This window comes from Cygnus atratus, chromosome 1 (assembly GCF_013377495.2).
Source record: "Cygnus atratus isolate AKBS03 ecotype Queensland, Australia chromosome 1, CAtr_DNAZoo_HiC_assembly, whole genome shotgun sequence".
Taxonomy (NCBI): Eukaryota; Metazoa; Chordata; class Aves; order Anseriformes; family Anatidae; genus Cygnus; species Cygnus atratus.
Genome location: NC_066362.1, coordinates 120,175,229 through 120,319,407, shown reverse-complemented (window position 1 = coordinate 120,319,407; position 144,179 = coordinate 120,175,229). Strand labels below are relative to the sequence as shown.

General features: G+C 39.0%; 2 protein-coding genes across 6 annotated transcripts; one reads left to right on the top strand and one right to left on the bottom strand.

Moving 5' to 3' along the window:
• Positions 1–79,009: 79,009 nt before the first annotated feature.
• On the bottom strand, positions 79,010–136,501 carry TMEM47 (transmembrane protein 47). Of its 5 annotated transcripts, none has more exons than XM_050709939.1 (4): positions 136,034–136,467; positions 122,223–122,363; positions 80,924–81,076; positions 79,010–79,212 (listed from the first exon to the last, which is right to left on the bottom strand). In XM_050709939.1, exons 1-4 carry the CDS (start codon positions 136,257–136,259, stop codon positions 79,136–79,138), a joined length of 597 nt encoding a protein of 198 aa, XP_050565896.1. In that variant the 5' UTR covers positions 136,260–136,467; the 3' UTR covers positions 79,010–79,135. The 5 variants fall into 5 exon arrangements, with proteins under 5 accessions (XP_050565896.1, XP_050565901.1, XP_035397961.1 ...); XM_050709944.1 differs by having other exon boundaries at positions 79,010–79,188; XM_035542067.2 differs by lacking the exons at positions 79,010–79,212; positions 80,924–81,076 and adding exons at positions 112,807–113,507; positions 114,328–114,403.
• Positions 136,289–142,083, top strand: LOC118245681 (translation initiation factor IF-2-like). The gene is made up of 3 exons (XM_035542065.2): positions 136,289–136,890; positions 138,522–138,723; positions 141,984–142,083. Exons 1-2 carry the CDS (start codon positions 136,289–136,291, stop codon positions 138,532–138,534), a joined length of 615 nt encoding a protein of 204 aa, XP_035397958.1. The 3' UTR covers positions 138,535–138,723; positions 141,984–142,083.
• The last annotated feature ends 2,096 nt before the right edge of the window (positions 142,084–144,179 follow it).

The window sequence follows — 144,179 nt, the reverse complement described above, 5'->3', positions numbered from 1 at the left end:
ATAGACTGCTGCAAGTGCTGTAAATGACATGCATTTCTCCAGAGTTTAAGTCCAAACTTTTTCATCCCTGCCCATAATCTTTATTTTTGTTACCAACACATCCTTGGTAACCTGAAACATGATTCTGGTTACATTTATAATTTATGAAGCTCAGCATCAGTACAATATCAGTTTTCTGCAATAGCTACACACAAGAGATTGACTTTGTGACAGAGCATTTTGTCCAGTACCCTTTCCAAACAGGCACTGTAATTTTTAAGGGTCTGTTATCAGACATAGTGAAGAAAATTATGTATTCTGAGCTATTTGATACATATACACATAAGTTGATTTTCCTTAATTGTTTCATGTGAAGACTTTTTTGGAGTCCTCCTGAACTGGCTGACTGACATGAAATTATTTTCCTCTAGATCATGTAAAACAGACAGAAGGTGTAATGCATTGCAACATCTAAGGAAATAAATTTAATTTCTTTCCGTTCACTCCCTATTTCTCCTTGTAATCTAATCACAGCCAACCATAATAGTAAAATTTTATTTCATGGGGAATTAAACATGAGCTATTTTACACACAGAACAATCTAAACTGAAGCACATGCAAGAACCTGGAGTTGGTGAGTCTCTTCAACTGGTCAAGTAATAGCATGGAACTACTACTGTAAGTGTGCAACAGATTAAAATTCTTGTTTCACCTACTTCTAAAGCTGCAATAATCAAAATGGTTCCTTTACAGTGGTCCAAAAATCTGTGATGCAATTTCAATTAGTAGGGAGCCATTAAAGAATGACCTCAACTAAACTTTTGCAGAAATTTGAAAAATATACCATCTTTTTGTTTTTGTAAGTTAACAAATCTTTGCAATTATCTTCTCAGTATTAAGCATTATATTTCTTAATATCTGGGTATACACTGCATGACAGTATATCACAACAGAAATTAATCAATAGGTAAAAGAGTGCCAGTAGAGACAAGTGAAACAAATGAACAAGATGTAATTGCAATTAGTATAAGCTTGTGTACCTTAAGAAATTTGTTCATACCTTCTGCCATGAAAACAGACTCCTAATAGTGTTGAATAAAATGAACTATTTGACTGTGAATCAAGACCCCTGAGTGGAAATCAGTAAGTATAATCATAGAATCATTAGGGTTGGAAAAGACCTCCAAGAACATCTGGTTCAACCATCACCCTACTACGAATGTCACCCACTAAACTGTGTCCCTAAGCACTAAGTCCAACCTTTCCTTAAACACCCCTAGGGACGGTGACTCCACCACTTCCCTGGGCAACATGTTCCAATGCCTAACCACTCCTTCTGAGAAGAAATGTCTCCTAATTTCCAACCTAAACCTCCCACGACACAACTTGAGGCCATTCCCTTTAGTCTTATCAGCAGTTACCTGTGAGAAGAGGCCGACCCCCAGCTCCCCACACCTTCCTTTCAGGCAGTTGTAGAGAGCAATAAGGTCTCCCCGAGCCTCCTCTTCTCCAGACTAAACAACCCCAGTTCCCTCAGCTGCTCCTCATAAGACTTGTGTTCCAGGTCCTTCACCAGCTTTGTAGCCCTTCTCTGGACATGTTCCAGGGCCTTGATGTCTTTCTTGTACTGAGGGGTCCAAAACTGAACACAGTACTTGAGTTGCGGCCTCACCAGAGCAGAATACAAGGGGATGATCACCTCCCTGGTCCTGCTGGCTACACTATTCCCGATACAAGCTAGGATGCTGTTGACCTTCTTGGCCACCTGGGCACACTACAGGCTCGTGTTCTTGCAAGCATCAACCAGCAGTCCCAGACCCTTTTCCTCTGCACAGTTTTTGAGCCACTCTCCCCCAGGCCTGTAGAACTGCCTGGGGTTGTTGTGGCCAAAGTGCAGGACCCAGCACTTAGCCATATTGAACCTCACCCCATTGGCCTCTGCCCATTGACCCATCTTGTCCAGGGCCCTCTGCAGGGCCTCCCTACCCTCCAGCAGATTGACACATTCCCCCAGCTTGGTGTCATCTGCAAACTTACTTAGGGTGCACTCAATTCCCTTATCCAAATCATCAATAAAGATATTAAAGAGGATGGACCCCAACACTGATCCCTGGGAAATACCACTGGTGACCAGTTGCCAGCTGGATTTCACTCCGTTCACCACTACTCTCTGGGCCAGTCCATCCAGACTTTTTTAATCCAGCAAAGAGTGTACCCGTCCAAGCCATGGGCTGCCAGCTTCTCCAGGAAAAAAACTGTGGGAGACCATGTCAAAGGCCTTGCTGAAGTCTAGGTAGACTACGTCAACAGCCTTTCCCTCAACCACCAGGCGGGTCACCCAGTCACAGAAGGAGATGAAACTGGTCAGGCAGGACTTGCCTTTCAGGAACCCATGCTGACTGGGCCTGATCCCCTGGTTGTCCCAAATATGCTGTGTGAGTGAATTCAAGATGACCTGTTCCATCACCTTTCCTGGCACCCAGGTCAGGCTGACAGGCCTGTAGTTCCCCAGGTCCTCCTTACAACCCTTCTTTTAGGCATCACATTAGCAAGTCTCCAGTCATTTGGGACCTCTCCAGATGACCATGACTGCTGATAGGTGATGGAAAGAGGCCCAGTAATCACATCCGCCAGATCCCTCAGCACCCTCGGGTGGATCCCACCTGGCCTCATGGACTTGTGACAGTCCAGGCAGAACAGCAGGTCTCTAACTGTTGCCGCCTGAACTGAGGGGAGTTTCTTCTGCTCCCCTTCCCAGACTTCCAGGTCGTGAGACTGAGTACTCTGAGGATAAGTGGTCTGGCTAGTAATGACAGATGTAAAGAAGGCATTAAGAACCTCAGCCTTTTCCTTAACCTCATTAGTCATGTTTCCCCCTGTGTCCAGTAAAGAATGGAAATTCTCCTTGGCTCTCCTCTTGCCGTTAACATATTTGTAAAACATTTTTTGTTATCCTTGACCATAGTGGCCAGGTTGAGCTTGTACTGGGCTTTGGCCTTCTTGATTTTCTCTCTACATATGCTGGCAGCATCCTTGTACTCTCCCCAAGTTGCCTGTCCCTTTTTCCACTGGACATAAACTTTCTTTGTCTCCTGGACACTCAGCAAAAGTTCCCTGTTCAGCCACAACAGTCTTCTACCCTGCCAGCTCATCTCACAGCACACGAGGGGAGCCTGCTCCTGCGCCTTTACGACTGCCTTCTTGAGAAGCACCCAGCCTTCAAGGACCCCTCTGCCCTTCAGGACTGACTTCCAAGGGAACTTCCTTACCATTGTCCTGAAAAATTCAAAGTCTGCCCTCCAGAAGTCCAAGGTAACAATTTTACTGACACCCCTCATGACTTCTCTAAGAATAGAGAACTCTACCATGTCATGGTCACTCTGCCCAAGACAACTCCCTACCACCACTTCTTCCAGCAGTCATTCTCTGTTCATGAAGTGCATGTCTAGTAGGGCACCCCCTCTGGTAGGCTCACTAACCAGCTGAGTCAGGAAGCTGTCTTCCATGCACTCCAGAAACCTTCTAGACTGTTTCCTCAGGGCTGTATTGTATTTGCAGCATATGTCTGGGAAGTTAAAGTTCCCCGTGAGAGCAATCCCCGGTGACTGAGCAACTTCCACCAGCTGCTTATAGAACGCCTCATCTGTCTCTTCCTCCTGGTTTGGCAGTCTATAACAGACCCTACCAGGATGTCTGCCTTGTTGGCTGACCCCCTGATCCTTATCTACAGGGACTCTAGCTTATCATTCCCAACCCTGAGCTCAACAACATCAAAACACTCTAATATAGAGAGCCACACTACTGCCCCTCCTCAGTTGCCTGTCCCTTCCAAAGAGCTTGTAGCCATTCATTGCAGCACTCCAGTGGTGGGAGTGGTCCCACCACGTTTCAATGATGGTGACTAGGTCATAGTTTGCCTGCTACACAATGGCTTCCACCTCCTCCTGTTTGTTGCCCATGCTGCATGCATTGGTGTAGATGCATTTCAGTTTTGCCATTGCCCTCACCCCCAACCCTGGGACTGCTCCCCCAGGCTCATCTCTATCGAGCCTCATTTCATCCCTGTTCCCCTTCATACCTAGTTTAAAGACCTCTTGATGATCTCTGCCAGCTCCTGGGCTAGAATCTTTTTCCCCCGTTTGAGACAGGTGGGACCCATCAGCAGCCATCAGGCCAGTGCCAAGTAAACCTCCTCATGATTCAAAAACCCAAAATTCCTGCAATGGCACCAGCCTCTCAGCCATGTATTGATCAGCTGGACCTTCCAGGTCTACTCAGTATCCCTCCCTACCACTGAAAGTATAGAGGAAAACACCACCTGTGCACCCACTCCAACCAGTAACTGCCCCAGTCCCCTGAAGTCCCTTTTGATAGCCTTCAAGCTTTTCTCAGCAATTTCATCACTGCCAGCCTGAATTATCACAAGGGGGTTATAATTGGAGGGGAAAACCAGGTCAGGAACTTTCCTGGTAATGTCCCTGAACCAGGCCCCAGGTAGGCAGCAGACTTCCCTATGGGTAGTGTTCAGCTGACATACAGGGCTCTCTGTTCCCCTCAGAAGGGAGTTGCCTTCGACCATTACTCTTCTTTCCTTCTTGGTGGAGGAAGTCTTGAGGCATGGAGTTGACTTCCTTGCCGTAGACAACCTCCTGCGTGTAGCTTCTCCCACATCCTCACCACCCTGTCCCTCGAGCTCCATGGCCTCAAACCTATTGTGTAAGAGCACCTGGGGAGGTGAGGCAGGTAGAGAGGGGGCTTGCCGTCGATGCTGAGTAGGGACCTATTTCTATTCTTCTCCATCTCTCAGGTCCCCTCCCTCTGCCTGACAGTGACAGGGCAGGGAGTCCATCACTATTTGGGGTGTATCACCCCAGTGCCTTTCTTTCGGGCATGGCAGGGAGTTACTCCACTAGTCTAACTGCTTGCACTCCCTGATAGTCCTTAATCTCTCCACGTCCTGCTTGAGCTCTGCCACCAGGCTGATCAGATCTTCCACCTGCTCGCACCTCATGCAGGCAGTATATCTGTCACCCCCCATTGGTAGCAACAGGTTCATGCGCTCCCTGATTATTAAATATCCCTGATTATAAATCATCACTCCCTCATAATTTCTCTCTCAGGATCCTACTTCAGAGTTTATAGGTCTCCAGAAAAGACTGCCATTTTAAGTAACTAAAAAAAGCTAGAGTAAATATAACTGCACTACTTGTATAATAGTGCAATTTAGCAATCTCTTCAAGATTTTTGATTAAGAAGAAACAGGCTACAGCCTACTGAAAGACATGAAGTATCAGCTATCCAGCAACCCACCTTCCAACTGGTTAATGTTTGACTGATGGGCTCCTTTACACAAGTGCACAGGAAGAGTTTCTATTTTTTTATCCTGCCATATTAGTATTTTAGAAGAGAAAAAATGGAAAATGAATTAGGGTTTTTCACTACAGAGTTCAGATGATATTTAAAATAATTTAAAAAAAACAACAACCACAACACATGACCTAAAGACACATATACACACAGTCCAAAATCCATCCATATGAGGTGAGTTTTCCAGTGCTCATAATCCTGACATAATGAAGCACTTATTCTCTTGTATTTTCTGGCTGCATTTTAACTTTTCTTTATAAGAATTGTCTAGAAAAAAAGAAAAAAAAGTCCTTTGGATATTCTCTCATTAGTATGCTTTGGCAACTGAAGGTAGTAACATCAGTCAAAGAATACAAGACGATCTCCAACTTAGCCTTCCAGCGAATGTTGTTAATGACCTATCAAATATTTCACTGAAAAAAAAATAGATCCACATAACAGTCACTATAATGGTGGGCAGACCAGCAGGCTGCTTCATCTGCTTTTAATTTCTAGTTTTAAAATACACTTGTATCTATATTAAAAGAAGAGAAGGGGAAGGAGAAGGAGAAGGAGAAGGAGAAGGAGAAGGAGAAGGAGAAGGAGAAGGAGAAGGAGAAGGAGAAGGAGAAGGAGAGGGAGGAGGAGAGGGAGGAGGAGAGAGAGGGGGAGGAGGAGGGGGAGGAGGAGAGGGAGGGAATGGGAGGCCAGGCAAGGCAAGGGGAAAAGAAAATAGAAGCCTCTGGACATTTGTGATACCTTTCTTTCCTCCACCTTCAAGCCTGTTTCCATATGACTTCATGTGATACCATGACATTACCAAAAGTAAACCAAGTTAATGTGCATTAATACAAGTTTCAGTTTGGAATCCTGGTGTCAGATTTTGGAGGTCTTGTTTTTTAACAAAGCTTTGTATAGCCATATTCTGGGTTATGGAGAAAAAAATAAATAAATATTTATGTTAAAGAAGTTTGTTGTAGTAATAAAACATAAAACCACTACTAAACTAATAATCAAATTAACCCAATAACCTGAAATAAGTTCACAATGTTATATTGTTCATAAAAAAGTTTCCATGTGCCTAACAATTCAATGTAGTCTGAATTTTAACCTGTGGTATTATTGCAATAAAAGGAAAGGCTGCAAATCTATCTCTGTAGTTGAATGATTACATGTAATTTAACAGTCTAGTAAATATTAATAACAAATAGTTATGGCCTACATAATGATAAAAATTTGACTACTGTACTGGGTCTGGAGAAGTAGGTGCAACTACTATTCCAATAGAGAAAGAGAAGGAAGTTTTTTCTGTTTGTTTGTTTGTTTGTTTTTTTAATATAGAAAAAGGTAATTTTAAAATAATTTTTATTGTTAAAAATATTTTGTGTACCTATGACAGAAAGGATATAAAAATTATTATACTCTGTTCATTCAGAAAAGAAATCAACCACAAACATTTTTCCCTACAGATCTTTTCTATATTCAAAAGGTTTTGCTCTGCTATACACAAAAGCGGATTAATTATGTGCCTTGGGAAACATGAGAATGGGTCCACAGGTTACATCTTTGAACTTGACAGTTAAATTTCCAAACTTTCACAGCACAAATCTTGAACTTGGACATAAATATAAGATGATTTTTTCCTAATAGAAGGCTGAGGACTGATAGAGAAAGAGTTTTGCTTTTTAAGAGGTTTAAGGAAAAGAGAAGAGAGAGATTTACTGAGATATTCTAGAACTACATGACATAGTAAAAGGAGAGCCTGAACAATGAACATGCCCAAGAAATCCAGATTATGGTATTAGCACTATTAGCCATATTCAGAAGGTCTAAATTCCTCCCAGGTCTTTCTGGGAGTCAACATTTCCAGCCCTTATTACTAGCTGACTGCAGGTCTTTAGAGATTTCTAGCCAAAAGCTAGTGCCATGCAGAAGGACCTGGACAATCTGAAGATATCACAGGGTAACATGCAAGTTTACATACTGTAAAGGCTCTTTTAAACACACAAAAGTTGTCCTGGTCTATGTTTCAACCACTCCGTAGTTTTCTGTTCTTGAGGAACATCAAGGAAAGTTTGACAACTTGATGCAATTTGTTGTGTCCTTCCAGAGCTTACAGAGAACCAGAAACGATAGCTCATGTTGGCTGTGACACACCCCAACACTCTAAAATCATCTGCTTTCCTGAGAAGAGAGCTCTACCAGGAGTCATAAATCAAAGCCTTGATTTTTTCAATGTAAAATCTCAGGCTTAGGGAAAAAAAAACTTGGTATTGTAGTTGTGGCTATAGTGATGTAAATGAAAGTAGGCTGTACCTAAATTAGTGAAGCTGGGGAAAAATACAGTGCACTGAAAAGGTTACAGATGGTTCTACTGTCACAAATGACAAGTTCAGTCAGCTTACATGAAAAATAAAGTGCTACTCTATCAAGGATAGAAGAAGCAGGCCTATAATCAACTTCATCAGTTACTTCAGGAAGGATCTTTTGAAGGAGCAAGGAACAGAGTTAATTACTTGCCCTTTTCTTTGTCTTTTTTTTTCTCCCCTATGCAAACTTCATATGCAAGATGCACCTATGAAATAAACCTCTCATGAAGTAACATTGTTGTGTGTGTGCTTGAAACCCATCAACATGCTTTTATTTTGCAAACATACTCAGAACAGCTTTAGGCTTAAACAGGCTTTCTCTTGACTCAGAAGCAAATAGGAAATCCCTTCTCAATCTCGTTTTGTAAACTGGTAAATTAGATTAGTGGAACCAAGCTTTCACATCTCCTCTTTATACAGATTAATAGTTTATTTTTATGTTGCAGTATGAACTGCTACAGCAAGAATCATAAACTGTTTGAGCAAATAAACCCTGCCTTAGGGAGAGAGGATTGGGTAAGGATGAGGAACAGAACATAGCTGACCTTCAGGAAGCTCTGTCTTGGCTGAACTGCTGCCCCTCCTGGTTTCTGCGGAGATCTCCCATAGCATGTGAGGACACCATGATCAGGAGCGCAGGAGACCAATGGCAAGGATTGATCCAGTGCAGGTAAAAACATTTATTTATAGGATCTACTAACAAGTTTCTGTCTGAAGGAAAGGTCTTTATGTTATTTCATTCCTTGGGCTTCCTTGAAGCAGAAACGGCTGCTTTTGCCAAACTGCTGAACTATGCAACAAATCTGCAATATCCACAAACAGAGGTTGGAATGAGATACTCCAGCTTATTTTCATTTGATGGGGCTTAACTACTGAGCAAAGTATTTAGAAATCAAAGGCTAATGCTAACTCTTTTTACGACCTCTTTCCCTGCCATACATGGGCTTCTTGTAGTGAAATTTTCTTTTCAGGATGAAAATAGGAATTTAAATTGGACAGACTTCAAAAAAAAAAAAAAAAGTAAAAATTGTGTTTGTAAAGAGACACAGGCAACATAATTAAGTTTTCTGTTGAGATCTGTTTTTTTTTTTTTTCCCATGTTTCTAGCACTGACAACTGAAGTGAATTGTGTAAAAAATAAAATAAAATAAAATAAAATTTCTCTGTCTTACAAAAGGAACACACATTAACTGCTCATAAAGTAAGTTGTGTACATTACTTTAAAATATTTAATTTTGTTAAAATCTGCAAGTTCTTAAGGCTGTGGAAAACTACTTATCCTTTCAAATAAACTATCTTAAGGCACACAATTCTGTGCAAGCTGTTCCTTTTCTATGTTCTTTTCTTCCTTTTCTTCTTCTTTTTTTTTTGTTTGTTTTCATGTAACAAATGTTCACTAAATTAGAAAATACCATCTCATTCCAAAATAAAACAAAACAAACCTATGAACCAATTTTTACCTGCTCCTGTTTTTCCACTTAGATAGAATGATGTTCAATAAACAAAAGATGCTACTGTTTTAGTAGGCCATAACTTTACTCTTAGGTTTACAAATTTTCCAACATAAGCAACTAAACAAAAGAATGTGACCCTGAACCCAGCAGCTGGTGTTGACAGGAGCAGTCATGAGACATTTCCAAACATGCTGCCAAGGGTTCCTTACAAGTTTTGTGAGGAGACAAAAAGAGAGACCTCACCAATATGTGCATGTTGCATTTTTATTTTGGTTTGCCTTTTTTAGCTGTCATGGTTTCACAGGTCACCTTTAATTCCTATGAAAAAAAAAAAAAAAAGAGTAACACTGCTTTGGTAATTTGCCCAAGCATAAATCTGCTTCTTTGTTTTTTGCAGAATTGGAAACTTGGTTTATATTGAATTTAAAAAGTGAATGAATCAAAAATATTGGAGGAGGTGGGAAAAAAAAATAAAGGATTTTTTAGCTGTAGAATATATTGTAGAAAGGTCAGACGTATCAGCCTCCTGCTTTGTTAACTCACATCAACAATGACTTCAATGGACTACTATCTCTTTTAATATGAAGATGGGATAATTTTGCCAAAGTCATCTCAAGCAATTGGCAAGTGAAAAGTCCTGCATCTGGGCCAGGGCAATTCCAAGCACAAATACAGGTTAGGATGAGAATGGATTGAAAGCATTCCTGTGGAGAAGGACCTGGGGGTTTTGGTTGATGAGAAGCTCAACACGAGCTGGCAATGTGCACCTGCAGCCCAGAAAGCCAACCATATCCTGGGCTGCATCAAAAGAAGTGTGGCCAGCAGGTCAAGGGAGGTGATTTTGCCCCTCTACTCTGCTCTCCTGAGACCCCACCTGGAGCACGGCATTCAGCTCTGGAGCCCAAGCACAAGAAGAACACGGACCTGTTAGAACGAGTCCAGACAAGGATCACAAAGATGATCGAGGGGCTGGAGCACCTCTCCTGTCAGGACAGACTGAGGGAGTTGGACTTGTTCAGCCTGAAGAGAAGGCTCCAGGGAGACCTCATTGCAGCCTTCCAGTACCTAAAAGGGGTCTACAGGAAAGCTTGGTTTGTCAGGGAGTATAGTGACAGGACAAGGACTGATGGCTTTAAACTAAGAGAGGGTAGATTTGGAATAGATATTAGGAAAAACATTTTTACTGTGAGAGTGGTGAGGCACTGGAACAGGTTGTCCCAGATGTGGATGCTCAGTCCCTGGAAGTGTTCAAGGCCAGTTTGGTCTAGCTGGAGGTGTCCCTGTCCATGGCAGGTGGGTTGGAAGTAGATGATCCTTAAGGTCCCTTGCACCCCAAACCATTCTATGATTCTATGAATTTTGATTCCACTAAACGTAAGGTCTGCATTAATATTTTACCTTATACCCTTCCACATATCTCACATTAGAAAAAAGTCTCATTATTGAGATTACAGACACAGACACAGACACAGAAACAGATTTCTAGGTTGGAAGAGACCTCAAGATCATCGAGTCCAACCTCTGACCTAACACTAAGTACTCCACTAAACCATATCGCTAAGCTCTACATCTAAACGTCTTTTAAAGACCTCCAGGGATGGTGACTCCACCACCTCCCTGGGCAGCCCATTCCAATGCTTAATAACCCTTTCGGTAAAGAAGTACTTCCTAACATCCAACCTAAAACTCCCCTGTCGCAACTTTCGCCCGCTCCCCCTCGTCCTGTCACCAGGCACGTGGGAGAACAGACCAACCCCCACCTCACTACAGCCTCCTTTAAGGTAACTGTAGAGAGCGATAAGGTCGCCCCTGAGCCTCCTCTTCTCCAGGCTGAACAAGCCCAGCTCCCTCAGCCGCTCCTCGTAAGACTTGTTCTCCAGACCCCTCACCAGCTTGGTCGCCCTTCTCTGGACTCGCTCGAGCACGTCCATGTCCTTCCTGTAGCGAGGGGCCCAAAACTGAACACAGTACTCAAGGTGCGGCCTCACCAGAGCCGAGTACAGGGGGACAATCACTTCCCTAGACCTGCTGGCCACACTGCTTCTTATACAGGCCAGGATGCTGTTGGCCTTCTTGGCCACCTGAGCACACTGCTGGCTCATATTCAGCCGACTATCAACCAATACTCCCAGGTCCTTCTCGGCCAGGCAGCTTTCCAGCCACTCATGTCCCAGCCTGTAGCTCTGCTTGGGGTTGTTGCGCCCCAGGTGCAGGACCCGGCACTTGGCCTTGTTGAACTTCATACAGTTGACCTCAGCCCATCGCTCCAGCCTATCCAGATCCTCCTGCAGAGCCTTCCTGCCCTCGAGCAGATCGACACACGCACTTAGCTTGGTGTCATCTGCAAACTTACTGAGGGTGCACTGGACGCCCTCATCCAGATCATCGATAAAGATATTAAAGAGGACCGGCCCCAGTACCGAGCCCTGGGGGACACCACTTGTGACCAGCCTCCAACCAGATTTGACTCCATTCACCACAACTCTCTGGGCCCGGCTATCCAGCCAGTTTCTAACCCAGCGAAGCGTACGCCAGTCCAAGCCCCGAGCAGCCAGTTTCTTGAGGAGAATGTTGTGGGGAACGGTGTCAAAAGCCTTACTGAGGTCAAGGTAAACCACATCCACAGCCCTTCCCTCATCCACCAAGCGCGTCACTTTGTCATAGAAGGAGATCAGGTTCGTCAAGCAGGACCTGCCTTTCATAAACCCATGCTGACTGGGCCTGATCGCCCGCTTGCCCTGCAAGTGCCGCGTGATGACCCTCAAGATAATCTGCTCCATGAGCTTTCCTGGCACTGAGGTCAAACTGACAGGCCTATAGTTCCCCGGGTCTGCCCTCCGGCCCTTCTTATAGATGGGCGTCACATTGGCTAGCCGCCAGTCAACTGGGACCTCCCCCGATAGCCAGGACTGCCGATAAATGATGGAAAGCGGCTCGGCCAGCTCCTCCGCCAGTTCTTTCAGTACCCTCGGGTGCATCCCATCCGGCCCCATCGACTTGCGCACATCCAAGCTCCTTAGCAGGTCGCCAACCATTTCCTCATGAATAGCGAAGGCCACATCCTGCTCCCCATCCCCTTCCACCAGCTCAGGGCACTGGGTATCCAGAGAACAACCGGTATTGCCGCTAAAGACTGAGGCAAAGGCGGCATTAAGCACCTCAGCCTTTTCCTCATCCTTAGTAACTAGGTTTCCCCTCGCATCCAGTAAAGGATGGAGATTCTCCTTAGTCCTCCGTTTCGCGTTGATATATTTGTAAAAGGATTTTTTGTTGTCTTTAACGGCAGTAGCCAGGTTGAGCTCCAGATGAGCTTTGGCCTTTCTAATTTTCTCCCTGCACAGCCTCGCTACATCCTTGTAGTCCTCCTCAGTGGCCCGCCCTTTTTTCCAAAGATTATAAACCCTCTTTTTTCTGCTAAGCACAAGCCGCAACTCTCTGTTGAGCCAGGCCGGTCTTCTTCCACGCCGGCTCGTCTTTGGGCACGTGGGGACGGACCGCTCCTGTGCCGTTAAGATTTCCTTCTTGAGGAGCGCCCAGCCTTCCTGGACTCCTCTGCCCTTCAGAACCGCTTCCCAAGGGACTCGGCCAACCAGCGTCCTGAGCAGCTCAAAGTCAGCCCTCCGGAAGTCCAATACAGCAGTTTTACTGGTCCCCTTCCTGGCCTCGCCAAGAATAGAGAACTCTACCATTTCGTGGTCACTCTGTCCAAGACAGTTTCCGACCACCACATCTCCCACCAGTCCTTCTCTGTTTGTGAAGAGAAGGTCTAGCGGGGCACCACCCCTGGTAGGTTCACTGACCAGCTGCGTCAGGAAGCTATCTCCCACGCTCTCCAGAAACCTCCTAGACTGCTTTCTCTGTGCCGTGTTGTGTTTCCAGGATATATCCGGGAAGTTGAAGTCCCCCACGAGGACAAGCGCCGATGATTTTGCAACTTCTGTCAGTTGCCTATAAAACTCCTCATCCGTCTCCTCATCCTGGTTCGGCGGTCTGTAACAGACCCCGACCAGGACGCTAGCCTTGCCGGCCTTCCCGCGGATCCTAACCCACAGGGATTCAACCTTATCATTCCCAGCCTGGAGTTCCACAACATCAAAAGATTCTCTAATGTAGAGAGCCACGCCACCACCCCCTCTGTGCTGCCTGTCCCTCCTGAAGAGCCGATAGCCAGGCAATAGTGTCATAGTTCTCTGATGAAACAGAAATAAACCCTCCCCACTTCATGGGAGCTCTGTGAAAATTAATGTTTCAAGTATTTGAAGGTTTGAGATATTGCTGTAATGACTGTCATACGGCACTGCAGTTTCATTTTGTGCTAACCCAGTCTAATTTCAGGCTCAACCTCGTAGTGGTGATTCCTCCTGTCAGTCTCTTCTCTTGCACATTCATCCCATCTTTTTTTGAACCATTGCAGGAACCTGTGCCAGCTCCATCATCAATAGGCACTTCACAAACTGCTGAAGCGACTTCTGCAGTTTCAGGCTCTCAGGTTCCCTCAGGACTTTTGCAGATGTCTCTCTGATCTGCATATAGCTACACTTTCTTGTTGCTTATATACCTCCTTCCAAATCTTAGCAATATTAGCATGTCTCTCTGACTGATCATGTGGAAACTTGCTTACCCTTGGATTATGTAAAAACTTGTCTGCATTTTGCAATAGCTTTAAAATGGTTTGACCAAGAAGAATATGTTACCTTGTTCATTTGGCCTAAAAAGGGCCAATTAACAAACTCTGTAGAGAACAATTTGTAGTGAAATTTTCCAAACCCAAGTACTCCATCTTTCATGAAAAGACTTTCCAATTGTCATTTACAATACCTTTGTTCATTTTAACTGATGCAATATCTTGTAGGTAGGTCTTAATAAAATACCCACCTGCAGTATACAGCATGGCGTATACACAATTACATAGTTGTGTAATATGTAAAATGTTACCACATGCTTAAAGTGAAACGTCCTGCCATTTCTAGTGTCATTAACATATACTCTATATTAACACATTATTTGAGCAATTGGATTTCAAACAGTTTTATTCTAATCCTTCTTATTCTTATTCTTTATCCTTATCAACAGTTTTATTCCTTTTTCTGTTGGGACATCTGGGAGCATCAAGAGATAAGCAGACTTCTCTTTGTAGTCTGGACTGAGAGGTGAGGGAAACTCCACTTCTTGTCTGCATATCAGTTTTGCTGCTGATACAGGAGACATCCTGCCCAAATGGAGTCTACTTGCTTATATAGTTCCCTAATTAAGAGAAGCTGCAGAATCAATGTATGATGATTCTGATAGTCAAGAATATTACAATATATGTATGATTGCAATATACAACAGCATATACAGTTTTATAATGGTATACTTAAAAACATATGCATGTATTGTCTCAATGTAAAGAGTTTCTGGAAAGCTTTACTTATTTTATACTTACTCTGCAGGAGTCATTGGCCAGTTTATTTTTTTTTCTTTGCTTCTTTCTCTGTTCAGAAAATTAATGAATTTCAAATGTGTTTACAAATGTAAGAGAAGCATTTGTTATTTGCCTTGGCTTCACTGTGAAAAGGCCTTCACTTGTTTCCTGGCAAAAACAAATAAATCACAGGAACCCAGTTCTGAAGTTCTTACTAAACCTTGTTCAAAGTATATCCAAGGACAAAGCTGAGGTGAGAGGTGTGTAAAGGTTCTTCAGTCTTCAACATCATCCATATTTCTGAGCACTCAAAGATTTACTCATAGCTTTGAACACTTACAAAAATAAGACAATATTGGTAGCATATGTACAGAATTGTCATTATTTAGGTCAGTCATTATATATTATACAAATAATCTTGCTTTGATATTCCTTTTTTTTTTTTTTTCTATTAGGAACACTAGGAAGTACAAGGAATTTCCACTCATGCACTCACGCAGAATTAAAATGTCTTGCTTTTCCTCCCATGGCATCATTTCCTCTTCAACAGAACTGGGTCCTTCACAATACTCAAGGTACTGTTTTGCATAGAAAAAAAAAAAAATGGTCATGGGCTTATGCTTCTTTTTATATTATATTAAGGTTGAAAAAACTAGTGTGATAAAAGAAAACCAACCAGTTCTAACCTTGACAACAAAAAAGATATAAGACAGCTGAGCGGTCTTCAAATTTAAATACGTTGATAAAGCAACATCAAATGCTTTCACAGCAGAAGCTGATGCATTGAAACTGAAATTATGTGACGTGCTTTTTCTTACTGCTCTATCGCTGTTAGTAATACCCATTACTTCCCAGGAAAAAAAAAATGCATTCAGTTCTGCTGAACGTCATATGGATTTAAAAAAAAAAAGAAAAAAAAAAGATTCTTGTTATAATTCCTCATTCTCCTTTCCACTAGCACTTTCCTCTCTCTTCTTTTTATGTCTTCTGGCAGATACTCAGCAATGATTGGAAAATATCTACCAGCTTTCATGTAGCACACAGTTTATAAGTCTTCTTCCACTTTTGTAGTTAGAAGTAAATGAATACGTATAACTATTTACATGCATAGGTTTCCCAGTAACTTCACTTCTCAGTCATATTCACATTTATGGTTTAATATGTGGACTTAAGAATGATAAAGAATTTTTGTAATAGCTCTGTCAAGGCTGGATGCATAGAAATACAGTATTACATTTCAAGTCATGCGGACAGAGAGCATTCCCTTGAAAAATCTTAAGAAAGCTCAAGAGAAGCTCCTGACATTTTCTAAGGGAAAAAAAAATAAAAGGCTAAACTCAAACAGTTAATCAGGAGAATTGCACAAATTTTACAGAAAGGGTTTTTCATATAAAACTGGCAGGACAGGAACAAGATTTATTTTCAGCTGAGGCAGACCACAAGAGGACAGTGACTCCAGGAAAATACTGTTCCTGTGGAAAACAGTGTCATAGTTTTACACCTCTTCATACTGTTTCTCAGCATGATTTAAGGGTAAATAACTCTACGGTAAATTATGAGTTTTGGGACATTTTCACACCATGTATTAAAATAATATAAATAACAAGGATAATAACCTAACACCACGAAAAGCAATAAGAAAAACAAACTGTTTTGCATAAGTTGAGAATACAGTGTTCATGCAAGATTTTCTAAATCATGTACTGCGTTCTTAGAACGGAAGCTAGGCTTTACAAAAATAGCTTTAATCATTCACTTATTACACTTTCTCTGGGATGAAAGATATTACTTTATGCTCACTGGTTCAAAAGTAAATGGAAGGAACAAAACTCATGAGACAGCAAAAACAGCGACAACAATAGTAGTAGGTTAACTACTTCTGAAATATTGTGTACAAGATCAAATCACTGAAGATTTTAAGGATTAAGATGACAGAAGATTAGATTAACAACAAGGAAAAATTGTATTTCCTTATTTGTAAGAAAAATTTTGCTCTGATTTAAAATCAATAGGACTTTTCCACAGACTTCATTTGAGCCAAAATTTCATATTTTGTTTTAAATGTTAGAGAGAAGATAAGCAAATTACCATTAGAGTGACTATAATAATTTTTCATAGGAACTTGAGAAAGAGGAATTCAACATGAATTCCAGTTGAAGAGCTATTTATTTTGTCTAGCTGCAGGGTCAACAATGAAATAGTAGACATTAGTTAAAAAAAAAAAAAAAACAAAACATAGCTTTAGTAGCATCTGAAAAGTTTCTGAAATTCTTGGCTTGGAATAGTAAAGCTAGCAAAAAAAGAAAAAAGAAAAAAGAAAAAAAAGTCTTCATCACAAAGTTTGTTCAAGCTTTGAAAATTAAGGAATACAAAATTTTGGATTATTGTACTGAGTTCACTTGGCAATTTTTTCTTAAATTATTTTGGGATAATAAAATTCTGGAAAATGTGAGTAGCCAAACTGTGGGAACACTTCTGCCTCCATTCATTTATTTACATATCTTCTAGATATTACTGGGTCTTAAAGATAGCTCTTTTTTTTTTTTTTTTTTTTTTTTTTTTTTTTTCCCCCTTGGAACAATGTAGCATATTAGGATTCCAAAAAGAACAATTCAAATGTTTCTTCTAAAAACTATGAGTGAAAGCTGACTCTTTTTAAGGAACACTAAACTGTCTTTTTCATTGTTTAAAAGAGAATTTCTGTCCTGTAACTTATCTTCTTTCCTTCTTGGATGTATCAAAAAGTTTTTCAGTCTTCCTAGAGCCTCCTTTTCTTCTTGGTGCATCAAAAACTTCAGCATGATTCATTTGACCAATTCAAAGAAGTAGTTTTTAAATTGCCAAGTAATTTCATAACTAAAAGAGTTTCTTGAAAATTAAAATAAAAAAAAATACTTCTGCAACTTAATCCTTAAAGTATGATACATCCACTGTTATTTTGCTATTTCTTAACATTTCTTAATATTTATTAACACTTTTTTTTTTTGGTAATTTTCTGTGTTCTATCAGAACATTTCCTAATAATGTAAGTTAATGAAGCCATTTTCCATCCTGCAGTTTCAGCACCTGGATTCCTGCAAAAGCACTTGTAAGTATAGCTAAACTACCCTTTTTATTCAGCATGCTAAAAATTTACCTGCTACATTCTAGTATGAGGTGAAAACAAGTGATTAAATAGAAACTAACATTTCAAGAGTAGCCATGTGATACAATAATGCAGGATGTGCATTATATTATATGGAATATTTTACTTCAGACACTCAAGTTATGCTGTTTCAAAAGATGCATACTGTACAATTGATCCAGTTAACTTCTATTTGTTTCCTAGTGGAGCAATGCACTGCTCTCAGACAACCACAATGACTAGCTAATGATCTGTGTTTAGAAGGCACTTCATTAACTCCAATCCCACTCTTGTTTTATGTAAGGTCATGTAGTGTTTTCAAAAACAGTGAAGAACATCTCAGAATATTGCCAACACTTTCATTTTCTACTAGAAAAGAACAAATGCTGTTCTGCAGTCAACATTTTAATTTAAACCGAAACGGTGATGAAAGTCTAAGACAATTGCAACTGCAGGCAAAAACAAGGCAAAACTGCTAAACTTTAGGTAGTGATAAATTTAAAGTTAGATTTGAAAAATTATAAAAACATCTTGCAAAAATTGCAAGTATTTTAGGGCCAAATTCTTCTTCGTTTGCGTAGCTATTAGTCATTCAGTCAAAATGTAAGTTTTCTTAAGGAACAGAATAAAATTCACAACCACAAAGGGTATGTATTTATTTAGTTCCTGCAAGTTTGTGGAAATCTAAACCTCAAATTGCTCAAATATTCTAAAAGTCAGATTGAGCTGCAATTTCTTAAATTGTTTGCATTCTCCAGTCATCGTGAGTTTAACACACCCTGGTCTTTTTAGTAAAAGAAGTATGGATATTAGGCCATTTTATGAGATTTTGTTTTGCCTATGGCCAGCTCAGACAGCTGGCTAACCCTCCGAGAGGAATAGAGAAAGGAGAAAAAAAAAAAAAAAAGGAACAGCTTCTTCTTGTAGAAGAAGGATATGTAAAATTAACACACAACTTTTCCTTTCTTCCTCTACATCTGCAGATGCTGACCTCAGCCTGGAAAAGTACGAAGGGTGCATGTTGGTGCAGGAGGGCCACAGCTACATCACATACTTCTTTGTTAGAGTACCTCTGATGATACTTTTCCCCTCTTTGCTTTTTGCACTTGTGAACTCACACAGCCTAATACTCTTGTACTGGGGTAGAGCTTTAGTGCCAGTCAGTCTGGCAAAAGAGACACACCACTCTGCAGGGCTCTTGGGACTGACTGTCAGTCTGGTGACAAGGTGTCTCAGGTGTCTCGCTTTCTCTTCCTCTCCTGGGATACCTGTCCCATGAGTTGGGATTCAGGCATAATGGAGCAACAGGCCTGAAGTAATCTTTACAGTCTGCCTCATGTCTCTCACATGATCAAACTGAACAAAACCACTCCTCTCCCATTTGCTGTCTCATCATCCCCATATTGGAGGCAATGACTATCTCGGCTGGTACCATTAAACTTCAGGGAACTGGAAGTAAGTCTTCAAACCTTATGAGAATTATGAAGATGCATATACTGGGATGTGAAAGGATAAGCTGTGATTTTTTTTCTACCTTGAGCTGACCTTGAGTGACTTGACATGTGGGCCTGTGCAAACCTCATGCGGTTCAACAAGGCCAAGTGCAAAGTCCTGCTTCTGGGCTGGGGCAATCCCAAACACAAATACAGGCTGGGAGAAGAATGGATTGAAAGCATTCCTGAGGAGAAGGGTGTGGGGGTGTTGGTTGATGAGAAGCTCAACACGAGCTGGCAATGTGGGCTTGCAGCCCAGAAAGCCAACCGTATCCTGGGTTGCATCAAAAGAAGCGTAGCCAGCAGGTCAAGGGAGGTGATTCTGCCCCTCTCCCCTGCTCTCATGAGACCCCACCTGGAGTACTGCATTCAGCTCTGTGGCCCCCAGCACAAGAAGGATATGGAAGTATTAGAACAAGTCCAGAGGAGGGCCACAAAGGTGATCAAGGGGCAGGAGCACCTCTCCTATGAAGACAAGCTGAGAGAGTTAAGAGTTGTTCAGCCTGAAGAAGAGAAGGCTCCAGGATACCTTATAGCAGCCTTCCAGTATCTAAAGGGGGCCTACAGGAAAGTTGGGGAGGGACTCTTTGTCAGAAAGAGTAGCAATAGGACAAGGGGTAATGGCTTTAAACTCAAAGAGGGTAGGTTTCAATTAGATATAAGGAAGAAATTCTTTACTGTGAGGTTGGTGAGGCACTGGAAGAGGTTGCCCAGAGAAGCTGTGGATGCCCCATCCCTGGAAGTGTTCAAGGCCAGGTTGGATGGGGCTTTGAGCAACCTGGTCTAGTGGGAGGTGTTCTTACCCATGGCAGGCGGGTTGGAAGCAGATGGTCTTTAAGGTCCCTTCAAACCCAAATCATTCTATGACTCTAACATTCTATGAAACTGTACAGGATTGTTTGGCCTTCTTGGTAGTTAAATGACCTTCCAAAGTTCACATCTTGCTAGTGCTTCTACCTGCTGTTATTCTAGTAAGGACAGTATGCCTGGAATCATAATTAGAAGAAAGAGTATCTTGAAATATCTTCATACCTCTCCTATGAAAAAAGGTTGAGAGAGCTGGGCACGTTCAGCCCAGAGAAGAGAAGGCTCCAGGGAGACATAATTGTGGCCTTTCAATACTTAAGAGGCCTTGTAGAAAGGATGGAGTAGGACTCTTTACTCAGGTAGATGATGATAGGACAAAGGGGAATGGTCTTAAACTAAAAGAGGATAGAGTTAGACTAGACATTAGGAGACTAGACGTTCTTCACTGTAAGGGTTGTGAGGTGGCTTCCCTGCCTATGGCAGGGGGATTGGAGTTAGATGGTCTTCAAGGTCCCTTCAAACCCAAGCTATTCTATGATTCTATGAAATGAGCAACATAATGCCTGTCCCGAATAATAATGTAAGGAGATTCATGAGAAGTCATTCTCTATTGATGAATGCTTGTATACTGGAAATGCTTAGATAAAAACTCAGCAGTAGACATACAAGCAGCCCACTTGACTTCGGAACATAATTTTAAATATGCATGTAAGTATTTGTAGAGGCTGGATCTTTGTAGAGGTAAGCTCTAGCTGTTTTTAAGGTAAATAATCATTTTAGAAAGTTCAGCCAGCACAACGGGTATTGCAGTTTTCTTAGTTCTCTTGTCATAAAAATTATTATTATTATTATTATTATTATTATTATTATTATACATGTTATTGTATGTATATAATTGTATTATTATAATATATAATATAATTAATAATAATAATAATAATAAATGGCAGTGCCAAGCTGGAGACTCAGCTTGAGAGTTTCACTTAGGCAGTTCTTAGAAATCAGGTGTTTCCTCATGGCCACTCATGCTTGCTGCATGAGAAAACCCACAGAAGTGATCTTTGAAGGAGCTCTTCCTTATTTGTCTTATTGTGCCAGACATTCCTAGGTGAGACAATCTCCACAACTGTAGGATTTCATTGCAACCATTTTCCTCTTAAATCTTTATAGAAGCAGTTTCATTTGGTTGATTATAGAGGAACAAAAATTATAGCTCCCTCTTAACAAGAGGGAAAAGAGGATGAGCTGCTCTGGCTCCAGCAGCAAGCCTTGTATGGAGAGTGTTATTACTCTATTTAACATGCTAGAACATGGCCTTCTCCTCTATCTCACAGGAGATTGAGGGGTGGCCAATATATATATATATATGTATATATAGTTGGTCTTTATCCATCTTTTTTTAACACTACTCAGTCTCAGTTTATCTATTATTTGTCTATCAGTCTATCTACAACATTACTTAATAATCTTTTTTTTATTATTTTTATATGAGATGTTGGAAGAATATGACTTTGACACCAATTAAATACTTGGTACAATTTCTCTTCAAAATATAATTTTGTAAGGCTTGATACACTAACTGGACGCACTCCACATGTACACTTTAGAAAATATTTTACAACGTGAATTTTAGAGGAAAAATAGGGGCCATTAGGACTTTGTAATTTATTTATCACCTGATTAGGACAAAAATCATTTGACCCAGTTAGGAAAAAGGAAAAGGGTGCTTGGTTACCTCATTGGAGATATGTTTACAAAGAAGTTTCTTGATACCATTTTGACAAGATAAAGAGCTTTTAAAGTGCAGGAAGTGTAATTTATACTCACTTGAAAGCTTTTGAACTGTCACTGCAATGAAAAGTAGCTTTACTGCAAATAAGATTCATTCCTCAAAATTTTAGTTTTTTATTTGAGGTTGGAAAGTAAACAATTTTGGTCTGAAAGTTGCTTTCATTGTAAGAGCACTGACACATGTACCTATTTCTGTGATGGTAAACAATCCCATGAATTAATCTTCTGAATGATGCATCTGCATCCAGAACACCGTCTTTTACCTGGTCATAGTGTCAGACTGTAGTACCATATGAAGCCAGCTCTGTATGCCATAGTGTTGAGTTATGGCTCAGTAAAAAGTCAAGAACTGATCCTGTAAAGAACTAGAAATGCAGTTGCTATCGTAGTTTTTTATTAGTAGTACCAGGCTCGTGACACAAATAATCCTCACTAGGATGGGACAATGCATTTAAGCTATTTTTAGAAAAAAATACTGGTTTGAAAGCTTGACTATGTGCAGGGTCATAACCAACCTTATGGCACATTAGGTATTTTCCCTTTGTTTTGTAAGGAAAGTGAAGCTAATTTATCATGAATGTGATCATTATATATTGCACATTATAACAATTGCTATCTGTTTTTTTGAGCTGTTTAAGGGAATCAAGACTGGTTTTCTGTAGTTTCTTCCAGGATCTGCAGTATTCTGTGAAATGTTGCTTGAAATATGTATTGACAATAACTTTCAATCAAGAGAAAAGATGGCTACTACCATAATCTAGGATGCTACCAGTTTAAATGGCTTATTTTTGCAATTGTTTAAAAAGCTAAACACTGATTTGGAAACTTTTTCAGTAGCTTATGTCTGATTTCACAGAATCACAGAATCGTCTAGGTTGGAAGAGACCTCCAAGATCACCTAGTCCAACCTCTGACCTAACACTAACAAGTCCTTCACTAAACCATACCACTAAGCTCAACATCTAAGCGTCTTTTAAAGACCTCCAGGGATGGTGACTCAACCACATTTATATAGGTTTAGTTTGTACCAATGTTAAACTGCAGCTAATATACATGATCATCTGATATATATACATAATCATGTACAAGTATGTGTGTGTGTGTGTGTATAGGTTTCCTGAGTTAATCTGTAACTAAAATAGTAAAATTGCACCACCATATAAATCACACTCTAAGATTAAGAAACCGTTCCAGTTAGAGAGATTTAACCATAAAAAGAAAAGTAGCTTAATTCTGCACAATGTTCTACTTGTCCCACTGTAAGTGCATTCCTAGCTGGAGAATTTATGAAGAAGCAATGCCAGGAAAATTATACCTGTGGAACTGGGCAGTGAGGTCTGGGCTCCCTGATGGGAGCTCCTGCTACCTGAAGGAACCTTGCAAAGTGGCTGGTAATGAAGCAAGGAATGCTGTTGAGGGGGAGTATGAGGGTGGGATGAGGTTTTCTCTTTCATTCTTAGCTAAATTCAATGTCAGTACAGGCACTAAAAGAGTTGTTTACCTTAAGAGAGAGAACTATAAGAACAATTTGGACCACTATGACAAGCCTATGACCAAGCAAATCTTCTCTGAACACGAGAGCAGGCTGAGGTGCTAGCAGTACTAGGAGAGGATTAAAGCATTATTCTGGATGATAGGTGACTCTCACTTCTCACCACTTCAAAATCTGAGAGAAAAAGCTGGTTTACAGAAAGTTGCCTGATGGACAAATATATGCACACAGAGTGCAAAACCTCAGTCAGCTGGAGATGAGAAAGTGAGCCAATGCCAATGAATAAAATTTTTGTACCTCATGAGTTGAAGTTCTTTGAGGTCTTAGTAGTAGAGTGGCTTTTATTCTTATTCCTTTTCTCAATGACATGACTAGAACTGAAAAGGAGGAGTAGACACAAAGGATAAAAAAGCACATCTCTGGTAAGGATCCCACAGTTTTTTGCCTTTAAATAAATCACATTGTATTTCATTTAGATCTGCCTTAACAGTAAAACTACATGTACCACTTTTCTGTGGCAATTTCCCAGCACTGTTTAAGTACACTTATCATTTTGATGAAATTTTGAAGATAAGAGGAAAAAAAAAAAAAGCTAAAGGTTCACATTAAACTTCAGAAGTGCCTTATCCCAATACCTTTCACTTGGTGATTAAATATCCTGTATTTAAATACCTTTAAAAATAACCTTTGGCATTGGTACTGTATATGACCTTAAGGCAAGTCACTACCCTTGTTGGTACCAACCTGAACATGAAATGAAGTTTGTCAATCAAGCAACACACACTTCATGGGGGACAGACCTAGGGAGAGTAGCTATTCTGGTGGCCTTCAATTCACTCCACCATAAGCCGCTCCATCCACTACCTGACTCCTCTGGGTCACCTTTCTCAGGCACATCCTGTGTGCCTCTGTGTCCAGAAGACTCATATACCGATTATGTCAGTCACAGCTGCAGCCTCCATAAATAACTCATTGCACTCAGGGCACCCAGACTGCTGCAGCAAGGAAGCTGAAACAAATCCATTATCAGACTTGATAAATGGAAGGGGAGCTTTTGTCCCAAAAGATTTCTCACTCCATATTTTACCCTTGACACCTGTGCAGATGTGGTGACTCTACCTGAGGTAGAGTGAATGCTCCTTCCGTGAAGGCAATGCTACTTTCATTTGGGCAGTAGTTTCAGGGGAGTGAGATCATGACCATGGCTCACCCTCAAATGAGCAGAGGTCTTTGACAAGGGATATAGGCAACCACTAGAGAGATCAAGTTTAAGATGACCTTCCACACTTGTAAAACACCAGCATGAAATGCACACAGTGCCCCACTTCACTCCCCTCTTCTTCTTTCTTGCAACTTTAATTCACCAGGTGTGAGTTACTCGCAAGCTGGAGAATTGACCTCCCAAATCTTGGGAGTGGGAACACTAAAAGTCTTCTGCTGGTCCTCTGCCTGAGAGATGAGAGATCTTTGGTGAAAACAGTGTCTGCCTGCTAGCTATTCTCCATAGCTTTCCTCATGTCTTCTAATGATTCTCCTTGTGATGTTTGCACCTCCTTTCTATTGCGAAGTCTGAATGCAAGAGTCTTCCCTCTCTCTCTGTAGAGTTTGGCACAGCAATTGACCAGGAGAAACTGAAGTGTTAGGGATTCCTGAAAAACAGAGGGGAAAAAAGAGGGAAGTAACAAATTCAGTGACCCCAAGATGTTTATCAAACATATTATCTTTATTAGTTTTGTTTCAAAGCATGTCTTAACAAGGCTAAAGAAAAAAAAAAAAAAGGAAAAAAAAAAAAAGAAAAAGAAAGGAAACCTTATTTGGCAAAATAAGTTCCAGAAGTATTGTTTGGAAACAGATAGTGCATCAGCTATTTCTGTTTTTTTAAGAGTCTGAGAGAAATGACATTGCTGTGAAATATACCCAGGTGACAGACTCACAGATTAGACTAACAGAGAGAGAAAAGATTTTTTGTGAGTTCCATGAAGTGAGGATTTTTTGACATGAAGCTGGATTTTTCTGCTATGTGAGAGGCAACATGTTATTGGTGTGACTGGGAAGGGATCTGGCTGTACAAAAGCAGTCTGTGGAGTTTTTCTGATATGTGCACTGCATAGCAGAGGGGGCAGATTTGCTGTTTGTGGCCAGCAGTGAGCTGTTTTGGCATTAGGTTGAAATTTATCTGCTGCGCTTGACCACTGCCATCTCCAGAACAAGATATAGTGCTCATATCTGATTAGCCTCTGGTTTCCCCTGAGAAGGACCATGCAAAGTACTAATGGAAGACAGTTCTAGACAGTTTTTATCCATACGGTTGTAGTACATCTGCCTGAACAAATATACATATGGGGCAGTGTCGGACAGCTTGTGTTCCCTAAGTGAAACTCATAAGGCATTAGTCCCAGTTTTCCAATCTTCTAACAACTTCATTTATTCTCAAACTTCTAGCAATCCAAATATCTACATCAACAGCTTCATCAGATGTCTTGATGAAAATGATAGATGAAGGTGTTTTGGATCATTGTCCCTAGGCAATCTAGTTCAGTGCCCGTGGACACTAAAACCAGATTATTGACTTTCCAGTGTGCCTTAGTAAGAGCCACGCCTGACCTGACTGCTGGTAATGGGAGGACTGGTTTTGACTTCCAGGCCAAACATCCTGTTTCATCCTTGTAGTAACAGAAGACTAATCGTGTTAGGCATGCACCTCGGAACTGCTTTTAACTTCTTAATTTTTTTTTCGATTTATTTATTTCTTCCCTGTTCCTAGTGAACCGGAGCTGTGAACCCAGTGATCTCTCACAAAATAATTTCATGCAATTGGCAAGAAATGTAGTTAGCAATAAAACTGTGAATTCAGACATGTTCTTTGCTAATGTTTACTTGATTTTTCTCATATTCTACTAACTGTTCTCTAAACATAAGATATTGTGAGTGATTTATGAAATGAAAAAGTTTCTTTGTGGAGTAGCAATGGTAACACAAAGTTGAACATTGTGGTTCTGAGGCAAGGTATGAAGGCAATGGAAGGCTTAAAGACCTGCTCAAATGCCTTTGGCCAGCCAGCCAGCCAGCTGGACACTGGCATAATGTAGATGCCTCCATAGTGTAACTGAAGAATGACTCAAATACCCACTTCCTGTTCCTCTGCATTGAGCTTTCCTCACCCAGAGGGCAAACTGACATGCCAAAATGGAGCCAGAGTATACACACCAATATGTAGGTGATTGATGTGGCTGGTCAGGAATGAAGACCTAGACCTGAAGTTGAGAGATCCTGCCTATAACAGTGCAGCTAGACCAGTATCCAGAGAAGTTGGAATCTGCTGGGTAATTCAGAACAGAAACTCATGTAAACAGGGCAGGTGCCTTCAAACGATGTGGTATGAATACCTCCATTTACTTTAAGTGTCAAGAGCATCTCATATATGATGCTGATATTCCAGCATCTCCAGTTCTAAACAGCATTACAGGTGTTGAATTAATTTCTATTTTCATCTGCCCAGAAGCTTATGGATATCTTTCCCACAGAAATGCAAGCCTCATTTTGCAACCTCCTCCTCACCAAAGAGAAACTCTGGGAGCCTGCGGGGGTGGCAAATGAGCCGTATCTTTCAAAGCTGTTGACATCTAGATCTGTGAGAATCCTGCTCAGTGGGTCCTGGGGTTTCCAGGCACTCTGCAGCATAGATAACTTCACCTGTGGCAGAGGTACTCCTCTTAGTGCCTGCCCCTAACTCTTTGCAGCTATGCAAGTAGGTAATTATAGTGAACTCCAAGGCTCTGGATAGTCACAAGGTCCCAGAAATCATCAGTGGAAAGAAATAGCTGCATTCTCTTTCTCCAAAATGTTTTCAAAATATATGTGAAGGACTGGAGACAGATTCAATGCTTCTCTCTTTCTTCTCTGTTTTGCCAGAATTGTCTCACCTTATCAAGAAAAAAGCATATGGATTGCAAACATTACCCTATGAAGGCTCAGCAACACATGTGAAACCAGGATGCAGAGCAAGGCATAGGCGTCAATGAAAGGATAGCAGCTGCTACTGCCTCCGAGGACTGCTGCAGTGAAAGGGCACTGAGGCCAAGTGCCTACAGGATTCAAAGAGGCTGGGCCAGGGCTGCAGGATCTGGTCTGCCAATGCATTCAGGATACGTACATAGAAAGTTATTTGGAAACTACTTTTATGGCTGTAATCTCTATGTGGCACCAGAAAATATCTAACCTGAATCTGACCCCAGGGAGCTGTTTTCTAGAGCAATATTCTTTCATTAGCCCATGGTATTTTCAGAAACACACATATAAGGAAAAAGGGTGCTGTTTCAATCTTTTTTTTTTTTTTTTTTTTTCCCTGGGAAATCTGCTCTATGAGGGTCCCGTTATTGTCACTACCAGCCACACATTATATACAGCTCCTGCACTTCAGGTTACCCTCTGTTTTGCTGTGCCAATGCTGCTATATATAAGGCCACATTTTAAAATGAATTGTTGAAATTGTACATACTTGTTTTTAAATCAGGATTAAAAATAGCCCTAGAGAGGTCCCACAAGGAGACAGTCTAGATGACAAGGGACATTTGGTTAAGGGTAAAGGAGTCTGAAGAGAATTAACATGGGGAATAACCTAAACAGGTTTCATTTGCATTTCCTTTGAGACTACTGTTTTTTAAAGAAGGTTATACATGTGTACTGGGTCTCAGAAGAGGAGGGGGAGTGAGAGAGCAGTTGTGGTGGAGTTCAGCTGCCTAGCAAGGTAAAACCACCACAGGATGAAATACTTCTGCTGCAGCAAAAGTAGTTTACCGTTAAAAAAAAAAAAACAACTGTTTACTGGAGCAACCCACCTATATCTGAAGGGCTGGGCTGAGCAGATACCTAATTCAATACTTGCTAACATCTTGCCCAGAAGATAAAGAAGGAAAGTTAACATGGCAAAGGCATCTGTGTATTACTGTTTTTGCCCTGAGAAGATATTACCATCACACACTGGCATGAGCAGCACATGGCTGACATGAACAGACAGAGGAAAGAAGTGGTTAGCAGAAATCACTAGTGCAAATGGCCTAGCAAGAGGAACTAGTGACTGCAGTTGGGATAAGGACAGCTAGCAAGGAAGGAAGTTATCAGAAAGAGTAAGCAGAGAAGACAGCTTCAGCTTAAGTACAGTCAAGACCAGTTTAAGACTAGCAAGGCAACTCTGCCCAGAAGCCCAAACTGCTAATAGCAGATAGGCAGTACCGCCTCAGGATGAAATTTGTTTGGTCTGATGCACAGTGAGTACACTTCCCTACAACAAGAAAAGGAGATTAATTCTTATCTGTTCAGTTTGGGGAAGGAGGATGTGAGTATTCCTGTTGGGGATTTTTCTCACTCGAAGTGGGAAAACTCTTCTCTCTCAGTAAGCCTATGCTATTTGTTAGCTAGAAGAGCTGCAGTGTAACTTGTTGCCAGCCTTCATGGTCAGGCACTTTCTAAAATGGGACATTATTTTCCGTCTTCCTGGATAGACATGTCAGCATTTCAGGAAAGACACGCTGAAGCTGGACTCACTTCAGCCAAGACCTAGCAGAGGTTGCCATTATTATTTAAGATGGAGTAATGTGCTCATTAATGAGGCAGCAAGCTAAGCAAAGCTGTTTCATTTCAGTGTTTGTGTATCTACATAATCTTCAGTAGCACTCCAAACTATACTGTAAACCTTGATCACGCCAGTTAGGCTTCCCGCTCTTATTAGCAATATCTGTCTTCTTCAAGAGAGGGAATTTAGGATGACCTTTACTGACTTTTCCTTGTAAGTGGATTTCTTATGTTAAATAAATAATTACTTCTGTTTTGATGTGTCCAAGTACCCTGGGTTTGTTATAGCTTTTTATCATGAAATGCAGTTGCCCTTGCCCTTGATGGCTGAGGCCCAACCTAAGTTGTCTCCTGGCTTTGGAAGAAGATGGTGCTCTCATTCTGTGCAGTTTACAGCAAAGCAAATGTATTTTAGTTCCATTTAATCAAACTTCTGGTGGATCTTTTCTATGCAAAGGAATACTACATAGACCCTTGAGGCATCCAGTCATTGTGGCATACATTAAAGAAATCTGTTGTTTTTGTTCAGATGATAAACAAAGAAAAATGATCCAATTCAGCAGCAGCAGCAAACTGTCCTGACTGAGGTTAGTTGTGATTTGAAGCAATTGTCTTTTTTTTTTTGTGCTTTCATACTGATTACAGTTTGCAAGCATGTGCTTCCAAGAGCTTGTTTACATCTTCTAATGAAACTTTTTTGAGTCCCTATTTTCTTATTAATTTTCTGGGAGTCATTTTATTTGAACTTTCTCAAACATGAATATAAATAAATGAGGAATTCAGTCCTCACAGGCATATCCCCTAAACATGCGTGCATCTGTCATTGCACTTCATCACTTTCTGTTATTCTCCTTCTGTGAAGATACATCAAGATCACAGATGGTAACTGACCAATATATTAGAAGTTTATTTTAGACTGATTACTGGTATACACTGTTGACACAAAACTGATTCTTTATCACAGAGTGTTGATGAAGCATTCAGTGTGATCACAAAAGGTGACAATTTCAGTCAGGTAGTTTCTAACATTGTTCAGAAGAAGATAATTATCTACCATGGATTCATTTTAAATTTATATGGTGTTAACTTCTCTCACATTGTACATGGTAACATTTTATGTTTATTTGTTTTCATAGTATATCCTGATTGCAAAGTGATGCAAAAGCTACTGCAGAGTTAGCATGGTGTACAAAGCTGTGTTTTTTATATCAGGTTCCAGTAGATCTGCAGCCATTACTCTATAATCTCCATTATGACAAAGGTGTCCTGTATCACTAGTATATTTATGTTTCATTTCTATTCATGTTGGTAATGAACTTGTCGTCTTGCCATTTAGTGTGAACTGGAATAAAATTGTGAGTTTGCCTCAGTGAGATTTCCTTGTAAAATACCAAAACTAAATGTGAAAGCAAAATAGGATTGCTTACACTTTTCCAGCACTTTATCCTCAAGCAGTTATAAGGTGTTTTTTTTCTTTTTAATATATATATATATTATTTATTTATTTATTTATTTATTTAATTTAGCTCAGTTATAAAATATTTATGCAGAAATGCCCATGGAGAAGCAGCACTTCATTCAAAGAATGTCTGGCAGTAAGGGGTAAGGTGCACATTAAAAATAAATTAGAACAGAATACTCCTTATACAAACACTGGCAAAAATAAGAGTGCTTAGGACATAATTTTCTAAAAACACACAACTGCAGCAAGCTCCAGTGGTGCATATATAAGTGAAGTTTGTTATTTTTGTACAGCTGCTTATCTGTTACGTGCCATTTCCCTCTGTAAAGGGAGGCAAGCTGCTAATTCGTTCAAATCATAACTGAAAAATGCAGTCCTCTGTGCATTCTTTCTTTTTTGTTGTTGTTCTTTTGTTTTGTTTTTCCCCCAATTAGAAACTCTCTCTTCTCCTGTGATTCATACAATTGTTATTTATTTACCTTACAGTATTACCAAGGACCATAGTGCCATTATGCAGGCTACCCTACCTACAAAAGGACTTTTGATACTGTACAGTCAAAAGCTCTGATACTGGAAAAGCTTAAAGCTGCATAATGAGACCACCCTGGTTAATGTTAGGCAAGTAAATGTCTTTGATGGTTCAGGGTTTGCTGGTTTGCTCTTGCCAAAGAGAAAAGGAAAAAGTAATAGCAAGTAAAAAATAAATACTAACAAAACTTAATCATGCTCCTGCAGCATCAGAAACACAGAAGATCCCAGGGCCCCGCTGGAGATACAGAATATCTTTATGAGGGTATATTTTTTTATGGCACTCCTACTGAGAAGTGATCAGACAGAATTCTATCCAGGACTTTCAAATATATATATATTTAAAAACACCTTTCATCCGAGTGCATAAGCCTTTTTTCTAATATCATTTGGTGAATAAAGTAAATAAAACACCCAGGCATACAAAGAAAAAGAGTAAGAGAGGAGCAATTTCGATCCATACTTCCCAAACAACAACAGCAATTATCTGCATCAACTAGAAAGAACTATGTGCATCTGCTGAACAAAGGGCTGAGTGAACTTTAACTTGGAATTATCATAAATATGTGCAGAACATTAGATTTTAGCAATTCATTTTCAAAGCAGTATATCCTTTCCATTACACTTGCTGCAGAGAATCTGGGGGTTATTATAATGTATTTAATTACATATATATTACAAATAATCTTTAACTATTATTTGCATTGATGCAAACAGATTGGGCAAGGTGTACTTTACCCCTGAATGACAAGACTAGCTGCCATTTATAATTAATTTTCATTTGTAAAAACCTTCCAGTAGGTGGATAGTGCAGAGACAGAGTATGTTACCTTTTGGGATTGCTCTATATGAGATTTAAGGGGACACCACTATATGCAATAACAACAGTATAACTGGGTGGAGAGTTCACTGTGCTTCTCCTTCCCTGGCTCCCAGTTATTTGGGAGTTCAATATTTTCCTGCTTTCCCTACTGGAAGTGTGTAATCCAGTGGATTCTACCTGTTGGTGTCCTCTGCCCTAAGCCATGTTCTCTTTTACAACTCAGTTGTGTGTACTGGGAGTTTTGTGTGATGCATCCATCATTCCTCTCACTCTTATTTTCTTGGACTCTTCATTTTGCATTTTTTTTTTGTAAGACATCATTGACTTTGTTTCACCGGTTGTACTATATCAATTCAAGGAAAAAGAATGGAGGCCTTCAATGATTTTGTTCTAATCTTGATGGACCATATGTATCTGAAATTAAGTATAAGATCATTCACCCTTTGTTGAGACTGAGTAAGGAATTCTTTCTTTTGCCAAATGTAAAATATTTCAGGCATGAGACTTATGTTATTCCTAGATTAATAATGTGGGTTTTTTTGTCTTATGTTAAAAAGTTCAGAACATTTTTTTTTCCAGTAAGCTTATTGCTTAAGGGCAATTGGAAACAGACAATAGACCATGATAATTTGTGTTATTGTTAAATTGATGTTTATTTATTCACTAGGCAAATGGAGGAAAAGGTCATATGAGGCATTGTCATCTTGTCATTTTTGAATCTATATTCTGATTTAATTGAAGGAGATACATCATCTTCAATGGGGAAAGTGAACAATTTACTGTCATAATCACTTTGGAAGATATGCACAGTGGTTAAATTAGGTATTGGAAAGGTTTTAGCTGGCCAGACAGAAGTTTGTTAGAATGGTCGGTCTTCACTCTGCTAAGCTCACTAATGCTTGAATTGCTGGAAATATGGGCAATTTCACTCCTGTTTGAACAGAACTTCTCACGTGCCTGTACTTACAGTTCTTGCCTAATCAGCTTTTGAATTCACATAAAGTGGTTACTTCCACTAAGCTAACCAAATGACTCAAAAAATATTTCTGTCAAATCTTTTCACAATCCCTTTTCCATACAGCTGCTGACTAAAAGGGATGAAGTACTGGCAAAGATAGAGTGCAGTGGTCTCACAGTGGTCTCACAGTGGTCTGGGGGATCTGCTGCAGAAGACATCCAGAAGAGCTACTGAATTCTGTTCTCTCTTGCTGCATTGTGCTTAAAGTTAAAAGGCAGAAGGCAATCAATTTTCTTGTTCTTTTGCTAGGCACGATTCAAAATCCCAGCTTCCCTCCTCCTTGCTCACAGTCCAACACAAGATTCATTTCCCATGAATGCTATCGTTGAGAAACAAAAGTGATAGATTTTGTCTACTACTTAGCATTTGTGCAGCAGCAGCATACATCCCAGAAGTCCTGACAAACTGCTTGGAGGCAGCACTTGTTGTCCGTCTGAGTAGAGAAATGAGAATCATTTTTTAGATAGACGTTATCTCTGTGTCTGCCTGGAAAAAGTGTGGGGAATATTGGCTTGGCATGAGACCTGTAAGGAAACTCTGCCAATTTCCCTGATGATGCCAGTGTAAAGCAAAGATATGACAGCCATGAGGGAGACTTGCAAGCAGTATGGGTAGAGAGAGATATAGTATCTTCCTTGGTGAACTGATTAGATGTGGATTTATGACATCGCATAGCCTGATAACTCCAGGAAGCCAATACTGGTGCCTTGGATTCAGGTCAGTGGAAAAGAGTGAAGGGGAGTCTCTTGTTTGGAGACACAGTGATTTATGGCCAGTAAAATTCATGGCAGGATCCTCTTTGTGAAGAGATGCAGCCCTATCGGCACTCCAATTAGCTATGTTTATAATTGATGGCATGACTGGAAATCACTGTGATTCATGACCAATAATAGTCATGACAAGAGCAACTCTTTCATTTCAGGGAAAAAAGACCAAGAACTGCTCTAAATTGCACGATTGTGATTAATGACTAGAAAGATAAGTAGTGAGTGGGTGCCCAAGACCAGTGCTGTGCTGAGAAATCTATTTAAGCCACTTTCAGAGGAACAGGAAGGAGAGGAGGGAATAGCTGTGTGAGCACCATTGCTTGTCAAATACCTCCCACAGACTCTAATGGGGCATTAAGTGTTGTGCAGATAGTGCAAAACTGTAGAAATGAGAAACTGGCCAAAATTCTGTTTTATTGATTCTCCAACCTTTTGTCTGCTGTGAGCACATTGAGTGATTTGTGGTATATCCAAACTTTTCTTTGTGATCAAAGAATCCCAGGTGAAAATAAATGGAGAGATGGAGGGAGGGAAGACAGAATGAGTGGTTGAAGCTGACAGAAAACATAGGACGAGAAGTAGGGCTGAGTAAGTCCCTACACCTTATTTCCTAGCAGACTTTGAAAGATCAGAGAGTCTCTAGCTGAGTGGATAGGATGACAACCAGTACCTGCAGAGAAAGACAGTGGACAGTGTCAGAACCTCAGCAGAGCTCTACCCAGAGAAAAAAATAATAATAATAATCTGTAGCATTAGAAATCAGATCTGAGGGAACTGAAACAGATTTATTTGGAAAAGGGGAAAAGTGCATTAAGAGAAATAACCAGCAGAGCTGAGAGCTCTGTCTTTTTAAACCAAGAGTCTGGGGGGTCCTTTTGATCCTGTTCTTCATATGCTCATGGCAGAATTTAAATTCGGTGAATAAACCCATCTAGAGAATATCCGTCTTCAGTAACATATACTAATAAGCAATTTTTCATCTTTTTATCCTCACAACAATCCTGTTTATGAAAAGTTTTGGCCTATTAAGTTTGAGTTTTCCTACCAAAATTCTTAAACTGGAATATCTTGTTTATTAAAAATACCTGGCCGTATAGAGAAATACTGGCTTAGCTGATAATATCTGTCATTGTTACCTAGTATCCAAATGCCCAAGTCATGGACCAAAACTCCAGTAAACTGTCATCCAGACACTGAGAAAAAAAATCCTAATACATTCAACAGATAGCAAATGTTGACAGTGAATGCAAGTGAGGATATAGTAACACTAAAAGACTTACTGAAATTTAGGTCTAGTCTGCCTAGAAGCAAGGTGTCAAATTAACTACATGGACTTATATTTGCAAAAATACAGGTTTTAAATCACAGATGAGAAAATCAGAGCTAAGCAGAGCTTGGCCTTGAAAAAGTATGCTGTTGACATTGAACTCCTGTTCATGCTGAAGTTCCCACCCTCCAGGGAAATGAGTTAGTTGCTTCTCGCATCTTAACATGTGATGCCTGGCTAACTTTAAGTCCTAACAAGCTGACCACTTATTAGTGTTTCTTGACCTGTTTAAACATATAAGAATTTCAGTATTATTTTCTTTCTGTTATAAACATCAGCCTATTTCTGTATTTCTTTCCTGCAATATTTGTATTACATTATTTTAGACCATTTCCTGTCTTTCTTGATTAATGTTTACAGAAAATTACCATTAAAATCAGTTATTTCAAAAAGGTTGACTTTTCTTTTAACCTGGTACTGATGCTTACCAATCTTCTGGTTTCTAGGTTGCATGTGGGAGTTATACACCCCACAACAAAACAATAGTATAAATTCCACCAAAGCAGTACAACCAGTTTGACAAAGAGAACTTGAGTAATAAACAGTACATTTATTACTTCAAGCAGAAATAGTATCTCAAAGCAGGGCTTAATATTAGGTCCTCATCTAGTTGGAACAATTGTTTCTGTTAGGTACATTTTTCACCTACATTTTTCACCTGAAGAAAACAGGCTGAGATAATCTCACTAACAGCTTCCCTTTGACCACTACCTCTAAAACTATTTTAACTTGATGAAGTTTTAATCCCATTGAAATCAAATTTGATGGAGGGAAAGAAATCTCACGGAGAATTAAGATACTGCAAGTTTCAAGAAAACTAGTAGAATGCTGCAGTGTGAGTCAGTGTCTTCAGTGAGGAAAACTGAGCTGTTTCTCAGAACTGGCAAAAATATCAGGCCCATCCTGCACAGACAGAAAGTGTCCAGGAAACCAGAAATGAATACAACATCTTGCAGTTAGAGGGATTGCCAGGGAGACACGGTGCATCCACCATGCTTTACTACTTCTGCTGCTCATGGGAAAAAACGATATTAAAATCTGTATTTATATAAAGGCTGCTGTTCTACATTATTCTCTTATTTTTACTCAAAGATTCAGAAAGTATTTATGTGGCTGTATTTATCTGTTCTTCTTTAGCAGCTGTGTTTTCCTCTGTAGAACCAACTATAAAAATGTACCCTCCATGCCTTGTTGAAAGATGTCTTTTGGAGATTCTCCACATACTTATCAAAATCACTGATTGAACCTGAAGCAGTGAATATGGATCTCATTGAATATGTAGGCTGGAACAATACTTATTTGAAGGCCATTCACGTTCCACTGGCTTTTGACATGAATACTGCCATTAACCTATCATTTGGTGCAATTTTCTTCTCAAAATGTATTCCTGCCTGAAGTGCCCAAGCTGACCCCTACTCCCCACAGGATTCTGAGAAGCCAATAGTGCTTCACATGAGGCTGCTGAGCTGTGAACAAGCTCTGCTGCTGATGGAGATGTCAAGAGAAAAGATGATTTGAAAGAAATAAGGGAATCTCCCTCACAAAATGCCAGCATCTTTAATGTGTTGAAGGTTCTCCTCTTGCTGAATTCAAGAGCCTCCTACCTTAAAAAGCAACTTCTTTTATGTTTTCTAAGGATTTCTCTTATCCGAAGAGAAACTGGAACCAGCTTATGCTACTTTTCATGAATAAAATTCCATTTGTCAGCTGGTGCCATCTTCCTTTCCTGTCAGTTCTAAGGAAGAACAGTAATTTAGTAGAAACAGTTGTATTGGAAACAAGGTCATATACACAGATACCACTTGAAATACATTTAAGAAATTTATTGTGAACAAATACGAATTTTCTTTACTCATATTATATTCTAGACAATTACAAGCCGATTCCAAACTATGTAGTGTGGCACTGTGTTTAAATTCATAAGTCTATAAAGAGAATGTCCATTTGCAATAGTATCCTCCATCACATATTTACATTTTCATCTTTCCAAAGATAAATCTATTGTACTGAAATGGTGTCTTCAGAAAAAAAGTTTCTGCTGATATTCCTGAAAGTACAGAAGTGTTGGAAATCTTGTAAGAATATCCACTCTACTGAGTTTTCAGGGAGGCAAGCAGAATTATTCCCGCAGCTGGGTTTGATGAGGACTTAAGGCAAATACAAATGCTATTTGTCATATTCAGAATGGTTTTCATAAGGGCAAACAGTGAATGCCCCAATGTGGTGACCTTAATTACTGGGAGTGAAAGATGGATTTCAAAATGAAAAAGAGTGTGGAGAGTCCTGGAGTCCCGACTACTGTGGCTACCAGCAAAGCTAAGCATACTTGCCTCTGGCTCTGTTCTCTCTGTGTTTGCAGTAGATAGCCTTGCAGTCCTCATCTTTCTACAGCTTTGACTTTCCTTGTTCAGTTCATTGTTACTTACCCTCCAAAAACTAAAGATTCCTGTAGTGATATTTTGATGTTGTCAAAAAGGTTGTTCCTTTCCCTCAACTTATTTTCATTGTCACTTCTTTTTTTCTCCCCTACTAGTTTCCTGCCATTTATCCCTTGGTCAGTTGTCAAATTCATATCATCTCCAGGGTCTGATTAGTCCCCTCCTAGCTTAGCATAAGAACCATAAAACCAAAGCCATGTGCTCATGTTTATCAAATGTGGTTTTACTTCACCAAATCTTCTGCAGAGAGAAAAATCTCTTTGCATAGATCAAGCAAGGCTTAGCATATTTAGGCCTTTTTATTCCCTCTTGTGTTCAGCAAAACTGCGTGTATCCCAGATTATGTAGTTAATAAAGTATCTTATTGTAGAGATGAAGATAAATGTTTTCTGAGGAAATTTCCATGTGTGCAGTAAGGTTTTTTTTTCCTTTCTCTAATTTATGGTATCTACTTATTTTAGCCAGTTTGAATTATTTGGTTATGTATATTTTGTGGCTAATACTTATGGGCATTACTCGCTGTGATCCAGGGATCTTTTGCCCCACAGATATATTTGTGTGGCTCCCTGTAACGCTATTATGTGCATACTAAGACAAAAGCCTACTCAAAGTTCTGCATTATCTGCTTTAGGTACAAAAAGGCTGATAGATTTTTAAGGTTATGTTAAAACAGGTATGTTTATTGCCTTCTTTATACTCTCTGTTAGAGAGGGACTTGTTGGTTTCCAGAAGATTTTTCTACATGATAACATGAGACAGGCGTACTTATTTGGAACAAACTGAGAATCTGTCCAAACCAAAAGATGAACCTCTGCCCTTAGTATGAATTTTCACTAATCTGAGGATAATGCTTACTTTTCAAATGCTTTTTCAAAGGCAGTAGGCTGAAAGTCCTTCAAATCAGCTCATCTGTTTTTCTCCAGTTACAAGAATAGCACAGTAAGCTGTTCTGGATCTGTGACAAAAATAACACTTGCAAGGATGATGGTGCAGAATTTTTCAAACGTAGTAATAAACAATGTCTCCCCTAAGGCATTTACACTCAAAATAAAGACTATGCCCTAAAGATTATCAAGATTGACAAGTCAGGTGCCAATTAATCCCCAATTAAATTGATTATTTCTTATGTTTTGAACAGGATATGGACTGAAATCAGCTCATTATATATAGGCCACTATGCACTGTTAATTTTTCTGTCATTAAGTATTTGACCAGATCATGTTAATGATGACCTAGTGGTGAAAAAGTCTTTATATTGTTACCCAATACTTCATTTGCTAAGCCTCCAGAAGAATATCTTTGCTATAATCAATGCAATTGCTTTAAGAAGTGCTAAAATAATTTTTAAAATATCTCTGATAATTATATAACAGTGACAATCAGAGGCTGGGGAAAAAAGAGAGGTACCTTAAGGTCAACATGATGATTTCTAGCAAACCTATAAAAATTCCCATTATGCAAGTCATTTCTTTCCCACGTAAGAGTCCTTTTGCTCAGAACAAAACCTTTCTGTTCCTTGTGTCTTCTGATTCCTGTAGGCCTCCTCAGGTACAAGGAAAGTTGCCTGTTGTAACTACGAGTTCTGAAAATAACAAAATGGTTCATAGTGAATTTAGACTCTAGGAAAGGAATTCAGAAAATGGGCTGATTTAGTTATGTTGCTTTACTTCGACTCAATCTCTTCATGCTAATGTTTCACTTTCTTTTTTATTCTTCACAGCACCATGAGCATTCATAAGATGCTGTTCAGATCAACCTGAAATTTCACCTACTGGGCTAACTTCAGGTATTGCACCAAATTTCAGACTCTTGCAGTTTGGCTCTGATTTTCCCAATTCTGAGTAGCAGATCAAAAATTTTTGTTGTCCTCCTTGTCATGGATGATTCACGGCAAGGGTAGACCTCTCCTTGAGAGATAGACACAGATAGGGCAAACTACAGAACATGTCCCCGGAACTGAAAAGGAGCAGCAGAGTGGAACAGTCTGGGGCTTCTCTGAGCAGAGGTTATGTAGTGTGAGTGGGAAGCATAACACACACTACTGGTGAGAAGAAAAGATGTCAGGTTATTGCTTGTTTGAGAGGTCAGACAAGATCAGAATTGCCCCTTGACCATACAGGTGACTGTGAAATGTCAGCTAAATAAAAATGATTGTTTAAACTACATGTCATGGACCACTGCTTCTCTGCAAGAGACATTGCATTACGGCGTATTTGAAAACCGTGTAGAGCCTTGGAGAGCTGGCATCTAACAATGCTGAATAAAAGCATTGTCTACTTCTATATCTGAGTAAACTAATGCTATAGACAGTTTTAGAAAACTAGTAGTGGTTGCATTGGCTTCTGTAAACGCAAACACTTTTGAAGAACCTACATTTTTTTGATAGATATTCATTCAAAACCTAAACAGACAGTGTGGTGTGTGTTTTTTTTTTTTTTTGAAGTTTCATCTTCATTCCATATTTCGTCATCTCATCTGTTCCACTGGGGTTTTAATCATCCCATAACTGAGAGACATACCTGTTTCCTTCGCACATACATTGACCACATTTTCTTTTTCCTGAGCTTACTGATAATCGTAGTGCTTGAATGAGTAGAGTCAGCAATAACCTTAGAAGTCTGTGGAAATTTCAGATTCAATTTTTCTTTTCTAACAGTTCCCTTTGAAGAAGGAAAAGAATGGGAAAAAAAAAAAAGGCATTAAAAATGTACTTTCCAACAGGGAATTTTACTTTCAAAACCAGGCGGGCAGAAGGAGGCATAGTTGTAAACAATTGTCTGTGAAGGCTTAGTGAAAGCAATGTGTAGGATTTTTCATTCTCATCAAACAAGGGAAAAGAAGTTATCCTTTCAATGATCACTCTAAAGAAAGATGATATCAGAGAGCTAATCACTCCCATCCCTGTAAATAATAATTAATGGAAACAACTAATATAAAAAGTGAAAATTATAAAAACCTCTCAGTGTTGCTGTTCCAGAGATGAAAAAACAAACAAACAAACAAACAAAAAAAACAACAACACAAAGAAACCAACAAAAAACAGCACAAATATATTTGTTTATACACTTTGTTTAGTGAAACTGATAATCTGCAGATAGAAGAGATAGTAGTATAGGGCTCAGTGAGCTAAACCATTAATCCCAATATGACTTATAATTGCATGATTAGATGCCTTCATTATCCCAACAGAGATGGGCTGGGCTCCTTTAAAAAGAATTTGTCTGTTAAGAAATTTGGGATTTTATATGGAAGATGTCGAAGATTAAATGCATTTGAATCCAGATAAAAGAGTAGATATTAAAGAATATATATATATATTTCTGAAAGACTATCAAATAATTTTAGAAATAAAACACTAAACATTAACAAAATAGTGGTGAAAACCTCTATTTTGGCCTCATCTTCACAATCTGCTTAGCTAAAAATATGCAGAAACATAACTAATGCAAACAGAACAGCTCAAATAATACTATTCAGGAAAGAAATGTTATTAGTCTAGCACATAACAGATGATATCAATTTCTGCTGATGTTAGGATAGACTAGAGCATGCTAGAAGTGGGAAATACTATTTAACAATCTAAGTGAACTATTTCTGCATACGGTACTAAATGGAACTGGGTTATAATTACTCTCACAGGCACTTGAATACCATAGCAACGAGAACAGAATTGCAACCAGAATTGGGGGGCGGAGCAGGGGAGGGGGAGGAATAAAAAAAGGACCCCCACAAAATATATTGATAATGAAGTTCAAACCAATTTTTCCAAGGTTGTGCACTTCTGTGTTTGTACAAAAATGAATACTGAAGATTATTCCACAGCCCCACCATGTACCCAGCACATTTTTGCTATTCTTGTTAATTGATTGTACATAGGAACTATTTTAGACAGAGTAGATTCTAGGAATGAGAAAATATTTTGGAGCTATATATTCAGTAAATCATGTTTATTTTTCTCTTTGTGAATGTTCTGCAAAACAATGTTAAGTTTTCTCAAATGGGCTTGCTATTCAAATAGTTCTCAGTTGCAGTTTGGTCCCCAGCAATTCTATCTAAATATTAATAATTTGAGAAGAGTTGATTAGTTGGGCTCAGATTGCATGCTGTGGTCTTGGCTCCTTGGTTGAATGAGCTTAATTCTTAGCATCATGTTTTTGATATGAATGCTTGTGCAGGAATCTGATGTATTTCCTACAAATACTCTTGAATATTCATTTAATATTTGTTACATTGAAAAACATTCCTGAAAGTATAGTGCAGGTTCACAGAATGTGAAACAGAGGTGAACTCAAGAAGATTAAATTCAGTGCACACTTCTCAGAACTTTGGGGATAGAGGCACTATATTGGAATCCCTCTGAAATTATAGAGAGTAGAGAGTTTTGTGTTTTTTTGTTTGTTTGTTTGTTTTGTTTTGTTTTTTAAACGGGGTGAATCATATGCTTTTAATTTCATTTTTGCTCTTATGTTTTACTAGGCTTGAAAGTATGGGGAAAAAAAGACTTCCCATGAAAAATTTGTATTCAACAAACAGCTTTCTCTCAAAACTTGGTTTAAAAGGGAAAATTGTTGATCCTTTTTTTTTTTTTGAAATTTGCCTGGTTAGGAGGGTAGGTAATCCCACCTAGCAAATGGAGCTGGAGGGAGATACTAAAGGGGAGGGAGCCATTAGAGAAGGAGGTCAGTAGCTCCTTTATCCTTGAGCTAGGGAAATGTCCTTGATGCAGGGAAAGCTCATCTACATGACAGCCACTGATGCATCTCTGTATACCACAGGAAGAGTACAGACACTCCTCACAGCCATGTTTCTTAGTGAGGACTTAGCTCTGGGACTTGTTAAGATGCTAAAATTTAATTGAATTCTTTATAAAAAAAGTCTGTCACAATAGCTTCTGAACTTCATTTCCATTTCAAATTGCAAACATTTTTATGACACAGTGAAAAAATGTTTGAAACGTTTCTAACACTACATGTATTTCCCTCTTGTTTATTTTTTACAAGAATGAAACAGCAACAACAACAACAAAAAATCCTTTTTCTGAGACAACATGTCGAGTTTCAGTTTGGGCTTATTTCCATAGCCACAACCTCTATACTCAGAGAGAGAGGTTTGCGAATGGAAACACTGACACATCTTTAACATTAGATATTAAAATGTACAGCTAAAATCATTTGCACTTACTTGCTTTATGTTCCCTTCACAGACCAGCACCATTGGATTGCTGATGCTTTTACAATACATTATTGCAATTCCTTCATTTAACAGCTTGTGCTGTTCTTCAGGCTTGCTGCCTTAATTACGTAAAATCAGACTATCCTTCTCCCCCTGTAACATATTGATGCTGCAGTTTGTGGAACAGAGGACTGATCTTTGTAAGCACACATTGGTCAGTGACTTCTGACTAACACCTGTTCACAGATTAACCCTTTTCTCTTCTGTGCCCTCAGGCTCCTCCTCTCCTAAATGATAGATTGTCATTTTTAATTCTCTTTAAATTCAGTGACAGATATAAAGTGGAGCTACAGCCTGCTTTACTGACATGATTAGAGAGGCAGACTACACACATGGATTCCTACAGATGCAACTTCACGTGTATGGAGCTTAAGGCATTATCTCCTGTGGCGGTTTTACCCAGCTGGGCAGCTGAACTCCACCACAACCGATCTCTCTCTCCCCCTCCTCAAAGGGAAAGAGGACAAAATACAATCAAAAGGGCTCAAGGGTTGAGATAAGGACAGGGAGATCACTCAACAATTATTGTGACGGGCAAAACAGACTCAGAATAGGGAGATCGGAGAAATTTATTACTTATTACTAACAAGCTAGAGAAGTGAGAAACAAAGAAAAATTAAAATCACCTTCCCCCCATCCACCCTCTTCCACCTCCCCCTGAGCATTGCAGGGAAATGGGGGCTGCGGTCAGGCCCTAACTCTTCGTCTCTGCTGCTCCCTCATGGTCACTCTCTGCCCCTGCTCCACGCGGGGTCCCTCCCAAGGGATGCCATCCTTCCCGAACTGAGCCTGCGGGGGCTGCCCACAGGCAGCAGCTCTCCAAGAACTGCTCCCACATGGCTCCGTACCACGGGGTCCATCCATCCCCCAGGAGCAAACTGCTCCAGCACGGGTACCCCACAGGTGGGCGGCAGCTCCCCCCAGACCCCCTGCTCCCACGTGGGCTCCTCTCCACGGGCTGCAGCTCCTGCCCGGGGCCTGCTGCTGCGGGGGCTCTCCATGGGCCGCAGCCTCCTCCAGGCCACATCCACCTGCTCCACTGGGGGCTCTTCCACAGGCTGCATCGTGGAGATCTGCTCCGCTGTGGGACCCATGGGCTGCAGGGGGACAGCCTGCTCCACCAGGGGCTTCTCCACAGGCAACAGGGGAACTTCCGCTCCCAAGCCTGGAGCACCTCTTCCCCCTCTTTCTTCACTGACCTTGGGGTCTGCAAGGCTGTTTCTCACTCTTCACTCTCCCAGCTGTTGTTGTGAAACATTTATTTTTTTAAAATTATTATTATTATTTTTCCCCCTTTCTTAAATATGCTCTCACAGAGGAGCAAACATTGCTTATTGGCTCAGCTCTGGCCAGCAGCGGGTCCCTATGGAGCCAGCTGGAGCCTTATCTAACATGGGGCAGCTGCTGGACTCTTCTCACAGAAGCCACCCTATGTAGCTCCCCACTACCAAAACCTTGCCATGTAAACCCAATACACTCCTGCCTTGTTTTTTTTTTTTTTTTTTTTTTCCTGTGCGCAGCATGATTGGCTGTAGAGGTGTAGAGGAGTGGGATCCTATCCTTTATTGGTTGTGGGGAGAATCTTCATCCTTTATTGGATGTGGGGGGAGCATAGTGCAAGAGGTGAGGAAAAGTCTGAGGTACCTAATGCCTTCTTTGCCAAAGTCTTTAGCAGTAAGACCAGTTGTTTTCTGGGTACTCAGTCCCCTGAGCTGGTAGATAGGGGCAGGGAGCAGAATGAAGCCCTCAAAATCCACAAGGAAATGGTTAGTGACCTGTTAAACCACTTAGACACACACAAGTCTATGGAGTCAGATGAGATCCACCCCACGGGTACTGAGGGAGCTGGTGGAAATGCTCACCAAGCCACTTCCCATAATTTATCAGCAGTCCTGGTTATCAGAGGAGGTCCCAGTAGACTGGCAACTGGCAAATGTGATGCCCATCTACAAGAAGGGCCGAAAGGAGGATCCAGGAAACTACAGGCCTGTCAGTCTGACCTCTGTGCTGGGGAAGCTCATGGAGCAGATTATCTTCGGTGTCATCATGCAGCACTTACAGGACAACCAGGTGATCAGGCCCAGTCAGCATGGGTTTATGAAAGACAGGTCCTGCTTGTTGAACCTGATCTCCTTCTACGGCAAGGTGATGTGCTTAGTGGATGAAGGAAAGAGTCTGGATGTGGTCTACCTAGACCCCAGTAAGACTTTTTACACCATTTCCCACAGCATTCTCTTGAAGAAGCTGGCTGCTCGGGGCCTGGATATGTGTATGCTTTGTTGGATTAAAAACCGGCTGAGTGGCCAGGCCCAAAGAGTTGTGGTGAATGGAGTCTAGCTGGAGGCCGCTCACTAGTGGTGTCCCCCAGGGCTCAGTACTGGGACCAGTTTTCTTCAATATCTTTATCAATGATCTGGACCAGGGGATCGAGTACACCCTCAGTAAATTTGCAGACAACACCAAGTTAGGTGTGAGTGTTGATCTGCTCAAGGGTAGGAGGGCTCTGTGGAGGGATCTGGATAGGCCGGACTGATAGGCCAGATCGACAGGCCGAGGGCAACTGCAGGAAGTTCAACCGTGTCCTGCACTTGCAGCTCAACAAGCCCATGCAGCGCTACATGCTGGGGGAAGAGTGGCTGGAAACTGCCTGGCAAAAAGGTACCTGGGGGTATTGCTCAACAGCAAGCTGAGCATGAACCAGCAGTGTGCTCAGGTGGCCAAGAAGGCCAGCAACATCCTGGCTTGTATCAAAAATAGTGTGACCAACAGGACTGGGAAGTGATTGTCCCTCTGTACTTGGCCCAGGTGCAGCTGCACCTTGAATACCGTGTTCTGTTTTGGGCCCCTCACTACAAGAAGGACATTGAGGTGCCGGAGCATGTCCAAAGAATGGCAATGAAGATGCTGAAGGGTCTAGAGAATGAGTCTTATGAGGAGTGGCTGAGGGAAATGGGGTTGTTTAGCTTGGAGAAAAGAAGGCTCAAGAGACACCTTATTGTACTTTACAATTACCTTAGGGGAGGTTATAATGAGGTGGGGATTGGGCTCTTCTCTCAAGCACCAAGTGGTAAGACAAGGGGGAAATGGCCTCAGCTTGCACCAAGGGAGGTTAAGGTTGGATATTAGGAGAAATTTCTTTACTGAAAGGGTTTGGCAGCATTGGAATAGGCTGCCCAGGGAAGTGGTTGAGTCACCATCCCTCGAGGTCTTCAAGAAATGTGTAGATGTAGAACTTAGTAACATGGTTTAGTACTAGGTTAAAAGTTGGACTAGATGATCTTAGAGGTCTTTTTCAATGTGAATGATTCTATGATTCTGTGATCCCTGGTGACCCCATCTGATTAGATGCAGATGGCATGTGAGCACAAGGCACCAGTGGTCAATCACAGTCACCTGTATTCCCAGCAGTGAATGTTTAGGCAGTATAGACCTCAGTGCCTATACAAGAAAACACCTGCTATTTGTCAAATCAACACGCTGGGATACTGTAGATGAGTGTGTGGTCCTTACTTCTGCATGACCTACAGTTTCGGTTCAACCTTATTTGTGAATGCTTATTAGAAAGCAATAGCTGAAAACAATCTGTTATCCTGCTTCATTATATTTGGTCCTCTGGGACAGACAGGGCAAGAAGCCTATATCTATCATCCAGCATGTGGTGCCCAACAAATTCCTGATTCTAGTGCTGCTCTGATCTCCAACACAGGACTGTCCTGTTTCTTGCTGTATATTTCACTCATGCCTCCTGTGGAGCCAAGAACAGGAGCTTCTTCTAGCAGAGATGCTTGGGTAAGAGCTGTTTTTTATACCAGTGGTGGGAGAGGATCAGTTTGGCTCTGGTCTCAGATGAAAATATTTTTCTTTCTACACCCTAATGTCACTGCATATCAGACTCCAGGCAGATTGGTTCGCAAGTGTGTTCAGAAAACTGTTCTGGCAAAATAGTGCTGTTAAAAAAGGGCATCCATTTGCCATTTTTCTGTCCTTTCTGGACTGTGTTGTCAGTGAAGCATTTATACAGCAGATAAGTCTGACCAGCCCTAACAATTGCAGGGACCCACTGCTTTATCCCAGTCTGTTGTTCTCTCTTTCAAATATTTTAGAGAACCATTGAATCTCTCTTGAAGAGTAGCTATTGCTTATTCTGATCTTGTCTCCTCTGCCATAAATTGCCAAGTATCTTTTCATTCTTCCTCTCAGGTCATGTCACAGAAGCAGATGCTTCTACAGAAGGAGGTGAGAAAAAGTGTGAATTGTAAGCCAGTTTTGTGTGAATTGTAAGCCAGAATTACATGTGTCTCTGTACGCATAGAGACTTCTGTGAAGAGGAGGCTTTGCCTGACCTCCACTGCAGTCCTCAGCAGAGAAGCTGGCCTAAGAGATCTGGAAAGTCAGAACGAGAAGCTGGCAGAAAAAAAGTAGTGTGTAAAAAGTAGAGGGTATTACTAAAGATTCTTTGTCAATGCAAGTGTAATCATTGATCTGGGATAATTGTCTTTCTGGGTAGATGGCTTAGTTACCTTTTTTTTTTTTTCCCCTCCTGAATTGCCAGTCCCAACATGCAAACAATTGTATTGTGGAACTTTGATTTGCTTAGAGCAAAAAGTTGCTCTGTCATTGCTCTGTCAAGGCTGTTAATTTGGAGGACTTTGGAGGACAGGCCTCCAGCTAAAAAATGTCTCAGTTGTGTACCTCTTACTGAACCCTTGGCTCAAGACCCAGGTGGTCAAGGCCTGGTTCTTCCTGACCTGATTTCAGAAGACTTTAAAGATGCAGGAAAGTGGTTTGGGTGGCTGAAATGTCAGTGCAAAGCCCTGAGGCACTGGGGAAGAGAAGCTTTTTCTCTGATAAAGAATAATTGTATAATACTGGTATAATATATGATAAATGATGTATAATACTGGTCTAAAATAAAGGTTGTGGACATCTGTTTGGCATGAAGTTCATGGAAATTTTTAACACTTGTCATGTTTCCTGACTTGGCCCGTGGGCAATGGCTTTCCTCTTAAAATCAACCTATTTTCCCTGTGAGCACACTGAAATCTTTGTTTTCTTTGCTTCTGGTTGTATCTTTGAGTGTTGGTCAGTTTTGTCAAGTCTGGGCTCTAAGGCATGTCCCAAGGTGAAGATGGTGTCCTTACCATCTTCTTAAGTAGATGCTGTCCTCACCATCTTCTTCCTTGTGTAACATAAGAGGAAGTCACAGGGTATGTTTTCTCCTGCATAGACATGTAGCTATGCAGGAGGCACTATTCTCTCTGAGTTGGTGGCAGAGTGGGTGTATTTGACTCAAAAGTGGGTAACTGCAAAGCCTTCTCAGGCAAACAGTACTGATGGGATAAGTGTCAAGGTAGTGTGTGTCTGATGCATAAAACTAAGGCACTCTCAAGAAATATTAATGATTTGTGGGGTGGATCTATACAAGGATTTCCAATCTGTTGTATTATCATAAAAATGTGCTTTAAAAAAGTTTTGATATATTTGATTGAAGGTGATTTGCACTGGAAGAGCAAGCTGAAAGTCAGTGAATTCTGTAAAAAGACAGTGAGCCAATGAACTGCTTCCTGACTGTTTTGTTTCCTTTTTGGTTCAGGGAAGCAGGAGATTATTTGCATTCTTTGAAATAAGGAGCATTCAATGAAAGAAAAATGTCATCACTATCTTCTCTTTACAGCAAAAACTGGAAGTCCTGAAAATTCACTAACCATTTGGGTCAAAGGGGAAACACTATGGAAGACAGTAATAGTGATCTTTAATGAGGAGTCAGTCATCGATGCAGTTAATAACCAGCTTTTTGAAGGGTTAGCATCATTGGAATTTTCTCCTAACAAGCCTGTCATTGACTGCTGGCACAAATTAATCTCTTAAATCCTGTTTAGAAGTGATCTATGGCCTTCTGCACCATGTTAGGAAGTTAAAGCTCAGCTCGATGGATTTGGCCTTGGCATTTACTTCTTTTAATCAGCCCTATACCCATCAGGGAAAAGAAAATTGTGCGGGTATGTGTATTTAAAATACTGATGGCACAGAAAGACACAAAGAGGTTGTAAGTCTCGAAAGTCTTCATTATTCATCTTTGTGTCTTAGTAGAGTTCTTGACCACCTGTAGTTCTAATTAAGTTGGACAACAAGATTTTTATTCCTGATGCGATATGTGGTTGTTTGTCCATGCATGCATGTTCTCAGATTGGTAAATCAATCAATAAATAAATACATTCTGTAGTCATGTACTAAAAGATTAAATTATGAACTCTGCTGTATTACAAAAACATTGTGAGACTAATGCTTCAACAATGTCTTTATTGAAAAGGTGAAATGATAGACACTTTATTATACCAGCTGGGCTGGCGTAAGGATTTGTGTCTATAAGATTAGCATCAGAAAGGAAGGCTTCTACTGCAAGATCAGCAATTTAGTTAAATCTGGGGGGAATCAAATGTTTGGTTTAGGCTTTCCATGAATTGGACATGATGAGCTTTAAAGTTTCCAAAGCAGAAAGTTGATTATGAAAACAATCCTTAGTTCATAGACCTTGATCATCAGAACAAACATTTCGAATAGGACTGCTACTTTTGCTTAACATACTTTACCCCACTAAAACCCAAATGAAAATATAATTGGTAAATGATTAGTATGCTGAATTACATCTATTTTTTTCAGTGTTTAAGTCTTTGGAACCTTTGAAACAAACAGCCATTACACTGTACTAAAAACATTTTTTTAAAAGCACCTATTGGGGCCAACTATTATGGTATTTGATCTGTTTAAGATAAATCGTACTCTTGGATGAGCTATGGAAAACTAGATTGCAAAAGATGTAGGTCACATACAACACTAATGTCTTAATCAAAAGACAATGGTCATACTACCATAGCAAAGAAGAAGAAATCAATCAAGGACTTGGGAAGTAGATTGAGCATTGTCAAATCAGATTAAATGCTCCTAAACCATGGCAAGAATAACATTTCCTGTGGGGACTGACCACAGTCATGCTAAATGGGGCCAGGATTAATCATATGCTTTTGCATCATGCTAGTAATGATAGGCAAGTACAGAGTTTTCATCATTTATGTTTGTCTTGAATAAACAGCTGAAAGTTAAGATGACTGAAGGCCATTCAAGTCAATTAAATCTAGAGGAATGAGTTGGAAAGCTTTCAGAAATTTTCTCATGAGATTCTAGCTTTGCTAGGCCTAGTCTTATGAAAAATGCTTTTAAGAACATTATTTCATATTACTTTTGGTCCTATCTGGAAAGTATACATAGGGAAAGAAATGCACAGATCTACCAGAAACCCATTTCATGTTCTAAAGATCTTGAATATTCATGTAATATGATACCACTTTTTAAACTGTTACTTATAGGAAGGGTAGATGTGAGCTCTGAGAAGTGTCTTGGCTTGGCTTATGGCTGGCTACAATAGCAACTTCTGGTTAACCATTTCATTGCATAAGCTATAGAAGCATCCCTCACACTGCCTTAGAGTGTTAGTTGCAAAATGTGTGTTAGTAACTTTCATTTCCATATTTTTTGACTTCAGTCAAAATAATTCTTTGTAATATAGTCCTTGTAATAATTCTCTGTGGAGGAGGATTGAATTTTAGGTGGCTCAATGGTACTGCTGGCTTACAATAAAAAAATCACTTCTGGACTCAGAATAAAGTGAATATTATAAAGGTCATTTTTTATTTCACTTTCACAACTTTTGCTTATCCAGTACTTCTGCTCACCACATATTAATCCAGTGGATTGATATGTGACACAAGGAGTGTCAGGGAAGGCAGTGTTGCCTAATACTCAGTTTAGTAAATGGGATCCAAGTGCCTGGAGTTCTGCACCTGGCTGCACTGAGGACTCAACATCTCAGCAAAAGATCTCGCTGCTCTGTAACACTTTCTCTGTCTACCTTATATAAATTGAAAATCCTAAGACCGCTACATTACAGTTTTTAGTTGAAAGGAATGTCTTCTAAGCTTAAAAGTAAAAAGGAAGAGTTAGCAAAAAAAAAAAAAAAAAAAAAAGCATAAAGTCAGTTCTGGGTAGCAGCAGCAGCTCGTGAAATAAGTGCCATACAGTTTCTGACCAGACCATCAGTAATTAAGACAGCTTGAACATCTGCTGAGAAGAAAATGGATCTACTAAACAATGAATAGGAGATAAATTGACAATGGTGGGGCCTAAGTCACTTCCTATAGGGAATCTGTGGGACTCAAAACTGTTGATTAGACAGCTGAAAAAGTTTTTTTGGTTAGTTAGAAGACAAAAACAAACAAACAAACAAAAAAACAAAAAGGCACTTCTCTCATAGAAAAAGGGTTATTTTGTTATAGTTTCATAGAAAGCCCTCCAGTACAATCACATGCTGGTTTTGTACAAAATAATCTTCTCAGATTCTCAGATCTACACAATATATGTCTACTTATACTACGTGTAAACAACTTCTCAATAATAATAGTTATTATCTGAACATAGGAAGATCATGATATCAGAACAGAGAGTTTCCTTGGAGAACTGCAAATGTAAACAGACTTTTGCATTCAACAGTAATGAAGTCTCACCCTAAGATGTCCAAAAGGGTTAATAACTGTATAATTTCATATTTCATAAATTTATTTTAATATATTTCCCTCCCTCTTTTACATTCCTTCTTTCTCTTATTTTTCCTTTCTTTGTCTCTCTCTCTCCCCTCCACCCCCCCCCCCCCCCCTTTTTTTTCCTAATAGTTCAGGGGTAATTCCTCTTCTAATTTTCCCTTACTAGAATTTCACAATAGAGTTTTCATGCTCTAAATTTTGGGAATCACTTTGAATATGTTTTCCCTAGAGGGATCTTAATGGTGTCAGTAACAATATTAGCCTATCACAACATTTGTGTTTTGCAATATAATCTGTGTCCAGCAATAGTATGCATTCTTCATTTCATTTGCGATCGTAAAATCCTGAACTGATGTGGATCTTATGTTGTATCTATTTGTCATGTAGTCCTTGACCAAAAAATGGAAAAAAAAATAGACAAAATATGTTTTTGCCCACCTGAGAGAGAAACAATGATTAGCAAAAAAACAAACTATCAAATGTGAAACATGGGTAAGGACCATTTAATGCTAAAGTTGGCTAAAGTGCAGTAGCATAAAATAGAACCGTAGGGGGATTAATGAAAGAATGCTCAAAGGACTCTTGCTGACATAAGGGGCTTCTGGCTTCCTACTTCTATGAACTGAAAAGGGAGGGACTGATTTGGATTTTGCTTCTATATGAAAAAAAAATTGTTTAAATGTGTTTTTTTGTTGTTGCTGGTTTGGAAGTGAATCTTGGAGATGAGAAAATCAGAAATACATCAAGAAAAATATAGGAGAGAAGAAGTGCTAGAAGATGAGGAGGTAAAGTGAGATGTGTGTGATTTAAGTCATTGCATGTACAGTTTGACGCATGTTATTTTTTAGTTCTAACATTTTAACTACAAGGTTGCAGGAATGTTTACTGGATTCCTTCAGAGGAAGTCAAACTCTAATCTGAATGGTACAGCCATCTTTTTCAAGACACAGGAAACCTGATTTCTAGTTTATTTTATTTTGTTTTGTACTGGATGCTGTAGACAACTTGTGTGGCATATATTATGATTTAATGATGCTCTAAAATTGCAGAGCAGCCAGTGAAATCCTTAGCTTGCCACCATAACCAAGAATAAACAGCAAGGCAAATCAACAAAAAAGTACTAATTATGTTAGGTAGTACAGATTTCTAATAGTTCAGAAGGCCGGGTAAATGCATTTAAAATTATGCCTCTCAAGTAGGAGTTGGTTTAGGAAAAAAAAATAAAAAAATAAAACAACAACCCCCCCCCCAAAAAAAAAAAAACAGTAACATCTTCTCATCTTCTATCACAACAAATGGTTATGGTTTTGATTTTTAACTGTTGTCTTTGAATATACACGTAATTGTTAGTTACCTTTTGTGGAGTCATGCTGCAGACAGTTTTCAGATTCTGTTTTTTAAGACTAGTATCTGTGTTAATGGAGCCAATGCTCTAGAAATAAAGCACAGACATACAGACATATCCCACATTTCCAGTTTATCAAATGTGACTAGTTATTATATTAATATATGATATGTTTTCCTTTTTTTTTTTTTTTTTTTTTTTAATGTGGCTTTCTGCCTTCATGATTCAGTCTGATCTCTTGCAGGATTTAAAGCATAGAATACATACTGCCCTTAACATCTCCATTGAAGTGGAGTTGGGAGTAGGAAAGGGTACAGGTGTGGAGGTATTATTGGACCAAACAAGACAGCAGGGGTGAACAGGTACATGGAAGATAGCACAGAGCAGGGCAAAATGTGTTTGCAAGATACAGTGCTATTACCTGTGCCTAATAATCTTAATATTGTTTGTTACTGCATGAATCTAGAATGCTAATACTTGAATGATAACTATAGATTTCTCACCATTAATCAGAGAGTAAATAGTAGTTCTCCTAAATTTCTTTTGAAACCAGGTAATTCTATTGCTTTCAGTTTAGCTACTTCATGTTGACACAGGGTGAGTTCAGAGAACCGTGATTCAAAGCTCCGAATTATGTGCCTGGAAATAAAAATATTACTAGGAATCATATTAAAAGGGGATTTAAAATATAGACTTTTATGTTAGAATCTATTACCATTCCCATTCCCACAGGAAAATGCAAATGCATGTAGCAAGTGCATTGCAAATATTGTGTACAAGTACATTAAAAATAGGCTATTATGAGATGAAGAAAATAATTGAAACTATGTCAATAAGTTTTGCATAAGTAAGTGATAATTTGCCCAATTTTAATTCAACAAGGATTTCAGCAGAAATAGAAAGTGCTGCCTTTGAAAAAAGAAAGATGTATGAGGTTCAAAGGACCTGCAACATGAATGGAAGGGGTTAAATTTCACTTTACTTGATAAGGTAGTATGTTACAAAATTTAGGTGGATTTTCCTGGTTCTTGCAGACAAAAGGAAGGTGAAAATTTGTTATGAAGAACCAGGAAGATAAGCTGAAGAATGAAGAAGGAATGCCAAAAACAGACAAGACTAAAGAGAGATAATGAATTTATTTTTATGTTATTTTCTTTCTTAGTAAAGACATGCTAAATAATGTGGACTGTGCAGGTCTGATGCATTTGTTCAGACATATTTACAGTCAAATATATATATATAGGGGATATTGTATATGTATGAAGATTAATGAAAGCAAAAACTAAAATTATTTAGATTTTACAGAAGAAAATGCGTTATCGAGTTCCCAAAAAAAGAAATCTTGAGCAGGAGAGAGAGGAGACAAAGTTACTATAATATTGACATACCAGCTTTCAAAAGGAACTGAGAAGCAGTCTGTTTGCCAACACAAAGATCAGTAGAAACAGCAGAGAGATCCAAGAGATATTAAAATAAAATAAATAAAATAAAAATAAATAAAATTTTCTAACATGTATTTATCACAATAAAGTGACTGAGAAACATTACTACAGATTTACTTGACAGACTTAACATTCCCCAAATATGACATTAGTGAGGCTAAGACCCTGGAGGAATTGTTTACATGCACTTAAATAGAAAAGACTGTTCAGAGCTCAAGAGCTTGTCCGAAGCCAGGAGGCTTTATGATGGTGGCTTAAGAGTCTTAAAGAGGAGATACTTCTTGTTCTGGAAAGAATATTCACAGATACCAATAAACAGGGAGCATTTGTCCCTACTGGAAAAAATGGACTGCTGTAAGTCTTGAAGTGCCTGGTCATTTTGTCTATGGAGACACTTAAGTTGGAGTAAGAGAAGCTTACTGAGTGATGCTAAGGAACTTTGTGCATTTAGGCAGTATACCTCAGCAGCTTTGATGTTTATTGAGTAAGATTTAAAACAAAACTTTTTTTTTTTTTTTTTTCCACAGAATCACAGAATCGTCTAGGTTGGAAGAGATCTCCAAGATCATCTAGTCCAACCTCTGTCCTAACACTAACAAGACCTCCACTAAACCATATCACTAAGGGCTACATCTAAATGTCTCTTAAAGACCTCCAGGGATGGCGACTCAACCACTTGCCTGGGCAGTCCATTCCAATGCCTAAAAACCCTTTCAGTAAAGAAGTTCTTCCTAATATCCAACCTAAACCTCCCCTGGCGCAACTTTAGCCCATTCCCCCTCGTCCTGTCACCAGGCACGTGGGAGAATAGACCAACCCCCACCTCTCTACAGCCTCCTTTAAGGTAACTGTAGAGAGCGATGAGGTCTCCCCTGAGCCTCCTCTTCTCCAGGCTGAACAAGCCCAGCTCCCTCAGCCGCTTCTCGTAAGACTTGTTCTCCAGACCCCACACCAGCTTCGTTGCCCTTCTCTGGACTCTCTCGAGCACCTCCATGTCCTTCTTGTAGCGAGGGGCCCAAAACTGAACACAGTACTCGAGGTGCGGCCTCACCAGAGCCGAGTACAGGGGCACAATCACTTCCCTAGACCTCCTGGCCACACTGCTTCTTATACAAGCCAGGATGCTGTTGGCCTTCTTGGCCACCTGAGCACACTGCTGGCTCATATTCAGCCGACTATCAACCAGTATTCCCAGGTCCTTCTTGGCCAGGCAGCTTTCCAACCAGGCAGCTTTCCAAACATTTTTTAAATATGATTTCAAAAGTCAAACCAATAGTTGAAGATGAGCCAGCAGGCAGATATGTAAATGACAATTTATAACTAACAATGAAATCTGCATGGTTTATCTGACCAAAAGAACAAGTGAAGTTTCTTCTGTCTCTTGATTTTAATTTTGCTGTATAAGCAATTTTTTATAAAGGCAACAAATCTGGTGTAAGGTCGAGAGAATGAGTCTTATGAGGAGTGGCTGAGGGAAATGGGGTTGTTTAGCTTGGAGAAAAGAAGGTTCAAGAGACACCTTATTGTACTTTACAATTACCTTAGAGGAGGTTATAGCGAGGTGCTCTTGGACTCTTCTTCCAAGCACCGAGTGGTAAGACAAGGGGAAATGGCCTCAGCTTGCACCAAGGGAGGTTAAGGTTGGATATTAGGAGAAATTTCTTTACTGAAAGGGTTTGGCAGCATTGGAATAGGCTGCCCAGGGAAGTGGTTGAGTCACCATCCCTCGAGGTCTTCAAGAAATGTGTAGATGTAGAACTTAGTAACATGGTTTAGAGGTAGATTTTAGTACTAGGTTAAAAGTTGGACTAGGTGATCTTAGAGGTCTCTTTCAATGTGAATGATTCTATAATTCCAATTCTTTTATTAACTGTGTAATTCTGATACTGGCCTCCGGTGTAAAAGGTAAAAGGCACATGGACTGTGATTTCAGTGCACTTTTGCACCATGGTAACCCTACAGAATTCAGAAAAAAAAAGTTTAGCTGAGTTAGTTACTGTGTTTGTATGCTTGTTAATAAAGTAGCAATGAAGATATTAATGAATGGACAATTGACTGCTGACTAAATTTGAAGCACAAAGAACTTTTATGGACAAAAAAAATTAAAAAATGAAAACTTGCTAGTAAGGCTTTTATTTCTGGAATTCTTGCATTGGTTTTAAGGATAACACATTATAAGTTTTTTTTTGCAGCCATATAGACTACAGGCTACAGCCAGGAAACAGGTGGCCATATGCATGAACTAATCCTTTTATCCTTTCATTCAGGTCCCTTCTCATGTCATTCAGTACAGGCACAGCTAAGATCCGTAGAATTTCATTATAAATCTCACATTTAATTTCCTTTTGAACCAGTTACAAAAACACAAAAAATATTTTTCAAACTTATATCAAGAAACTAAAGTTTCAGAGCATCTTGTCAAATGTGAGACTGTTGATAAGTGAAAGTGAAAATTCTGAAGCATTTTTTTTTTGTGGTCTTGACAAAAAAGGAGCATATTCTCACCGTAACACTCCAGATCTTACCAAAGCAATGAACAACATTATTAAAAGAATTACCTTAATGTGTTTTATTGAGCTTTCCTCAAATCTGTTCTCTGAGATAAGACTGCAGACATTTCTCGTGTATATAATGAAGTTCCTCCCTGTGGAATACAGTATGTGTGTGCCATATGCTCACAGGAGTCATATGACTGCACTGAGTCGTGCACTTGGACTTGGACTCAACCTGTCTTACTTCTGGACTCAACTTGTCTTACTTCTGGACAGCTGGGAGCAAAACAAGTACAAACTTGTCTGCAAAAGCCTGTGCAGACAAATCATCTACTCAACATTGGTGAGGTCACACCTGGAGTATTATGTCCTGTTCTGAGCTACCCAATGCAAGAGAAACATGGACATACTGGAAAGGGTCCAACACGGGGCCACAAAGATGATGAAGGGACTGGAGCATCACTCCCATAAGGGAAGGCTAAGAGCACTGGACCTTCTCTGACATTCTTATATCTTTCTTATTCTGTGGTGCCCAAAAATAGAGTCAGTACTCGAGGTAAGGCTGCACCAGCACAGAGCAGAGTGGAACAATCCCTTCCCTCGACCATCTAACAATGCCTGATGCACCTCAGGATACAGTTAGCCCTCCGTGCTGCCAAGGCACACTGCTGGCTCATGTTCACGTGTAAATATCTGAAAGGAGGGTGCAAAGAAGATGGAGGCAGGCTCTTTTCTGTGGTATCCAGTACCAGGACAAGAGGCAGTGGGCACAGACTGAAACACAATAGGTTCCATCTGAGGATCAGGATGCACTTCTTTACTGTGAGGATGATGGAGCACTGGCACAGGCTGCACAGAGAGGTTGTGAAGTCTCCCTCCTTGGAGATCTTCAAAAGCTGCCTGAACATGTTACTGGGCAACCTGTGCTGGGTGGTCCTGCTTGGGTGTGGGGTTGGAGCAGGTGACTTCCAGCGGTCCTTTCCAACCTCAGCCATTCTGAGATTTTGTGATTTAAAGTCTCTTATTAAAAATGAGTAAATCTATCTATGAATTTCACAGAGATGCTTCCATATTCTGAGATCTTTGTTTAAACTGAGACAGTAGTTGAAAAATGCTTATGATTTGCAGTACAGAGAAAATACTATGTGCCAAAGAAGCCTCTTTAAAGTATGGGCAAGACAAAAAAAAAATGTGTATTACTTCATAATGTCTTATTCTTCAAAGGTCTTAAAATGAGAAAAAGGAAAAAAAAAAAAAAGAAAAGAAAGAAAAAGATAACAGCATTGTCCTTAATTTAGGGAAAGGTGGACCGTTTCTTAAGAAGCTTCATGATATATTATTATTTCCAATAATAAATCACATTTTAAAGTTTATATCTAGGAGAATTATGGGAGAGGAGATAAAGGGTATTTATATCCGAACTATTAAAAACATCTCATGTTCCTTAAATATTTTGGCAGCACGTTTAGTAGAAAATTTAATATACTGACACACAGACTCACAAACACATTTTGGAGCCCAGGTCTCAAGAGATTCATTGATACTTAAGCTCTTGAAAGCCATTTTGAATCTCATTCCTACGCCAGATGTAATGTAATACATTTGCTTTGTTGTTGTTGTTGTTGTTGTTGTTTTCACTTTTAATCTTTGAATGATGGAATGGAGTACTTGCAAAAGTGACAATTAACTTGAAAATATTTCTGCTTTGTTGACAATAATGGAAAGCATAACAAATGAAATTTAGAGATTTACATGGTTTAAATAGGTCCAAAATTAAGACAATACAACCTTTGTTAGCCTAGCATATTGTACAAATACCTTAAATGCACTTAGAACCTTAACTTCCAACATTTGAGCTTGACAGTTTTCACCGCCTCTATCAAGAATTCTACATATTTCATGACCCACAGCTGATAGATGGGATACTCCAGCTAATGACATTTGAGCACCTCCAACTGTTTGCTTCTTTAATCTTTGTTTCTGATTCATGGGCGCATTGCTTTTGTCCTAGAATTTTCTTTGGGCTTCTTAACAGACTTAACTGGAATTACTCATGCTCTTCTGCTCATTTTCAAAATAAAGAATCAGTTAAATGGGAGTCACATTGTGCTTGTTAAACACCTGTTGCTACAGACTTTTAATTGATTATCCTGCAAATTATCCTGTATTTAATTTGTTTCACTTTTATTTCAGCTTCAAGAAGGACGTTGGCTTTGAATTAAGATATTGTCAAATCCACACAGGTATTTTATTACTAGACACCTTGTTTCCTAGGTTCATATTCAGAAACAAAACAGGATATGTTGTCTCTGCTATTTGTAATCATGTTTGCATGATTACAATGGGGACTGCACCTCAACTGTTTAGATAACATAAGATTATAGTCTTCAGTCTCCCTGAACACAGACTACTAACAGGCATTTGTTCAAGTTTGTACTTAAAGCACTTGGATTCAGAAGCCTTCAATACTTGTATTATTACCTTCAGTTACTGGTGGCCAAAGACATGCAACAACTAAAAGGAGTATTGCATGGCTCCTTCTGGGAGCCTGAAGCCAGTTGCTGTGGTACAGTTAAGCACAGGAGGATTAAGTTGAGTAAAGGTATGTATTTCAGCAGGGTCTCAAAATTGTATTATAGATCCAGCTCTCAGTAGTTCACAACCCAAGACAGATTTAGGGGGGGGCTGATGGATTGCAGACACTGTGTCTTGAGCAGACCTCATTGCTTCAGTACTGCACAAGAAAATAGTGTCTGAAAAATGATGCACATTTGCACAAGAGAGTTGAATTAAAAGATACAGATGTTAGCATTTCCTTCTTATTTTAACCATATAATCACAAGGTTCTTTTCAGTGTAGTTAATCTTCTCACTTTTTAAAGATTCCTTTTAAAATTCAAGACTCTGATCCTCCTAATCACATGGATTTTCAGAAATAGAAAAGATCCAATCACAATAATATTTCCCTTTGAAAGTAACTTTTGCTGTCCCAAAAGAGCAGTATATTGTTATTCTCATCTAAATTTGGCCTAAGAATATCAAAAAGGAGTAGATTGTTCCAACTCTGTTACCAAGAACCCTATGCTCTCCAGCACACTGATGCAGATGACTGGTTGAAGTTGAGATAACATCAGTGTCTGAGACGGTCTGGCTTTCCTAACCCTCACTACATACGCTCCCCTGCTGCTATGGCTGGGCGGAATGCTTCTCTCTTTTTGTTGCTACACCAGCACAGGCCAGTCAGACCCTACATTTTCACTTCCATATCCTAGCTTAATTGGCACTACCTGGGGAAGAATAGGTAGCATTAAAAACAAAGCATACACAGAAAATGACTTCTTCCTCTAACAGCTGAATTATTTTCCTAATCTTAATAAATAAATATATATATATATCTTTTTGACAAGAAGCAGACTGATGCTTTTGGCACAACAGATAAAAGGTTTGATGAGTATAAGCCCCTAGAAATACAAGCCTAGAATGAATATTTTGTGTCATTATCATTACATATGTCTTAATTTGCAACCATACACAAGTCTGTGCCAGTCACAAGAGAAATGTAGTATCTGAACTGCTATAGCTCTCAGTTGCTTTGGCAGTGTTATATAGTGTTAAAACACCCCCCAAAAAGACTTTAAAAACATTCCTTAAGTAAAATTCAGATGTAGAAATGCCTACACCCTTCCACAAGAGGTGTACAAAGTCCTTGCCAAATTCGTGGGGGAATATATGTGTCAAGTACCCACAAGACCAAAGACCCAGATTCATTATTGTTATCCACTAATGTGTTATCCACATGTGCATCTAGTTTTTCTCTCTGCTATACACACATTAATGAAATCACAGAAAGGAGCTATATATAACTTCCATGCTCCCATTATTTCAGATTTCCTACTGAAAAATAAATTTTTTCCTTATTCAATCTTAATCTTATGTGTGATTGCTGGCCATTAGTATCTTCTGTCTAATTTGCTCTTGCTATTTCCTGTTGCCTTTTTTATGCTTAGGAAAGTATTCTGTTTTGAAAAATAAAACAAAATTATATGTTCTTAACTCACCTTTTGTCTTCAGATTCTCCAATAAAATGTTTTAACTGTGTAATAAAGAAAGGCAGGAGACTTTGACTCTAAAAATTTCCCAGACAGTTTTCAGACAATCAGTGGGTGATGCTAATTAGATTTGACAGACTCTCTAACACTGTCATGTTAACATATCTTTCTAATTTGATTCAAGAACATAGTTTAACTTAGGGACTGAGATCTAAACAAATTCTATTACATTTTCCTGTTGGTTATGTGTGTATCTGTATCACTGTTACTTCTCCAATTTAGGGGAAAAAAAAGAAAAGAAAAAAAAAAAAAACACCTTCCCCTTACACTCATCTTTTATTTGTAGGGTATGGATCTTACTGTTCATATAATCCTTTCCATACTTGAAAAATAGTGTAATGTCCCTTAATGGTAAACTGGAAGTTCTTTCTCTTTCTGGTGAGAATGATAAATAATTTTTTTAGAAGTAACATTTATTTGTTATTCTTATTGGAGACCTGGGTTTGACTGCACAAAGCCCAAGAATTTTTCAGTATCTCCAAGGCCACTTTGACACACTAAAAAGATTCATAAATGTTAAAAAGTTCAAGTGATAAGAGTTTAAAAATTTCTAATGTTTCCCTCTCACAAAGTCATTACTATCATTATTTCCCCACAACTACCTCCTTTTTGCTTACAATGATCTACAGAAAGTCTTTCTATTTCTACGTATGGTTACAGGTACAGACACATTCTGATTATTACCATTGTATACTAAAAAAAAACACAACACTATTTAAATGCATGCATGGTATGACTTTCTTGTGGTCTTAAGGTTGTCATTTATATCTGTGATCGAACACCAAATGAGAAATGTAAATAGTTATTCTATCTGAAAAGTAATGGAAAATAAGCTCCATACTTGCTTGCATTTACAGGAACAAATGTTCTAAATCAGGTAGTATGACCCAGTTCAGGAAACTGTTTTTATGCTCACACTTAAGTCGCTATGATCTAAACATATGCCTGAACTTTAGTGTGCAGATGCATTTTATTTAAAAATTAGGATTTTATTTTGTGTATATGTATTCATATTTTGTGCATATATATTCATGCATATACATACACATACATGTATATGCATGCGTATCTATATGTGTATCTATTTACAAATTAAAAACATGGCCTTTCATAGTGGTAAGTGTGAAGAACGCATCATATCACTGATACTGAAAAAGCATTTCAGTTTTGGGGCTTAATATATCACCTGAAGGGCAGCTCCATGTACTCAGTTGTACCAGAACCTGGAAAACATTGACAAATGCATTTACCTGTAACTGGGGCAATGCTTTTCCAAGGGTTGTGCCTCTGAGCCTAAAGTCATCATCTGTGATTACTCAGTTATTTAGGGAGGGCCCTGGAGCTCAAGGGCACTGCAAAGGCCGGGTATAATCATTTTCCGTCTGTTTAATCTTTACTGAGTCAAACTTTCAAAGTGAAGGAAATGCACATAAGCCCCATTACCCAGAGTCTCCTCTTTGTCTCCATTTGCCTCTGCACATATTGACCCAGTGCAATGACAGATTAATGGTGACATTAAATGAGGTATTAAATTTAATCTTCTTTACTAGATGTAGCAAAAGTTCCCTTTCCAAATCGCCTTTCTTTAATTTTTGCTTCATGATTGCCATTTTTCATTCGCTGATTTTATTCATGCTAGACTAGGCCAGTGACCTAAAACTGCCAATTGGGAAGTGAAACGCTAATCACATTTCTTCAATTGAAAGCATCAGTGTAAAATCTTCCCATGCATTATTTACATTAATTATTTTCTGTCTCAAGTATTCTCCTGCTTCCTCCTAAATGAGTTCAAATAAAACCAACACAATGGTTTATTTCAACTCCAAATGTTTACCATAGTCCTTCCCATTGACAAAATCCATCTTTTTTTTTTTATTTTTTTTTTATTTTTATGAATTGTCTTACAAAAAGGCCTTTCTGGCTTGGCCACTTCACTTTGTTACTGGATGGACTTATTAGCCATTTAAGACCTATCTCTCAAGATGTTCTTGTAGTCTTTTCTCTCCTTATAACATATTAATGTTCCTAGGGTAACTTCTCAGATATAGGACAGCTATTATGTGATGGTCTGATTCTGATTCTGTTGGATATTTTGTATACTTAATTTCTAGAGATAGAGATGTTCACTGAAACTACTCAGTTTATTACAGCACTAGCCAAAATCCCAGAGGCTAAAGCCCAGGGTATACACACTGTCCTTATTGTATAAGCTCTCTAACATTGACTGTGTCCTTTGCTTTCAAGTGTATTTTAGTTTTAACACCATTTTGTAAATTTTCGGTTCTTCAATATAGCATGAAACTTTATCTGCAGGAACTCAGTATAGCTATTAGAATATTTTTATTTAACATATCATAAGCTGAATGCTGCTTGCTTCTTACTGTGATACCGGCTTTTAGTCACCTCATCTCATTTTATGTACAAGCATAGTACCAAATCATTCTTTATGGAAGTATGTAATTTATTTTAAATGAAACATATTTTAACAGATCTACATTTATTTTATCAAATACCAATAAAAGGCAGGAGATTATATGCACCTAGCTGCTGAAATAAAATAAACCAAAAAAATTAAATAAAGGAACGATGTTTCAAGGAGGACATTAAAATGGATTTTGGAAGCATCAATCATTCAGTGCTGTAAACATTAAATGGATTATTCTTTGATTCTTTGTGAAAATCCAGAAATTATTTCTGCACACTCAGTCTATTTATACTCTTGGGGATCCTTCACATATACAGGAGTTACACATAGCATCACTGAACCCACCAAGTAAGCTCCAGGATACATTCCTTCAGTTAGAAGGAAGAAAATATTAGGGGTAAGTTATTAGGCACTTGTGCCCCTGGCACAAAAGTCACAGCTAGCTGTCTGGCCACATCATCCCTCTGCAAGCGTCTGTCCTGGAAAAGGAGAGCAAGAGGTGCCCCTGCCCCCAAAGATAAATATAACTGCTAAGAAGAGGTGGAACACAGTGTTGTGCAAAAAGGGTTGTATAGGCCTGTTAGGGAGATTTGAAAGATGAGATGAGATCTAAAAGCTGTCAGTTAAGAAGGAGACCTTTTAAAGTATTACAGTGAACAAAACCATGTAGCCTGTAGCACTAAAATATTTATTACCATCCACAGCTCTTTTTTGGGGGTATCTTTCCTGTCTCCTCTTTGTCCCTCACTGCAGCAGGATCTGAATCAGTAGCCTTAAATGACATATTTATTCTCATGGTACTGTGGTAAAATCTTCTTTCTCTGTAGCGAATTGATATACAGGAATCCAGATGAATGTTTTGAATATGAAAACTCAACTGCTATGTTGACAGCATTAGAGGTTACAGTATTCTCTCTTTGGCTGAATGCAGTGTTGTACTAAATTTGATGGCTGCTCCTTCACAGCAGCAATGTTATCTTCTGGTTTTGAAACTTGACTGTAGGTGGAAGTCAGTAAGAGATGACAATATTATATTTAATTAAACATTCTATTAGAGAAGCGTGAATACATGAGGTTTCTAACAGATCCTCTCCTCAGCCACATAATATTCAGTTTACATATTCACTTGTTGGGCATTTTTCCGTATATTAGATCCATTATAACAATTTGGATTAACAGCTATTTAACACAAAACTGCTAAAACAAAAATGTTATTAAAGAGGAGCTAGTAACTGGATGAGTATGTTCTCATCTATCAAAATTTTTCTCCCCAAATAAAATTTTAATTCATGAATAAATCTAGTCTTAATTAATCTTAAGGAATTATTCTTAAAATCTGCCTGGAAACAGAAAAACAATTAATTAGGAACACGCACGAAGTGCAAGGGTTAGAGAGAATAAGTTGGATCACAGACTGAGTGGTAATCAACAATGTCACGTTGATTACCAAAAAAACAAATGTTAGGCTGTCTAAAGAATGTGTAAAGCTCAGAATTTTTCCATTTTAATAAGGCCACAGTTGAATTACTGTGTTTGGTTTACATGTGACCTTTTAATGAATCCAGATCAGACAACAGGAGTGCATCAGAGGTCTAGAAGAAAAAGTTGTGTGAAGAAAGATAGCAAGAACTGATGCTGTTTAATTTAGAGGACAATGCACAGAGAAAAGATGTAATAGAAGTCTTCAATTACAGATAGACTGCCTTCTACAAGTTAGAAGGCAATATGCTCTTTCCAAAGGTTAAGACAGGAAGTAACAAACTTAATTTGCAGCAACAAAGATCTAGATTAGATGGTAGACAAAAAGGTGCTGAGTATAAAGATGACGATGAATGGAATTCATTGTCTGAGAAGGCAATGAAGTCAACATAACTGGAGATTTTAAAGAATAGATTAAATAATTATCCATCAGAAATATCTGACATTTAGCTGGCTAAATATCTTCTAAAGACCTTTCTGATTTTACTCACTCAACTTTTCTAATCTATAAATATTGGGTTTAGGGTGACAGCCCAGGAAAACATGCTTACAGAACATTGCTTATTCACCCAGGATGTTCCTTGTGGTTCCAAAAACCATGTGGCCCATTTACTCTTCTGAAAGACCATGTGCTATTGAAAGAGACATTAGCTGAGAATCAATAGCTGATGCTATTCCTATTGATGTTATAGCTGAAAGCTCTTGGCTTTCACAATGCATTATCAGCTCAAAGACAACCAGAGCAAGTGCAGCTTTCCTACGGAAGCAAAAGGTGTTAAGCCTTTTCCATCAGGTTACTGACACAGCTGAGGTGGAGGAAGGGATGCCATAGCATCTACAAGGACCTTTAGAGTCTGTGGGAAGCAGCTACACTAGCTCTGCTGGGAAACTCAATAGGATGGAGTTGGTTTCCAGGCCTTAGCATAACTGGCCTGTGGTAGGGCATGATTCATGTTTACGAAGGACTCCCATGACTGATAGTAGTGGTAGGTCGGATCTTCCTTCAAAGAGAAGAACCTCTCCAAAGGGTCTGGAGGTCTTGCTTGCTTTTGGTCACAAGAAAGCTTCTTTTCCTATCTACACTGCCTTATTTTCCTTTAATGTTATTAAAAAAAAAAATTAACAGAGAAACTGCTAGTGATGGAACAGTTTATTTACTTAGACTAGGTAATGAAGCGCCTATAATATGTAATTCAATGTATGCTGATAGAAAAAGTAAGATGCTTACAATAATGGCTGCTTATTCCCTATAGGTATCAGTGAATGAAATGAGAAGTTTAATGATATCGTATTGTTACTCTTTTGCCTATAGACTGTAAGCTTTAGATCCGTAATTGCATTAAGAACCATAGTTTATGCTGATCATTAACAAGGAAATTTCACACTAGAGATTCATTGTACTAAAGACCAGTTAAATTACAGTATGGGTATGCATATTATAGATATTATGATTCATTTCTGGAAGACTTAAAAATACTCCAGCTAGAAGAAATTATCTTGCATATTTCTCTCTGTGTAAAACTAAAACCAGTGAAAAAAATCTTAGTGCTTATAGTATTTGACTTTTTTTCTCTGTAAAATCTTTTCCTGTCACTCCCAGCTCCAATTACTCTGCCAGTTTTACAGGGACCATCAGTAAAAATGTTATGGAGGAAGAGTTATTAATAATTTTTTTGCTCAGTGGAGCTGTATCCCTCCTTGGCTATTTGAGCAAAATAACAAGAACAAATGTCAAAAGTGGACACTTACTGAATATGGCTCGAAAAGAACTAAAAATGTAAAATGAGAAAGCAAAGTATTCTGCTCTGGCCTGCTATGCTACATTGTTTTATTTAGTACTTGTACTCTAGAAAGCTAACAAAAGAAATACAAAGAATAGTGGATAACAGCATTCAAAGAACTTCATATACATGCCTTTCTTTTGGACTCTGAATAGATTGAACAGTTGATAAAATGTAATTAGGAACCCATCTTGCAGTTATGCATTTGTATGAGAGAGGACTTCAGATTAAGGGTCTACCAAATAATCAGTTTTTCTTAAACATGCACCTAATTAAATTGCAAGATACAGCAACTCTGATTCTCTCCCTACTGTGCTACTTAAAGGGTCAAGGAATAGGGCTTCAGATATATCCTCCTTCTGGGAAATTAGTACATTCCTCTTTTCCTGAGCATTACTGATTTACTAATTAGTCAGGGAAGATAATTTCTCTTGTTCATTTTGAGAAAGCCTGTTACTACTGGTGTTTTGCATGGAGGTTGCTTTTGTGTCTGTCGTTTTGTGCTTTTATTCATTTGGTTGGTTTGGTTTGTTTGTTTATTTTTAATCAACTTATTATCCGCAATAGCAGTGTTTGCCCCTTGTCAGTTTTTGCTTTAGTAGTTGTTACCCTTGACACTACCAGTGCAGCAAAGGAAGTGAAAGTGTAAGACTGAAAGTGTGATCCATGGGAATCGAGGTGGCATGGGATCCTGGCTTTATTATAAATAACTCTAAATAATAGATTAAAAATATGTTCAATGAATTCTTCTATGGAACTTGTAAAACAGGTTTTGCCAGAACCAGGAGAGAATGCTGGCATTGCCTGCTGGAATTTAATCTGAACACCAAAGGCAGCCTGAGATGAAGCCAGGAATGGAGCACTGGGCATTGTGTCCCAAGATATAGATATGGATTAACAAAATCTTACAACAAAATAGAACTGAATTTTCTAATTCCAGACGTAAGTGGGTCAGCTCCAAACTGCCTTCAGGGGAATGTATAGCCTTATCTCTTAGAGAGTTTTAGCACTGTATAACAATGTGTAGCAGGTTCAGACAAGCATATAAAGTAGAATTAACATTTGCTTCCTGACCCCTATATTGATTTCAGCCCAGTAAATTAACAATCACAGTCAGCTAATAATGTGGATATGGTTCATTTTGCTCTGCTCTTGTTTTAGTAGTAAAGATATATGCAAACTGCAGAAAAAAATAGTGTTATCTGCCCTTTACTACAAGAGGAAATAATGTGTGAATAGCAAGACTTTGGATACTGCTGAGTCATAATCTTGGTGCTGAATTTGTCTCCACCTAGGTATGTGTATAAAAACTTGATTGATTCTGTTGACATGTTTTGTGGGAGCCACCAGACTGAGCACAATATTTGGGGTTCAAATTTACCATTCACTTCTTATTGTAGGTTTATGGTAATATATGCAGGTGTTTTGCTAGGATTCTTAATGTGCTTACAAGTTGTTTTCTGTTACAAAGGCAGCCCTAATATTTAGCCAAAATTCTGGGACATATTTTCAACTGGAGGAACAGATTTTGTTTATTTTTTTATTTTTTTAATAGATATCCTTCATTAAGTATTATCATTTTGGCTGTCCTTCTGGGGATGCTGCAGTTCTTTCAGTTGGCACAACTTTGCTTACACTTTACATTAGGATGAAGTCCTGCCACTAAATCTCTGTCTTGGATCACTCAGCTGGACACAAGGAGCGTTTTTCTGCATGGGACTCAGAACAATTTTTTCAAGGTAGAGACAACAGCATGGAGCACGATTATGTCTTAAGGAGCAATTTATAGTTTCTTTTTGGCCTGGTACTGACAATTTCTTTCTTTCTCTGAAGGCTGATCAACTCTCTCTGATGCCTCACATCATCCCACCCATGACTACTGCAGTTGTTTAATATCACCCTTTCATCTTGAGGTTAGTTAGATGAATGTTGCATTTCTGTTTCTTCAAGAAACAAATGTACATAATATTGACTTTAAAAAAATAAATAAAAATCACTTCTTCATGCTGAACTGACTCCCAAAGAACACATAGATGAGCTGTGCTGAGATTAAGATTAATTTGCTCTTTTCTCCCTACTAATTATTTATGAGCAGAGAGTTCACAGCTAAAGACATGAAAGTTGAAGGTAGGCAAATATAAGAAAAATAATAATAATTAAAAAAAAAGAATAATAAAAAAAAAAGAAGATGCAAAATGTTATGAGATGGAACAACATACTTCCAGCTGTGCTAAGTTCTCTCTTCAGTATGTTTGTAGTCAGATTGCATGTACTTTCAAAGTCATTTATTCTTTCATTGAAAATTAATTACAATTTTCATTTAAACATATTTTCATTTAAATCTACAGAGAAATCCAGCAGATCATTCACAGACTTGCTGTCACTTATTCTTTGAGTAAGAAATTAATTTCCTCAACATTTTTTCAGTTTATTCATCAATCTTAGTTAAAATTAATAAAGATATTAATCCTTTGAAGAAATTCAGTATTTAGATTACTCATTTCTGTGACCTAGCTGAATAATTCCGACAATTCACATTTCTTGTATAGAGAGAGTTAACTTTAATCATTTGCAAAGGTTAATTGGATAAAAGTAGGATCCAATTAACCTACATTATTGATAATTGCATCTTGCTATTCATATAGGTTATAAATAGAAGCATTAACGAAGCTGATAAAACAGACATAGGATCATGGTGGCTGAACATGTTACATGTAATTCAAACTATTACTGTATCTTTTTATTCTATTTCACAGTTTTGTCACAATGATGGCTTGATGAACAGTATATATATGAACAAATATATCTGTATACATATACATATACATACACATGTATACATACACATGTACATACATACATATATATGCTAAGGGCTCTTTTTGGTGTATTACCTGCTTGGCTCTTGCCACTCTGTTGAGGGTCTGTAACTGCATCACCTCCTGAAAGATTCCCACAGCTTTAATCTCAATTCTGCCATAAATGCAAAAGGCATCAGGGATAGCTGGGGAAGAGGCTAACATGGAGACCCAAAGTCACAACGACTCAGGCATTGCACCTTTTTTGAGTCACCCATTAAGTGTAATGCCAATCCTCTTAACACAGATCTCTAAACATGTAAGTTCATACAGAATGGTGACAGAAACACTACATTTCAACTCTGTAAGTTTACCCAAGCAAGTCAAAGGATTTCCATGATGTTCTTTTACTGCAGTACTCTAGCTGCTGTAGAGGCTGGGCAGTACCACTGCATTTACCCTTACCCATATACTGCATGTGTACATTGTATGCATGTGAGACTGAGGCCAAATGGTTTCTAGTTACATTAAGCTGTTACAGTTGCATTCTCTAGCAATTCCTTCTTCCTGAGTATAGTACATGCTATATTAAATCTTTCTCTTTTTTTTTTTCTTTTTTTCTTAAAGCCTATTCTCAGACAAACAATGAAAAGTGGAATTACTGCCTTTGTGTGTGTTCATACAGCATGATTGTTTTAATTATACCCAAATCAAGCATTACAGCTGCAATAAATTTTTAGAGTCAATGTACAATATGTCTGAAGTATACAACTGCAATTCTGACCTATGGTAATGTGTTTTGAAAAGGAGGATAGGCATGAGAAAAAGGAAGGTAAAATGTACAGGAATTTTCAAAGTTGTACAATCTGGAGCTACAAACTAACTCTCTGTTTTATTGTTGGTGGTGGTGGTGGTGGTTTGTTTTTGTTTTTGTTTTTGTTTTTGTTTTTCTGATGTTTGCAATGTAAATTCACTAGTTTAAGGTCCGAATGAAAACTTTTCTGCTTTTACAAAGCTTTACCAATAAATAAATAATTAAAATAAAAAATCTACCTTCAATGTGGAAATGTCTTCAGAGTCTTAAAATACATATTTTTCATGCTTCATTGGAAGACTCTCCAGAATAGGACTGAGGGATGTACTTTCAGGGACACTTACTAGGACCAGCTCTACTGATGCCTGAAATAAATGTTAATTTAACTGGAACTAGCCCTGTAGTAGAGTTACAAAATAAATGAAGTTGAAGTGATCAGATACTATTTAAACAATAAAATGAAGTATACTGAGAACATTTGTTTATGTACTGCATATTTGGTGATGCTGTTCAGTGTATTAAAGAGGTAAAAAATACCTGCTTTTCTAGTGAACCCAATGCAAAATAGCTGGAACTACACTGTCAGTTAATACAATAAAACCAGTAGAATATATACAAATATTGGTATCAACTCCCTTCTCTCAGTCTTTTTAGCTATAGTTGAATTTCATGCCAAATTCAGCTTCACAAATGTGGTACCACAGTTAACATATACTTTAAGAAAGCCTCGTAAAACAAAATCAGAAGGTAGATTCCTGTCTTCCAGACCCTACTTATAGTTGTTTCCCTGTTCATACACAACAGTAATTGTTGCTTGGTTGCCATCACGGAGACGTGGTGGGACTGCTCCCACGACTGGAGTGCTGCAATGCCTGGCTATCGGCTCTTCAGGAGGGACAGGCAGCACAGAGGGGGTGGTGGCGTGGCTCTCTACATTAGAGAATCTTTTGATATTGTGGAACTCCAGGCTGGGAATGATAAGGTTGAATCCCTGTGGGTTAGGATCCGCGGGAAGGCCGGCAAGGCTAGCGTCCTGGTCGGGGTCTGTTATAGACCGCCGAACCAGGATGAGGAGACGGATGAGGAGTTTTATAGGCAACTGACAGAAGTTGCAAAATCGTCGGCGCTTGTCCTCGTGGGGGACTTCAACTTCCCGGATATATCCTGGAAACACAACACGGCACAGAGAAAGCAGTCTAGGAGGTTTCTGGAGAGCGTGGGAGATAGCTTCCTGACGCAGCTGGTCAGTGAACCTACCAGGGGTGGTGCCCCGCTAGACCTTCTCTTCACAAACAGAGAAGGACTGGTGGGAGATGTGGTGGTCGGAAACTGTCTTGGACAGAGTGACCACGAAATGGTAGAGTTCTCTATTCTTGGCGAGGCCAGGAAGGGGACCAGTAAAACTGCTGTATTGGACTTCCGGAGGGCTGACTTTGAGCTGCTCAGGACGCTGGTTGGCCGAGTCCCTTGGGAAGCGGTTCTGAAGGGCAGAGGAGTCCAGGAAGGCTGGGCGCTCCTCAAGAAGGAAATCTTAACGGCACAGGAGCGGTCCGTCCCCACGTGCCCAAAGACGAGCCGGCGTGGAAGAAGACCGGCCTGGCTCAACAGAGAGTTGCGGCTTGTGCTTAGCAGAAAAAAGAGGGTTTATAATCTTTGGAAAAAAGGGCGGGCCACTGAGGAGGACTACAAGGATGTAGCGAGGCTGTGCAGGGAGAAAATTAGAAAGGCCAAAGCTCATCTGGAGCTCAACCTGGCTACTGCCGTTAAAGACAACAAAAAATCCTTTTACAAATATATCAACGCGAAACGGAGGACTAAGGAGAATCTCCATCCTTTACTGGATGCGAGGGGAAACCTAGTTACTAAGGATGAGGAAAAGGCTGAGGTGCTTAATGCCGCCTTTGCCTCAGTCTTTAGCGGCAATACCGGTTGTTCTCTGGATACCCAGTGCCCTGAGCTGGTGGAAGGGGATGGGGAGCAGGATGTGGCCTTCGCTATTCATGAGGAAATGGTTGGCGACCTGCTAAGGAGCTTGGATGTGCGCAAGTCGATGGGGCCGGATGGGATGCACCCGAGGGTACTGAAAGAACTGGCGGAGGAGCTGGCCGAGCCGCTTTCCATCATTTATCGGCAGTCCTGGCTATCGGGGGAGGTCCCAGTTGACTGGCGGCTAGCCAATGTGACGCCCATCTATAAGAAGGGCCGGAGGGCAGACCCGGGGAACTATAGGCCTGTCAGTTTGACCTCAGTGCCAGGAAAGCTCATGGAGCAGATTATCTTGAGGGTCATCACGCGGCACTTGCAGGGCAAGCGGGCGATCAGGCCCAGTCAGCATGGGTTTATGAAAGGCAGGTCCTGCTTGACGAACCTGATCTCCTTCTATGACAAAGTGACGCGCTTGGTGGATGAGGGAAGGGCTGTGGATGTGGTTTACCTTGACCTCAGTAAGGCTTTTGACACCGTTCCCCACAACATTCTCCTCAAGAAACTGGCTGCTCGGGGCTTGGACTGGCGTACGCTTCGCTGGGTTAGAAACTGGCTGGATAGCCGGGCCCAGAGAGTTGTGGTGAATGGAGTCAAATCTGGTTGGAGGCTGGTCACAAGTGGTGTCCCCCAGGGCTCGGTACTGGGGCCGGTCCTCTTTAATATCTTTATCGATGATCTGGATGAGGGCGTCCAGTGCACCCTCAGTAAGTTTGCAGATGACACCAAGCTAAGTGCGTGTGTCGATCTGCTCGAGGGCAGGAAGGCTCTGCAGGAGGATCTGGATAGGCTGGAGCGATGGGCTGAGGTCAACTGTATGAAGTTCAACAAGGCCAAGTGCCGGGTCCTGCACCTGGGGCGCAACAACCCCAAGCAGAGCTACAGGCTGGGACATGAGTGGCTGGAAAGCTGCCTGGCCGAGAAGGACCTGGGAGTATTGGTTGATAGTCGGCTGAATATGAGCCAGCAGTGTGCTCAGGTGGCCAAGAAGGCCAACAGCATCCTGGCCTGTATAAGAAGCAGTGTGGCCAGCAGGTCTAGGGAAGTGATTGTGCCCCTGTACTCGGCTCTGGTGAGGCCGCACCTTGAGTACTGTGTTCAGTTTTGGGCCCCTCGCTACAGGAAGGACATGGACGTGCTCGAGCGAGTCCAGAGAAGGGCGACCAAGCTGGTGAGGGGTCTGGAGAACAAGTCTTACGAGGAGCGGCTGAGGGAGCTGGGCTTGTTCAGCCTGGAGAAGAGGAGGCTCAGGGGCGACCTTATCGCTCTCTACTGTTACCTTAAAGGAGGCTGTAGTGAGGTGGGGGTTGGTCTGTTCTCCCACGTGCCTGGTGACAGGACGAGGGGGAGTGGGCGAAAGTTGCGACAGGGGAGTTTTAGGTTGGATGTTAGGAAGTACTTCTTTACCGAAAGGGTTATTAAGCATTGGAATGGGCTGCCCAGGGAGGTGGTGGAGTCACCATCCCTGGAGGTCTTTAAAAGACGTTTAGATGTAGAGCTTAGCGATATGGTTTAGTGGAGGACTTAGTGTTAGGTCGGAGGTTGGACTAGGTGATCTTGAGGTCTCTTCCAACCTAGAAATCTGTGTCTGTGTCTGACACAGAGCTTTACGTTTTCCTAACAGTTAGCAAAGATCATAAGGGTCCCAATAAAACACACTGCAGCCAAGACAAGGTTGCTGGTAAAGCAGTATTTGCAAGCATTTCTATTGTAAATGCTCCTTTACTGATGTATGTCATAACTGCTCCCCAAACAAAATAATACCTAGCAGCTGAATTTACTATTTTTTGTATTACTGTGCTTAGATTTGGTTTTCTGCTGATATAAAAAAAAAAAATAAAAAAAAAATTAAAATTGAAGAAATATTCAAATCCTAACCAATGTGAACATGTGGTTTCACAGTCACCTGGTGCTGATTTAGACTCTGCCTGCCCCATAAATCACACTCCTGCCTTTTCCCAAATGCTCTGTGTACATATTCCCATCAACTCCTTTGTGTTGCACCAAGTAATAACAGACATTAAGTGGACCAGTTCGTTTCACAGGTCTGGCTTAGAATTAGTCGTTTTGCTCCTCATCAGGGTTAGCTTCCACCTGGCAGGAGGAAGGCAGCAATGGGGGTGAGTAGCCAGGGATATCAAGAGGGTTGACCGCCTTTTTCAGAAGCAGTACAATCTTAGGTAATCTTAAAACCATCATATAACAGCACTATTACTTTACCAGCACAAAACGTTTGGATTAGGCAACCTTCATCCTTCTGAATATAGCAACTGACAAGTCTAATCAATACACTTTGACTTCTCCTCTGGAGAAATAAAGCACCTTGTGCAAGGTCCCACAGGATGCCTTTGGAAGCAGAACAGAAATCTTCTGAGCTTTAATGGTTGAGATATACCCTGCAGAAGGCTTAACTTCTTCTGCCATATGTAGAACATTTATCACCCTCTATTTCAGTATCTGAGGACTTTTTCTCATTTTTTTAGAATGTTCATCTATGAACAAAGATATTTGTAATAAATATTACAGCTGGGGGAACTCCAATGATGCATCAGACAAGCTGCTTACTGAAAGTGCTCTCGTGATAATTTGGGGATCTTTTGGTACTATCTCCTAATTTTGATACAGAACAATTTTTTATTTTTTATTATTATTATTGTTAGAAAGTTGAATGGCAAACAGGAAGCTCATTCAGTTACTGTGCAATGTAGGATGCATTCCTTACATGTGATAATGAATCACTTGGGGAAAGAACAGCTGCATATGACTCCTCTAGCATAATAAACCAAGGGATCATCAGTTCCAGGTGCAACAATTTACAGTCTTAATATGCAATAGAACAGAGAGTTGATTTTGATTATAAAGGATTCTTTGAATAGCCCAGAAAAAGATTAAGTGGCAACAGAATTTAAAATTTATTTTTGAAACCAGCTGACCAAGGAAGTCCAGATTGCTGTGTAAATTACATAACTTCCCAGACAGAAAAGGAATGCTACGTGTGTAATCACCTACTTTACTAAAAATGCACCACGGCCTTTTTTTTAATCTTGTGTTCAGTGAGTATGGAGCTAAAATGTTTTCCATCTGCTCCTATTTTCCTTGGATAACATCACTGAAGTTTCACAGATGGAGGTGCAGACGTCAGGCAAAAGTTACTTGAGCAAAATGATAAAACCAAGTATTTACAAACAAGCTGGAGGAGAAAACAGTGGTAGAACAACCATGAATATTATTTTATAGCCTCTTTGTTCATGTGTTAGCAGTCACTGTAAGATATTTTTATATTTGTTTTCCATCAATACATTCTATAGCATTCTTTTTTCTTCCCTGGATTTTGGATTCCTTTGACAGTAATTTCTAGTACTTAATATAGTAAACACATTACATTGGGATAGAAGGCAGTTGACTGTCTGTGAGAAGGCATACAGTTATACCTATGCTTACAAGAAAAACTTATATCCTCAGAATAATAGCCTCAGAAACAGCTCCTGCTATTCCTAGTGCATATACCAGCACTAGGGTTTGGGACAAGGAGAAGACATCAGCAATACTTAATTTTCTGATGTGTGCTGTAAAAGGAGAAACATTTTAAAAACTCCAAAAGTTCATCAGAACAGGAAGTTTTTCTTCTTGTTGCTACTGCTATTCTTGGCTCCTATGAATGCAGAGAAGAGATATCTTTCAGATTAAGACTAACGACTTCAGTTTGGGGAACAAAATTAGATAAGGTATTTTAATACTCCACAGTGTAATTCCATGTCACAAATGCTCCTGCTGGAAGCTTAGGGCACTGGAAAAAGTGAGAAGCAATCTACTCCATATGAGGTGGCCACAACTTTATGACTTCCAAATGAAAACACCACCTGCTAATTTGAATAGATGGCTGTGAATGTGATGGATCATATGCAGTACCAGATGGTGCTTCGTGCTAGACGGCACCTAGATAACACAGAAGGTAGGGGGAACAGCTTGATACGCTGGCAGCTGTGGAGGAGAGGGAGCAGTGTTGGTGGTGAAGCTGCAGGTTGCTGTCCTTGCTGGGGCATCCTGAGAAACCAGAAAAGGTGGACTAGCCAGCATCATTTGTCTGTGAGCAGCTTCTCTCTCCCAAATCCTTTTTTTTTCCTTCCTTGTCAGGCAGTATGAAGTCACCAACCGGTCCTGCTTCTGAACTCTACACTGAATGCTGGAAAACATCCCAGGTGCACAAACTTCCAGCCTCATCAGCAGTGGACCCCACTCAGCTGTGTTTGTGGTGCCTGTGTGGGACTATCCCATCCTGGCTCCCTTCCCAGGCAGTGTCCCAGCTCCCAGGGCTCTTGAGAAGGGAGCTAGGCTGGAGTGAGTAGTCAGGTCTGCACTGAGAAGTGGCCTGAGGAACAACTGCAGACCACCCCAGGGAGGACTTGTGCTTTCAGAGGGTACCTTTTCAAAATTAAAAACAAAAACAAACCAAACACTCCTGTAGTGATATTTTTCAGGCCTGACTATCATCACTTTTCCCCACTTCCATTAGTAAAGTTTCCCCCCAAGGTACCGTACAGCAAATACAAACGAGCATGGTGCAGCTGTGCTCTTCTGTCCCTCCATGCTTCTTATGCTTGCTCTGGTGTGACTGATTAGCAAAGAAGGTGGGTAAACAAGATACTTGCCAGCTGAAATTTCCCTTTCATCAAGGATATTCCCAGTTGGACAAATGCTGCCATAGGCTGACTATTTTATGCTGCCTAAGCAAAGTAATGGAACTGATTCAGTAAAAGGGATATTGCCCTACATATTTGCTATTTAAATAGCTTTCAAATTTAAAGGCAGTCTCCTGATTATTTTTAAAGTGCTCAATGAATAAAAAGTAAGTAATGTAAAAATAATTTCATGTTATTAGGGGACTTCAGTGTGCACCAGAAATAGTGAGGATATAGTAAATTCAATTGACAAAAAATACTCAAAGCTACACAAATAATAAAGTATGGTGCTTGCAATTCCCAGACTTCACTCTAAGATACTGTTTTGATTAACTATAATACTACTTAGATAAAATATTGCCTATTTTAAGTTCAGTATATAGTCACAACAGAAGTTCTTACTGGTAGAGTCTTAATTTCGTAGTTATTTTTGATTAAAAAAGAAGACAGGTCAAGACTGGATATAAAGCCATACCATTATGGGAACATCTGAAGTTCAGACTGTTAGGAGTGAAGGTATATTTATGGTTATATTTTTACATGTATTTCATGTCCCATGTTTATATTAATTTAAAAAATGTCATTGCATCAGCTAGACTGTCTATAACAACAAATTCCATAGCTGTCTCTTTTCTTTTATTATTTTATTACATATTCATAGAACTAATTTTTCAGCAAGTTTGCGATAACTGAGACATACCTGAAAGACAACCTTCCAAAGCACATAATATCAAAATTCTTACTACCTGCTGAGCAACTTTTATTACTGCTTCTTCTGTCAAGGTGAGGGTAATTTAGAACCAGCCTTCAGAACTTCTTTGCAGCACATCAATGCAAAAACTTGAATTTATCTAACATGTCCTAAAATTAGCAAATGTCTGTTGTGAAGCAACCTAAGCAATGCTATCACTTCCAGGGTATAGAATAATTCAACCCAAAAGGGACTATAAGAGATTTTACTAGATAAATGAAAGAAAGTCATGAATCAGTTCATTTCATGAGCACAAATGTTCAAATGTTCAAGAGGATTTAGAAAAGAGTTGAAAAAGAAAAGTTGGAACTATAATCTAAATATTTGGGTTAAAGTCAAAATATTGATTCTATGTTCTGACCTAAAACATTTTCCTAAGAAAAGGTATCTGCAAAGGAAGGGATACTGAAAGGAAGAGAGATGTAGAAATACCAAGAGAGAGTCACATGTGGAAAAACTGAGAAAAGGGTTGGTACTGGGATATTAAAAGTTGTGTAATTAAAAGGAAAACTCCATTACATTTAATTTAGGCAGGGATCACATCTTCATTTGCTACTAGAATAACTGAGAGACTCAATTTTTGGCAGTTCTCTGCAATAATGAATGTTGACTGGTAAAAGAAAGGTTAGAGAAGACATTAATATGATGTCAACATTATCAGAGAGGGCTCGTATGCACGGCCATCAGCACAATTTTTGAGACATGTCCTAGGTCAACCCTGCCACTTTTCACCTGAGGAGACCTGCCAAACAGAGAACCCTGAGGCTGCTATGCCTGGATGCCAGCACATTGGACACGTACTACTCTTCCTCAGAGCCTCCCCTGGAGGAATTTCATCCATGCTTTTCCCTGCAGAGGTCCAGTCCTCAGGAGGCCCTCTGGCCAGCACACACTACTCTCCAGTCAGGAGGAGGACAGGAGCGCAAGGCAGATCAGCTGAAATTAACCTCAGCACAGCAAGGCAACAGGGCAGTCAGGCACAGAAGTGATGTGCCACCACACCTCACATCCCCAGTCTGCTCCCAGCCAAGTCAGCCCAGTTTGAGCCACAAGCAACAGCATGTGCACTCTGATTTCACAGGTAATTTCATTCACAAGAATGATGAGTTCTATTCCACCAAAGAAAAACAAGAAGGAAAAAGGAACCATGTCTGTCATGGTCCACATTACTTAGTCATTAACCCAGTGCCTGGCTCAGTTTCGGACCTTTCCCTTAGTTCTCTTGTATCTCAAGTTCAGTTTACTCATTGTCTTTTAACTCATTACCTCTTTAGTTAACATAATATCTCTTTACAGTTATTTCCCTGCACACTGAGTCATAAGAAGTGGTTCGTAGAATCATAGAATTATATAATCCTAGAGTCATAGAATATTCTGAATTGGAAGGGACCCACAAGGATCATCGGGATCCAACTCCTGACTCCCTGCAGGACCACCCAAAAATCTGACCCTATGTCTGAAAGCATTGTCCAAACGCTTCTTGAACTCCAGCAGGCTCAGTGCTATGAAAACTTTCCTGGGGAGCCTGTTCCAGTGCCTGACCACCCTCTCAGTGAACAACTTTTTCCTGAGTTCACTGTCATCAAGAATGATTACAGACAGCCATCAGGGCGGTAGGTCCTGAAAATGTGTGCTTGTTTTTTAAGGATTGAATTAAAATAGGAGAAAAATGAAAGAAAAGAGAGGCTGCTCCAGGTGCCAGTACTAGAAGCAGGGAGTTGAGGTGGGATCCAACCATCAGGGCAGGGTTTTGGGATAGCTCTTGTCATATGTTGTCATTAAGTAGCAAGATGAACTGGTTGTGCCTTTCCTCAGTGAACCCTGCTGGCATACGGCACGTTTACAGACTTAGCCCGCACAGTGGAAGAGAGATGAATTCATCAACCAAACAGCCACAGTGTAAATCATTGTCTTTATTATTTCAATCCCTTCCACAGCATGGGGTCTGCAAAGTAAAGGTCTTCAGCTATGACTGTGCTTCATTGATCTCTCCCTTGCAGCAGATGCTTTGCAGGAAAGTTAAGGGTTAATCCATCTTGTCTGTGCATTATCTGAAGCATGAAGAGTACCATCTAAAAGAACGGAGGTATGACATACTGCAAATAAAGTAATTCAGTCACAGCATTGCCCACCTTAAAACTTCTCTGCTCCTTCCAAATCATAGCAGGAATCAAAAAGAAAAAAGTTTCAGACTCTGAAATGACATTCATGGTCTGCTTAATGACATATAAAATTTATCAGATTTATGCTTTAAATCAGAGTCTAGAAAGAATAATGAACCTACAGTGAGACACACTGTACTCAAAAACAGTACGATTCTTACTTGTCCTAAAAATTGGCCGGGTGTCATCTCATTTTTCCATTCTGGTAGAAGCAGACAGGATTAAAATGGGCAGAAAAACAATCTCAAGTAAAACAGATATGACTCAGGGCTCAAAGCAGAGACAGATCAGCTATCTTGTGACACCATGCTGGAAAGGCTGGTAAATAGAGGCATGTTAAACTACAGTCTAGCGCATGAACCTTGGGTTTACAGAAACTGACAGTCTTCAGAAATATCTGCCTCAGCCCAGTATCTTCTTCAGAATATCATTTATGCCGTGCTTATCTTTGTTAGGCTTATGAAACCCAATAAATATCTTCAAAGAAAAAGTATATGGTATCAAAGTAATAAATAAACTTCATCACCAGTTTATGTACATATATACTTTTCATCCCAACTAGGAGGGTTGAATTCTTCTCAGTCAGCCACGTGGCTTGCCAGCACTGGCATCCTGCTTACAGTTGAAGTCAGTTCAGGTGCAATGCTGAATTTTAGGATTAAACATGTCCATTACACAGGTTGCTGTGGCAACAGCTATGCTTTAAAACTGAAAAGCTGGTTTCATTATAGCCTTCTCTTTCATTTTCTGACTGTATCCAGTAACCATTTCATCAGGTCAAATGTTTGGAATATGCCCAGAAGATGATTTAATTTCAGTAATTCACGTAGCGTCTATCCCAGGGTCCCTGAGTTCTGAGTTTTGGTTTGAATACAATGCAATAGAGCCCTGGCCTGTGCATGCCAACCTCATTTGTGTTATATATTTTGATACAACATATTTTGCAGAATCAATAATTTTAAGCTTAGCTTGTTATATAGATCTCAGTTCAAACAGAAAGCCAAGTATGAAAAAGAAACAAACACAAACAGGTCTGAATCCTTTTTTGTTCTGACTGGAGTGTCCTGGCCAGTTCAAAGGCCTCTGAGAAAAACAGGTAGGTCACTACTGCTCACATTTCAGGCTTTGATGTTTACCTCTGTGTCACATTTCACTGCTTTTGTTGCTTGAAAACCTCTTTGTGTTATTGGCACTCATACCATCAATGATTCTCTCTTCCCTCCCATGCCAATGAAACACAAACAAGTTTTCAGCTGCTGTTTCAACAAGTTTGTCTAGGGTGGCTAAGTGGGAAATGAAACATTCAGCAGAGTGTAGTAGCATTTAAAACTTGCAAAACCATGATGATGTAAACAACAGGAACTCTCCCAGACCTTCCCAATCAAGGCCAGCACAGGCAGACCCTGACACACCGTGAGGACTTGGTTATAAGCAGTCTTGCATATATTTAGCCTCTTCCATTCTTTCCCCTTCCCTCCCTATTCCACGGAAACTCACCAAGTGCTGCAGCTGGCTGGCTGCTGGGAAAGGGTGGCCAGTGCAGACAGGTAGGCCTCAGTCATCGTGGCCAGCTCTGCCACAGGCTGCTGCAGCTACCAGCAGCACTCACAGGGCTGTCAAGCTGATGTAAAGGTCTGTCACCTACCTAATGGCAGCAAGACACTGCCACCAGCCTCCCAGGAGTCAAGACAGCTCCAGATGTGATCTCCTGAGATGCCTGTGTCGGTGTGCCTGCTGCTAATGCTTGTGTTGTTACCACCTGGAAAGAAGGAAGGGCAGCAGCTTTCCTTACTGCATCCTGCAGAGCAACATCAACGACATTAATTATTTTTCAGTGAGAGGAACATTAAGAGGAATAATCCCACCCAGCCTAATTAATTTACCAATCTTTGTACTGAATTGGTAATCATTTTCATCCCAAGTGCCTTTTATTGCAGATTGACTGTTATTTTTAAAATACTCACGTTCTGCTGATAAGATCTTACATTGTGTTTCTCCAAGATGACTGGTTACAGCAAATCTATTAATAACTTCTTAATGAAGTGAGAATTTTCTTTAATATGTCTTAATCTAAGCTGTGCTAACATTTCAGTGTGAGAGGAATTAATTTAGAAACTTCAGATATGGTTTTCGTTTAAATAAGATTAAATGAGTGTTCCAAGATTCGTGCATCAGCATGGTTTTCTACCTAAAAAGGGATTTTACAATATTAGATATCACAATAGTAGGTTTCTGTTTATTGTTTATTTACCTTGAAGAAACAGCTGTCCATTAAAAGGATATATTCTTATTTTCTTTTTGTCAGGAGCATGTTCACAATGTTCTCATTCTTCCGTTTTCGTTGTGAACAATGCCCTAGACATTGCTGATACGCAGCTATGGCATTCACAGGCATATTAAAGTTATTTACAAAATTGTTGGAAGCAGAGGCAGTCTGGAGTACACATCCCAGAATATATTGCCTTTAGAAACTCTAGTTATAAAGTCATTTCCTCTAGTTTAATCAGAGCCCTGAAATGTTTCAAATGGCGTTGTATAAACAAAGCAAAATACTAAACAATATCCTCCCTGTTTCTCTCAGTGAATGAATAACTCTGTATTTCCCTAGGGAGAGAAACTCTATAAGACCTGAAAGAAAATGAAGTTAAAGGATTACAGTATGACCTTGAAAGAAAAGCTGCAATCAGGGTATTGCCACATTTCATTTCAGCTTCAATTAGAAACACCTTGAAAACAGAAAGAAAAAAAAAAAAGAAAAAAAAAAAAAAGCTTTGTGGCTCACAGACGAGTACTTGAAACTTAAAAATATAGCTACATCCCATTTTGACCTGTTCAATGGAAATATTATCACCACAGTCTATTAATTCAGATATCTGATCTGTATTGTGAGAGAAAAACCAGTTTCCTTCTTCCTTGTAAGATGGTTTTATCACATGATAGAAGAAATGTCAAGGGAGAAAAAGAAAACTCTACAGATAAATAGAAAGAACCTTCCAAGAAAGCTCATGTGTAAAAATAGTTTTTGGAAAAAGCAAACCGACAGGTCTCAGCTCTGTTCACTAGATGCAGCCAGACACACACTTACACATCAAAGCAAACCAAAGAAAAAGAAAAAAAGAAAAGGAAAATAAATTAAAAAAAAAAAAACAGAAGTCTTTAGCTCAGGTGTGATATATCAGTTCAATCTTTATGCAACCAGCATGGCTCCAAAGCCATTTTTCTCATTAAGGAAATCCTGAGTGGGTTGCTTTCATATTTTTTAGCTTATTCTTCACGTGTCAGTAATGGAAAGGAAATGCCCACATGGGGCAGCATAACTGTTATTAATGCAGACTTAATGTTTATTTATTTATTTTATTTTTGAGTAAGGGAAAATCTGCCAGAACATTACAGGAAATGTTGTATAGGAAAGTTTTCCTTTGCCAAAATTTATCACTTCTTGTAGTGGCTGTGAATGAACTTACAATGATAAAGTGGGGGAAACAAACAAACAAACAAAACCCACCATATAATTCCTACAGTTCCTTGCTACTGTTAGGATTCCTTGCATTTCTTGTCCAGGGCAGAAATAACCTTATTTTTTCGTGTATTAAAAGAAGATAAAGCATAGTGGTAGAGAAAAATAAACAAGTCAGTGTTAATAATTAAAGCCCCAGCTTCAAGATCACTGATCAGTCAGTTTCTGTTCTCATTAAAAGTCACAGAGGAACTTGCAGTACACACAAAAGATAAACAAGCCAACATGCAAGACCAGAGCTTTCTGACTACACACAATTTTCACCCACAACTGATATTGCAATTAATGTCAATTATTATTATTTATGTCTAAATGCAATACAAGTATACATAGATTACCTTATTAAAAGGTATTTTCTGTTTGGGGGAATAGTAGACAATCAACTTTAAGGGTTCTCTTTACAAATAATGAATTAAGATAGGACCAGTATACTTTTTGCTCTAGGAAAAACTGCCAAGTCCCCAGTCCAAGATGATCTGCCTATGAAGAATTATAATAATTTGCACCATGTCATATACACAGCTCAGTAGTATGAAACTACTTACCATCTTCCCTACAGCCAGCTAAAAGACCATGGTAGAGATGTTCTCTAATGTTTCTTGTGTGGTTTTATGACTGTCTTAAAGAGAAAGAGCAAGCATGTGAACTAATTATACTGTCACTTTTTCAGAGAACAACCCCAAATAGTTTCTTCCATACATGAGTAGGTACTCAAGAAACAGAAAGAGTAATCTGTATTGCACACTCATGTCTTGAGACCTCAAACAACCCTGAAAAGTTAAGTAAATGTGCACTCACCCATAAAATAAAAATAAATAAAAAATATTTGGTATTCTACAGAGAAAAACTCACCTCCCTCACTTCATATATTTATTCACTTCTGTGAAGGCACCAATGAGTCACATAGCAATTCTCTAAATTATACAGAGTACCTCACAAAATTGTTTAACCCAATTACAGGCAAATTCCTTACTGCCCCAGAGAGTGGATAAAGAGATTCAATACATTTGCACACATACAAGGCCTTTTCTGTGCCTCTTACGTACATCTTTCCAAAGGCTTCTGCCCAGTGACAGTTACCTGCTAATGTTATAGAATGACTGCCTGTGCATTCACAAACCGATAATAAAGAGCACCACTAAGTAGTATTTAGAAAGATAAACCTTTGTTTCCAGGTTTCAAGGAACAAGAAGAACAAACTTATTGCGTGCATGTGAAAGTCTTCTGCCTTCTTACAGCTGTTTGCTGGGCATGGTGCAGCAATATGTTGGACAGGTGTGAGCAGGGTTACCCCTCTTCTTTATTAAAGAAGTAAAAAGTATATTAAGAAAAATAAAGTATTAAAGAGCTTCCATAGAAGCTATGCAGTGATGGGTGACTCACAGCACTTAGATGTCACAGGCAAGTTGCATCAGATTAAATGTAGAGCTCTACAGCTGACCTTTTAAGATACAAAATAAATGCCTAAAAGAGAGCAATTGGCCCCCAAAGTGCCTTTTCTTTCCTTTGACTAGAAAGAGAACTTACTTTGTAAACATCTAAAATAAACAGGATTTTTGCTGACTGATTGCAGTAAAGACATATATTTTTATTTTTTTGAACTTCCTTTCATACCTTTTTATCATATCATGCTTGTCTTCACACTTGGTGCTGACTTGAGTGTGCTGCTTAGCTGCCTCTCGATACGTTTGAGTACTGGAGACAGAGTATCTTCACTAGCCTCTACCTATACCAGTGGTAATAATCCCACCTGATTCAGAAAAACAAACAAACAAAAAAACAAAACACCACCAACAAAATAAACCTACAAATGTAGCCTCTAGTGTAGCAGATAACAGATTTAGTGGCTATTTCAGAAACTCTCAGGCAACCAAGAGTTTCATAAAGGTAGTCCTGAAGCCGTTTTAAATCCTTCCAGTTACTGTTGGAGTAAAATATTAAATTTTAATATAGTTACCTGAGAGGGGTGCAGGGAAGAAATAGCTGCTTTTAGTACAACACAGAACTATGAACCAATTTTTATTAATATTTTCTGTGTGAAAATTATGATAGTGGTGAGAGACTCTTCTATCTGCCTTTGAGGATAATAAAAAGCACTGCAGTAATTGCAGAGCACTTGAGGTATTCTCTCAGTGCTCTGTGATTTTTCATTTCATAGACATTTACAAATTACCAGTTATTTCACAGCCTCAGGACCTGTCTTCAACAAAATTATGGAAGAAATATAATTTCTAACCCCCCCTGGTGTCATGGTGGCTTAGCACTTGGAGGGATGGGGAGTGGATTCTAGGTGGTCCTTAAGATAGTGATATAAGGGTTAACTCAAAGCATGAAACAGTTTGAGAAACTATTGATATACAATAATGCAGCACATAAGCAGAGGTTGTCTTTCTCATCAGAAATAGGCAAGTGTCAGACTAATTCAAAAATGGCACAATAAAAAGATTTTTTCTTAGATTAATCCAGTAGTGAAAAGGTCACTACAACAGTCTTTAGATGAAACTATCAGGTAGAATAAATGGGTAAGATCCACTACTTTTCCCTCCTCATGGACCTGGCCCTCAGCATTTCTGGAATAATGTTATACTGTGTAATCAGATCTGTTGCATGAAGTAATCGTTTACCCAAAATAAATGTATAAACCTCACAAGCTGTGTTTTCACAGTATAGCACTGCTACAAGAAGGAAAAAAGTTTTCCCGTAACATCTCAAGCAGAACACCAGCATACCTGCACTAAGAACCGTAGGGAGTTCATAGCAGGATAAGATATATTAAAAGCAAGATTACTGCTAGGATTAGATTTCTGTCCAGGATCCACTTCTCCTAAGTGAATGTACTAAAGTAAAATAGAAAGACAAGCTCACTCTTGTGTTAGCAGTATTATTATTATTATTTTTTAATTATGGGTCAGGAATCAACGGTCAAGTATCTTTACACTAATCTTTCTAAGGGTTTTGGTAGCTCTGAAATCAGAGACTGTCTGAGGTAAAGAGCGGTTCACCAGTGCTGTTTAAATGAAAACCAAAGAACATGCTGTAGCTCATGTGATGGAGTTTGTGGAGATATTCTTTTATTAGTCTGCACATCAATAAAAAAAAAAAAAAAAAGCACACTGACTCAGGCCTCCTAATGCTTGCAAGCTGGTTCCTCAAATTAATCAAATATTCAAGAGAACATAACCAACACCATGGCATATGAAGTTTGTTTTTTTAAAATGCATAAATGGCTTTTCTTTCTTCCGGTGGACCAGATTTACATACTTTTTACTTTGGCTTCACTCTATTGTTCCTATTATCACTAATAGAACTAATCTTTGGTTAAATCTTTTGACAAAGTCTTTTCTTAATCAATCTTCTGTTAAATTTAGCATAGATGCTTTAAGGTAACCATTTTGTTTGAAGGTAAGCCATAAATATTCCTAAATTTTTATTCTCTACAGAGGTCACGGTAATTATACTGAAGTTCTTCTTTGGTAAAAAATAATTGTTCAAATTTGATAGCCTAGGGCATACGCTCAATCAGGTGAATACACCTCCTGCTCCACTTCAGACCTCTGATTTCAGAGCTACAAAACACTTTATGTAGATTGGTAAAAATATACATGATTATTGATTCACTGGCCACTAAGATTAAAATGAAATTCCTTTAGAACCTATTAGTATTGTTATGATACTTTTGTAAGAGACACAAGAAGCTGTAGAAAAAAAACCTGAAGATATCTATAGAAAACAAGAAAACTTTTAACAACGTACAGATGAGCTAAATGAGTCTAGCTGCATAGACAAAATAATTATTATTACAAAAATAATTTTCTCAGGTGCATTGTTTTGAAGCAAGTTTTACTTAAAAGCCATCTGGATAGAGATTCCTAAATCACTTCAAGAATGAGAAGTTTAAAAATTACAAAACCTAAGAGAAAGGTAAGAAACACCTAATGTCAGCCTAAAGCAAACAATACAATTGATGGAGCAATTAAAGCTTTCCACCTATGCCAAATTATAGAGCAAGCTGAGAGAAAAAGATCTTTTTTATATTATGAGAAAATGAGCATCCTAGAGCAAAGGCAATAGATTTAAGTCAGTTAATTGGAGCAAATAGTCCCATATAGCATTTTTTTGTTTCCTGAGATATCATTATGAAAAGATTCTGGAGCTAGAAATCTTCTTACAGCATATCAAATTCAACTTCAGTACGTATTGGCTGAGAATGGACCACCTGAGAAACATTTACCCCACATTGGCATGAAGTCTGGGAGAACTTTTCTTTATTAAAAGCTGAATTAATTTAGTAAAATATGACTTCTGCTCAGCTACTTGCACTGTAATGAACAAGTTGGTAATTAATTACTTACACCTTTATCAGTACAATGTTGGAGTCTGTTTTATTTTTCAGACAAAGGGGTATTTTCAGTAAATGTGGAAAAATAATAGTAAGTACTATGAAAAAAACATATTTCTGGAGAAAATTAGTTATGTGTAATTATCAAAGCTAGTTTTCTTTCTTCAACATGAACTCCACATATATTCCTAGTGACAGAAAAGAAAACTGATTTCTACCAGAGCCTTAAGACTTCAAAATCAACTATCTTTTGATGATACAAGTGACTTCTATATCTAAGATCTGATGATTTCATACTGGAAAAGACTAGAACCTGCTGATTCCCAAAAAAACTTTGCTAGCATCAGGGCTATAACACACGTGAAACAGTTTTCATATAAAAGCAACAACCATAGAAAGGGTCCCTCTTTTCTCCACACCAATCTCACTTTTTGAGCTTCTCAAAGAAAGATCAAAATATTTTTTGCCATCAGAGAAGCCACTGTGAACAGCTATCAAACAAATGGTAAACTGTCACATAAATTATGGAGTCTAGCTAATTCTCTATCACCTACCAATAGCAGCCATAGAACCAACTGAGTAACAGATATAGAGAGGGAAAAACAAATAAGTGCAGTGTTTTTTGTTTTTTTTTTTTCCTACTTATGTGCATACTGGAACCAACTTTTTTATAGTTTCCTGAAAGAAAACACCAAACTGTGAGATCTAATGCCGTATTTAGTGTATTTAAATTACAGAAGCAAAGATGCCTAGGTTCTCAGTCACTGATATTTTGTTTAACAGAAAGCTGAACAGAAGAGCATCTGCTGTCTAAGAACTGGCATCAGTCAGTGAGCCTTGCAGACTTGCAGGGACATGCAAATGACAGATAAGGCAAAGGGGGAAAGATTATAGTGAGAGCTCCAAAAGCCTTTTGTTTTACAGGATGATAAGTAAGGAACTTGCCTAGACTCGCACCAGTTTGCGCTATGGTAGTCTTGTCCCATGGATCTGGTAGTCAAGCAACAATTAGCTGTGGCTAAGTACACAAGCCCGTTTCTGCTATCTTATATCAGAAGGTGTTCATTTATGATGAATTTACATCCTGATTAAAAAAATCTAATAATAATAATAATAATAATAATAATAAATAATAATAATAGAACTGGACAATATTTAGGAATGTTTGCTTAAGGAATTCCAGAGTGTTTTGGAACACCACAAATAAGCAAATAAGCTATCCTGCACTTAGAGAGTGAAGGATCATCTTCAATCCTGTCAGTCAGACAGTGGATATAGCTGTGAATGCAAAAGCAGCCTTGACTCTAGCTAGCTAAGGCTACTGCTGGTCTCCCATTAGGACCAGTAATGTGGAATACAGCACGAGCTGCTAAATCTGACTGCAAAAAATTAAGTCAGGTATTAATAAACCTCACGTTGTCAGAGCTAGAACTATTACTGTGTCCAACCAATTAATTTAAACTTACCTTTGGCATATCAACTGTTGTGATTGTAGTGTACACATGACTTTGTTTTTTCGCCATGTTCAACAATCCATGATCAGAAATTATGCAGTCAGGAGCAAGAAACTTCCATCAGTGATTCTCCCAACACACCGTGATCCCAGACTGACCATTTGACCAGGACAGGCAGATGGAAAGTTCACCCAGAAGAGCCAGATGACAACTGATGCTCTGAGCAATACTTGATATTTCCACCCAGCCTCTCACACAAGCTGCAGACGTGCAAAACAAGCTCCTATTCACAAGGAAGAAAATGACAAAGAGAAAAATGTAGCACAGGAATGTGCCTACATCCTCTGTCACTATTTGAGAAGAGCATTTCCTTGTGATATGTTATGCAAATATGTAGGAAAACAACACATCTTTTTCCTGAAGAGCTTATCACCTAGAAAGCCATAACAGACAAAGACAGGAAGAATGAAAAGATGCAGAGAGACATGAGGTGATTTATGCAAGGAATTAGTAACAATGTTGTTCCCACTATATTTCAAGCTTGCTGTTTTTGTTTTAGACCTGAGACTTGTATGCCCATAACTTCAAATAAGGTCAGGCAGGGATCAAAAACTTTTTTGGCTTACAGTCTAACACGATGTCCACAACTTCCCACATGAATCAAGTGCCTGGTAAGACTCTGGACAGACACTACTGGGAGGTGGATTTATGTTGGGATTTGGACCTTTATTTTGAAAGAAAATTAACCTTTCAAGAGACTCTGGGTGTAGCAGAAAGGGTTATTTACAAGTGTTAGTATCAGAAACGCAGTGAATTATACACCTAAAACTACCCAAAGTATCTGGAGTACACCAAGGACATAACAGAAAGGAAAGCTAAGTGCTTGTATGATAAACAAACACATTAGTAGCACACACTGAAACATGCCAGTGATTACCTCTGTTTACAGTCTGGGTTTTCTCTCACTGCTATAGGGTATGGCAGTCTTACACCTACTGCAGCAGTAGGGATTGTGTAGCCACACTTTAACTAGATGATTTGGGCGCTTGTTGGCATTGTAACCACAGCGGTACAGATATCAGCATGAACTAATCTCCTTAGCATTTACCCAGCTCCTCAGGTGGGCTTTACAGCTAAATGTGCTCCTTCATCTACCAACATAGACCTATCAGCAGCTGTGAAGCTAGTTTAAAGCTAGCTTAGCTATATCCCCTTGTATTGCTGTCATTCCTTTAGAGAGGGATCTTGAGAAAAATTTGTCTGCAGGAGGTGTTCAGAAAAGTGCTGTGAAAATTGAAGTCCTTTCACAGGCTCTGTATCAGTTCTCACCAGTCTGGAGTGTTGCAAAAGACAAAGTACGATCCCAATAAGCAGGAGTAGCATACAGGGAAACGTCTAGTGGAATTTTGTGGAATTTGTTTCAAGTGCCAATACCAAAACCCCAAATTATTGTGCGCTATAAGGATATGCTAACAGCAACAGAATAGTTGAACCATCCAAACAGAAAGTATGACATACGACAGTAAATGAATTAATTAAACCAGTGAATCAATAACTTTGGGAGCTACTTTGCACAGCCTGAAGAAAAATGAGAACAATAGGGAGAAATCACTACATTTACTTTTAAGTAATACTTGGGAAAAGAGTTCATAAGGCATGTATCCATAACTGGTCAACTCACTACTTAAGAGCCCATTGAGCCCTGCTAGCAGAAATACAAGGTTGATAATTTGATAATTTAACATACTGAATTTTGCAGGAATTGCTAGATAAAATCAAATTAAGGTAATCAATGGTGAAAAAGGATCTCCACATAAAAGAGCTGTGTTGTTTGTTGTTGTTGTTTGTTTTGTCTTCTTCCTTGATACACACATCAGTAAAAAGAAAAACTTGCCTCTTAAGTGATCATGACAAGTATCACTAGCTTGGAGGATAACATCGTGTTGATGTGGTTTTGTTTTATGAACCACTTTTAAAGAAGCTTTTCACAAAGTCCTTTAGGAGCTACACTGAATTAGGATTGATTTGTTTAATGGCTGCAGCAGAGCAGGAAAAAAAAAAAAAAAAGATTCAACAAATGGAGGAACACACAACTAGAATTACATTTTACAATACATTTTGTACCTATAGACTACTCCAACTTGCAGACAATGCCAGTATTAGGTTTCAATTGATTTTTACATGCTGACATACCATTTAGCTACTAAAGGCACCAGACTACACTGTACCAGGCATATTCCCCTATGTGAGATTTGTAAGGCTCCCATTTAACTGAACTGTACTGTGTAACAAACTTCTGAGAAACCATCACAAACAATGCATAAGCCAGAAAATGTGAACAGTAATGATAGTCTTTTCAAGATCATTCAGTATGAGACAATAATTTACAGCAAATCATAACTAGCATCATTAAAGAACAAACATTCAGTAGGGACAAGTAACTTCATCTGGCAAGCCACAAAAAAAGCCTATCCCATAATTCTGAAAAATAATTTGTCACATTTTCTCCTAAAACCCATAAAGTAAGATTTTACAGGATGACCGAGAAGTCAAAACATTCATGCCTGTACTGAACAAGGGCATACAAGAAAACAATTTTGAAAATCGGGAGGCAGATGAGAGCTGGTCTTTTAAAAGAAGAGTTAGGCAGAAAGAAAGCTGGACTGAGCTGAGTTTACTGTATTGTGTTCCATGGCTACTGGCTGAAGACTTTCAAAGTCATCTCCTTTGTTTTAGGATTAAAAGGAGGAAAAAATAAGCACATTTCTTTCAGGCAAGTAATGTTTGTTATGCATGTAGAAAGACTGCAGCAAATAGGATCCAACTTCTACAGACAGATACATGTTTTAAGAATGAAATTTTATTCCTACAACCTTGTATCTAAGGGAAAACAACCAGCAAAAATAAAATGAACCCTTAAGAAAAGCTCAGCCTAGGGATCTTGTTTGAGACAATAGCAGCTTTATCATTCTCTTTAGGGAAACCAGAAGCAAGTCTGCCCTGTGACATGAAAGTAGGACTCCCTGTTACTATGTAGTATGAGATGTTGAGGTGTGTACTATGAGAACACCTTGAGTGCCTTGGAAGACCACAGTCATATTTTCTGTGACTGACTTGCCACAGAGCATGCTCAAGGGATTGTGCTACAGTGAAGGAAAGCACAAGGAGGATGTGAGAGAGGAGTATAAGTGATATATAAGAATGCTCACAATAGAAATTTACACTAGCTAGCAAAGTTCTCTCTACACTTATGCTACCATATTCATCTTAAAACACAAACAAATGAACTGTAGTATTTAAACAAATTTACATAGAGAACTTCATCAAGTTATCTCAGAAGATCTGTGCAAGCAGCCATAAAGATAAAAATGATATCTTGTAGTTCCTGAGGCAGCTGCCTAAAACATGTAGATTTATACATAGAGAAGCTCCAAATGAATAATGGCCAGGTGTTCTCACTTTCCGTTCATTAAAGTTTTTGTTTCTAAACTAGAACTTTTCAATGGCTTGTCAAACCAGAGAGTATTATTCTTGGGTACAACATCAACAGCAACCTTTCTATATATCACTGCTTCTATGAAATAATTTACATCAAGACAAAGAGATTTCACAGTGACTAGTCCTGATATGTGTTTGCTATTTTTGATCCTCAGTTTAAGGAGAGTTTCAGGGAAAACCATCTAACACTTTCTAAAGAATGGGTTTTCTTCAGTTGGTCTCCTAAGCTTTCTTACGTGGAGTCACTTGTGAAAAATAGTCATTCCAAATTTTCAGGAATGGGCACCTACAGAAAGGATATACCTATATTAACAGACCTAGATGAGTGAATCTAGATGTTTTGTTGTTAATTTCTTAGACACAAAGAAAATTCACTTTCCCACAGGAGCAGAAAATCACATCAGCCGACATAGCCTAACACTAGCTGCACCTCTGAAAGAAGGGTACATGGTCTACCCATTCAGCTTGCTGTCTGCTGAGATGACTCTAGGTGGACCTAAAGATAGGGAGGGAAATCCCAGGAGATAGTATTTGTAGTTGTGGTAACTATTTAATAGTTTAACACCTGCCCACTGGAAACTAGAAAGCAGATACATTCATTTTACTGAGGCTACTGCACAGCCATCCAACTGTAAACGTTTTTTTACCACTTAAATCTAGTATGTGGGTGACTTAGAACTGAATGATTCTGTTTCACAACAACAAACCTCTGAAAGATAGACATTGTATGCCTGCATTTCCTTTCACTAAGCAGTAGTTCCTTACTGAGAGCATTTGCATTCACAGTGTCACTTTTTTATGATAACAGAGGTTTCACAGAAGATTAAAGATTTGCTATCTGGAGATGCTTAGGGAGACAGTAGCTAAGTAAAAATACATTAAGGAAAAAAAATCCAATAACGAAAGGAAAACAATTTTTCCGTATCTACACATGCTCTTCTTAGGAAAGAACAGTGAGACTGTTCACTGTTATTTGCTAGGCAACAATTTCATAAACAGAAATAAATCCCACTGAATTCTTGTGAATTAGCCTTAAAAATAGATTAAGCATAAACACAATCCTTAGCATAAGTCATGCAGGAGTAAAACTGGAGGGCAAAAACTGAAGGAATTAATAAGGTGTTCTTAGTACTCGATAAGGTGAAGCTGACAGCAGCCTGTACCAACTTAGCAAGCTAAAGGGAAAAGGAAGGTTTTTTCCTTCAGCTCAGTCCCCTTCAAATATACTTGCCACAGAAAGAGGGAGTTGTTAACCCTGTAACACTGACATTTTAAAAGCAGAGATAATTATAAACAAGGTGTACAAACCCTACCAAGCAAATGGGTTTAAGTGGAATACTTATAAGGTCCCTTTTTTTGTTTTTGTTTTTTTTTTGTTTGTTTGTTTTTTTGTTTTTTTTTTGTTTTTAAGAGCTAAATATGTGCTAGACAATTTTAACGAGGCAGTGCAAACTGGAATTATCTCAAAATACATTCACTCAGAGATAACACTATCCAATTTCTGTTTGGTTCAGGATTTCACTCACAGTAGCAAATACTTATCCTGTGTAACTAAAAGAAACATTCATACAAGGAACATGAGGTTCTTGAATATGAATTTAAATATAGCAGCCTAAGAAAGCAGTTAAGATTAAGAATGGATTGGAGTTCTAAATAAAATCATTTACAATCCCTACACTTTAGAAAGCTCAATAGATGTATGTATGTAATAAATTTTGAATTCAAGGTATCAGATGTCAGCTAGAGTAAACTGTTTAAGTTGATAGGATGATAGTACCTGTGTGTAAGGACCTGAAACTTTTTCATACTGGAGTTGTTGTCAAAGCTTTTACCTACATCTTTCATATATGATTACTTCTACTACAACATAACAATGAAGTGTTTTTTTTGTTTGTTTTTTGGTTTGTTTGTTTTTACACTGGCTACGTCTGAGCAATGCTAAAGCAAAATATGGTTCTACTCTGAAATAGCTCAGTAGATTTGCTCCATTGACACTCAGCCAGATTCTGTCACTTCAGTACCAGTTTCTCAGAAGTATTTAGATAACGTTAACAGCTAAAATTAAGTTGTAGATCTTTCATTTCTTGTTTATTTCCAAGCACATCAAGATCAAGAAGGTGACTGGGAACAGCCAGATGGAGTTCTCAGGAACAAATCGTGCCTCAGCAAACTGATTGCCTTCTACCAGTCATCTACTATTTGTGATGACTGATAGCATGGATGAGAGGAGAACTGTAGATGTTGTTTATCTTGATTTTTGCAAGGTCTTTGATGTGTTTTCCCACAGCAGTCTTAAAGCCAAATTAAGGAGATACAAAATGGAAAAGCAGTGTTGAGAATTGCCTGGCCATCCTGGCTCAAAGGTTTATCACCAGAATTAGTAGGCACAAAGTACATCTAGTGGCTACTAACCAGAGGCATTCCTCAGGGAACAACACTGGGACCAATACTGTCTTTATTAATGACCTGGATGATGGGACAGAAAGCACTCTTAACAAGTTTGCAAATGACATTAAACTGGACAGAACAGCAAAATACACTGGAAGCCCTGTATTTGAAATGGGGTAGCTCACTGTATGGGCTTACGGGATAGGGAATGACTGGTTGGGGAGCAGCTCTGCTAAAAAAGATCTTCGAACAAACTCAACATGAGCCAGCAATGTGCGCTTAAAGGTCAAGAGTATCCAGAGCTTTATTAATAGAAGCATAGCCAGCAGATCCAACAGCATGATCCTTCACCTCTGTTTGGCACTTGTGGCACCACCTTTGGAGCACTCTGCAGTTTTATCTTGCCCAGTACAAGAAAGACGTTGACATACTGGAACAAGTCCAGCACAGGGCAGCCAGGATGGTCAACAGGATGGAGCACTGGGCATATGAGGACAACCTGAGAGAGATGGTTTGTTTAGCCTTGAGAGGAGATAGGTAAAGGGAAATATTGCAGTCTATAGGTGTCTATACTGGCAGGTTGTAGTGGATACAGAATCAGACTCTTCTCAAAGATACACAGGGCAAAGATGTGAGGCATCAAGAATAAGTTGGAACTTGGAAAATTCTGATTAGATACAAGGAAAATGGGTGGCCAGGCACTGGAACAGGGGTCCAGAGAAGCTAAGGGAGCTCCATCGTTGTAGGTATTCAGAACTCGACTGGGCAAGGCCTTGAGCAACCTGATCTAGCTGACCTAATTTCCTTGTTTTGAATAAGGACAACAGCTGGCATCCAGACACTCCAAATTATGTAATGAATAATTCTGTGACTCTAGCCCTTCAGATTATGCAAACAGAAAAGAAGTAAATGAGGCACTTCCTTCAATATCTCCTGTGTGTCTTGGTGTCTCCACCTAAAACATCTACAAAACTGATTTCTAAAATTCTTGTTAACTTTACACTGAGAAATGGATTCTGTCTACTTAAGTTATCATTGGATCATCTTCAGTATACTGTCTGATCAGGTAGTGTTTATAGTGTTTACCTTCTCACTGTTGGCTCCTAACCTGATTAAATAAAAAAAGGTAAAAAACTATCATCACATCACCAAAAAAAAAAAAAAAAAAGATTCAGGGATGTTTTCAGGATCCCACAAGAAATCTGTGGGAGACCTGAGAATTTCACACGCAGTTCCTTAATCTTAGGATAAGCATAACCTTTAAGGTGACCTTTCTTCTTTGTACAGTAAGAAGTGGAAAATAATTTACAAAGATAATGCAAAGGTAAAGGTACTGGAATGCAACGCCATTGCATATTTCTGAAAAACTCACAAATCTCTCACATTACCCAGAGAGGTAATCTGGTGGCAGATTATTGCAGGTAGCAGTATGTGACTGCAAAATCCTGTGGTGCATCTTTAGAAAATGGAAAGTGGGAATAAAAGTAATGAATAAGCCAAGTGAAAGAAATGCCATATGGTACTGCAGATTTGGTATTGCCCCACATCATTCTTTTATATAGTCAATTTCCAGAGTCTAGCTTCATTTTAAACATCTTGTGCTGTGTCCTGGTTTCAGTTAGGACAGAGTTAATTTTCCTCCTAGTAGCTGGTAGGGTGCTATGTTTTGGATTAGGATGAGAAGAGCGCTGATAACATGCTGATGTTTTAATTGTTGCAGAGCAGTGCTTACACCAAGCCAAGGACTTTTCAGCTTCTCTCTCTGTCCTGCTAGCGAGCAGGCTAGGGATGTAGCAGGAGCTGGGAGGGGACAGACCCAGGACAGCTGACCCAAACTGGCCAAAGGGGTATTCCATACCATCTGACGTCATGCTAAACAATATATAGTGGTGGCTAGCCAGAGTGGGGGGGCCGGCTGCTCGGGGATAGGCTGGGCATCAGTCAATGGGTGGTGAGCAATTGAATTGTGCATCACTTTTCGTACACATTATTATTAGTAATACTATTGTCATCATCATTATTATTATTATTATTATTATTGTTATTATTATTTTCCTGTCTTAATAAACTGTCTTTATCTCAACTCACAGGCTTCACTTTCCCGTTTCTCTCCCCCATCCCAGAGAGGGAGGGGGGAGGGTTAGCAAACAGCTGTGTGGTGTTTAGCTGCTGGCCAGGTTAAAGCACAACAGCTGAATCAGCCAACCATGGGTGCCATGGACCAATTGTAACTGTTTTAAAGCAAGATCCATGTTTTTTGATTCTGCCTTTCAAGGAGATGAGGCTGGCCTAGCCAGAGGAACATATAGCACCATGCACAAGGCCAGGTCACTTCCACTAAACAAGATGTGAAAAACTGTTTAGCATATAATACAATAAGCTTCTAGCTTTTAACTAGCAGTGATAAATATTTTGAGTACATTACCTGGAATATGTTATCCCCACCCTCTGATAATAATAATAATAATAGTAATAATAATAATAATAATAATAATAATAATAAAAGATCTTTCTGAATCGTATGTGTGTGGGGAGAAAGCTCAAAATCATCAAGGTGTGACTGTATTACAAAGTTAAATGTGTGGGTAGTTCTCAAAGTTTTATGGGCTTGTGAAGATTAGATAATATGTCAGAACAGATAGGAGGGGATTGGGAATCCTAATTGCAGTTCTTCTTCAGTAGACTTAGTTCTCTGGCTGACCTGTTAATAAAGACAGCCCTTGGACCATGGAGTGAATTACTGAAGCAGAGCAAGGGGTAATGGCCTGATGCAGTATTAATACTAATGCTGAATTACATATTATTTAGGCCAAGCAGTAATATAGAAAAAGATATTTCCAGTGCTGACTAAATAGTGAATGGAAGGAAGAAAATTGCTGACTTCAGTGATGACTCTGTATGCAGAAGGAAGGTTTCTCTTCCTATGAACAAAGGTGCAAAATATAACTTTTTCACTTAAAATTACTGATGTGAAAAAGACAGACCAAATTCTCAGTAAATATCAGGTTGCTATATCAAAGATTGATTAATTATTTAAAAAAAGAATATGTTTTGCTAGGAATTGAAGTAAAGAAAGATGGATACAAAGAATGATGGGAAGTGGAACCAGGACAGCTCAGACAAAGCATAGAGCTGTATTCTTATTTAAATACCTGTAGTGTCTGTAAGCCATATGTACCAAGTATGTGTGATGCTGAGGTTAATCATCAGTGTGGGCGGAGGCTTGTAACGAGGCCCTTGGAACTTGTAAAGGTATTTGGCATGTTCTACCTGTGGTTAGAGGCAAATGAAACGTAATAAAACAAGGCAATTCACCTTAGTACACTTCAGTGTTTCACCCTACCCAAGAAATATAAGACTTGTCTAAAGAGTATGGTCTTTGTATTATGTGGTATTAAATTTACAAGATTCTGCCCATGTACAAAAATGAATTTGCACCAAACTTTTATGAAAATATATTTTCAGCTCTAAGCAAGCAAGATAGCAGAAAAGCTATGGGATAAAGATTTGAAACAGTGCACAAAGCAGCAGAAGTTATAAAATCCTAGTTAATATACATGAGAAAATAATTAGTATGCACTGAAGCCTTGGAAAGAAAGCAGATGCACAAGCATTTCTACTGTAGATAAATGCAGTGTGGCTGCTGCTGAATGTAAAATGCAGAAGACAACTTTTTTCATATTCTTCGTCATGCTTGATGATCTTGCAGTGGTTTGGGATGATAATTAAGTAGCAAACTCATGGAAATTAATGTTTTACCTAGTCTATTTAATCCCATTTCCAGGATGTGACTGTATGGGTTGGAATCAAGTATCCCTGTTGTCTGACAGATACTATTACTATATGCTGAGAAGAAAAAGGAAAAAAGAGAGGGAAAACAAAAATAAATAAATAAATAAACAAACAAACAAACAAAACAGACATAATAAAAAGCCCACATTTAAAATATTATAAATTTGTGGGGAGGGAGTGGAGAGGTTCTGTTCTAAAGACCAGTAGCCAGATCTGGCAGTTGTCATCATCATTGTAAAATACAATAATATTATTTCCTTTGCTTTCCCAGCTTTCAATGCTTCATTGTACACATTGTTCATTAGCTCTCTTTTGGGGACTGTTTAAGATCACAAAAACTTCTAGCCTTTTGAAAGAAAACTAGATAAATCACTCTGGCACCCTGAAAACCTATGGAAAAGACTATTTCCTTTCCCATTCCCACAAAATCAGGGTGCAAATTACACCAAGAATAGATATTCTGAGCAACTGCTGATATCTTGGTATTTGAGCTTACTATAAATATTCACAATATCTGGTGACAAACATAACCTTTCCCACTTCTCTTACTGTAACTATTAGATATATAACTAAAAGTTAGCTAAGCCATAGTAGATTTATTTTCCTTTGGTATTTACAATAATCAACATCCCAAGCAGAAGTAAGATTTGGCTAGTTTCAAGATTTGAAATGCAAGAGATCTATTGTGTGTGGTAGTACTGGGAAATTTTAAAATACATTTGCAGGTATAGTTGCAAAGATACTATATATGATGTGAGAAAATACTCAAAAACTATTTAAGAGTGACTTTCCTGATACATAGTATAAAAGAGGATTAAAGGATCTCTATACTTTGCCATTGGTGAAGGGACAGGAAAGAAGAAGTAAATTTAGAGCCAGGCTGTAGTCTACATTGAAAATCACAGCTACTGTTTTTATATCATTTGCAAGTGCTTATGTTTGAACCCCAGGGACTTTGACTGTCTTCTTGTTTGATGAGGCTGTTCAGCATCTTACACTCCAAGAGCTCATCTTTCCATCTACATGACTGATGTCACTGCACTGGAAGCAAGTACTGGTACAAGCCAGCAGAACCAGACAACTTCTGTATAGAGAAAAGAAAGTGATAAAATGCAGTCCTCTGTATAAATCTGATAATATTTCTAATTTCTTAGAAGTCCTGCAAAGAGGAGCAGCATCAGAACTAGAACAGAAAATATTTATTGTCCTGTGAAAAGCTTTGCCAGTGCCACCCACAGACCCTCCAAATCACCATGCTCTGAAATGTAACCACTTGTCTTGCCAAAAGCATCCTTTTCTGCACAGTAGTCCAAACCTTCTCTCCTTCCTTGCCATTAAGCAAACATTAAAAGCCCATTCACAATTTTCTATTGTTCCCAGAAGATTTCTGGCTACTACAGAGGTAGACAGCAGAAATACAAGCAGTCACATGCTCATCGACCATCTTTTAATTTACACTCCCTTCCAGAACAGCACACTTCTGAAACCTCACCAGTTTCTTAAAACAAATTACACATCAGTTCTGACAGATTGAAATTGAAGCAAAGCTCAGCAGGACTCATCAATTCTCAGCAAAGACTAAATAGCATAGTGAGCTATTTCTAATGCCTGTCTAAAGAGTTTTTAAAAATATGCATATGGACACTTTTAACTAACATACTGTTTCATCATGAGTTACTGAAGGCAAATTGCAGCTGTCAAAATCAGAGAACAAAACATCTTTATGAAATATTGATATTTTGTGATAAATGTCACTAGCACACAACTTATTATATCTACTATATCTTTCTGATATTTCAGACCAAATTGTACCATTTGGGTGCTGAGCTCCATTGTCATTTTTTGTGCTCCCTCATGTATCAGAAGAAATTGGTCCTGCTGCTCTAGGGTATAAAGAAATCTCTTGTATCTTGAAATAAATTGAAAAAAGAAGAAAGAGGAAAAGAGCTATCTTACGGCCATTATGCATGTATTGTAAAGAAGAATTCGCAAATTTTGAATCAAGACAATGCCAATCAGATGCAATTGGAAGCAAAGTTCAGTAGCCTTCCAAACATTACATACTCTGCATTTTCTTTTTTTTTTTCTCTTTTTTTTTTTCTTAAAAAATCTACCTAAAAATTTTCATTTTTGTGTTGCTTTTTGATCGGTTTTAGAGTTATCTTTAGACTCCTCAAACACCTACAGAGGAGACTCAGAAGAGGAAATTTCTGCCCACTGCTGTAGGGACAAAGGATACCCCTTCTGTTGTCTCTTATCTCTTTCCTGGCATCTGATACCTGGTCTCCTGAAAAGGATGTTTTTTTCTTCAACCGAATGCCACTACTCCAAGGCACAACCCATTGGGTACAATTCAGATAAGCATTTTAGTTTATAGCAGTTTTTGGGGTTACATACATATCTATGAAGTGCTGTTGTAAGACGATGAACAAAATTCCCAACTAGTATCTAACCGTTTCTGCCCCCTTTTTTTTTTTTAAGGCCACATTCCATAGGCAGTCCTATGGAAGCCAAGAATGGAGGACATATACATGCATATGCCTCCATGGGTACACACATGGGAGGGTTATGTAACCCCTCCTATCTGAGTTGATTTGTTAAATTAAAGAGAGCAGTTTCCTTCTATGCAATAGATTCACAGAAGAAAATGCTAAGAAGTAACTGCAGCTCATTTGAACTAGACAGAGAATATTCTTCCGTTTGGTCCAGGACTACAACCAATTTGCATTGATTGTGCAACGTATGCCTGATCTAAAATCCCCAAAGTCAAAAGAAATCTTTTCACTGTCTTTTGTGGCTTTGAATCCAGTTCATAGTCTACAGTACAACCTGCATTTCCCCCTCAGATCAATAAAACACCAAACAAAATATTCACTATGTAGGGTAATCCATCCTGCTCCAGCACTGTAGCAGACAAATGGTATGCCCTTTATTGAAGCCCACAATGAATAAATGAGACTTTCTGCAAGTTTTATATGTTCATCAATGTTCATTATTTCTCAATTGATTTTCTAAGGTCTGAAATATTCTTCTACCTGCCCTTACTATATATTCTTACTTCAGTTTCTTTGACTATTACTGAAAGTCTCGTGGCTCTGATTCCAGGCTGAAAATTCCCTATGCTTTTATGACTACAGGATGAAATAGTGCTAATTAAAACCTTCACTAAAGAAGGGTGGGAAAGGGCTTAAGAAGGTGAATACTCATCAGCAATTTATAGGCCAATAAATGAGTTTACTGAATTGAATATTTGTAGCAATAGGAAATTTCAAATGAATATTACATAATATTCACAGGAAACAAAGCTTGTATCCAACCTTGGGGCATTGTTTCAGAAATCTCTTTCTATGAATAAAGTGAAATCTGGCCACCTGACATGCACTTTTCAGACCAATATTTAGTCACAATAATTACTGTTCATTTTGAAAGTTAATCTAGTTCTCACATCTTTGTCTTCTGTGTAGTTTGTGGAGGCCACTGATGCAATAGGATATCAGTAAAGAAAATGACAGCTTTCCGTATGGAGTATGTGAAACTTTCAGGATGATATGTTGTAGCTTGGAGACTGTTAGGTCAGTTAAGACAATCATGACACGTCTCCAAATGTACCACCTTTGCCATTCCACCCACAAAGCCGTTCCTGCCACGAGCTGAATTTTCTACAGGCAACTTACAAACTCCACATTGCTGCTGCTAGCAGTGTAGTGTTTCAGCCAGGCACCCCCTTGGGTGTGCCAAGAGTTCTCCTGAGGGAACCGCATGCTAAACACTGGGCTCCTTACCCAGATGCTCTTCTGTGTCCAACTTCTGCTTGACTGTGACTAAGCTCAAACCTTTGAGACATGGACAATGTGGTTTCACACTTACTTCAGGCCTTGCTGCATCCTAAATTCCCACTGCTGAAATCTGATGGTTGTGGGTTTTGTGGTCTCCAGGATTAGAGCTGCTGCAACATCCCAAGTGCACGGTGGCATCAGTAAAATGTGGGCACAGAAGAAGGTGACTGAATGCTTAACCACTGCTTGAAGAGAACTGATGCTTTGGCAGCAAATGAAGATTGAAGCTGATCATGAGAATACACCTTGGCAAAATAAAACAGAACAAAACAACAACAACAACAACAACAAAAGCACTAAGAAAGATATTAAAAGGTTGAACCAAAGTCGCTGGGAGCAAATGTGAGGAGACGGGAGTTACTGCTCAAACGTAATTTAAGCAATTGCTGCAGAAATTATTGGGGGAGTCCCCTGGGCCTGTTAGGAGGTCAAATTATATTGGAATAGCTCATTCTTGCTTCAGATCCTCTCATTTGTGCATTTTGACGTTTTCTAGGACTTCTGATTCATCTGGCCTAAAGAACAGATGTTATTTGGGACTGGCAGCAGTAGCAATGAAGAGAATATCTGCTCTCTTCAGTAAGAGGTTGCAATACAGAGACAGAGGTTGTGACGACACGATGCATTGGCTGCAGTAATGAAACTGGTGCAAGTTCTCCCCTGCCTGCTTGGTGCTCATACATGACGCCTTGTTGCTAAAATGACCTAGGCTCAGAAAGGATATTCCTCAAATACTTAATTTTGCCGTGGATCACATCAGTGACTCAAATTTACCACACAGTTCTGGAAAAATATTGTAGTACAATAGGTGAGGTTGTAGACCTGGGTATCATGAGCAGGAACATGAAGCCAGAAGGATGTAAAGGGAGAAGTATATAATGCCATTACGACCTTGAAAACAAAACTTGTTTAAAGAAACTGAGGAAGACAAGATGCCCATTTTGTATGTGGGTATTTTACCTTTTAGCCTGAAAGAAATTTTTCTCTCTGGATGGTAACTAATTAATACCAAGTAAATGACAGTAAAGGTACCTAAATGCTCTTTGGAGCATCAATCCACACACAAATCATCATTTTCTCTTCATCCAGTGCTGCTTTACTAGAGAGAAAAATCTCACTGCAATCTTAATTATGAAGCTTTGATGAAGCTCCACAGTACAGAAAGAATGGAAATTTCAAGGTGGTCTTCTTTGGTGTGGGCTTGGTGTTAGCACACTGTAGTCTTAACCTGGGTAGGAATTACTAGCTATACTGAACATACAAGTAACTACAAAAGTATTAATTTTGGTACCCTTATTCTGATTGACTTTGATCTGAGAATACAAGGCCCAAAGACACCAGGAAAAAAATTTAAACACTCCTTTTTAAGAAGTCCTTTATTGTCCTGAAAATAGACCCCCACAGATACTAAAAATACATTCAGCGTTAGGTTGTGGTCAACAATATCTAGCAGTACTTTGTGAATTATGTTTGCCATGCTGCTGACTGCTAAAAGTGAAAACAATTTTAATATTACATCATTTTGCTTGGAATGATTTTTCAATATGAGTTTATTATTATTATTAATTTTCATTTTTTAAACAAATGCTGTTTCAGGTTTTGCTGGCAAATAGTGCTGAACTCATTCAATCTATTTGCCAGAGTTAAGGTCACTGCAGCTTTAGTTTTACAAAGAACACAATTTTTCTGTTTCTCTGTTAATCTCGGCATGAAAAGACAACACATTACCCTACCCAATTGAACAGTTTAGCCTTTGTTCCTTTGTTTGGGTTATACTATTAATCTGCTAGGTCGATAGCAAAAATGTGTGAACTGCTAGTATGCCAGATGATTGACAGGCAATTAGCAGCTTCCAGAGAACCGTGCTTTGAATTCCACAGATACATGACTAAACAGGGAAGCAAAGGCTGCTGATCTGACTTTTTTGTAAACTTTTGATGGAATACTAAAAATTGGACCTTTAAAAGACTACTCACACGAGCTTCAGCTGCTAGAGACCAGCAAAATTGAATCAGAAGTGTGAACAGATTTATTGTAAGCAAATAATTAACCTGTATCTATTCAGATCTCTCAGAAACTAAGCTTTGCAAAGTAGCATCTGATGATCAAGAAAAATTCCCAACTAAAATTAAAAACTGAGAACAGTTTCTTCTCCATTTGACAGTTTTTGTGGGAAGGATGTGTAGTCCATGAATAATATTTTTTTATGCTTGCTAGTTTCTTTTTCTTTTTTAAAATTATATTTTTTTCTCCATGTTCTTAATTTGTTACTAGGATGGCCATCTACTTTTTCTCCTATCAGCTCTGCAAAAGCTAATAATGCAAACAGCATCCTAGAATGGCCTCCCTATACTGTTCATTGATACATATTCAGGTTTTCTAAGTTTATACTTTGAAAGTATCTACGTGTTTGTTGTAATTTCATTTAGCTCTCTATAGGATAAGTGTAGAATATGAAAGTCATATATCCTTCCCTACCAACATTATATTTTCTTTCCTGAAAAGATTTTGCCTGTGCAAAAAAAAAACCTTCATCATCTTCAGTGTGTTAGTGTAGATCATTTAGTACAGATACACACTCACACTAAAGTGTTGCCCACTTGACAAATTCAATATTTTTTAAAGAGGTTGAAATTTGGTCAGCTGCTACCCAGACAGCTGGTTACACATTTACTTATTCATACTTTATGCACACCAATCTTGGAAGAGTCAAGCAGGGAAAAATCAGATACTCCTTAGTTTGTAGGTGTTTTGACAGTGTGAGAATAACTGGACAAAGTCCTGTGGTAGCAGCAGTGCTGTATTAAACACCTCTCTGATGAGAAGAGCTGTGGCCCATAGACACACAAAGGTCTGAGTGTAATTGCAGAGAGAGAGAGAGAAATTGTGAGAAAATTGACATGACTCCTCAGCACCTATGCTGCAAAGCCATTTTTTGTATCAACATAGCTATAGACATGGAGCCATCAAAATCTTGGGGTAGGGAGAAGGAAGAGGGGAAGAGTAGCTTTTGTCAAAAGACTCCAGAATTTCTAGCTGCAAATAGCATCAAACCATCAAACTCAATTAATTGAGGGCACTTTGCAAGGAGGAAGGCATGAGCTGAGGGTAGTCTGGATTTGCACCTATGTCTCCCCAAGAGAACAGGCATTTTAGCCTGAGGCCTAAGCCACCATGCTGCGGTAAAACTCTTACAGCCTTAAAAACAGCCATAAAAACAAGTGTGCTAGAATTACAAGATATTTGGCAGAGGGTATAATGGCATTGTGCTTCAGTCAGGTAAAGGTTGTTTTCAAATAAATGGAGCACAATCTGTTCGCACTTAAGTTTCTCAGAATAGCTTTGCCTGTTCCTCTTGCAAGTTGCTTTAAACTAGTCTGAATGATCTTTTATGTTTAAATGTGTTTAAAAATTCAGAATAATTCAGTAGTTTTTCTTTTAATCCAACAGCTGCAAAGCTTTTCAAATGTTTCACAGTAAAAATAATTTTCTCCAGATAGGACTTATTTCATTACATGAATCCCTTTTGGCTTCCCCTCAAGCAAATTTTATTGATGCAATACTTTAAGTTGCTTCCAATTAGGCCTTGGAAATTAGGTATTCTAAACATTTCCATTAGAAATTCTTGATATTAGTTTAACAAGTACTTCGTTATACAGCAGGCATACTTAACTTCAAAAGACAGTAACCAGGACAAATTCCGAAATAAATGTTTCTTTTCTTGTAGCATCAAGGGAAGAAATAGGAATGGATAAAAAAAAGTCAGTCTGAGCAGAAAAGAGGCAGCGTATTTCTCAGTTGCTATTCATTTCACTTTTTCTCAGACATTTAAATTTCTGAGCTATCAGCTGAAAGATTTTCCCCCGTTATTCCAAGCTAAGTATAATGTTCATCCTTGCTTTTCTATTTTCTGAACTTCCAAGTGGCTAAGACGACATTATTTAAAAAAAAAAAAAAAGTTGAAGCTTTTCAACCTGAATACATTTAAGTATTTTAAATAATGTTAATATCATAAAACTCTCTTAGGAAAAAAACAAACGAAACAAAACAAAAACCAACCAAACAAAAAAGACAAACAAAAAACATTACTTGTTCTCAATTAAAAGAATTAAGTTAATGGCTCTGGTTCTGTCTCCTGAGATAGCTCTTAGAACAGAAACTTGTAGATGAAGGTGAGCATTTAGACCAACAGCAGCTCTGAGTCCCTCAGAAAATATTCTTCTTGTTTAGGAAGGCATTTATGAATCCATTCATCATTTGTTATATACCAAGGCTTGTCTGCTACTGCAGAAATTCTTTTGTACCCTGCTGCATCATTATGATTTATCTCAGTTATAGAGAGTTTCATATTCACCAAGTGACACAGCCTTCTTGGCATCTAATATAGAACTGTGGCAGGACTAAGGACCATCCCAAACCTCAATGTGCCCTGCCCAATGTAAGTTTCATTTCACAGTGGGCCACATCACCCTTCAGGACAGGGTTTTAGCTGTGGTGCACAATGCAGTACAGAGATGCTCAGATGGTTCTGGAGTGCCCAAAGACACAGACAAGAAAAAAAGCATCACAGTTAGTTTTCATGTGGGGGAACCTATCAAGCGCTTGAGCTGACAAAAGCCTCTAAAGCTGCTATACAGAGAGAGAGTTGACAGTAACTCAGAAGATCTTTTGGGAGTCTTATCACATTTGTCACCCCCTGAAACTTGGCTCTGGGTTTGTTTCCTCTGCAGGTGGGAAGGTCTCTTACATCTGTGGGGTGTTTCCCACCCTGAAGTGGGATGGCAGCCTCCCTGTTCTCTCACCCTCTCTCTCTTCATTTTATCCTGAAATCCAAACTGTTATCCACATCAGGTGTGCCTGGTTGACCCAAGGGAAGGGCGGTCTCCTTTCAGAAAAAGATTAGATCCAATCTAGAGCACAAAATGTAAACAACTTCTCTCTCTACTGCACTGTTGTACAGCCTCTTCAGTGTGACATATGGTACAACTAAAGCAACCATGCTCGCATACACAAAACAGTTCTGTCTGTCCCAATACTCCCACTTCAGTGTTTCAGCCATATTGCTTTTCAGCATCTTTGAGTGAAAGGTCCTAATTTTTTACCCACCCTCTCATGGGGCAGGCTGCAAGCCAGTCATGCATGAGAGTGATGCAGATGGGAAACCAACCCAAGTCAGATACCATTCCTGAAACACCAAATCACCCGTTATCTGTCCTAGGATATTCTGCTTCCACCAAGGTAAATGCATCAGCAGCAGTAACCTGCTGCTAGCTCCTAGCCACAACGAAGACCTGCTGTCTATGCTGACTAGCTGTGTACATGCAGATATTTTCTTGAAATGGCAGGCCTATCATATTGGTTCATTTGTCTACTAAATCTTATAGTTCCATAGAATAATAGGACAATATTACAGAACTGAAAAAGCAAAAGAAAATGGACTGAGAAAAGAAGGTGGGAGAATTAAAATGAATGATAATAGATAGAAGATATTAGTGATTATACCTTTTGTGACTTCCTATTACAATTCAAAATTTAGTGGAATACCCATATTTCATTCACTAAAGATTCATATATTCCTTAGAGGAATTATCAGTTTCTATCATCATAGAATCATATAGGTTGGAAAAGACCCTTGAGATCATCAAACTTTTTCACCCGGCTGTCTGCATACAGTGTTTCCCCTCACAAATAAATAAATAAATAAATGGTGAAAATATTAACAAATCATGAAACTTAGCTTTCCTGTAGGATGTAATGCTTCTCATATCACATTCCAGACAAGCACTAGACTTTTTTGGGATACTTAAATGATTTAAAGTCCTCTTTGAAGCTACTGTCTCTTTGAAAATCTGCATAGCAATTCTTTTCATCAACAGAGTGCCAGGAAGTCACTAAAACAGTAGAAAAATCTTTTGTATCTCCAAAATCCCATCACACCTACACATTTAACACACAAACATTCACTTGGGAAGTACTCCATAAAGGTAGAGAAACATACAAGGCTTACAACCCCTTGCCCACAAATATCTAAAATATCAATTTAAAATAAGATTTTGTAACGTTCCAAAGAGTTTTAGATTTATTTAAATCCATAGATCAAGAAGACGTTCTGCAAGCATAGCAGTACACTCTGGGCAGATTTACGTTGCTTTGGCTCCTTTTGCCTCAGTTTGTACCCTGGAGTTTTCAGCTTCACTTGTAGAGTTAAGTCATTTGTTTCCACAAAGGGCTCCATTGCTTACTCATGTTTAAGCTTCACTTTGATATAAACAAACCTGGGCTCATACACCATCCTCCACACATTTTCTCTTGCTTACAGCATGCCCTACATCCAGCCACACTTCATCTGGTTCAGTGGTACAGTACAGGTCTACGCTTATGGTGGATACCAAATGTGGTGAGATGCAGGTCGACTGCCAAGTGTGCTGGAACATCTTCGATACATCAAGGGCATGCCAGCTCAGTGTTCACATCGTTAAGCATATTTGAAAAGACAGAGTAAATTATTCTCACCCTATACTTAATTTCTTGCTTTGGTATGCCAGTGTGCCCCTCTGACCCTGTTGTCAATATGTAGGCACACAGATGACCCAGAGTTTGTGCTCTAAGCACTGGTCAAGCCTTTGGGTAATATGTCCCCTAAGACCATACTCATTACAATGAACGTTTTAATGCAGATTTTAAGAAATACACCTTCCATCACCTCCAGTTTGCTCCTTTACTCTCCAGTAGCTGCAGGTTCCTGGTTCTGTGTGAACTTCCTCTCTCTTAGTACTCACATTTCAAAAAGAGAACAAATCTTCAGACAATCCCCATCCTCCACCCCACACCACCCATCCTACTCCCTCCCTGCTCTGAATTCCTTTTCCATTACTTGATTTCCACTTTGTGCACCCCACCCTCATGCCTGTATTCAGTCATTACAATAGTCCACTGAAGCCACAGACTTCAGCCCCCAGTTCTCACGTTGTATTCTACTGGCTGCCCCTTCTTCATGTTGCTGCCTGCTTACGTGAGAGGTATCCAGTGATGCAAGGATGACAGTAACTTTCTGAATGGTAGAAATATCACAGTACCATATCTTTAGTGTACAAAACATGCTTTTCCATTTTTGCAGTGGCTCAAAACCAGTATCCGTTTTTTTTTTCATTGCAAAAAGTAACACAGCATTCAGAATCAAAACAGAAAAAAGAATTACTGTTATTGGAAATGTGGAAAAAAATAAATCTGTATATAAGGAAAAAGTTTCCCCACCGGAACAAGGTGCTGAGTAAAGATTCAACACACCACCTTGTTATTTAACACATTTAAAAAAATTTTGTTTTCTGATGTTACAATAACTGCATTTATAAACACATTATGGGCTGTGTGAAACCCAGATACCTATCCTGTATTACTCTATAGCCAAGATGGAGGGGTTACATAGAAAAGATCCTGTGTCTCTCTCTCTCTCCCCCTCACTCTCTATGTATTTTGATAAGACTCCTTTAGTAAGGACATTCATGAGCCTATGTAGAGTGGTGCTTCTCAGCCTGCCTAACAGAAATTCAGGCTGGTATCAACTGTGCAAGTACTCCACTCAGAACAAAACAGTCACATTTGATTAGTGTAACAATTTTTTATTTGTTACTTTTTCACATATAACTTCATGTAAGCTACAAAAATTGTGAAATGCAGAAATGGTATTAAAACTGCAAACTTAAAAGTTTTGATTAAAAAAAAAAAATCTTTCCCTGCTAACAATGACCATTTAAAATGAACCGTATTTTGATGGTTTCAGTTAATAAACATACCATACATTTCTCAAAAATAAATAAAGAACAACATCAGAAAAAAAAATCAATACCATCAACAACATGAAGCATTTAGTTGTCTTTTTTTTTTTTCTTTCATTTAAAGACAAATTAAATTTCTAGGCACAGTTTTAGGCATTATAGAGGACACAGAGGCAATAGGTTAGTGTGCACTGCTCTGTACAAAAATACAGTCTGAATAAATTACGTTGCTAGCCATAAGATTAGATTTCACTTACCGGTCAGTTCATTGCATGTTTAATAATATACAGTTACATGCTAATCCATATATATCATTTATATCTCAAACACATAGGTCTCTCTATATTTGTTTTTAAAATTTACAAAAGCTAAATGAAGTTGTGCAAGAAATCCAGAAGAGGTGCTAGGTACTTGTCAGCACCGGACGGTATACTTTAAGCCTAAAAAATACAAATAACTAGCCCTGCTTGCAAGTTTGCTATATATATATATATATCTTTATTCATATATATTTGAATGATAAACAAGGGATTTGTTGTGTGAAAGAATCATCCTGACAGTGAGACAAAGCCAAACAACTGAAATAACGATGGCATGACACAAGCATAATGTTCAGAATGATTAATTTGTTGTACGTACACTCAGACACCGACTTTCCTTTTTTTTTGTGTGTGTGTCTAGAAAGAAATCAGAAGTGTAATTACTTTTTGTTCAGTCCTGAAAAACAATTACCATTATTGGAATGGGGGTGGGAAAAAAACTCAAGTAGCAACATAAGAAAGTTAAATGGAGGTTCCAAGCTAATAAACGTAGATACTTACATCCAAATACTAGATGTCCAAGTGAAAGGACCTGAGAAGTTTGAGAGGTGCATCCTAATAGACTGAATTATATTCAAAAGGAAAAGCAGGTGCTGAAATCAGATCTCTGACCCAAATATGAATGAAGAACCTTGTCTTTAGGCATTCACATTTGTAATTTTTTGCCTGAACATCATTCGTATTAAGAGGCATGTGATTTTAGGAGTGCTTGCGATTAACTTGCATATGCCTTAAGCCTGACATTTAATTTCACTCAAACTCCACATAAAGAAAAAAATGTTTTGATAAATTTGTAGATTTACTACTACAGTATTGTACCTTCTTGCCAGCATTGGCAAAGCACCGTGCGATACTGGTATCAAAACACGATTCTCCTAGAAAGGCATAGAAATCTTCTAACAGTGAGTTTCTCTCTACATTAACCTAATTCCCATGCCAAACTACAATGTTCTCCATGCTGCTAAATAAAAGCAGAACTACAGAGCAGTTCAGAAAGATACAGAATTTACTACATACTGAATATCTGCCTTAAGTCAGTCTCAGAAAAAATAAATGTTATAAATGCTCTTGGGTGCCTGCAAAATAAACGGACTTATTTCTTCCTCCCGTCCTTTTCCTCTTTAGGCATTGCTATACAATCCCTCTTAAGTGAAGCTATCGTTTTGCTCTGTCTAATCTAATTAATCACCACTGGTCCAGGAAGGAATGCTGATACAGAATATTTTTCTGTGATAGTAAAGGCTTAGCTCCAGGGAGGCCTGGAGTTTTAGAAATCATTTCTGTACAGCAGCAACACTTTGAGAACAGCTTCTTAGAGGCAGTTCTGGGGAAGCACGGTCAATGCAGAGCCTCTGCTCCCTGGGAACTGTGGCATAATCATTAACACTGCAAATGTGATCTTAACATTGAGTCATTCAGCAGTCTTTTCTGTGGAACCAGCAAAACCATTTGTGCAGAGGTGGACATGCAACCCCAGCATATCCACTTTTGCAGAGGTCCACATAGAATATACTTTAAAGTTCTCCATTAAAAAAAATAGTTATTTCTAAAGATTAGAATTGTATAAAAATATGTTCATAATTAATTCAAAATACCCAAACAAGCAAATCATAAACAAAAATAAAAGTGATGCAGATTAAATACACTTAGAAATTCTCCCTATTTTAACTTGGATTTCATGTAATGGGTACAATATCCAGATGTTTTAAGTGGGAAACATACTAAGCAAGGAGTAATTAGGTGTACATAATCATCAGCCAGTCCATTATAAACTCAGCCTTTAAAAACATGAGTGTAGCTCCTGCAGTGCTAATGTTTTAATATGGACATGATTGGGTCTCAGCTATGTTCTTGATGATCAGAAACACTAGCAACCTAACTAGATTTTTAAAAAATGGCAGTTTTTTTTTTCCTTTGCAACAGCCTTAGAAAACAAATTTTAATAAGTATTAGATTACACATGGAATAAAAAGTAGTTATTTCATCCACTTGTACCTTAATTTGATGTGAACTTTTAAGCATTTCCCATAACACAGAATCTGTACAAGGGCATATACAGAAGACAAACCATTTTATGTTTATTTTGCAATGCCAACCATGACCGGGGGTACCAGTCCAAGACCCTCAAAAATGTGTACAAAGCTAGTATTTTAACCACTGCATCACAGCTCCTATTACAATTTAAGGATGAATTCTCTTTCTCCCTTTGCATTTATATTTGTATTATATATATTCATTTATACTAACAAATACCTTCCAAAAATAGAATTGAACTTGTTTCATATTCATTTTTTTTTCACGGTGATGTTCGGAAGTTAAATGGGTACTTAGGAAAACTACAATTCATTCGTGCATGTTAGATGCCTTAGGGATGTATATGGTCTCTTGTCCTCCCCCTTACTTCCACCCTCCCAGCAAAATACTCAGAGCTGAGACAACTTCCAACCACATAGTCAGAAGCATGTGTCTCCAGGTTTGGACTTTCTTCAACAACCTGCTACAGCTGGCATGGTGATGTCAATTACCAATTCATGAAATCCTGGGTGTGCGTTTGCTTCTTTTTTTTTGTTGTTTTTTTCATTCTCCAAGAAGACTGTTGAATGCAGATATTAGACAAGTCATTAACCAGTTACATGCACTGCCCTCAACAGTTACTTGCAACTAATTCCTTAAGAGCTTTTTTGAACAAGTAATAAGGGGCCAACACAGCCTATTGTACAAGATGCCATTGCCTGTTTATCAGACATTTGAATCCTCTACGATACAGAGAAACTTCTAAATGGAGCCTATACCAGCTGCTCCCCTGAAGGCAATAGCAGATGCTGGCCTTGAATTCTCATTCCAACTAGTTTTCTCACAACGATCGCTGTCACGTAGATCCTTTGCTTGTTGTCAGGAAAAACAAAGCCTATGTATCAGCAGCTTGCAGCATCTGCCTATGTAAGATCAGCAATCCTAGTGTTTGCAGTTCTTCTAAATGGTTGTAAAAGCTGGTTACAGTGTTCACACCCAAAAGGCAAAGGCTATTTTATCAACAGAGCAGACTGGTGCTCCACAAGTGTTCTAAAAAAAACCGTGAGTTAGAAAAGATGGGGTAATCCTTTTGATATTTTTCTCTCCATTAAATGATTCTAGTAATAGTCTTCATAGTTCTTAGGGTTCAGGCAATAAAGGATGGCACCCCCAAATGAAAATATAGTTGCACCCCAAGCCAGGCCATAGCCCCAGTTGAACTCATGGTATATTTTCAAGCTGACTGTTTCAATGAACTTGATTGGGTAGAGGACTAAGCTGCACACCTGAAGAACAACTGAAAAAGAAACAAACCAAATGTCAGAAGAGGCCTTAAGTCATGTCCATAAAACCAACACATAACTTAAATTCACATTTCAAAATGCTCTTGGTGCAATTTTTTCTATTAATACTGATCTTTTTGAGCAGTATATAAATATATATATTTATATATATATATACATATATATATATATATATATATATATATAAAACCTTCATTTCTTCCACAGAGATCAGAGCAGTTCTTGCACATTCCCTTGATGAAGAAAAATGATATTGCTATGGTATAACAATAATACTTCAGATGCCCAAAAAACAAACAGTAAAAGCAATCTTTTTCCAATTCTTTTCTGTCTCTCCTCTTTGTATTTTAGTCTGGAGTCATTATTCCTTCCATAACAACAAATCTAAGATTATTTGTTCCATACCCATTATAAACAAGTCAAAACAACGAGAAGCAAGAATAAATGAATATTAAGAAATAAAGCTCAGAATCAAATTCTTTACTTAGCCTAATAGTAATTCAGTGTAGTATGTGATCCGTATTGATGTTCATGGAGACTCACTGAATTACGTATTTTGTATGCATTACTGTGTACTGTAATCAGAATTAATGATATTATTGCACAGAATAACAAGAAATCCATAAAGTTTGATCAATCACTAAACTTTTCAACAGCAAAGTATTTCCTTACATTATGAATTTAGTGGGTGGGTCAGAGATGCTTCATTTTGAAAAAAAAGCTAATAAAACAGATCAAATCCAAGGCAGGAAAAAGCTTAAAAACCATTACTTTCTACAGTACTGTCCCCCCTAAGAGTGCCACATTTCCCACCGTCTGATCCACAGTTCTGCAGAGGAATTCAGCAAACCTGTCCTTTGTGTTACACCAAAACAATACATATGGTAACCTGAAAAGGAAGGTGCAAGATGAAAAACCCCAGTTTTCACATAAACAATTCAGTTTGATCAGTGTCCATTCTCTTTTATAATCAGGCATATTGCTAACAGTATAATTGGGACAATAGCTTCCAGGGTAAGCAGGTGAAAGTTGCACTTAATTTGAAGACAAGAACAAGATAGATGATTTGGTGATTCTTTAGGCTTCTAGTTCTGCCATCTACAAACAAATATCATGGGAACTAAACACCATAGGAACATACAAAACAACCTTTTTATCCCTCAAATATGTGATAGGTCTCCCTTCCGGCATTTAGAACAATCAAGTTTTAAAGACTTCAGTCCGTGACTTCCCCTATAAACTGCCAGCCCCCTAATTACAGACGGTGAGCACATCCACAAAGTTGAGCACATTCTTAAGAATTTGCAGACCTGTGATATACTCTGATCAAAATTCAGTGGTATGCGGTATAATGCAATAACTACTTTAACATTGACTGGTTCATTATTTTTTAGATTTTACTAGGTAATGTTAGAAGAATGAACACTATTTTTATATAAAAATTGTGAATTTTTATAAAGCCAAAGTCAAAATAAAATGCCAGTAGAAAATAAAAAGTATGACTACTTTTGGCTACAGAAGCTCTTTTGAAATTACAGTGAAATGAAATAATGTTAATTATATTCTCCTGCTGGTCAAACACTTTTTGCACACCCAAAACCTGTCATTTGCCTTTTCATTCCCACATGCCCTCTTCAGTGCTGTCAAACTGTCATCTTTCATTAGGTGCTTAGAGACTAATGCTTTCTTGTCCTCTGGATGGGGACTGTGATGGGAGAGGACTTCCAATGCTCATCATACACCCTCTGATATCACTGCAAAACATCCACTGGAAATTCACATACCCCCACCTCTCGCATCCGGTTAGCATCTTGGACTCTTTCTTGGGACTGACAATCTAAGTAATGTTTGGATAGTGGATTTTCTGATGTGGGTACCAAAATCCACAGTTGTTTTTTTTTTTTAATCCTAAAGTTATTGAAGTGTTACTTTATGTTATTTCTTTTTAATTTTTTTTTTTTTGTCTGCCAGCTCACAAAATACTGCACAACACTGGAGAAATTTTGACAGGGTACACCAGGGAAAGCTTCTAGTCTTACGAAAAGATTATGCATTCTAATTCTGTATAATGAGAACATGGTTATACCCCAAAACACCTGAACATATGCTCAACTTTCAGGCACATCTTTAAGACCATTCAAAGTCCAAGATAATTTCCTCAGGTGAATGGGTGTAAGGAAGTTCTTTGGTGGCTTCCTGAACTGGAGCTGCAGCACCTCTGCTTCGTCAATACAGAAATAGCCATTGGTGTGCGTGCATCTGTATCAAGTTGCACCCAAGGAAGCTCCCTACCTGCGCTCAATCTAATACTGAATTTCAATCTATGGATTGGACTTGTTAAAAAAAAAAAAAAGTGATTCCACTGGAACGTGGCTAACAGAGCAACACCTACAACACATACTTTTGACATTTTTATAGGGAGACATCTTGAATTTGCTACTACTGGTTCAGCTACACTATTGAAAAATTCAAAGGAAGTGCTGATATCAGCAGGCCAGCAGAAATAACCACACTGCATAACAGTGCTGTCACTTTGCACTATTTACATCTCCCATCATTGTTGCTCCCTGTAAAGTGGAAAGGGACCAATGTAGGCTAGAAACAAGTTAGTGAAGTTACAAAAAATGACCAGTATGACCCAAAAAGATGTTGAAACCAATGACTGCAAGCACTGATCTGTGTCCAATAAATTTAAAGGGACCTGCTCATAGGAAGTGTATGTACTACACTTTTTCAGAAATACTAGTTCTTCCCTGTAGAAAAAGGCTGAAAAATAAATAAATAAATATATAAATCCACCTAAAAACTCTATTCAAAAAAAAAATAGTCAGCTCAAACTAGACTACTCATTTCAAGTTTAGACACATTTTTATGGCTAGTGCACAGTACAGGACAAGTACACAGGAACAGGAATAATAGTTTTACTCAATTTACATGAGGTGTAAGTACTCACCACATTAAACATGCAAAAATCACAACAAAACCTTTAAAACTAGGAAAACTGAATTTAAGTCATCTTTTTCCTTCATTTAAATTTTTAACTATAATAGATTTGATGTTTAAAAAAAAAAAAGCTTGAAAATTGGGCTTTTTGATTGGTGTCTCTTATGAAAATGGTGGTGCTGGCTAGTTCTCTGTACCATTTCTCCTGCTCATTCACATGCACTTTATTAGTAACCAATAGGTGTTGCAGTTTCAAAGACTGACATACAACAACTGTCTAGGAATTTTTTGTACTTAATACAACCTGTGCAAGAAATTGGGAAGGATCATGAAGAGGAGGGGGGGTGATCCATGCTCATTTTAAAAATATTGCTAACTTAGAATATGCCACCCTACTACAGACAAAGACCAGGAATTTCAGCAGGAGGCCCAGTTGGCCAAGCAGGGAATTTTTCCAACGAATGTGTAAGAAATGAGCAAATGAGCAGGAAACAAGGATAGACAATGAGAGGGAAATATAAAAATACTATTTTGATACTTACATACAAAATCAGGAAGGCTGAAGCCCAGCTGGAGCCCAACATCAAGCTAAGAAATGGCAAAAAAAGTGTAATAAATTTCCACAGGTGCGTTCGTTGCAAAATGAAGTTCAGAATATGTACTGGTCCAATGATGGGCAGAAAAGCAAGTCTAATGAGAGACGATGCAAAAGGAAGGCTTCTCCAAGATCTCCAGGGGTCTTGGAGCCTTTGGGAAGGAGTAGGGCAGTCAGCAATGCAGGAACAAGTTATAGACGACAGAGTTGCATCAATGTCTATCAGCATCACCTCATCCCTTGAAACTTTATGAAGTACATCTTCTAGTACATCTAGTTCAACAAAGGCAAGTGCAGGCTCCTGCACCTAGGGAGGAATAACCCCAAGCACCAGTACAGGCTGGGGGGTGACCTGCTGGAGAGCAGCTCTGCAGAGAGGGACCTGGGAATCCTGGTGGGCAGCAGGCTAACCATGAGTCAGCAACGTGCCCTTGTGGCCAACAAGGCCAGCGGTATCCTGGGGTGCATTTGGAAGAGTGTTGTCAGTAGGTCAAGGGAGGTGATCCTCCCCCTCTATTCAGCCCTGGTGAGGCCACACCTGGACTACTGTGTCCAGATCTGGGCTCCTCAGTACAAGAGGGACATAGAACTACTAGAGTGAGTCCAGAGGAGGACTATGAAGATGATGAGAGGACTGGAGCACCTGTCATATGAGGATAGGCTGAAAGAACTGGGCCTGTTTAGCCTGGAAAAGAGAAGACTGAGGGCAGACTTCATCAATGTGTATAAATATCTGAGGAGAGGGTGTTGAAAGCATGGAGCCGGTCTCTTTTCAGTAGTACCCAGCAACAGGATGAGAAGCAACGGGCACAAACTGAAGCACAGGAAGTTGCAGATGAAAATGAGAGGGCATTTCTTTACTGTGAGGGTGACAGAGCACTGGAAGAGGTTGCCCAGAGAAGTTGTAGAGTCTCCTTCTCTGGAGATGTTTAAAATCCACCTGGATGCCATCCTGTGCAATGTGCTCTAGGTGATCCTGCTTGGCAGGGGAGTTGGACTAGGTGATCTTCAGAGGTCCCTGCCAACCTTGACCATTCTGTGATTCTTGGAGTGCACCTCCAAGCATGTGCAGAACAAGGTGGCATTCAGTAATCAGCAGGGATTCACCAGGCGAGGGTACAGAAAGGTGCCAAAATGATTGAAGCCTACAGCAAATTGTCCGCAAGAGGAAGAAGAAGATGGTAGCTTTATTTAGATACATAAAGAGGAGGCTAAGGAGCAATTTCAATGCAGTCTACATCTACCTGAAAATGCAGCTACAAAGATGCTGAAACAAAACTCTTTTTAGTGCCAGGAAACCTAAGATGTTGGCAAGAGACAAATTTCAGTTTCACAGATTCAGAATGGACACCAGGAAAAAAATTTTAAGGAGGCCAGTACAGCAACAGGACAATGTACTTGAATGGGTTGTACAAGCTTATCCTTTGAGATCTTCAAGACTAGTCAAGATAAAACCACAGCTGACAGACCTAAAGTTAATGATCATCCTGTCTCAACAACATCAACAAGGAGCTTGGACTAGATGCTAGATGACCTAGAGTATCCTGCCAACTGATTTCTTTGATGCTGTTTTGTGCTTTTCTGATTTTTTTTCCTTCTTGTAGCTACGTGCACTTCCTCCTACCAAAGTCTGTCCTACTTTTTCAGACCATTCTTACAATTCTTTGAAATCAAATTTTGTCTTCCAACACATCTGTATTTTTTTCTACCTTCATTTAACTGCAAGTTTGGTAAGTATACTTTCATTCTGTTTCACAGCATTATAAATAATAGCACAGAACTCAGGAGTTAATCCAGCAGAACTGCACTCTGACTCCATCAGAATGTAAAGATATATTCTCTACATATTCTCCGAATATTATCTGCTTGTCATTCTTTTACTCCCTCACCCATATTTTCACTTCACCATGATTTCCCTAGCTTACTTCATGTGAACATCATGTGAAATGTGTTAAAAGCTTACTGACCTCAAAGGTTCTTCTAAGACCTAATCATAAAAGGTAATGAAATTGTTTTGACACAAGTCACCCATATGAAGTCTCATTACTTCACAGTCAGTCAAATTTGTGTCTTAATGGGCTGAAAAGGAAGGAAATTCTTAAGACCGTGAGAGTACAAGCTTCTCGGAGAGCACTGTTAAAATAGAGCCTAAATAATAAAATAAAAAATAATAAAAAATAAAGCAAACATTTTAAATTACTTTTTTTTTTTCCAGACAATCAACAATTATACTTTCTATTCCTAAAATTTTACTTGGTTAGCACTCAGTTATCTGTAACCATATTGTGAGACTCCTTACGCTGACGAGTTTATGACCTTGGACATGGCACTTTGAGGATGCAGCTTTCAGAGCCAGTTTGAATCAGAAGCATTTAAAAACTCCAGCAAGTATGTATGCTACTGACCCCTACTTGACCAAAAATGCTGGGAAGAACTGTATGGGGACACCAAGTCTACCAAGCTCAATTAAGACTGATTTTTGTATCCCTTCATACAGCACACTGACATGAGTCAATGAATTAACAAGCCACCATGATGGCTAGCAGTGAGGTGTTTATAAACCCCAATGGACCAAAGATAGCTCCACGCAAGTGTCCTGCAACTCTGCCTTTCTGTATGCTGTACATTTTTCCATCACCTGAGATATTCTTGCTCCTCTCCCATTACACAGAGCTGATAGTACATATTTTAAACACACACTTCTGTTGATCACTCAATGGCTTATTCTCAGTATCTATGTAGAATTATTTTTTTTGTCCCTTTATCACCTCTTTCAGCCTCAGTAACTCATTCGTCTTCTTCACCTACAAAGTCACTAAACGAAACCTAAAGCTGAGGGGAAAAAAAATCAAAACGAGAAGAAATAAAAATGCCTGGAACCAACTGCTCGGATTCTGAAGTGCCTGGAGGTCACTTTTCCATTTGATTCTCTCTCGCACACTGTGATGTTTTCTACCTGACACCCACATAGACCATTAATATATCTAGGTAACTCATGCTGTGTCCTTCTACCAGAAAGCGGCAGAGGGATGTGTTCCTAATCAGTCAAGCAAAATATTTTGTGATGTCAGAAGATTCATGGGACAGGGGTTTTCTAGCCTCGTGGATGTTCTGTGAAATTCACAGGTTGCATAACTTCACTGTGCTGCAACCTTAACTTTTTCCTCTTCACTGGTGGATTCTTCAAATGATTCTCTCAAGATATGTCAGTCCATACTCATCTCAAAAAGTAGCTTAAAGCAAAGAAAATCCATAGAAAATGATGGCAACAATGTCAGCATCAAATCTCTAAATGATTCTCCTCAGACTTGCCAGATAACAAAGAAGAATGGGGCAGGCTGTCTTTGCCTCATCATCTCTTTTTCTTTTACAGACTTCAGGCCAGGGCTATTTAAAATGCATGCAAGCGTGTGCATACACACACACAGGCAAAGGAAAGAGATGAACACCACTCATGAGCTACAGCATTAATACATTTTCCTTTCTGATGCAAGTAAGCATTAAACCTGATCTCCTCTCTGGTGACAGCAACAGAACCCAAAAGAATGGCATGAAGCTGCATCAGGGGTTCAGGAAGTGGTTGGACAATGGTCTCAGACATAGGGTCTGGTTTTTTGGGTGGTTCTGTGTGGAGCTAGGAGTTGGACTCAACGATCCTTGTGGGTCCCTTTCAACCAGGAATATTCTACTGTTCTAAACTGCCACCTTCCCCTCCCCCCTAACTTTTGTAATAAATACTAGAATGAATTTTATACACTGGAGAACAGATTAAGCTTTAAACAAAACAGTAATATTTGGAATTTTTTTTATTTAAATACAAACTGTCTAAGTAATATGGCAAGATAGTAATTGCTCACACATACGCTGCCTAATTTACTAAACAATGTTATGATAAATTAAATCAAAGCCAAATAGGAAACAACTATGTAAATTCAACAATCCTTATCACTTCAAAGTTAACTGCCCAATATGATTTATAACCTCAGAATTAGTATTAATTTTTAAAGTAACGGCACAAGTGCCTTTATTTATTCAGTCAACTCAGCAATACAACACACGAAACAAAAAGATACAATTTCTGTTCAGAAAATCTGATCCTTCCTTGCACTCATTTTCTCAAAGTGAATAAAATATAACCTACTTATATTTCTTGAGCAAATAAAAGCGCATCTTAAAATGCTGTGGTTCAATCAAAGTAACATAAACAGCAGGGGGCAGCAGGAGCCTTCCCCAGAGCTTTCTTTGATTTCTGAATCTCAGCCCTTCACGTGCTGAGTTCCTATCTTTTCATATACTTGTAAGTGGCTTTTTTTAATACATCCTGAAGACTACATTCTGTCATTCTCTTCATTACAGGCTATCAGAAGGGGCTTAAGCTTCTAGCTCCAATGCAGATATGAGTGACAGGATGAAGGCAAACTTTTCTTGGTGAATCTCAGGAGAAATAGAAACATCCATGCTAAGGCCCAAAATACCAGAATGTATGAAAGAAAATGATTTGATATTGTAATTATACATCACTGGACCAGTTTTAGGGACAATTCAGATGCGTACGTCTCCCTTAAGATTTTGTGATAGTCTATGTAAACTGTTCCATCCTGATGTTTTTAAAACCAAACAGGGACTACAGTGTGACAGCTTGTTAAACTAATAACTAAGTGAGCAAGCTGACACAATGAAATTAATTCCTCCAGTGGCACAGGAGCATCTGTAAATACCTCGCAACATAATCCTATTTATTTTCACTTACGGCTTCAAGGTTTCACATTCGAGCACTAGTTTTCCCAGTTTAAAATTGTAAAAGGAAGAACATCAAAATATCAGAAAGGGCTTTGCATGAAGAATAAAAATGGGGCCATCAAGCAGCACAAAGTAACAGACTAAAAATGGTACTTAAATGGATTTATCTTGTGTAGTTTCCCCTGCTGCATATACTTCACCAAACCCGAAGTATAACAAGAATAAAAAATTGTTTAAGAACTATAAGAGTGCAACTGCAAAAATGATTAATATCTTGTAAAACTGGTATCCTGAAAAACCTCACAGGGCTTAACAGTTAAGAGGTAAACCAAATGCTTCTGAATTGGTATGCAGTACAAGGAACATTTTCTTTCATGAAAGTAAAGCTGCCCTCATGAACTTTTCATAATGGTGCTGGTAAACTGCTTACCTGCAGCAAAGAGCATGACTGCTACTGGCCTGTAGAACCGCCTCCGAGATCCCACACAGATAGAGATCAGACCAACCAGGAAAGCTATGAGAATGATGGCAGCACCACCCAACAGCAAAGCAAGAGTAGCTATCTGCCAGTCTATGGGAAAAAGAGAGAGAAAAAACTAATAACAATTCAATTGCAATAAAACAAGCCCCTAGGCTCAGCAGAAACAACAGAATATGAGGAACACAGAGCCTGTATCAAGGTTTGGGTAAATACACAACTGCACTTTGGATTTCTTTTTGCTAATTAGCGAAACACCTTTACACAACAGATGCGACTTAACATCAAAGTGCAACAACCTCACACAATTTTTCAAGGCTTAGTTGGCCTCATAGGGATTTCAGCTTGAGGAAGATTGAATAATTTGGTAACTTGGCTTTGTCCAATTTAGAATGAGAAATTGAGGTTGAGCCAGGATTAGCTAGCATGTCTTAGCTGACCCCAAGAATGCTGTAAGTCTCTCACAGAATAGAGTAAAACTCAAACCTCTGCTTGAACTGATTAGGGTGACATAGGAAGGGAAATACACAGAGGCTGATCATGGATACATTCCACTTGAGAGGTAACAAGTCCATATAACAGGAATAAAAAAACTAAAGTAAAGGAAGGAGATTCTCAAAGGAAGGAAATAACACATTTTCAACACTAAAAAAGGCGAATGTTTAGCCCTTATAAAAGACGGTAATGATGATTAGATGCAGACCGAGTCAAATCTGAAATCTGCTTTAAAGTCATCCTAATGTGTCAGTTTTTCTTTTCTTCCCCCGAAAGCAACTTTTGAATCTGGCCCAGTGTATTTTCTAATTAATTTTATGTATGCAGTTACAAACAATGTCCTTGAGGTCTTAGATAATACAAAACAAAATTCATCTGCAAGCAGATGGACACCAAGGCCACACAACATCTAACTTAAAAGCTTCTGTAGGATTTTAGAAAGGCATAGCCTTAGTGCCATCTCTCCATGCAAAAGAGTACTTAAGACTTTGTTTCTCTGCAATCCTGGACTTCAAGAAAAAGAAACTGATCACTATTTACTATTGATCACTATATTTTGTACTTAGAAGGATACAATGCATATCTCATTACTTTGAGCATACTAGCATGCATACGACATTGAGAATGAAATGGAAGAATGTGTTGTATAGTTCAAAGAAAATAAAAGGATTAATAGTTTTCAGAATAGATTTGGAGATCTTAATGTTACTAAAATAAGAACAGCAACAATAAAAATACACATTCTCTTTCTGAAAAGCAAAATTCAGTGTTTTAGACAACAACAACATATTTCTGGTTTTGACAGGGATCTAATCTGCTAAAGATGCCTAAAATGCAGTTGTGGGGTTTGGGAATGGAAGGTTTGCAGCTATAATCACAAAAAAAAGCCTTCATATGTTATATGAAAAAGATGGAGGAGATGAAAACAAGAAACTGAATAAAAGATCTATAAAGACATTTCTTAAAAAGGTTATTTTAAAGGTGTTTGTGAGTGTACACACTTATTTTCATTCTTGTTAGAAATCTAGGCATGTTGTTTACTAATACTTTAATTAGTAAGTACTCAACCTTCCAAGACCTTTTACTCCCTGTTTATGGACCAAAACCAGGGCTAGGAACAATCTTTCATTCTTCTACTTTCAGCATGCAATCTAAAACATCGGTTTGCTGCACGTTCCTCTGCTTTACTGTTAGTGGATGGAAATACGATTTTAGTTATGGATTGGAATGTTACGAGAAGTGTTTTTTAATGTTGATATGATACTTCAAAAACACTAAGTGGTTAGTATAGTGATGATTTAGAAAGTATTCTTCCAATATCACAGTGCATTATGGATAGAAAATACAGAAATAAATTAACAGAATGGACCATTTTGGAACACCATGAAAGGAATCTTCGCACTTGAATATTACACAGATACAAAGACTAGACACGTAAATCCATCTTGCCCCAAAGTGAAAAGCCATAAAAAAGTGATAAAATAAATCAAAGTGCCAGATGGGAAAACTCAGAAACCACCAGTTTTGAAAGCCACTACAAATAATAAAATATTAAATATTGCCTTTGTATTGACCAGATACTGAAGTCTAATGCAAACAAAAGGTGTACAGCATTGGAGTAGCAAACAAATGGAAAAAGATTTGAGTACACTATTGCTTTACAAAGCCACGTAGCAAGGCCACCAATCAAGTGAAAATAACTAAGGCAAAGATGATATAGGCATGAGGTTAGAATACAGTTTAGCTTCCAGGACAGAGCTATCTATGGATTTTGGAAAGGTTAAAAAATAAACAAGCTACTTTACTATAGTACCAACGTGGGAGGTAAAAGGACAAATCAGTGTTTGAAGACACCTACACTCCCAACTTAAAAAAAGAATTGACTTAATTAAACAAAATTAGTTTCTAGAATAAGAGAGCCTACTTGTTGATGTTGACAATAGGACCAAACTGAGGACTGAGGTTCTATATGTTCCTAAGGACTGGGTATTTAACACTGTGTTCTGTGTTCCAAAATGTCTGGAATCTTCTCCTGCCCCACCTTTTTTTTTTTTTTTTTTTTAGTTCCAGTTTACATTTATGAGACCATGCAACGCTAGCAGCCTTTAGGTAGACCTGCAACAACGATGGATTCTGTTTGAAGAACATCATGAAAGTCAGTCCAGTCAGACAGCAGACAGACATTACAGCATAAATAATAAGGGGCTGAGTTTTTCTATATTGCCTACCATGGAAACTGTATGCTTAAATCTCCTTGTTGTCTTAGAAACACCTTAACTATCAATTCTGTAAGCCATTTGAGCCAGCAACAAAATAAATCTTATGTTGGACTATGTAAACAAATTTCTGTATAGGCAATGCAGAAATTATTAACAGCGATTATTTTAAGAAGAGGCCACTGGATTTGTTTTATACAAGAGAAAACAAACATCCAAGAAAACTGAATCACTACCCCTGAAAGAAGAACCCCCTGTAAGTTAAGATAGATACAACATTATAACCACATGTAACAAATGCTTTTCTACAATAACCAGGTGTAGTTTCCTCAGACTACCCAGATGTGATTTATAACACACAGCATCAAAATGGGAACAGCAGATTTCTCCTTCACATAGTGTTACTGGTACACAGAACATGAATATCATCAGTATACTTTGGTGGTATCCAAAATATGCTTGCACCATATCTATACATGAGACAATCTTGTAAATGAGTTACTATACTCATTTCAGGAGACGGTAGTTCAGTGAGACTATTTGTGCAGAGATAAAAATGTGCATGAACATGAGCAAAATGGGACTTAGGAGATGATCTTTATAAGTTTTCAGGATTATAAATATGTGTTTACACTTAAGAATGCACATAAATATTTTTCACTGTACATCAGTACAGTTTATTTACATTATACAACAACTATTTAAGAAAAATGTCGGGAACTAGTAAAAACTCCACTCCCGCAAATCCTTAAAAACTTCCAGATTTTAAAAGGTGCTGCCGTCTCACACGCATGCTGAAATTAAGTTCCTTTGTTGTTTTATACCTGCAGAGACAACAGAAAGCCTAACTTTTTCCAATTTTCATGATTTTACCAGTCTGAACAACAGGAATTAATACATTTTTGGACAATCGCTGAGTAATTCAAGACAGATTTCTTAAGAAAAACCTCATTTAATTTGTACTGTATTTAGTTCTATAAATCCAAACAGTTTTTTACTGCACATGAACCATTACTATGTTTATTCCATGGTAAATCTATAGCTCAGTTCTGGTAGCGATGATAACGTTTGCATAATTTTTATTATAACAATCTGCCTGTTAGTTTAGGGATGTGGATTTCAATATTTGCAAATGCATGTAAATTTGAGCCCAGGTTCTTCAAACCTATTTTCAAAGCATATTGTATAAAATTCACAAAAATCACCACTTTGAGTAAAATAAAATATATGATGTTTCTTTTCAATTAATTGTTCACAGATAATTCAGTGCCTTTTTGCGAGGACAGCCTGGTTACATTGCTCTTTGGAAATTATACCAGTTTCTTAATAATATGGAAGCACAATGTTAATTGTGCACTAAAAGGTGTGACTCTCCTACCTTCTTGCCCCCTAAAGAAATGACCTAAGGCTTTAACTGTATATTCATTTAGAATTAGAAGCACCTCATTTTGCTCTATTTCTTGGGCAAAATAATGCTTCAGTACCAAACTGAAATCAGGAAAGCCTTAAAAGAAGGATTAAAAAAATACAAAAAGTTCTGCAATGTTTATTTTAATAGATAGGCCATTTGTTAATGTGAGAAAGAGCAATGCAAATGGCTAGCACTCTCATTTTTTCACATTTTCGGCAAGTTCCCAAAAAGTTAAATATTCTCTCTATATGGTATTGTCTAGTAAAAGAAGCTGTGGAAGTAAAAGCATATTGTTGGAATATGTGAAGTATTTGTACATATGTTTCTTTCAGGCAACACAAGCAAACTGAATGCATCTCTAAAGAAACAATCAAGTACTCCTTTCTTTCATACAATGGTTCTTCACAGAGTCCTCTCCTCATAGAGGCTAAAGAAATGCATGCATCTGTTACAAGCTGAAGGTAATGACCTAGCACTAAACAAAACACCAGCACTAAACAAAACAAAACCAAAAAAACTTATAACATTCTAAGGCAAGTTTTTCTGATTCATTGCAAAGCCTCCACTTAGTACATACCTGCTGTCAGCCAACAAATATTCCTAGAAATTTTAATATAGCATTTAAATTCAGGAGTATTGAATTTCAAAGAGTGTGTCAAGTAAAGCATAGAAAGTTGAAGCACCCACGCGTAAGGAATTAAATATAACCTACTGAATGTCATAACAATCAACTAAGATAAATAAGACTGCTACAGATATTCTTAATTGTTTCACATTAAAAATTATTTTTAAGGTTATCAAAAGTCATCAACTTCACCACCAAACAGCCAACAACAGTTTTAAAAGTATAGCAACAATATAAAAAGACAAAGGTTGAATCTATTTTCTAAAAGTACATTTGTCACATGATAGTGCTCTTTTTTTCAGCATTATCAGGTGCATGGACTTCTGTGGAAGGTCAAACAGTGAAACTCAGTGGAAATACTGAAGCAAAACAAGTATTGCGTTCACCTTTAAGATCTGTGTGTATAATAATTTTACGTAAGAAGTCAGTTTTTTGGAATCTTGCCTGAGACGAAACAACGTGTTTTTTGTTTGTTTTTTTAAAGAAGTTGCTCAGATGAATTTTGCTTTTACCTTCTAAGTTCAAAACAACCAAAAAATAAAATTAAAAAAAAAGAAAAAAAAAGAAGAAAAATATTTGGCTGATATGCGGATGAAGGGCAAAATGGCTAAACCTGGGAAGCCCAGCATTTATAAGTTATTTGGTTTCTACTCCTCCATTCTTTTACAGTCAGCACAACAAGTACAGTCTCTTGAGACTGTGTAGTCTACACTTCTTCACACTACAGAGAGAAGCCCTTTCTGGCAAGATCCATACCAAATTTCCATTAAGTTCCTCTAGCCACAACCTTTCACAGTGGAACCTTGTACAAAAGAGTAATAACTAAATATTTTGTGCTCCTTGTCAGTTCATACAGTATACTTATTACTGCTAGTTGCTGTACAGATGCACTCTGGTTTCTGCATTTGCTTTTATGGATTCAGATTTTTCTAAAGTATGAAAATTGCTTGTGTGTGTGGCTCTTCAAGTTACTTCATCACTTAAAAAGTGTTAGCCATAGCTGTGGGAACCAGACAGCAGTGGCTGGGTGCATCATTTTCTTAAGACAGACCTCAGATACTCCATCAAGGCATTCTTCTACTTGTGACTTCAGTGTGAACTTGAACATAAGATATAATAAAGTGAGGTCTCAGCTGTAAAAATAAGCTGTTCAGGGAAGAGACAAAGCATTTTTCTGCTTCTTTTGCAACAGGAGATTTATGTATTGTGCTATTACCTCAGAACTTGGTCGTCTTCTACACACAAAGCCGTTGATACCAGGAGTCTTGCACAACACAGGTGGGCTAAACAGTGAGGTTTTTACGTACTAATTCATCAGGATTTTGGCAACATCCAAACAGAAATTTGAGCATTTTAAGCTGAGTGTCAAAATCACTAAGTGCCTCCTAAGGATAATTCAGAGGTTCCACATAAGGCATCAGTCACTTTCAATTTACTATACAAGAAGCTTGCAGGATGGTTTAGTGCTCCTGATGCTGAGTGGAAAGTCATTTAGAGCCAGACAAAGTAAAAAAGAACATGCACAGAGATGTATCCAAAAAACGGCTAAGTGGAGCAAAATCAAGGATACCCGTGTCTTGCTGAGACATGGGATGCCAATGTCTAATGATAGCAGCTGACTAATGAAATAGAAAAGGCAGATGCCTCCTTAATTGCAAGATATTAGAGGACTTCTCAGAAACTGCAAGATCATTGCTTCTCGTCTCCAGACCTGAAACTCTACTTCCATTTCCAGAAGAATATAACTACTGGGTATGACTGATACCACTCTCTTCCATCTGCTAGACCCAGGCCATAAAAATATAAGAAAGATCTACAGAGCACGTAAATAAATAGATACGATGGAATATGAATCTGAGTCTTGCTTTCAAGTCACTCTTACCTAAAAATGGTCTGTTCTGACTTTCCACCAACAAACAAAAATGCCTGAACATTACCGGGAGGCAGCCCGAGTTCAGTTTCTCCCAGCTTGGAGGGAGAAGTCGTTAGCAGTCATTTACAATGTTGCGTCTCTCTCACTCAGGCTTGTTCTTGCTTTACTCTCCTCCAGAGCAAGACAACTTTGATCAGAGCAAAAGACACTGGCTCTGTTCCAGGTTAGGTAACAGCTGGTTGGAAGGACTCTCTATCATCTTAATTCCTCAGCCTGGGAAGAACTTGCTTGCTAGATCCGAGGACTAATTAGGCAGCCATTGTGCAGATGCAGGCAATGCTACAGGAAGTATTTTAAACCAAATGCCACTGCCCACGTGGATTTGTTCGGGAATGATGGTAGCAGGTCAGGCACCTCTTCATTCACCTTTCAATGGCAAGCAGAGCTCTTGGTGTCTTCCACCTGAGGATGCTGTTGAGCAGGCTGGGTAAAATTTGGTTCCCAGAGAAGTCAGCAGCACGCAAAGCAGATACTGTCTCAATTTCTCAGGATGATTTCAGCAGTCTGGCACAAGATACGCAGTGCATTAATCTGTCTGATGTTTCTGTTTCAGCTGCTGTATTAGGCAGACTATGGTGGCCCTGAGACTACTGGACTCAAACTTTGTGTGCTTCAAAAACAGTGCAAGTCTTATCCTTATTCTCTACAGGACATCAAACCAAACAACAAAAACAATAAAAATATGGTAACCATCTCTGCTGCTGCTGTTGTGCAAAGGAGACAGATTTTGCAAGACAAGATGGTCTAATGCCTTGGGGGGTTACAGATGTATGAGCAACTTGAAACATAGCAGGTGCTTGCTCCTCTGCACACTGACACACATCTCTCCTGAAGATTAAAGCTTGCACTCCTTATTTATAAAAAATACACACTTTGGGAGGGTTTAGTATAACTCCTCTCTTTCTGAGTCATGGCCTGCCTGCACTTCTAAAATCACTGAGTAAAATCCTTTAAATGAAGCACCTCTTCAGATAGAGTCAAGTGCTGCCATTATACCGATCTTTATTTTATTATTTAAAGGCAACGTGCATTGCACATCACTTTTGACAACCGATGACTTCAAGACAAGCACAGCATTACAGAAAATCAAGTAATCTATAATTCATTCACAGAATAATACAGCGTGTACTCAGGCACTTCTTCCATTGGCTATGTGGCATTCCTCTGAGATTAGCTTGCTACTACACCATTTGAATTATCGGATATTCATTCATTCAAGAAAAAAATGAAACACCCACCTACAACTCCAAGAACATCAGAAAACCCTGGAAATCTTAGAATTGTGTCATTAGGAGAAAAGTGTGGGAGATGTGTTATACAAGCTTTTCAAGAAAAGCTCACCTTTTCTGACCTCAACCATATATACTACTACATTTCAGTAATCTGAAGAAGGAAGAAGTGCACTTCATGTTGTAACAGAAGTGTAATTATTTCCTACAGTTACCAATGCTCTTCAAGCAAGCTGGCCATCTTTTGCAGTTTCAAAACTCATTCCACTGTTCCTTGCAGAAAACAGTTAGCATTTAGAATAGTTCTAATAGTACTTTCCATCAAAATGATGGCATTTATATTATAGAACTGGAACAAGTGAAAACACATAAAGCAATACAGCTGGATAGACTTTACCCTCTACAGCTTGCTATCTTGAATCTTATGTGGTCATCCCTGGACACAAATCAGTAACAGAGGCAAGGTTACTCTATACTTGATTCTAAATATAAAGTCTCATCAAATATTTAAACCACTTACAATCTCCCTAACATAAGGAACATCTTTTAACTTACTGGTGCAAGGGTTCTTTATTAAATAAAGACTGAGAGCAACAGGATAAGTTGTAATGAACAACAGCAGTAACAATAACCCACTAAGATTGGAAGTATTCCTTTATCTATTTTTTTTTTAAAGAGCGTTATCAGTCATAAGGTGTATGGTGCTCTCTGATCAGATAAATTCACACAAACTTCACACTTTACACATCAAAGTGCTATAACTATACCTCTTAGCTGGCTGGAGAAGGATGGCTAAAATGGTAGCTTGCCATCAAACTAAAAGGTCTAGACTACTGTGCAGAAGTCTTAGATGTGTTACGCTCACAGAGCATGGCCTTGGGTAGCCTGAGACTAAAGCGCTCCATTTATAAAAGGGGGAGCATAGCTTAAAATATTCTATTTGGGCTAAGGGGAGAGGTAATTAACAAATTCAAGGCATTCTGAACACATTCAAGAAGTCAGATAAACATAAGGCATAAACAGAGTATCAGTGACCACAGAGTCACAGAAAAAATTTGGTTAGAAAAGACCTCTGGAGGTCACGTCACCCAGCTCCCTGTGGAAAGAAGGGCCAACCTCCAAGTCAGACCCAACTTCATAGCTAGATAAGCTTGCTCAGGGTCTTAGGTGGTGAGTTTGAAGTAGTATAGCTTTTGATTTTATATCCACCTTCAGATAAAGTGTTGGGGATGATTATTAAAGAGAGTAATATGGAAAGTGCCAGACTACATTTTTTTAAAAATAAATTTAATGTTTTATTAATTCATCTGTACATTGCGTGAGCTACTTTCTTCAGACTTAGTTAAATCACATTTGTTTCCCTTATTTTATATCAAACTATCAGCCTTGCTAAGGTTTTTACAAATGTGTCAACATCAACTCAGAGCAACGATCCACATCTTCTAATGAGGAAGCTGCTTTTGAGCTAGAAATTTCCCGTTGGAACAACTGCTTAGATTCAAAACAAGCAGATACCATCCAAGACCACTGAGCCATGTTAATTCGGATATCGGCATCTAATGTATAATTAAGGTTAAAACTCTTCAAGTGCTACCAAATGAGCAGCCTCTGATTTTATTTTTTTCCTTTCGAGAACAAATTAGTACAGAATTATAAGCACAAAACTAGATTCAAGTCATTTTACTGCATTATGCTTTAAGTTAAGCTTACGTTTATGGTTTGACATTTTTAAACCACTAGGCTTCAATATGTACAGAGGCCCTTTTGCATTTATTTCCTGGAGATTGTTTTGTTTTTCAAACATTCATGGGTGGTTCTTAGAGAATAATTGAGTTTTCATAAACAAATACATAGGTTATTAAGTAACAAAGTCATGTCCCTCACCCATCAGGATAGTTTCATACTGGTTAATAGTATTCATTCAAATATATTTTTATATGCGCTATTTTCACAATAAACTGAAATGCTCCAAAACGAGCCATTCTTCTCTATGAATAGTGTGTGTGTGTGTGTGTATATATATATATATATATATTTACATATAAAATGTAAAATACATGATTTTTACCTGACAGATCAGATTCTGTGGAACCATTCCACATCATATTTATGTATCTTTGATTTAGAAAACTATAATGTCTGCAGTGACCTGCATAAATTCAAATCTAATATTATTAATTCTGAAAACATATACCTGTACAGGTATAGACACATCATGCAGTTATACATAAGATGTATTTAATTTTAGGCAGATACTGAGACAGAAATAAATATTCATACATAACTCTTAACTCCTGATAAATCTGTAAATGAACCATTGCAAATCAGACTTAATACACTTCAAATGAGGTCTAAAGAAAATTTTGTTTAATGACACCAAAGAGAGATTCCAAACCCTGTAAGTTTTCAGTTTAGCATGTGGGTTTAAAACATAACAGACTTAAAGACAACCTGTGCACAAGCCAATTTAAGCTTTGATCATAGAAAATAATTTTATGCCTAGACAGCTGGTGGAACTGTAAAGCAACATTTTATCACAAAGATCTCCACACTGGCAACTTTGTTAAATTTTCAGCTCCAGAAATTGTTATTAGTGGGAATTTTAGAATTTCATACAGGGGAGAGGAATATGCATGAATAAATTTCTATTTCTTGCAATTACAGAAAAAAAAAGAAAAGATGATTTATGTAGACTGTAAAGACTGGAAAAGAAAAAAGCAAATTATGATGAGCTCTTTTATATCTTGAGGTTTTTAAAAATTAATTTGTCTATTTCACATACTTGAACTGGCAATACTGTGCAGTACTTACACAACTTTAAAAGCAGTATGAAAGCAAAGGATTGCTTGCAAACTATAGAAAAAGGCCTCAAAACAGTGAATGAATGCATGCAAAAACACACCCCAAGCACTAGCATTACTCAAAGAAAACACAATTATTTCCTGCTATAACAGCCAATGTAATCATGTTCTGTACATTTCCTTCTGTTCAACCACTACCAAGTTGCCCTTTTGATAGCAGTCAGGGGTCCTACATCTAATTACAACAAAGGTTTTTAATTAAACCTTGAATATGCTTTAACAGCTTCTAGCATGAGCTTGCCCTTGATGGTGCCACTTGAGGTGCTCTCCTTCAAGGGATGATGAAGTAAATCTCTTAAAACCATGGGTGAAGATGCCTTTTTCTTGTGTATACTACTGCTTTTCACAGCTAGCTAGCTACAAAGCTGCTTGCATTGGTATCAAGCTAAAAGAGCTTTCCCTGTGGGAGCTCTCCACTATCTCCAAAATATACCGCTTGCTATATTCTTGATGTAGGAGGAAAGCGCACTTAAAATATTAAGGAAGCACACAAAATGGTCTCGAATATGAGCCCAGCCCAACTGGATGAACTTACTGGGAGCCCTTCCACTGACTTTAGTAGAAATTATAACACACTAGCAGAACGTGAAGGCATACAGTACAGTGTCTCATATTTCAGGTCTCCTCCGAGTGCAGAATTGTGTGCCAAACATGAGGAAAATTAAGGTTTTTTGTTTTTTTTTTTCCCCTAGTCACCTCAAATAAAACAATCATTCCCTTCATCCCCAGTAGCTTGTGAAACCTGGCTCCACTAGACCCGAAAGTATCTAAGGAAAATAAGTAAAGCTCATTCAAGGAACTTGAATAAAACTGAGCAGGCAGAAATTTTCACACAGTATAGAAGAAAGCTTCAGGAGAGGGCAAATTTTCAACATACAGTGTCCCACAAAACTATATTTTATTTCTATCCATCCACACTGATTCGTCTTCCATCTTTCCATAAACAAATAGGTAACTAATAAAGCAACGAGATAAATTAGTTGCCTTACATGCTGTTCCATAAACTGTCCTGCTTCTCTTAATGTCCCACTGTGTGCGTGCATGTGTGTATGCACATGCGTGGTGGGGCACAGATTGAGGGGGGAGCCCAATGAAGTGTGTGTGGGGCGGGGGGATTTGAAGCAGGTTCTCATTCAAGCCAGCTAAAAGGTCCTTCTGCAATCAAGGGGATACTATTTCAGGAGACAGAGAGAAGGGGCAAAGGATTCACGTTGCTAAGGAGACAGTAGAAGCTGACATTCCTACATAAATTTCCATTTATACCAGGGAAGGAAAAGAAAGCTCTCCGAAGTTTGTGTAGATACCCGGGTAACTGATTGAAACTGACGGTTCTTTACAATTCATTTTGAGGATGTGTGATTTAAAACAAAATCCAAAACAACATTCAAAACCTCAAATATTACTCCACACAAGTATAGAAAGACAAGAACAGGAGCAAAGGAACCTGTGCAATTTCTACTCAGAGATCAGCAATTTCCTAGAACCTGTAAGAGGATTTCAGAGAAGCCAGAAAAAGAAAAGCCATCTAGAACATGCAGACAGTCCCTTGCCCCTTTCCCAAAACAAGCTTCTCATCCCTGTGTGATTTACCAGAAGCTGGAGAGCACAGTGATCCAAACGGATGATTTAGCAATGCAAGCATGTGTGGGGGGAGCATGGGGGTGGAAATGAGGGGCAGAGGTGAAGAAGAGAGGCCAGCTTCATTTGTAAATGTTTCTGTTGGGATTCCTGATATTGGAATCAGCATAAAGTAAATAAAACAACACATGAAAACAGAAACGATTATCGAACTACAAAAGAATTTACTGAAAAAATATTCAACAGGCAGCTTGTTTGTATCACTCACAACCAGTTGAGTGCTTTTTTTAGTACCCCAAGCAACAGCGAAATGGCATTAAAAATAAATAAATACTTATGACCAAAGACATAGAAACCTGAAGAACAAAAGAACATCAAGAAGTCAAAATAGAGGATGTGGCAAGAAGGAAAAGAAGTATGAAAGACGATGGCAGCAATAGCAGTACATGATAGAAAAAGACACACAAGCACACCAAGAGGGATGGAGAGAGCTAGAATCCAGATGTCTTCACTTGGGACAAAATAACATTTTATTTTACTTATTTATTAAGATTAGGAAGCTTCATCTTTCCATGCCTGGTGACTTCTGGGGATGGGGACGTAATGATAAGACCCTTAATCCCCAACAGCTTCTCCTTATACGATAACAACGGCCACAAAGAAAAATAATCAAAAGTAGCCTAAAGTCGTGATCTTTTGTGAAAGCAGTCAAGCAGAGATAAGAAATCTGTCACCTCTTTCATTTACAGAAGCTATCCTCAAACCTCTCCTGCATCCTAGACCGTCACGCGGGGAAGGGAAATAGCAGACGGTGGACTCCCGGAGCCCTCCCCAGCGCTTTATTTCCAGAAATCCCTGCCCTCGCCTTCGCTCGCAAGGCGGAGGAAGAGGGGCCGGAGCCGAGTGGCACGGGAGGGCGCCCCGCTGCACCACGGCGGGTGGGGACGGCGGGCGGGGGGGGCCAGCCCAGGCCCCGGGAAGGCAAAGGGGAGGAGGGGGAGGCCGGGAGACGAGCACGGAGCGGCAGGGGGCCGGGAAGGGTGCTCAGGGCGGGCGGTCAAGTGGCGCCCGTACTTTTCCCGACAGCGGCGGCCGGAGCGGGGCACAGGGCAGGGAGCGGGGCGGCAGCGGGCGAGGCGGGGAGCCCGGGGAGGAGAGGGGGCGGCGGATCAGGGCCCCGGGCACCACTCCGGTACGGAAGGGCTGTCCCCGGGAGCTCGGACCTCGTCCCGAGCCGCTCGCAAACCCGGGCGGCCGAGGAGAGCCGACTTTGGGATGGCGGGGGCAGGCCGGCGGGGCAGCCCGGGCACGGAGAGCTCCTGGCGGCCGCGGTGGGGCCGGGGGAGCGGGAGGCGGCTCGGGGACAGGGGGGACAAGGTGGAGGGGCAGGGGGAGAGGGGACAGCCGTATCTCACCGCTGTGCAGCGTCGACTCGCAGAGCCAGCTGTCCAAGTTGCCGGGCTTGCGGCAGGACTCCCAGAGGGACAGGTAGTACTGGTGGTCCGCCGTCACCCAGGCGGGGCTCAGCACGGCCCCCAGGTCCAGGCACAGCGCCAGGAAGATACACACCAGCCCCACCAGCTTCAGCGGGGTCAGCACCGAGACGCGCACCTCCTCCATGCCGCTGCCGGACGAAGCCATGGGGACCGGGGGGAAGGAGGAGGAGGAAGATGAGGAGGAGGATGCTCTACCGCCAACCCCGAGGGGAACAGGAGCGAAAGCCCGGCTCCCAACAGGAGAAGCAGGGGGCGGGAGGAGAAGCGAGACCAGCGCTGACTAACGGCGAGGAGAGGCTTTCGCAGGCAGCACGGCTCCCTCCCTCCTCCGCCACGCTCCCGCCCCGGTGTATCAGGTGCAGCAGCTCCCCCTGTCGCGCTCGGCTCGGCTCGGCCCGGCCCGGCCCGGCCCCGCAGCGCTCCTCCCCCGGCCCGCCCTCCGTCTGGGGTGGTGCCCGGCCCCCGCACGGGTCGGGTAGGCTCGGCCCGGCATGGCTGCCGTCGGGGCGAAGTTTGGGGAACTTTCCCCGTTCAGCCCGGGCAGAAACGCGTGGAAGCGGCGGGTGCGGGTGCGGCCGGGGCTGGGTGCCCCGCGGCAAAGCGCCGTGGAGCGGGGGAGCGGAGAACCGGGAGAAAAGAAAGGCCACCTCGGGTTGGGGATCAGCAGCGGCTGACCTTGATTCCTCTTCTCAAATGACCTTTAAATCACAAGTCTTCAGTATAAGGTTAAAGAAAGAAAAAAATCAAGGTTTCGTTGTTCGCGCACGGGCGTACTGGTAATCCCCTTTTCCCTCTCCCATCAGCTACGTTTCTGAACCCAAATTAAATCTTAAGAATGGATGAGTACTTTGACCAGCTTTCATTTCATCTCTGTTTATTTTGCTTAATTAGCATTACAGTACTGAGAATGTCAAGGGTGAATATTTTGGCTAGTTATTAAACATTAGTACTAGTATAATTCACTATCTCCCTCACAAAACAGAAACACATACAGAGATGTTGTATAATGCCCGTTAAGGACTATTAAAAATAATAATAAAAAAAAAAGTTCAACCCTCAGATTTGAAAGGGAACAATGAACAACGTGACTGAGATTTGAGGCAGAACTATAAAAATGGGAAGGGAGAAATCAAGCCCCAAAAGCAATCGTCAAGTGTAGAAACAGGAGAAAACCCTGCTCCATAAGTCTTTCTTCTAACTACAGGAATATTCTCAGTAATTTCAAAAGGTGCATGGTTAAATCCTAATGATTTAGACAACTTTCCTCACTCTGTTTCACTCTGTAGTCCTTTAAGGCAGGAACAGAAAGAAAGAATATTATTTATATTGCAGGCTCCTTGGAGCATGAACAGCTTTACTCTTACAGCTGTTTACAGGAGTAAGTGTTTGAGGTGTAGTTCTGGTTTCTCAGTGACATTGCGTTGGATTACACATTTTGCAACAATTTCTCCTTTTCATAAGCATTTAGGTGCCTGTTAGAAACACAACCACCAAAACTCAGTGCCCTGATACCATAGCAGGTGTATCAGGACGCATATACAGGGTGATGTTAGCAGACGTTAGGTGTATTTCAAAGGGCTCTAAGCTATAAATATTTGTGAAGCTGTTAACACCAGTCTGTCATTAATCCTGAAGAAGAAATGCATTTCCTTGTCCTGCTACTGCTAACATTTGAAATTATTTTTTTGATTTTTTTTAATGTCTGATATAATTTGCATAAGTATATACCAGAAGCAAGTATGTTAACCAATTGGTTTGTCTGAGTCATGTTTCTATTACCTCTCAATTGTAAAATGATAATTATTGGAAGAACGTAGCAAATAAAATTAAAAAAAAAAAAGGGAAATGATTTAAAAATGGATAAAAAACAGTTGTGCCAAGCTAAGCACACTATCTCAAAACTGTATGAAATGCAGAATCATGGTTCTGTTCCAGTATTTCATAAAAAGAAGGAGAAAATAGCAACAGTTGAAACATATGAAAACTTGGGAAATTATGTACAGAAATAGCACTGGTATCTATAGTTAATGTTGCCAGCACTTTCTGTACAAGACTCAATTTGTTTTTACTTTATTAAACCCTTGTTGTTAGGGCTGGACTTGCCTCTGCAAGATATCTGCATTAAATTGATTTATATTTTTAAGTTCTAGCTAAAGTTCAGTCACGTGGGGCCTGACAAATACACATATTCACTGTCTACAAAACAAAACAAAACAAACAACAACAACAAAAAAAACTTCATCACATTTTAAAGTGAGAAGTAGAAAGTTGACACACAACCTCCCAAAACACAAAAAGCACCACAACCTACACACCATGCCTCAGTTTGGTATGGTCAAGAGAGCTGTGTTTGTGTCAAATTCTCCAGAGATTTAATCCGTAGTGAGTGTGCTGCATGTGTTTACAGCTTCTGTGTCTGAATGAACAGTGTATCAACAAATGAATGCTGAGACATGCTCCGGCCTGGGTCTTCTGGCCACCCACCAGCCCTGGAAGTACCTGGAGAGCCCGCTCTGGACATGAGAAGGAGCAGGGAGATTTCCCCCCGCCGCAGAGATGTCCTACACAAGGAGCATGGGAGACACAGCGCAAGTGGTGGGTCTGTTAAGGTACGTCCTAAGGTACGATCAGATATCAGGGGTCCAAAGGATGGGAAGACAGACTGGGGTATTTCCCAGAGTACAGGGAGGGCTGGAAAGAAGGAAGCAGAGACAGCTTGAGTGTGCGAGCAAGGATTAGGTGAAGAGAGGGAAAATGGGAAAAGACAGCATGGAAAAACTGAAATAGCACACTTTATAACAAAGTAACAAGCACCATTGCCTCAGAAATTTGTCTTTGAATTACGGAGTACTATGACTATCTTTTTCCCTTTGGTGAAAGGATATGAAATCAACTAGAAAACTCTCTGCCCTGCCTCCCTGGGTGGTCAGTCTACAGAAGGAACAACTACTGAAACTATTAGTTTAAGTGACAAAGATCTCCTGTCTGTCACTATGACGACCTGACCTTTGCTGATGGCATAAGTTGCAGGTCAGTGTAATTTCACAAAATGTGCATTTACACTGTACAAATTACTCATTTTTGAAGTGTCTGAATGACTTAACCTGGATTGAGGTTGGAAGCTCATGTTGATAAATGAAATCAATTGCAAGGATGTTTTAAACATGTAAAACACTATAAACTTGTTAACTATTCCCAAATATGAGGTTCAAAGCACCCAATTTCTCTTATCGTCAGTGGACAGTTCAGGCAATTCTCAACCAATCTGTACATGAAATTCCTCTTATGAAACAGAAAATTATATACCTTCTCCAAATCTGACAGACATTAATTGCTGTTTATGAGAACTCGTGCTAAAGTCACAAAGACCATAGAAGAATCCAAATGTAATTAATACTGTTGTAATCAGCAAGAAGTTGGTATGGAGGTACAATGCAATAAAAAAAAATAAATAGCAAAGCTTCTAAAAAAGTACGGATTGCCTGCTTTATCTCCTTGGACAAGCAGGGATCCTCTGGAAACATAGTTAATGCTCATATACTAATTTAGTGTGTCAACATTAAAGTTATTCAGTACCTATGCAGAAAAATCTGAATTAAACCTGTCTAAACCTTGTAATTTCTAAATGCTACACTTTGGAAGAAAAATATCTTTTAAAATACAATATGCTATTTTATATATATAATTTAAAATAGAATAATTCTAATTTAAAGCATGACCTAGTATTTTTCTAAGACATTTAAGTATGTTATAAAAGTAAACATTGTAGGAGCCCATTTTTAAAATGACACCCTGTTTCTCAACAGAGATATTTTTCTTAGGATATCACAACAGCATCAGCACTTACTCTTTCTCTGTCTGTTTTTTCTCCAGATTATCTTTTGGTCATCTCTTTCTCCCTCTCTTTTTTTCCCCTCCTCTTTCTTTCTGACTTCTCTGTTTTTCTTTTGGCATTTTTATCTCTCTTGTAGATCTTACCACTACATCCATAGACCATAGAGTCAAAGAATAGTTTAGACTTGAACGGGACCTTCAGAGGTCATGTAGCCCAACCTGCTGCTCATAACAGGTCTAATCAGATCAGGTTGCTCAGGGCTGTGTCCACCTGAGGCTTGAACATCTCCAAGGATGGAGATGTTGCAGTCTCTTTGGGACTTTGTGCCATGGTGTTTGAACACGAATGTGGTAAAAATAGATCCTGGTATCTAATCAGAATTTCCTGTGTTCTACCTTTTCCTTGTTGCCTCTTGTGCTATCACCACGTACCTCAGAGAAGAGTCTGGCACCATCATTTTTGTGTCCTCTGGCCAGGAAGTCGTAAGGTCTTCCACACCTTCTCTTCTCAGTGCTGAACAAACCCAGCTCTCAGCTTCTTATATATCAAGTGCTCTGACCATCCACATTGCCCTGTGCAGGACTCATTCCAGGATGTCAATATGTTTTCTGTACTGGAAAGCCAAAACTCTGGACAGATCATTCCAGATATGGTCTCACAAGTGCTGAATAGAGGTGAAGGATGAGCCTCCTGGTCTGCTGGCTACCTTCTTGCTACGACAGCCCAGAATGCCGTTGGCCTTCTTTGCTGCAAGGGCATGTTGCTGGCTCTTGTTCAGCTTGTTGCCCACCTTGCCCACAGGGTCTTTTTGTGCAGAGCACCTTCCTAGCTGGTCAGTCCTCGCTCCGTGCTGGTGCATGTAATAATTACCCCCATGGTGCAAGGTTTTTATTTGCAATCTTAATCTTTGCAAAGTTCCGGTCAGACTCCAGACTTCATCCTGCCCAGGTTCTTCAGAACCACAGTCCTGTCCTTCAGTCAATAGGCAGCAACACACACACACCCACACACACACACCACTCAACATCATCTGCAAATTTGCTGAAAGGGCTCCTCATGCTGTCATAAATCCCAGCTGCAACACCTGCATACCTGGTAAAGGGTCCTTCCAAGTCAGAGCTGAAGAGGTTTACCTGAATCTGATAGACACTACATAAGGAACACTGAGTGAGACAAGCTTTTTACCCTTTCAGTCATGAACAAGATTCTTGCATGAGGGCAGTAACAAGCAGTCAAAGCCCTGTCCCATAGGTACTGAGCTGCCTTCTACCTCTGGTCTCAATACCTTACAGAATCAATAGGAAGAGCTGTGTGGTGAAGGGCTCCTGAGAAGGTTCCAATCTTGCAAATGTTAGAAACTATGAAAATAAGATGTTGACTTCTGTGGGGCTTCTTCCATTGTGCATAGTGTCTTAATACTAGCAATGATAGCAGTAGTACTGAGGCAGCAGTTCAGTTATCTTTCCCTGAAGGGGGTTAGGGTCTGAATTATGCATGGGCTGAGGTCACTGCTGCTGTCATGTGTATTTTTAAATTAGTTTCTAAAACCATATAGTGTCCAATCTGGGAAACACATCACCACCTAAGTGCTACTGCATTTTCCTTTACCACAGTGGACTTGGCACTGTGCAGCAGAAGGCAGAAGAAAACCTTTAGTTTCTTGGTAGTGGTTTAGTACTGGCTGTGCCACAAAGAGCACAAAGAGTTACTGAGAAATAAATAAAAAAAAAAAAAAAAAGGAAAAAAAAAAGAGGCAGAAGCTGAAAAAGCATAGAAAGTTTTTATCTTACTAGGAATAAAAAATAGTAACAAAATGTTGTTTGAAAATTGTGATAAAGCTGAATATAACATACCTAAGAAAACAAAAAAAGTAAGTAGAAACTACTCTTTGCAACATATGGTAGATATCCCAATGGAAAATGTATAGTTAAGTTAATGACACACAGAAAATTCAGTGCTTCTGATTTATCTAAACCTACGAAGATGGGCATCATTACTTCAAATTTTAATATCTTTTTTTTTTCTCTCCTGCAGAGGCTGAGATTGTAAAAATGTTATCTCTTGATATATCATCACTGCATACGGTCAAATGAGCTACTGTGAAGCCTCCCAGACATCATATCTGAGAAAGTGTATTTGTTCTGCTTGTTGATGCCTGTTGGAATTTCTTTCACAATGTTTTGAATCTTTCCCCTAATCGTTGTCATTTGTACTTCTGACTGAATGCATTTCTTCACTCATATATTTTAACACATCTCATATGCCTTCAAGCATCAACAGAAATGCATTTTTCATTGGCTGGATTGATGTTGCTTTTTTTTTTTTTCATTGCATTTGTAATGTGGCATGTGTTTTTGTTTATTATTATTATTATTATTTTTTGATACTCTACTCAAAATGGCAGTATTTAGAGAGAACAAGCAGGTTCATTTCATTCTGCTCTTTTAAGAGAATGCTTCTAACTGCAATATTAGAGCCAATCTAATTAAAATTAATGACAGAAATCATCATTTAAAGAAAGGGACCTATAGGAATTTATAGAACACATCAAAAGCCAGGATTTGATTTGTATCTACACTCCTTGATTACTTTGGTTAGTGTGAAGGCCACCTAAAAAGCCGTATCCATCTATGCTGTGGATCTAGCTCTCCTACTAGTTGGCAAGGCAGCTAAAGCAGGAAGTGTCACTGCAGTTCCAGGTGAGAGGCTGGTCCCAGCTCTCTGCTCCTACTGGGGATCACCTTCCTGTGGCCCATTTGGCACTGCAAAGACCAGGCACAAGGCGTCCTCCAGCAGCAGTCCTGCAGTTCCCTTTTTGTAATTACCAGCCCTTTCCTCTCCTCATGCTTCCTCTCATTCTGTGCTGCCAGTGAATAGAAATGCAGATGAAGAAGAGCAGTTAATACTTTTTGAGGGCAAACCTGGAGGCTAATCATAAATATCTTCCCTCTTCCCCCCCTCCCACTCCCCCCCCCCCTCCCCCAGTATTCTAACAAGGCTATTGCTTTATTATTGTATGAGAGATTATGACTGTACTCTTTTCACTACCTTTAAACAAATTGTTCTGATCTTTCTCTTAAATGCAGAAAAGGACAGTATCCTGTAGGGTTTTTTTTTAGTAACTTGAGAATCTGTAACTGTTTTAGATCCATCCAATTTTTTGTAATCTCCTCTTCTATCAGATTAGCTTCACGCATGCTTAACATTTAGCAAAAAATAAACTTGAGGCCTAGCAGCTCCCTTTCCTCCTGCTCCCTCCTCCACATCATACACTCACCACTTGTTTTTAGCCAAGAAGTGGTGCTCTACAGCTCCAGTTGCTAAGTTGTTCATATTAAGACTGCCAGTAAAAGATTTTCATCTGGCTTCTCTCAGTCACACAAGAAGTAGTAAAAATAAAAGTAAAGGGAAACTTGCAGTGAGAAATACATCGAAGAAAGGCTTGCAATGAGCAGTCTTAAGAACTAAAATAAATTCTTAAGGGAATCAAATACAAAGCTTCAGCAAATTGGATAAGTTTTAGAAGACCGAGAAAACCATGGATTTTAATTAGGACATTTCTCTAGATCTATGTTTAAGAGTTTTGTTCATCAAAATTCTTCATTTCCATAAAGAAACAATACACACAAAATCACATTCCAAAATTATTTTAAAACTAGAAAAATGAATTTAAATGGGGGAAAAATAATCTCATGGCAGATTACAGTTACACTTTCTTTTAACATGTGCATCTCTCCACTGGCTGGTTAGGTAAATTTCTCAAAACCCTAGTCCACTTAATCTGGGCAATGAAAATCCACTGGTAACATCACTGGAAAAACAGTGAGTCACGTTTCTTCTGCTTGTTTACCACAGTCACGTATTTCTTCCTTCACTGGCTATCTCCCCATTAAGAAACATGGAGAATGAAAGAGGCTGTCGTGGCCTATTGAGAGATATGAAGGTACTTGTTCATTTGAAGCAAGACATTAGTTATGGACCCAGGGAACAAAGACCTTGTGAAGAGTATGAAATTAACAGAAACAACAGTACAATAAAAATTACAAAAATAAATTTGTAATTCAAAAGACACAAGTAGTTTACACCAATGTCCCATATATTAAATCTACCTTCACTGAAGCACAAAGCACGTACCAGTCAATTATTGATTGTGAGAAAAGCCATATGTCAAACACAGTATATGATAGATTGAAGAAAAATCACTTTGACTAGCATGAAAATTAAACCCAG

What these genes read in the sequence shown, in the direction of transcription:
- LOC118245681 (XM_035542065.2), top strand. Translation starts at nt 136,289, where the DNA reads ATGAGGAGGAGGATGCTCTACCGCCAACCCCGAGGGGAACAGGAGCGA.
- TMEM47 (XM_050709939.1), bottom strand. Translation starts at nt 136,259, where the DNA reads ATGGCTTCGTCCGGCAGCGGCATGGAGGAGGTGCGCGTCTCGGTGCTG. An exon ending in CGAGTCGACGCTGCACAGCG is followed by an intron (nt 122,364 to 136,033) that starts GTGAGATACGGC and finishes TTTTTCCCATAG; the next exon opens with ACTGGCAGATAGCTACTCTT. An exon ending in CAGTGTCTTGCTGCCATTAG is followed by an intron (nt 79,213 to 80,923) that starts GTAGGTGACAGA and finishes CTTTATTTGCAG; the next exon opens with TATGTCATACCTCCGTTCTT.